At 36.0% G+C, this 144,179-nt stretch overlaps 1 protein-coding gene across 1 annotated transcript; it reads left to right on the top strand.

Annotated features, from left to right (window-relative positions):
- The first annotated feature begins 13,144 nt into the window (after positions 1 to 13,144).
- On the top strand, positions 13,145 to 68,073 carry RFX6 (regulatory factor X6). Its single transcript, XM_003827580.6, has 19 exons — positions 13,145 to 13,401; positions 13,700 to 13,856; positions 16,432 to 16,555; positions 18,254 to 18,315; positions 29,895 to 29,972; positions 31,078 to 31,105; positions 46,833 to 46,940; positions 51,909 to 51,986; positions 52,102 to 52,215; positions 53,935 to 53,984; positions 55,034 to 55,193; positions 56,211 to 56,355; positions 57,939 to 58,048; positions 59,004 to 59,121; positions 60,569 to 60,691; positions 61,352 to 61,558; positions 62,926 to 63,438; positions 64,670 to 64,882; positions 67,247 to 68,073. The coding sequence occupies exons 1-19, from the start codon at positions 13,179 to 13,181 to the stop codon at positions 67,420 to 67,422; spliced, it is 2,787 nt and encodes a 928-aa protein (XP_003827628.3). The 5' UTR covers positions 13,145 to 13,178; the 3' UTR covers positions 67,423 to 68,073.
- Positions 68,074 to 144,179: the final 76,106 nt, after the last annotated feature.

The following is a 144,179-nucleotide window of genomic DNA, read 5'->3' on the forward strand; positions in this document are numbered from 1 at the left end:
GTATCCCTGACAGGGAGAAAGAGCTTTACTTCCTCTGGGGTTTTCTACAAAGCTACCCACCCAGTGAGCATATCATGCCTGGGGCTTACTGAATGAAGCAATGAAGATATCATATCCTTCCATTCCCTGATCGAGGGATCTTGATAAAATATGGGAAGGTCATGAGTTTGAAAAGGGCATTTTACAATCATAACTCTAAAACTCAGAATTTTATTATATATGACATGGATTCATATTTCCACAAGCTTTCATGATCAGTAATTACTCTAGCTTAAACCATTTGGATTCATTCACATCAAGGTGGATAAGGAAATTATTGGAATTCTAACTACTCTTATTGTTGGCAGTACAGACTTACTTTTTATCTTCATAGGCTTGTAATTATCAATACACTGGAACAGGGTCAAAACAGAAATTATCCTTACCATGATCATGACCCTACTAAAATCCTCATTTTTACCTTAATCACTTCCTGCATCAACCATTACAATTTCCTTATTTTGTATGGTTTTCCTGAGTCCTTTTACATCTAGTAGTAAGTGAATGTTGAAGGCAGCTGGCAATCCATAGAGTATTTAATGGAAACTCATCATAGGAGAATTTTCAATTAGTTTAATTTTCCTTATGTGATCAACCAGTAAGTTATATAACCCTGATAATTTACATATTATCTCTAGAGGAACCAATTGACATATATCTCTCTCATGTGTTCCTTCAAAATTAACTCATGGTTATAAACAAATAATCAGCCACATATTTTATGTGATTTAAGTAATAAATCAGTAGTGATAACAGGTAAGCTTCAAGGATGAAGTGTTTCACCTCATAAAATTGAAGCTTAGTTTACATTTACTGCAAGTTTGTGAATAGACTTAATATGTACTTTGGTTTTACATTTGATTTTATGTTTTCCTACTTGTCAGTGATTGAAGTTTCTGGAAATGTGAGTAAATAGAAATTACAAATAGATAAACTCCAAATGTGTAATCAAATGTAATTATTTGCTTCCCATGTTAGTGTAAATGTTATTACAGTTTACTTTTAGCTCTGCGTGCCATTTACTTTTTTTAAAGTTGACGTATGATTTTCAAAGTTACATATTTTCTGATTTATTTTGTAATAATTTGATGCATCCAATTAATACTGAAAGATATATTGCTAAAATTCATCATACTTTGAGTTATATATGGAAACCCACATTTTTAGTTCTTCAGAATTTGGGATAATAATCAAGAAGCCTTTTTATTTGAAATATTAATTACTTGGTGATACGGTTTGGCTGTGTCCTCACCCAAATCTCATGTGGAATTGTTGTTCCCATAATCCCCACATGTCATGGGAGGGACCAGTGGGAGATGATTGAATCATGAGCAGTTACCCCCATGCTGTTCAGGTGACAGTGAATGAGTTCTCATGGGATCTGATGGTTTTATAAGGGGCTTTTCCCCCTTTGCTTGGCACTTCTGCTTCCTGCTGCCACATGAAGAAAGATGTGTTTGTTTCCCCTTCCACCATGACCGTAAGTTTCCTGAGGCTTCTCTAGTTATGCTGAACTGTGAGTCAATTAAACCTCTTTTCTTTATAAATTATCCAGTCTTGGGTATGTCTTTATTAGCAGCGTGAAAACGGACTAATACACTTGGTACTTTTAGCGGTTTTGATTTTGTAAAATTTAGTGTCAAAGCCATCTTTTGACTTCTCTGTTTCTAATTGCCATCATCTTTATTTTATTTTATTTTACCTGGAATGCATGTTTGCTTATTTTTCTTCTTTCTTTCTTTTTCTTTCTTTCTTTCTTTCAACTTCTCTGTTTCTAATTGCCATCATCTTTATTTTATTTTATTTTACCTGGAATGCATGTTTGCTTCTTTCTTTCTTTCTTTCTTTCTTCTTTCTTTCTCTCTCTCTCTTTCTTTCTTTCTCTTTCTCTCTCTTTCTTTCTTTTGAGTCAGAGTCTTGCTCTGTTGCCCAGGCTGGAGTGCAGTGGCATGATTTCAGCTCACAGCTGCAACCTCCGCCTCTGGGGCCCAAGCAATTCTACCTCAGTCTCCGAGCAGCTGGGATTACAGGCGCCCACCACAACACCTGGCTAATTTTTGTATTTTTAGTAGAGATAGGCTTTCACCATGTTGCCAAGGCTGGTCTTGCACTCCTGAGCTCAAGTGATCTGCCTGCCTAGAACTCCCAAAGTGCTGGGATTACAGGTGTGAGCCACCGCGCCCAGCCTGCTTTTTTTTTTTTTAATGTAAACATGATTAGCAAACAATTGTCATCTAAGGATAAATAAAAGTGGAATCTATCTATCACTGTTCTATTTATTTTGCACTTATATTTTTTCTTATTTTATGTGGAGTCATCAAAATTGAAATTTCACTTCACAACATTGTAGATTGTTAACTGAAAAGACAATACAGGTGAATTGCATGTGCTTTCTGATACAGCAATCAAGAAAAAATTCTACATGCAATATCATATTCATTAAATCATGTTCACTAATTGACTGTGGAAATCAAAAAAACCTGTCTCATGTTCTTTAAAAGAAGCTGGAGAATGACTCAGCAACTTCCTGGTACTAGCCCCTCCACTCTACAAAGTAGAGAAAGTAAAACCAATGCCCAGGCAATTCTGAAAGCATTTAGTGATAAACACATTCACAGAGTGATGGATGTTGCCTGGTGAAATTTCCCAACAGGTGTCCCCAAGGGGATGGCGTTGATCCCCTTAGTCTCTTTCTGGCATACAAAGTATCTGGTGTACTTGCTTGTATTTGTGAACACTCATCTGCTTGTCCCAGTGTGCTGGATATAACATTGTCGTTTTCTACATGTTGTGAACTGAAACACCAGGGAAGTACTGATGAGACAACAGAGGAATTGTGATTACTGTCTCCTTCTTCAACCTGCTCCTCCTTACCCAACCCCCCAACTCTCTTCTTTACACTGCCCTTCTGAAGGAACCAATGCTAAATTATAATCTTGCCGAAGGCCAACTTTATTATGTCTCTTAAGATTTTAGACCATGGCTTAGGCTGGGATACATTCTCTTCCCTCACGTATTCTCAAGGACAATTTTCCTTGTACAAATGTGAGAAATTTATAAAATATGATACTCTGTTGCTAATATTCATTTCACACATTTGATGAACTGCTTCTGAGGTGGGAACATGAATATTTCACAATGACTTCAGGTAATTCTGATGCAAATGGCTCAGCTTCAAAAAGCACTGCTCTAATCCTTGGGTTGGATATAGCCAACTGTCTCTTCTCTTGACCTAATGTTTACTTACTTATTGTGCTATTCTATTGTTATTTATCCTCTGCAGGCACCCAAAAGTAATGTTATGGAAAGAACAGCATTTACTCAGTTCTTCCATTTGATAAATAGTTCAGCAAAGATGATATATTGGGCTCAAAAGCTTTCAAACAGAGTGAGGAATGAGAAATAAATGCATTGTACACACAGTCTTGGAACCACAGCCTTGAGTTAATAGACATAGTTATCCATTCCACTCAGTGACACAGTACAAAACTAGTAATCTAAACAAAACTAATTTGTTTAGATTGAGGAAATTACGTGAGTTCTGAAAAGAGTTATTTATTTCAATATTGTATTTTAAAAGCAGTTTATTTCATCAAAATTGCTAATGATTATTAGACATTATTGTGGTATACTAACAAAGTGATTAAAATCAGCATATTCACATGTAATTTTATAACATGCAAAAAAATTGGAAGGCTAAGAAAAAATAAAAGCTACAATCCTAAATATTAATGGAACAGGAATTCTAAGTAAAGGAGCCATTTAGAGTGTATTTCACAACTGAGCAATGACAGAGAAGTACACTGAGAAGAAAAACAGGTTTGGAGTCAGCTATTGATTACAAAAAATTAAGTACAAATTTGTGAAAAATCATGTGTGCTGCCCTAAATTTTAGATGATTTAATTGCTTTTGTGTTGCTCATGACAGTAGATAAAACATGCCTAAAAATTCACACTTATAAGACATTTAATTTTAATTATTTGCCCTGTTATAGGAATATTAGGACTGAAAAGCACTCTGATTTTGCCCATTCATCTCAAATGAGCGCTGATAAGACAATGAGCAGTTAATTTCCTTCATCTTGTAGACTACACATTACGTTTGGAAATTAAATGCTTGATAAGATGGCATATCTTGTTACATAATTTATTTTTTGAAATAATAGATACTTCAGCCCCCAAACTACTAGGAAAATGTGTGGTAAATAGAATATTTTAACTGAAAATTTCAAAAGTAAAGAAGGGTTTGCTTAGCCCTCAAACATGCTTAATTTATTAAAAGGGTTTAGGGTTCACACTTGGAATATCTGACTCTGTTTACACCTGCAGAGTGTGTCTTTTTGTAGACACTTCATTTCAAAGAAGCAGCTGCATAATTCCCTGGATTTGGGGGTAGAAGGAGAGATCTGCTTGCAAAAATTACATTCTACCTATGACCAGAAACTTTAGGAAGCTGTTTTAGAGTATAATATGGCACCCAAGTTATTTCTTCCCAAAATAGAACATGTGTATATGTCTGTATGCGTGCATCCACTTGTGTGAGTTCTGTAAAAAGTAAAATAGAAAATAAAGTACATATAATTTACATATACACAGACTTATAAGGTAACGATTATTTTTCATTTGGTGTATTTGTGTATATTAGTGCATTTTATCTTTATATGATCCCTTTGAAGTAAGTTTTATTATTCAAAATCTCCCTCACCTTTGAGTTCCTCTGTTCCCTTTTAAAAAAATAAAAAGCAAACAAAAATGCCCTCAAAAGCAAAAAATAAAAAATTGCTTCACACTTACTCTTCAAACAGCTTCTCTGCTAGCTGTTACTTCATCATCTCTAAAGTTAAGTCAACTTTTTGTGACATGCAAAGCAAAAGCCAATATGTTACTGTATCAGTTAGTTTTTGCTGTGTAACAAATTGCTTCAAATTTTAGTGGCTTTAAACAAACAATGTTTATTAGGACACAATTCTATGGGTCACCAATTTAAGCCAGGTTTGGCCAAGCTGAGCTTCACCAAGGCTCACTCCTGAGGCTGTAGTCAACTAGCAGGTCAGTTAGAAATTGGTTATTTAAAAATGGCTTTGCTTGCATCACATACATGTCTGGCAGTGGGGTCTTTCTGGCTAGCAGTTTTTAATAGCTAGCCAGACCAACTGGTTATCAGCTGAAATAATGGGCTTAACACGTCTACAACAAGCTAGCCTGGTCTTAGCCTCCTGGTGATGGTCTCAAGGTATCCAGCATGAGCAAGAGGTGAAGCCTCAATGCATGAGTTCTTTCCAAGCCTCTGCTTGTATGGTTGCTAATAGCCAAGTTCAGAGGCAAGATAGGTGGGTATTACCAAAAGCATGGATGGAAGATGCATGAATCATTAGGGACCAATACTATAACAATCTACAGCAATCACCCTGTGTATACCCTCAAAATGTTCTTGAATCACTCCATTCTTTTCTATCTTCACCGTCATAGCCTAATCCAAGTCTTCGTTTTATCACTTGGTCTTTCTAACTTTCCTCCTCCACAATCCACTTACTTTTTATTATATTTTTCTTCCTAGTACCCCTCAGTGATTTGTTATTGTCCGTTGTGATAAAGTTGTACACATTTCTTAGCTTGATCAAGCCCTCTCAAGATCTGACCTTAACTCATGGTCTTTCATGTCTCTTGATGATCCTTTTCTCTAACTGGACCCAAATACCAACTCCTCCAACCAGCTGTACTCTTTATTGCCGCTGTGCCTCTGTACATTCTATTCCCTCTGTGTGGAATGTATTTTCCCCACAATTCCACCTGTGAATGCAAACAAATCCTTCAAGGCTGATTAAATGTTGCATTCTCCGTGAAGCCTTCTGCCTGCCCTTCATGGACCCTTGCTTCTGTATTCCTAGAGCATTTTGTACAGACCACCATGTTGTATTCTAATATATCAGCCTCCTCCATTAGACTGAGTATTGAAAATGAAATAAAATGTCTTATTTATATTTTAATCACCAGGTCATGATAAATTATTTTTGGTTGATGAAAGTAAGGATGAAGGGTGCCACCAATTTCCATTCACTTTTGTAACAAATATTTAATAGGTATCCATTATGTGCCAGCTGCTGTTTAATACATACATTTAATATTAAATTTGAGTTGCAACTTATATTTTTGCCATTTACTATGTGTGCTTATTACAATAGTATGTAAGGAGCAGTTCTTAAATACACATAGAGCAATAAATTATTTACTTTTGTATACTGACTAATATAATCTATTTTCTTTCTTCACTATTGCAAACAAACGAGTAGTCTTACATTAATCTAAAAAAGAGCATTAGACTATCTTTTATTGGAAATGGAAAGAAATGTAAGTTGTTTGTATGTGAAGAACAAAGGTTCTTGAAGATACTGGATGTTAAGGCTTAACAAAATAACTTTCAATAAAAAATAGAGTAATTTACATTAATTTAACTAAAGAAGTGAACATTGAAATATTTTAAATGTATTTTCTCTACATTTTAACAGTAACATTATAATAAACATACATTTCCCAAGCTTTAACATATTTTATGATATTTGCATCCCTAGAATTATATAAATATCTTCTATTTACAAACAACCATAAGTTAACTTTAACTAACAATTAAAAAAAACTCAGCTTCAAAATTTTTATTTTGAAATAACTTTTTTAAAAAGAGAGTAATGTAACCTTCCCCTTCCTGTGTCCAAGTGTTCTCTGTTACCTGCACGTTGTGCACATGTACCCCAGAACTTAAAGTATAATAAAAAATATACATTTATTTAAAAAAAGACAGTAATGTAATAAGCTCATTTACACTCTCTATCCTGACACTTTTACTTTTCAAAATCACATATCAAATAAGAAATGAGCCTATTTGAATCCGTCACTCATTAAGGTTTATTGTATGAAGAGGTACAAGGGAAGAAGAATATCTCATCACAGCCCTAAGGAAAATCGAAGGAAATGTTTACAAACCTAAACGGGTTTCAACAGCACACATTCTCATTAAAGACACTTCTGGTTCAGGGTTAAATTGCCAGCTCTGGGCCCCAATTCAAGCTGAAGTTCCTGTCTTGGGCTTAAAAGACATGTCTATCTTTAGAATGATGGAGATAGAAGACATAGTTGTTCAGGAAATTGTCTGACAATTGTGATTGTCAGTGCTGATAATGAGTTCTGGTATAAAGTCAAAACAACCAACTGAGAAATTAATTACATAGAAAGTACTTTTTATTTTTCTTGATACTTCCTAAAGATTGCAATCTAGGAAATAACTTTTTCTTTCCATGCAAGGCCTCCCCATTTGTCGCCAGGCTATACTGATTCTTCCTTTCAATAACATTAGTACCTGTCACTCTCCCCATTTCCAACCACATACTACCTTTCTGACTCTGATCCCTGACCAACTGGGATTCCTTTCCTGGATTTTCCCCAAATTAATTTGTCTTTTACATTGGTATGCAGTTATGGAAAAAAGAATGGTTCTGCCCACACAGAAACTGGACCCATCAACTTGGTCTCCTAAATCATAACCAACTGAATATATTTTATTTATCTTTCTCTCTTTTTTAATTGACTCCCTCAATCCTCTCAGCCATTTATTGATCCTTCCTTTTCTTCATCTCTCCTCTTCATTTTCCATTTCCCCCGTTACTTCTCTATTATCCTACATGCAGTAAGGAAAAACCTATGGCACAACCAAGATTGAAGGAGGAGGAAATTAGACTTGAAGAAGGAATGCAGACCTAATCTGTTGATGTTTATATGATAACAGGAAAACTGATAGTTCATATTTTATGAACAAGCCTGGGAAATTTGTCGAAATTTTATAAATTTCTTCCACAGCAAAGTTTTGGACTAAGTAGTAATTCTTACCTGGTAAGAATATAGCAGATTCTTAATTTTTAAAAATAATCTGGTTGGGTGCAGTGGCTCACGCCTGTAATCCCAGCACTTTGGGAGGCCGAGTGGGGGTGGATAACTTGAGGTCAGGAGGTCAAGACCAGCCTGGCCAACATGGTGAAACCCCATCTCTACTAAAAATACAAAATTAGCCGGGTGCAGTAGTGTGTGCCTGTAGTCTCAGCTACTAGGGAGGCTGAAGCAGGAGAATTGCTTGAACCCAGGAAGCAGAGGTTGCAGTGAGCCAAGATCTCACCACTGCACTCCAGCTTGGGCAGCAGAGCAAGACTCCATTGCAAAAAAAAGTCTGACTTTTCTTATTTAAAAAAAATTTACTTTATTGAGGCAAAATTCACACAGAAGTCATCATTATAACCGTCTTGAAGTGTACAACTCAGTGGCTTCTAGTATAGTCATAATATTGTACAACCATCATCACTATCCAAAACATTTTTGTCATCCAAAAAAGAAACCCCATACACATTAGGGAGTCACACCTCATTTCCCCTACTTCTAACCCCTGGCAAACCCATTAATCTACTTTCTGTCTCTATGGATGTGCTTATTCTGGACATTACATGTAAATGGATCACACAATATGTAGCCTTTTATATCTGGCTTATTTCACTTGACGTGATGTTTTTAAGGTTCATACATATTGAAGCATGTATCATTGCTTCACTATTTTGTTTCACTTTATTTTTTTGAGACAAAGTCTTGCTCTGTTGCCCAGGCTAGAGTGCAGTGGCTGCAATCTCAGCTCAGCCACCTGAGTAGCTGGGATTACAGGCATGCACCACCATGCCCGGCTAATTTTTGTATGTTTCAGTAGAGATGGGGTTTTGACATGTTGCCCAGGCTGGTCTCAAACTCCTCAGCTCAAGTAATCCGTCAGCCTCAGCTTCATTGTTTTTTAATGACTGCATAATATTCCCTTGTATGGATATACCACATTGTGTTTATGTATAGAACAGCTGATGAACATTTTGGTTGTGTTGACTTTTTAACTTTTATGCATAATGTTGCTATAAACATTTTTACACAAGCTTTGTGTATGAATTTATGTTTCAATTCTCTTGAGTATCTACCTAGAAACAGAATTACTGGATCATATGTTTAACTTTTTGAGGAACTGTGAAACTATTTTCCACAGTGGTGGTATCATTTTACATTCCTACCAGCAGTGTATGAAGGTCCCAATTTCTCCACAACCTCACTATCATTTTTAAAAAATTATAGTGGGTGTGAAGTGATATCTTATTGTGGTTTTGATTTGCGTTTTCCTAACGCAAATGATATTGAGCATTTTATGGCTTATTAGCCATTTATATATCTTATCTGGAGAAATGTCTATTTAAATCTTTTACATGTTTTTAAATTGGGCTATTGTCTTTTGATTGTTGAGTTGTAAGAGTTCTTTATATATTCTGATGGACGATTTTAAAATATTTGTCCATTGTGTGTTGTCTTTTCGTTTTCTTGATAGTGTTTTTTGATGCACACATTTTGGTGGAGTTCAGTTTATCTACCTTTTATCTTTTATTGCTTGTACTTTTTGTACCACATTCAATAAACCTTTGCCTAATCCCAGGTGATAAAGACTTAAGGCAAGGTTTTAGTCCAAGAGTTGTACAGTTTTAGCTCTTATATTTAGATCTTTGAACCATTTTTATTTTTGTATATAGTGTGAAGTAGGGTTCCAAACTCATTCTTTTAGATGTGGTTATATAATTGAAAAGGCTATATATCTTTTTCCACTGAATGGTGTTAGTACCTTTATCAAAAAACGGTATTTATTGCTTCGTGTATTTTGGGGCTCTGTTGTTAGGTTCATAACCTCACTTTACTTTTATTTGAAAGAAAAAAAATGAAATTCATTAACAGAAAGCAAAGTACTTGCTGTATTTATAAAATAATTTTGGTGAACAGAAAAACAAATTAGGAGAGACATGAACTTTCACAGAAGAAAATTTCATAGTATACGATCACTCCAGATAATACTATGCCCAGAAATAATCTAGGCAAGGAGATGTTCCTCAAAATTCTTCTGCAATGAAAGAGAGAAATTTTTTTTCCCTTGCTTATGTGAACTAAAAAAGATCTAAAGTTTCAGAATAAAAAGATTAGATATGTTTTATTGAAGGCTTACTCTGTTTCAGGCACTGGACTAGTTTCTTCTTTATAATGTTTCATCTGATGCTTATATTAACTCTATAATGTGATGTCTTATGTCAGCAGGACTTGAGTCAAGTATTTTTCTACAAAAGCAATTTAAAGAAAGTGTTGCCAGGAGAAACAGGAAAGGGAGTAGGGGTAGCAGGACAGAGGAGGGCAAGAAGCCAACACGGATGGGATTTTAGGAATGGTCTAGTGGGAGATGGTTTCAGTCCGATCCCATAGAGGAGCTCTGGTTGTAAGTTGTACCTCAGATTTATCCAACATGAGATCAAGGTTCTCAACCATCAGTCATTGGCTAAGTGCTACTCAGGGGCACCTAGGCTCTATCTGCCTATGGGCAATGGTGGTCTGGTAGCTAAGGGCAGTTCCTCCAAAGAAAAGTCCCAGGAGCTCTCAGGTGGTGGTCTTGGGGTTGGTATTGGAAACCAAAGGAGGCAAAAACGGGGTGAGGGGTGCTCAGAAAATGTGGAAGAAATCCAAGGGGATCTGAGCAGAACACCCACAAAATCTACTATAGATATGTACTATTTTTTTCCAATTTTGAGAGAAGGAAACAGGCACAGAAAGGTTAAATGCCCAGAAGCACAAAGAGAATGAGTGCAAATGTACCTGACTCCAAATTCCTTTTCCTTTCCCCTTTACTCTTGTGCCTCCAGTCATGAAGACACTGTAATTTGGGAACTTCAAAGAATCTTCTTTCAGACATCATGTGTTTTTTTTTTTTTTCCTTAAAACAGAATAAACTTTTTCAGGTTTTTTTACTTACAGTCTGTTAAACCGTAAGCAGAAATTTTTACATTAGCGTATTCATGGGCATTTTTCTCCCTGGGAGACAGTTGATAGCTTACAAAAATTTCTTAAAGAGTATATAAAAAATAAAAATCTTACAAATCACTATTTTAAAAGATCATTCTCCATTTTTACCTATTTTCCTGCCTAGAGCTGCTTTTCTAAAACACTAGTCTCATGAGCTCAGATTAGTTATAATAATTACAAATAGCAAATTTAGAATATTGACAGCTTTTCCCCTCCTCTGCTTTCACCACATACCATACGTTTGAGAAGAACTGGCATTTATTCTTCTTTAAACGTTTGGTATAAATCACTCATGAAGCTATCTCGTCTTGTGCTTTCTTTATGTTGGAAGTTTTTTTATTACTGATTAAATTTATTTACCTGCTATAGGCCTATTTAGACTTCCTATTTTTGAATAGAAGCACAAATAACTTTCACATTATTTTGTTAGGCAAACAGATTTACTTAAAATTAAGGCAAAAAGTTCACTTAGGGCCTTAACTGATCGTGGTTTTTGTTTCCAATGATCTGTTCAATTGGATAATTGCCAGATTTTCACGTAGTGTCTGTATGACTTACACACACACACACACACACACACAAACACATTATCATATGGTTAGTATTTTAAAAAAGAAATTCCAGTAATTTTCCTGAACATTTTTCTTCTTATCATTTCATATAAGTAGACACAGTTAATCACTGGGACTCCCTTTACAGAATGAATCTGAGGGTATCTCTGTAAAGAGGCAACATTCTAAACTTTAGTACTGTACATACAGCTAAGCCCTCTGGTCTGAGCAGGCTCTGAGGCTTTCGGAGGACTGGGTAGAGAAAACTGGCAAAGTTGTCCTGAGGCAGTGGAGGGGTATACCCACTTTAGGAGTGTGGAGGGGTGGGTAGCCCCATCCTGGATCTAGCTGCTGGAGGTACCAGATAAGGTGAAAACCTTTGACAAAGAGTTGCTGCCTTTCCCAACAAGTGGTACTAAAAATGGGGAGATTCAAATCTACTCATAACTTTAGCTGCTTTTGCTGTATTACTTAGACTGTATCGCTCCTTCCCATAATTCACCCTTCAGCCACCCACCACCTTGGATCCCATTTTGTTTGTTCTATGTTAAATTTCAATGTAATGTAGTTTAATATTGTCAAAGTCGAAGGCTGATTTCTCTCTCTAATGCTGCAAGAGAAGATGACATGCTGTAGGTTGTGATGAGGCAATGTGATCCAAAGCAGAATCCTTGCTTTTGTTGGAGAGCACTGGACATATAAAGACACTGGGCGTATTTGTCAAAAGAACAGAAGGTGGAAGGAAAGGAAGATGATCTGGCAGTCAGGTAACACCAATCCCAAGTCTCCACTGACCGCTCCCATCTAAAGAGAGCACAGATTATAGTTTGCCCCCATGAGATTGCCATTTTGGGTTGGAAGATGGTCGCAATTTCATTTTTCACTTAAGCAAACGTCCGTTGCCGTACTGCTAGGTATGAGATGAGTAATCGTCAGGGACGCGTTTAAATTACAAAATAACGGTAAATGGGAGAGAAAGAATCTTTCCTCGGTGTTGAGGCCAGATCCTCCAGGGCTGGGAGACCCAGGAGTGCGGGCCACTGTGCACCCTCGAGCAAAGCAGTGTGTGACGAGATGGGATCTTCCCTCAAATGCTGAGAAGAGCCCTCGCCAATCCCTCGGAAGGTTCCCAGAATAAAAAGCCCGGTCCCTGCTGTGCAAAGACTGAGCGGTACTCCGGCGTACTTTTTCCCTGTCCCAGGCGTGCAGAGTCCACGCCGCGCGGCCAGGTGCCCCAATAGTGTACCTGAAAGTAGGGATGGGGCCAGTTACAGCTGCACTTTCCCTGCAGAAGACAGTGAGCCTTCCCGGGATCTTTCTGGGAGCTCTGAGTGTGAAAACGGTCCTCCGGCCAGCGCAGGTTGAGAGAACGGGAGGGAGGGGGAAGCTGTGAGCGCCCAGGGCGTGACGGGCGCAGGTGAGAAAGTGAGTTTCGCGGAAGCATCGGCCGGGACCGCAGACAGGTGGAGAAACGGAGTCCCACCGCGGCCCACCGCGGCTCCCGGGCGGCCTGGGTTGTACCTGTGCGCGGCGTCCTTTCTCCGCTGAGCCAGGGCACACCGGAGCCTGCGGCCTCCTTCCCCGCCCCTGCGGCCCCCGGTCCCAGCCCCGCCCCGCCCCGCCCCGGGCTGGGGCTCCGCTGGGGAACCGGCCGAGCGGCGCGCGCGGAGGTGTCCGGCGGCCAGGAGGATGGCCAAGGTCCCGGAGCTGGAAGACACCTTCCTGCAGGCGCAGCCTGCGCCCCAACTGTCCCCGGGGATCCAGGAAGACTGCTGTGTGCAGCTCCTGGGCAAGGGCTTGCTAGTCTATCCGGAAGAAACAGTGTACCTGGCGGCCGAAGGGCAGCCCGGGGGCGAGCAGGGCGGCGGGGAGAAAGGCGAAGACCCGGAGCTGCCGGGGGCAGTGAAATCAGGTGAGTGCTCTGCCGCATCCGGAGCTGGGAAGGGGACGAGGACGTATTCTAAGAAGGGCACCCAATAGTAATAATGCATCCCGAACAAACATAAGGCAGATGTAGAATGTTCTGTCCAAATCTTTGTATTTCCTCAGTAAAATGTCAAGTAGAGACTTGACATTTTGCATAGCCCCCCTTTCCTCCCCTCCGCCCCCCACCCCAGTAGGCTACTACTTTGAAGTTAAGGTACACTTAAAGGCGACTTAGTTGATTTTATATTCTGTTTTTCTTTATCATCCCTTCAACTGGCAATCAGAAATGCACTTAAACAATGGTAACTTTTCCTCTGAAGAAGAGGATGCCGACAACCACGACAGCAAAACCAAAGCAGCGGATCAATACCTGTCTCAGAAGAAAACCATCACGCAGATTGTGAAGGATAAAAAGAAGCAGACACAGCTCACGCTGCAGTGGTGAGACTCGCCCGCAGGGTACACTGAAGCACCTGTTGACGTTTTAACAGCCAGCGTCTTCAGGATCTTTGATTTTCACAATTTACTTCTTCCTCAGACTTTTTGGGAAAGTTTAAAAAACCAATTAGAATTTAACCCAGAATTTTTTTCACTGAATTTTTAGTATAGAGACTTATACAAGTACTGATGAAGGATTTGCAATACAAATGAAAACCACATTACGTTGTTCCTTATTGACTAAAACCATATTTTCTTCAAATGTAAGCATTAATGAACGTTTTTATGACTTACTGGCTTAATATGCAATCAGTTCAGTCCTTACATATTTGTTGTTTGATAGTTTTTGAGATTATAAAATATGATTCTTAAAAACAACTTAAAATGAGGAAGGATCTTAACACTGCCTTTATTCATGAGGGCAAATTAAAAATAGTGTATACTCTATAAGATGAAATGTGTTTGAAGTAGAAGACATAGAAAAAATCGGTTCTCTGTACTAACTTAAATAGAAGTTCAACTATTTTTATAGCATCTATCATATATGATTTATAATAATAAAATATTACAAATTGGATTTTGTGGAAAATCTTTTAAAACCAAGAATTTATCAGTAGGATTTCCACATAGAGTGAACATTTTGTAATATCTATCTAAAAGAAAGACGGCTCTAAAGTAAAAGCATTATATTAAACTTTCCTACATAGTAGGAAGAAATAGGAGCATAAATTTCCTCACAAATTCCAAGTAAAAAACAAACTAATAAAAAGGACTATATATTTACTGATTAGTTACATAACCTAATTTTATGTAAAGTATGATCTAAGGAGCCTTAGAAAAATACAAGATAAAGAACTAGTAAATTTTATTTTTATTATTTATTTAAAGATTAAATTACAATTTACATATAGTAGTTTTTTTGTGATTATATGCTTGAACCTTTTCAAATATTTGAAATATAAGCCAAATATTCATCTAAAGTTGGAGTTTAACTATTGAAGTTGATGTCGTGGTTACTAGTTAAGAATATACTAGAGCAGTTAAGTAATTGAGTTAAATATCTGGGATATTTAGGATACAACTATTTGCAGCAGGATAACTGGGGCAAAAGTGTTTTGATTTCAGATATATTATTGAGCTGTTTCGAATGATTACTGCATTTTTTCCATTTAAATTGAGTGTGTGGAAATATATGTTTCTTTTATGAATAAATGTATACATAAATATATATAAGTTAAGATCAAAGAAAAAAGTTGTACCCCAAATGAACATCATACTTATGTCTAGGATGATTCAATATTTTGAAGACAAAGACAATGCCGACTACAACAGTATCAAAATAGCAAGATGAAATGTGAACATTGTGTACATGTAATTAAAATATAATTTTTAAATAGATAAACTAGAACTGAAAATCAAAGTGAAAAAGCTGGCTGATTAATTCCAGTTTTCACTATCAACTAGTATGTCAGCTGATTTTATGTACATATATTGATTTCATATTTTGAAACACTAGATCTTAGTTTTTGGTCTTTTTTTGTTCTTCATTAAAAAAATGAGTGATATTTTACCTGTTCAGGGAATACTTTCTTTAGCCTTTATCTTGTACACATTAGGATATTTTAAATGAAATCTTTGAAGGGTTTCATCCAATTTTAATCTGCAGACTCTATATTGCATCGTTTCTGTATTATAATAAATATTATCTTACTATACATAAAATTGGTATAAGTAAACTTTAGTCAAAATCACCTACTGAACTGTTAGGAAAACTGGGAATGGAATCTAAAAGTTTAATTTCTACATTGCTGTTTAGAAAGTTGTAACACAAATATGTATTTATTACATTTATATAAGTTATGCTTAGTTACAAATTAAATGGAATTACTCCAAATTTTCAAAGGTTATATAGTTATTTTTATAATATAAAGTTGAAGGTATATATGTTATGTTTGGAGATATCTATAGAGAATTACATTATCTTTTAAGTGTATAGGATGTTTTAGATAATTATAGTACGGATGACAGTAGTAAAAAGTATAGGAATAGAAATATATCAGTGTCATTTCAGACTTAAGTAAAATGAGTTTATCCTCATGTGTTTTGCAAATAAATGCATCATTGTCCTTCCCTAATTATTCAGGGCTGAGAAATAGGTTTTGAATGAAAGTGAGAGAATGTAAGCATTTGCCAACCTGAAGCTTGACAGCCCTTTAGTACTAAGAATGTTTTAAAAAATACCCATCATCTTCAATTTCACCATTCATATTTATATGTCACAGAGCAAATCATGATGAACCATGAGGTTTATATAGAAGACCTAATATTTGTGATGTGGACCAGGCATGGTTTTATGTTAGCCATGATATTTTAACTGTACTAGCAGATTTTTCACTGGGGTTTTGTACTTCTAACATTAATCCTTATAATTTGATTTTTAAAAAATATCCAGAATAAACGAATGTCTACTCATTACCTCATTTATAGAGTCCATATTCAAAATGGGTAATAAGTCAATGAGAAAGTTGAAGGAAAAGGAAATAAAATATTTGACCTAATTTTTGTTCCTTTTTCTTAGGCTTGAAGAGAATTACATTGTATGTGAAGGAGTTTGCTTACCACGGTGCATTCTTTATGCACACTACTTAGATTTCTGTAGGAAAGAGAAATTAGAGCCAGCCTGTGCGGCCACCTTTGGAAAGGTAAATGACACATATTGGCTATAGTGACTTATAACTAAAGTCATGTCAGGTAGATAGCATGAAAACGAATTCATCTGTGCAAGTTCTCTTAGAGAATATTGAGACATTTGTTTTGCAGGCATAAATTGTCTTAAGGACTCTGTTTGGAATTGCTATATGTTTATAACTTGATTTTGAATATTAGAACCCTAACTATTAGAAGATCTAATGTGAATTTAAAGCAAGCTTTGTTTAAGCAGTAGCATTTGCCTTCAAAGAGGGATGCATTAAAGTGTATAGTATGGCCTGTGTTAAGAAGCAAAATTAAGTGGAGGTGACAAGTCTCTTGCTAATGCAATTAGTGGTTAGTGGTTATCCATACTATTTAGCTAGTCCAAATACATGAGTTTTTAATAGGTTTTAAAATGTATTAAAAGTTCTCCTAATTCTCCATTTCACTCTATGTTTACATTCCAAATCCCAAGATTTTATGATGGGATGGGTTAGAATTCTCTCATTTAAAAATATTTCTTTCTACCCAACCTGTGTGGTTAGGATGGGAATCTATATAACTGACATTATTATGCTTATATATAGAGAGAGAGACATCACTTTGAGAATCAATATGAATCTCTTAAGAAAGCCTTGTTCTTTAAGATTCATGTCATGCTGTGTTTGAGAACCTAGGATATCCCAGAAAAACTTTAGGAAGCTTGGGTCTCAAATATTGTATCTTATACAAATTGAAATCCAGATTCTAACCTGTAGAGGGACTCATTGTCCAGAAAATAATGAATACTATAGTCCAGCTTCTCATTTAAAAAATAATGTTATTTATTTCAAAAACCTATCTATTTACAGAGAGAGTGTGATATTATACATTGTAATCAGGTAACCTAGGTTCTAGCCTAGACTGGACTAATTTATTGTGAGACCTTCTGAAAAGCACTTAATCTCTTTAAAAATCTGTTTACTCATTCTATTAAATGAGGAGTTTGGATAAGACAACTTCTAATATCCATATTAACATTACCATTTTGTGAGTCTACCTTATGGGAATAATTCTTAACTGTTTGGCAGTCATGAAGCACCTTGAAAACCTGGTAAAACTATAGAGCCAGCCCCCAAGAAATTAATACATACGTAGTTTGCCATGGAGCTCTTTAAAGTTCATGTATGGATCTTCAAAGATTGAGGTTAAAATTGTTTTATGTAGAAGACTTTAAAAAAATGTTTAATCAGATCCTAATTTTAGCAAATTTAGAGAAAGGAACATACAAAACAAAAAATTTATAACATTATAATGTAGATACAGTAAGGCAGAGAAAGTTTTATATGTCCTTTGGGGTTGGGAATAGATTTTTAATTGTGGGTAAATCTCTGTATGGAATTATATGAAGAGACCCAAATCTTCTCACTCCATACATAAATAAAGTAATAATTGCTTTGGTAGTACCATCAAGCAAAAGCAGATATTGGTATGATCTGCCTTAGAAATCAAGACAAGGTCAGTAGAGCACTTCAATCAAAAAAGTACCTCCCTGCCTCTGCTGATGTATTGCTTATCAATATGTGTAAGTTATTACTTTTTCCAGACTAAGTATTCACTCACAGTTCATTCAGAGTTCAACATTTACTTTCCCCAAGTAATTGGCTATGAGTGGCTTGCATTAGGACCATATACTTTCTAAAGCCTAAAGTAATCATCTTTCTTTTTAGACAATTCGCCAGAAGTTTCCCCTCCTAACAACAAGGCGGCTTGGAACAAGAGGCCATTCAAAGTAAGATACCAGTGAACATATTCAGGTTCTGCTCTTGTGCATGAAGATTGACACAGATGTAAAATAAGTATTGTCTTTGTCAGTACAAAGAGAACCAGGTATTCTCTTGATGAAGCAGACTTTTATCAACTGTGAGAACTGAAAAAAAAAGTAGATTTTAGAATAATGTTTAAAAAGCAAATTTTACATATGAAAATAATAATGTATTATTATTTCTGCTGAAATAATTTAAATGAGTCATTTTCATAATCTTAAAGCTGTTACTGAAGGCACCAGTGTTATGAGGAGGAATGCAACGCTCCCAAAGAGCAAGGCCCAAACCAGGGGGTAAAGAGCTTTGAGTAGGAAGGAAGTGCCTTAGCATGCTTCAGGTTCTTCCTCTAGTTTTCTTTCTGAGACAATAATTTCTTGATATCTCCTTCTTTTCTCTTTAAGACAAATGACATGCACAGATGACCTGTTTGGTCATCTCTTAAGGTAAATATAAACATAAACTAAGCTGTCACACATTCCCCCTCTTTATGTCTTTAAATTTTCCTCTCTGTTGTGGCAGTCTCTGGAGAACTCCCAGGTACAGTTTCTCATTCAACAGCTATTTTCTATGCGTACTGTGTTTTCAGTTTCTCCTTTCCTTCTGCCTATGAGCATGTCCAGATCTCCTTTATGCTGAGAAAGAAAAAAGTTCCAACCTTCATGATTGCTCTAGTATTTCCCCCTTTGAGTTGTTGCTTCCCTTACCACTGATCACATCCCTCTGACCTAGTCCATTTCTCTACCTGGGCAAAAATCCAATGGCTGGTTTTTACTGTTACTCATCTTCCTTGGCTCCTGCTTAGCATTTGAACCAACTGATAATGCCCTCTTAAAATAAATACAGAAAACTACCTCTATAGCTTCTCTGTCACAGTACTATCTAGGCCCTCTTCCCTCTTCTACCACTCCTTTTCTGGCTTGTCCACTGCCTCCTTCTGCCCTGACATCACATCCAGCACTGATCAATGAAAGTATAATGTGGCCACATATTTAATTCAAAAATTTCTGGAAGCCACGTTTAAAAAGTAAAAAGGAACAAGTGAAATTAGTTTTAATGTTTTATGTAATCCAATTTATCCAAAACATTATTATCTCACTATGGAATCAATATAAAAATTATTAATCGGATATTTTACATTCTTCTTTTCATACTACGTTTTTGAAATCTAGTGTGTATTTTACACTTACATCACATCTCAGTTTAGACTAGCCACATTTCCTGTGCTTACCCCCACATATGGCCAGTGGCTTTATTGCTTTATTGGATAGCTCAGCTTTAGACACTTGCAAAAACATAGGTCCTACTTTTTGAATTCTTTTGAATATAACTCTCCTCATTGCTACTTTCATAGCCTGGCCTTGACTCTGTCTTTCTTGTCCATTCATGCAATTTTTCCAAACTGACCTTTTAAAGTTGAGATTCAATCATATCTCTTCCATGTTCAAAACCTCCACTGGCTCATAATTTCTACTATTAACAACAAAATTTCCTCAACTTGACATTCAAGGTCCATCATGATTTAGTCCAAGTTCGTTTTACTATGTCACCTATTTCTTACTTTCTAGCATGTAGTCTATGTGCTCACCAAATAATCATCCCAGTAACCTTTGATTCACTCCAACTGCCAGTCTTCTGTTTAAGTTTATGCTGTCTTCCCCTGGAGAATGCCTTTTCCCATATATGTGTGTTGAAATTTTACCCATTTGAACGAATGTCTCTTGAACTTCTTCCTTTAGATCTTTTTTTAGTCCATTGATTTATTGTAGGCCCGTTCTCTGCACCCTGTGGCAGTTTGCTGGTACCTATCTTAATGTGAAATTAACTTATCTCCTCCTCTAAACAGATAATACATATTTTGAGGACAGAAACTTTGTCTCATTCACTTTTATATTCTTTCTGTTGGTCGATATATAATAGATTATCAATTAATACTTATTTAATTTATTACAATTAATGTTAACATTATTGTGGCCTGGAAAGAATAAATAAAGTGCCAGATTCAAAAAGGCAAAATAGGTCCCTTCCTTCTAACCAAGTCAACTTTATTTCAAAGTTTGATCAGTTTAACTGACTGATTTCTACTGAATTTGATACCTACTGAATTGTGTAGGTTGAGGAAAGATCAGATAGTGTTTAAAGTAAATAGATAGGGGGAAAAGAGGCAGAGCAATGAAGAGAAACCCTCTTGACAGGATCTACAAGAGGGTGGGCTGGCAGGCTGCAGGGAAAGTCAATTAATCTTTGAAGGAGGCTTTAGGATTAGGGATGAATCATTAACCATGTCCATTGTGTCACAGTGGGGCTCTAGTACTTAGGTTGATGTAACAACATGGGGTGACTTCGGGCAATTTATTTGAATCCAAGAGCCATAGATGTGCCCAACAGCAAGGCATTAACAATTTGAATTTTTTTCTGCTGTGCTGATATGCCATTTTATTTTTGTGACATGACTTTTTTGATATGTTTATATCATAGAGAAAAATTAATTTTCCATATTTAAACTACATGTGGTAAAAAATAGCAAAATGTAGTTTGTATATCTTGTAAATAGTAATTTTTTTGACATAATTATTATTAGCTAGGTATGTTTCTGCCTTTATTTCCAAGAAATATCCTTAGCTTTTATCTTGGAAGATAGACTATCAAAAGGCAGTATAGCCTAATGGTTAGGGACATAGGCTTTAAAGTTGGACAACTTTAAACATGAATCTGATGTTTCCATGTATAGCTGTGACACCAGCTTTCCAGCTAGTGATTTATTGTAAGGTTATTCAGCTTTTCACCAGTAAAGTGGGTATACAATATCTTATAGGATTGTTGTGAGAGTTAAATGAGATAAAGTATAGGAATGAATATAGTAGTGAATATGCTTTCAACCCCACTATCCTTAATAATAAAAAATTAATGACTCAATATAAAATATCTGCAATACAATTAAAAGTTATTTACTGAGTATTACACACACACACAGATACATGTACTCATCTCTAATCCTTGCAATAATGATAGAAGATAGGAATTACTGTATTACAAATGAGGAAATTGCATTTCAAAGGTTATTGGCTTGCCCAAGGCCACATAGATAATACATAATAACAATGCTGGCATTTGAATCGAAGTATATCTGACTCTAAAGTTTATGTTTTATCTGCTAGTAAAAGTAGGGAAGCCTACTACTTTTTTTCCAATGTCAATCGTATCAACAAATAATTGTTCAATTGAATGTTTGATTTTTGACATGTAAGTTTTATTAATTTTTTTTTAACAGATCTAACAGTTCTTAAACTTTATTAACATATTAGATTCTTCTTCAGAGAACAAACAACACTTTACCATGCCACAATTGTAAGGCATTTAATTTAGAGGTATTTGTGTTTTATATAACAGCAAATTTGTAGCACAAACACAATTTTATTTTCTGCCTTTTAATTTTGGTCCTAAACATGTCTCTGTTATATATTATCTTTGCAAACATTTCTAATGGCTATTATTTCATAAACTTACATTTTATAAAAATATTTTTATGTTTCTATGGAAATATGAACAACTGAATGAAAGACAGAAATATAAAGTAAGTACACCTTAGAAAATCAGGGAATCATAATTTCTCCCAATTTTACCAGTAATTTTGCAAAACATTTTATTGTTATTGTAGTGTTTAATACAGTACTTTTAGCATAGTATTACTAAATATTTATTGAATTATTTAAAAAATATAAATAAATGTGATATTTATTTTAACTTCCTTGGATTGCATACTAATACATACAAACATTGTGAAACTGTTCTGATGATGATTATTTAAAAAATGAGTTCTCAGTTTGGCCAAATTATTATAGGATAGCTAGAGTATGTCCAGTCATCTCACTGGGGACTATCAGAATTTATTTTAGATTATGATTGACTCAAAAGTTTCTCCTGTACTCTGGGCATGAGATAGCACCCTCTTTTTAAAAATTGTTCTTAGATGTCTTTGAGGTTCATGAAGCAATGTCACTCTCTAAATTTTACTGGTCCCTATATAAAACCCAAAGTTTGGAAAACACTAATCTATGTGACAAAGAGATGATTAGTAGGGCCTAAAAATCATGAATGAATGTGGTGTCTATTTTCAAGTTCTATTTTCCTAAGTTTTGAAATAACTGGCTGTTAATTACAGTAATGTCTTCACAGCTCTCACATTTGTGCATGTGCTACTTCTTTCCCTCACTGAAAAGTGAAAGATGAAAAAGTTTGACTGTATAAAATGAGCCCAAAATTTATTCAATTAAATGGAAGAGATAAAATATTTACAACAGATATATTAAAACAAAAAAAATAGGCTGGATGTGGTGGCTCACACCTGTAATCCCAGCACTTTGGGAGGCTGAGACAGGAGGATCATGAGGTCAAGAGATTGAGACCATCCTGGCCAACATGGTGAAACCCTGTCTTTACTAAAAATACAAAAATTAGCTGGGCGTGGTGGTGTGCACCTGTAGTCCCAGCTACTCAGGAAGCTGAGGCAGGAGAATCACTTGAACCTGAGAGGTGGAGGTTGCAGTGAGCTGAGATCGCACCACTGCACTCCAGCCTGGCGACCGAGCGAGACTCCATCTCAAAACATAACAAAACAAAACAAAAATAAAAAAATAATAAAACAAAAAAATCTAAACAGGATCACTGTGTAGGGCCAGATATCATCCACTGTCAAAATTAGGAACAATTAAAAATGGAGTAATTTGTTTTCAGTGTCAAGTTCAACATTCCACATGAGAGGCCACTGCTGCTGATGGTTATGGAAAAAAAAAATCTCCAAAGATGAACATGAGGGGTCAGGAAGCGTCACTCTAGGGCACCTAACAAGTGTGCTTTGGGGACAAAGCCAGTCAATTTGCAGGTCCATTAGCAGCTCAGCTCTCTATCCAGTTCCTTCACACTTACCATCCCCTGCCAGCCAAGAAAACCAGCAACCCCAGCGGCAGACACTGTACATTCCCAATACCAAGATAAAAATTGACTTTACTTTCATGTTTCTTCTTTTCTTCCCTTTAGTTTTACTACCAATTCCAAAAAGTATACACCTGGTTTTATTATCTGTGATATTTTTTAATTGAGGTTTTGAATAAATAAAAAATGAAACAAAGTTCTATAAGGATAATAATGAAGAATAATTCTTGCATATTTTATGGTTATGAATACATTGAGAATAATCAGTCCATTCCTACTGACATGGATGTACAAAGCGTGATGCTAAAGAGTTTTTGAGATGCAAAGAATTGTAAAACAGGGTACCTGCTGGCAAAGAACTTTCGCTATTCATCTTAATTATTTAATAAGCATTTTACTGAGGGTCCCGTTGCTAACTAGGCCCTCGGGTACAATGATAAGCAAAAACCTTGTATCCTACCCTTGCTCAGAATGGCTTGGCTAAGTAAAGGAGAACATAATTGAGCCCACAAATAGATTTTACACACATGGTAGACTGTTTGATTTTAAGTTACATTTTAATTTTTTGTAGACTTTGATCAGCCAAATCTTGGTTTTCAGACATGATGGACAAAAGCTATTATCTTATTTATTAGTAGTGATTTAGTGGGTTAATAAAACTGATATGGCAGCTGCTCTTATCATAGCAAGTTATTGCAAGTCCCTGAACAGCTTAATCCCATCATTTCCTTATCAGTTATCATTTGTGTAGTGTAAACTAACATCAGGGCTACTAGCTCAGTGGGAACATATGTTTCAGGAATTCTATATAAAGACTGAAATGGAAAAGAAGAAATATAGATGCAAGTACAAATTGCTCAGCAAATGAAGAAAAGTATTAGGCACAAAGTAAATATTTTAGTAGTAAAAAAGAACAGCAATAATTTCATTTGTCATATTAAAAGTCTGTTATATTTTATAACATGTTCACATTAAAATGTGGTTACAAGCATTAATTATTCTCCTTTTTTCATAAATTTTAAATCAGATCTGTCATTTGACATAAGATTGAGGAAAGTTGCTAATAAATGAACACAATTTTCTTAGATAATCATAGAAGCTGCTTTCATGACACATTTTCTTGAAGACATTAGCTAATCATCCCCAGGATTTTTGAGCATTTATCATATATCTTCTTTAATAGAAATGGATAATAATCATATAGGGAGAAGGAACTGTGAAATGTTTGGGTATCTTTATTCAGAGTAACCTACAGGATAAGCATCAGGTAGTGTTATATAAATTTAAACAACTATTTCTTCCACAGTGAGACAAACATCACTTTTTATTTAACATACACCAGCATATATTCTTGTTATATTACAGTATGCATGGTAAATACTCCCTAGCAAGATTTATTTTAGGGTCGTCTATTAACCACAAAATAATGCTATAAAATATTGCAAGTGAGATGAAAAATTTATGTACACTTTGCATGAACTCTCTCTCCCCAGTTTTATGAGGTTTATCTTTAGTGACTAGGAAGACAGAAAGCTGCTCATTTATTATCTCTTCTCTGTTCTCAGAGACACTAAATCACTCAGATGGCAACATGTACCTAGTTAGACTAAAAGGAAGATTAAAGGGGAAAGGTTATTTTGTTGGCTCCAGAAGAAACTGGGTATGAAATGTGCTAAAGCATTACAGTGGTCATTGCAAAATACGGAGGTTTGTATTGCTAGCAACAGTCTTTCCACCAAAGTACACCAATTTCATGCCCTTTATATATATTGTTTACGTATGCAACTTTTGTTCAATCTCAGTGTTTTACTGATGACCTGGAAATGCAGTGTCAGAAGGTGGTTATTGAAAACTATCAGCTTTAAGAAAATTTGTTTTATTGTTTTCTAAATTCCTAGAAGAACACATTGATTTAACCAGTAAATGTATGAGGATTTTTCTTCGTACTAATTTTTAATGAGGAATACAGTGAAGGGAAAGATAAAATTCTCATCCTCGAAATCTTAGGGTTTAGTATGGGAGGTAAGCCATGTATACAAATGCCAATGATACAAGGACAAAGCTGTATAGGGTAAATGACCAAGGGAGGAGTTCAGGGGAGTTCAGGAGTTTTGCCTGAGATATCAGGCAAAGCTTCATGTGTTAAAATATGCCTTAAACTATGATTAAGAAACGAGGACCTGATGGAAGAAGGGTATTCCCAATGGAGAGTTCAAAAAACCAAAGGTACCACCGTGGCTATGGCAAGCTATTTATGAAGAGCAAGTCATCCTGATAGTAATAGTCAAGTTTCTACAGTACCTGTGACAGGGTTAAAGGAGTTAGTAGACTTCCTTACATCATGTTAGATAAGAGATTCTTTAATTTCTATCAAATTTTAAATTGTGGTGATATGTTTAAGTATATGATATTATATGAAATCTCTTATTGGCAAATGTTTTTATGGTTTTGTGACACATTGTTATTTTTAATTTTTCAAGTTATTCATTCATTTATCTAATAAATGTTTATTAATTTCCTGTTACAGGGAGCTTACATTCTGGGAGTTTATATATGAAATGTCAAATATGAAACATCCAGATCAGTGGTGTGGGTCTTAATAATTCATGTTAGTTATCTATGCTTCCATTACTCCTGCCAAACAAGAATAAAGAGTGTGTGTGTGTGAATGCAGACATATTTGAACTGTATTTCACTAGAACTTTCTAATTGTAAATAAAATTGCAACACAAAAGAGAGATATCTTTTGCATCTTGAGTGTGGAGGCAATATGGTTTGTGGAATCATGGGTTTAAATTTTGCCTTCAAACCCATAACATTTTTAAACAAATCACATAATTTTTGAATGTCTGTTTTGGAATGGGGATAATACTCTACTTGCCGGCTGCTGTGAAAATTTGAGATCATGTACACATACAATTCTTTGCATGTAATAGATGCTCAAAAATGGTAATTATTTCTATCATGACTCACTATCACCTGCTTCAATGGTAGCAAATATTAATTTGGTATTACAATTCTCTGTTTGCATTATTTGTTCCCTCACAAGACTGTTAACTCCTCCAGAGACTCTCCTCTACCTCTCTTTCAATCCTCAGCACATGGCACACAGTGAGCACTGAATACATGTAGGAAAAAAAAGAGTGTACTCTTTCACTGGTTCTCTATCTCCTGGCATGTATATAAGATTGTATGATAGAATATGCTCAGCTACATCAACATATCTAAAATCTAAGGCATTGCTAATAAGAAAAGGACATGCCATTTCTCTCTTGTAGAGCTGAGTGTAGCTGACCAAGTCATTTTCTTCAGGTGTCAGTTTGTGTATGGGTTTATAGTGTTATTTACATTTGACTTATACATAAAATACATATATTAATTAAAAAGCATGTTTTTTTGAGTATATATAAAATAGTTACTTTTGGAATGTAAATATTTTGGATGTAGGTAGAGGCATTAAATATTTCTATTTGTAAAGATATTCTGTCCTAATGACTGGGGACGGGAATAAGGGGGCCAAATAATATAATCATTTATAACAATAAGAAACAAATAAATTGCATAATAAAACATTCTATCCTTAAAAGTCGTAAGAAAAAAGTTACACATCTGTATTAGTTAGAATTTATTTAGTCTTAAAATGTAGCAATTTTTAAAAAATGTGAATATCAAATGGTTTTAAAAACTGCAAGTAAAATGTACCTCAGTGCTGGTCAGTGTAGTCACTTTTCCATGACAGCAGGCATCAGAAGGCCATAGACTATGGAGGAATTTGGAAACATGGATATTCCTGATCAGATTTTCAATGTCTGTTTTGTTCATCATTGTACTGACAACTAGCACAGTGGTCAGGGCACAGTATCTGCTCTAATATTTTTTGAACTAATGGTCATCCCTTTGACTTGTCTTGTGATTTTTGTGTACCACCTGTGAAGACAGTGTAGTTTGTTCTCAATCTGCATGGCAAACCATTTTACCACACTGAAAAGAGGATTAGAGTTGAGAAACAAGAAAATTGAAGTTATAGTAAAAGAAGTTTATCAATTTTTAAGCCAACGTTTAACATGTATTTCTTTAGCAAGTGGCTAAAATGTAGTATTTAAACTATAAAGCTTATAGATCAAACAGCAAGCTTTGCAAAAAGAACATGAAATTACAACATCTTTCCATTCTAATGGATCTCTGTTTTCAAACATTATTTGATTTATTTCTTCTAATATGTAAACATTTCTTTTGATATCTTAGTTCTAAAATCTAACACATGAAATATTAGTAATTATTTCAGACTCTGGCTTATTAACTAATTCTACTAATATATGTGACTATCATCTAAATCTGCTAATTTTTTCACAGTTTTAAATATTTCTCTTACCTATATCTATTAATATAGCTCCTTTGGTAAAGTCTTTATGACTTAAGTAAGCTTCTTTCTTTTCGTTTCTAATTAGAGACATACTCAGTTTAGTATTTTGAAGTTTCTATTAAGTTTTCCATTTCCTTCATTTCTCCCTTTGTTCCATTATACCTTAGAGGTTCTTTTTTTAATCTACCATAGGATTTCTTTTTCTGTACTGTAAAAATGAGCAGTTATGATGGTCCTTTTTTCAGGTTAACAGACTATAATTGTACGTTTACCAAAATTGAGGACTTGAAAACATCTTCCCAGTCTTCCAGAATCATAAAATATCTTCATTTACCTTGACCACCATATATTATTATTTCCCAAATATGACAACTCTTTCTGAAAACATTAGTTATAATATTTGTTGCTGCTGTTGTTGTTTTGATGTTTAAAAATCCTTTTTCCTTCATCTCAAATGACCTTGAATCAGTAGAGGCAAGTTTGCTGCCACAGTCCTGCCCTTAGCACCTGAGAAGAGAGAAGCCATTTCTGGGCCTCCCACTTTGGGGGGCTCATTCTGGCTGTCATCCAGCTGCTGTCCTCCCATGAGGCAGGGAGTCCATAGCCTGAGTGAATGTGTCCATCCAAAAACCACATCCCACTTCTGGGTCCCTGGGGCCCTGGGGCCCTGGAATTCCCTGTTCAAACTCCCCCAGGCCCACTTCTTGGGCCTGTATTGGGCATGTCCCAAGTCCATCCTCAGAAGGCCACATTGCTTCACTAGTGTTCATAACCCTAGACTGAGGTGTGGTCAGGGGGTAGCTGTTAGTAGGTGATGCAGATGCAGCTGGATCTTGGATGTGCAGTCCAGTTCCCTCACAGTGAACAAAGGAGCCAGAGCTGAAAAATGGGGTAAAAGTGGGTCTTTCCCCACCACCATGTTCCCATATGGAACTCCAGGAGTCTAAGAATGCTAAATTCATATTTACCTACTAGATCATTATGGAGGTAACTTGTCAATGTAAGAGGACAGGAATATTTTTGTTAGCTGTTCATTAGCTCGATTTATAGTTTTCAAATAGCTATTCATATGGTATGTAGGCTTCCATTTGTACTCCTGTCCTGGATCCTGAAAATGCTTAGGAGTGGAACTTCTTGGCCAAGTAGTTCTTTATTGCTGAGGCCAGAGATAGGGCCCTTGATGGATGAACGGAAGATTCATCCATTCAACCAGATGGATGAACTGAGGATTCAGATGGTGGCTCCTCAGTTTAAAGGATCCACTTTAAACTCAGATGGTGGTGCTCGGAAACAACGTTTTAAAATATAATTAGGCTGATGTCCACTGGAAATCCCCTCATTCTCTTTTTTTCATTTCTTTCCTGATCCTAGATGAATGCAAATTGAAGGAGTTGGTAAACAGTAGGTAGTGGTGCTTCATGGGGGGATGGATGGTGGAGAGTGGAGACTGACCACAGAAAGCAGATGCTAGAGGACTCTGACTATCCTCACTAAATGCCCACTATTCCACTAGCATGTGTATAATATTTGTAGTGTTTGTATATGGGTGTGTAATATGTCAAGAGTTTGTGGCTTAGGAGAATAAGCTATAATTTGAGAATCAGTGAGTTGCTATACTTGTATTGTGTCTCATGATCCACTGGCATATTTAAAACAAATTATCTATGGCACTGTTACTTTCCACATGTCATTTTCATTGATTTGCAACATAGCCTTCTCCCCATTGTTGCATGAAATTTTGAAGTGAAAATAGTAGTGAATTGGACTTTTGATTCCTCATGAGGAAAATAATGTGTAAAGGGTCACATGCTTCATACATATTCCCATGTGTGAGATTGGTCTTCCCTACACATATGGTAAAGAAAACCATAGCATTTTCTTGTTCAATTGACTAAATTCATGTTGAATCACTCAATTTGTAAATACATACAGTACATATACTTAGAGCCAAAGCCTACATTTATACATTCTTGGGATTTGGAACCTAATGTTTTAGGGTATGTAAGAGGATTGTCAGTAGGTAATTCTCCTTTTTCAAGCCTAGAGTCAGAAATAACAACAATAAGTAGGAGTAGTGACTATCAAAGAGGGATATAGCACATTAAGATGCTGCCTACCTGAAAAATGTCAGAAAAGAAAGGTCAGAAGGGTTTGCAGTTCTTATTCATGGTTACGTCAGTTATACCTTAGTCTCTTTTTCCCCTCCAAAAATCTCCTTCATTAACACAGAGCTGGTTCCTGTCTTTGCTCTAGGTATCATTACTATGGGATTGGCATCAAAGAGAGCAGTGCATATTACCACTCCGTTTATTCTGGAAAGGGCTTGACAAGGTAGAGTTACACCATCTTCAAGACAAATTCTCTGTGTTTCTTTAAATATGCATGATACCTATTGAATAAAATGATTTCTTAATTTTGCTTATCAATTTAAGCATCAGACCTTAATGTCCGCTTTGTATGAATGATTATATAATCTAGATTACTGGGAAAATTATATAACTTGTCATAATTGGTGAGAAATTAATTGTGAACTAGTGTTCCAGAGAGATGAAGAGGAGAAATCAAGGAAGCAGAATTGCTTTTAAATTAGTATTTACTAATAAAGCAAAGTCTATTTTCAGGTTGGATTCAATAAAATAAAGGCAGTAAATGTAAATGTAACTTTTTTCTGAGACAACCTGTTTTAAAGATCTATGTGCTTGACTAGTACCTTACCAAGATAGAAAGTTTATTGTAATAATCTCTAATCACATATACTTTGACCATCATCTTACCTTATGAAGGTGAAATTACTGACCTGTTTGGGTTTCTATGAAAGGTAAAACATGAATGAAAATAAACAGCACATTGCTCTAAGCCACTGTTAACTATCATGGGGATATTAGTAAGTGAGGTTACATCTAATGAAACCAGTGATAACACATCATTCATTTTTTAAACTGAAACTCTGAATAATTAGATGTGTATCTGAGATTGCTTTATGGCACGATTTACCAAGAATTGCTCTTAGCTCTTAAAAGAAGAAATTATTTTTAAAAGTAAAGTATCTTGTGGAAAAAAAAAGTTTAGTCACTGAGTCATACTAAGATAAATTTAGATATTACAAGGAACATAAGGCTGCTTACTAGCCACCACCCCACTATAAAATGTAAATATAGGCTGGAACACACACAAATGTTTAATAGTGAGTGTCCTTTACTTGTCTCAAATCTCACCTGACTTTTAAAAATATTATTCATTTACTTTTTTTCTAAAGAACTTATTTTGTTTTAGTAAGTTGAGAAAGATGCTTGATTTCTTTAAAAAAAGCAAATTTCTCCAGCTTATTTCTCTAATCATGGTATGAAATTACTGCTTCTTTAGGTTGTCTACATATCATTGAATGCTATAGCTGTAATTTTGTTTGAACTAATGGAAAATGTACTAATTTTTTAAGGTTTTCTGGAAGCAAGCTAAAGAATGAGGTAAGAATTCTTTTCATCTCTATTTTACATCTGCTATAATATGTCTTACAAGCTGAGCAATACATGTTAATTATTCCCTTTGGCAAATGTAGAAATAAATGTTATTTATTAGGAATTCCTTGACGAAGGACTTCAGATACAGCTCAATTAGATTTGGGACAACAAATGAATCTTTGCATGGATCTACCAAACAACTTTCAGTTAACCTAGGAGAGATACATTTTTAGTTATCTTTACCTAATATCAGATACTTACAAGACTGTAAAAAAAACACTATCATTTATCCAAAAAGTTTTCACTTAAATATAAACAAAAAGCTTAAGCTGAGGATATGGAAAGAATTGGTCTTTGGACTGTACCCATTTAGACAAAACATTTATTAGTTATCAAGGAGCCCAAATGCTATGCTACACTATGGTTTGTTTTACTACTTTGTGTACACACACACACACACACACACACACACACATACACACATGTATACAATCTTTCTCCCTAGGCTTCCTCTCCACCCCCTCCTTCAAGAACAGACTTTATCTAAATGAGTTAGACTACCATTAGGGACTGCATGGCTAATTAGACACATGATAAGGCCTTCATTATTCTCAAGTTAACTAATCATTAAGAAGAGGTGCTGCCAAGCTAAGGGCACATGACAATGTGTTGTGTAGTAAATCTGGACCTGAGGTAAAGTGTAACTCCATTAGTTTGGTGAAATGATGCAAGCATATTTTAAGAAATAATATAAGGCCCCCAACCCACTAAATGGCCAATTTCTTTCCACCAGTGCTTTTAATACAGTTAATGGCTAATTACATAATATAAATCCTCCAGATTGCTCTTTTTATCAATGAAATAATAGCTCTTTATTAGATAAACAATTGTGAAACTGCAAAAATATTGACTTAGAGATACACTTTGGTTGAGTAAAGTTTATGTCAATAGGGAATTTACGTTATTTCTCTCAGGTGTTCTTTCTACTAGTTTGATGAGGCTGGTGGTATTAGCAAGCCCTCTGCCGATAAATGGCAAGCCTTGTTTCATGGAATAAAAGAAAAATATTTCTCAAGTCTACTTTTTCCTCCTTAGAAGAGGACACTACAAATACTGTTGTAGATTTTGTTACTAAAATTAAAATATTCTGATTAAGCTCTATAACCTAACCATTTTCTGTGGATACCTGAAGGCAATAATAGTGTACCATTACTTGGATGATTATAGAAATTAACACAACTAAGAGCTTTCTAAAGGCTCAGAACTACTCTAAATAAGTTTAAAATGATAATAAAATATTTTCATCACACAATTGAAATTTTAAAAAATTATTTTCTTTGGGAGGCTGAAAAATACAAAAAATTATTTGGGCATGGTGATGTATGCCTGTAATCCCAGCTACTCAGGAGGCTGAGGCAGCAGAATCACTTGAGCCCTAGAGGCTCGGAGGTTGCAGTGAGCCATGATTGTGCCACTGTACTCTAGCCTAGGCAACAGTGTGAGACCCTATCTCAAAAAAAAAAATTGTATTTAGGGCGACCAACCATCGTTGGTGTGCTCAGACATGACTTTCAGTGCAAATCTTCATATACGTCAGTTCATTTGAACATTCATAACTGTGAGGTATGGTGTCAGCATATTTACAGCTAAGAACAATGAGGCTGAGAGATGTATTTGCTTTTTTAAGAGGTCAGAGAAAGATTCTATTTTTTTAAAGCCATGGTCAAGATATTAATTAACAGATGTATTACATTACAGGTACTAGGAGACAAAATGGTGAACGAAGAGATTTGGTCCTGCCCTTCCAGAGCTTTACAGTATAGCAGGAAAGCATATCTTGAACAAGTAATTATAAGAAATTCTAGAGGGTGTCATGGGAGTAACTAGGTTTAGGGAGTTAAGGACGTTTTACACAGGAAGTGATATTAAGGAAATAACTGAGAATATAGTGGTAGTTTGGAGGAGGAGTGGAGTAGGGGAAGAGGGAAGAAGAGTGGTTAAGACAGATGGAATAGCATAGGCCAGGGTTTCTCAGCCTCCATACTATGGAAATTGTGGTTCAGATAATAATGTTTATGGAAGATATCAAGTATATTGTAGGATGCTTAGTAGTATCACAGCATCTCTGGCCTCTACCCATTACATTCCAGTAGCAGACCCCCACCCCCTTGTCGTGACAACCAAAAACGTCTCTGACATTGCCAAATGTCAACTACTGGCATATGTGAAGGCAAGCAAGAGGTGTATCATGTTGCAGAAAAAATAAAAAAAATTCTGCTTAGCTATAGTGTAGAATGAGGTAGAGAGTAATATAATAGATAGAGGCTGGATTGTGTGTAGTCTCATTAGGTTAAGAATTCTGTAATGGGAAGCCACTAAAGGGGAATTATGCATCAGACTTGTGTTTTATAAAACTCATTCTGACCATGACATGGAGAATACATTAGAAGAGTGTAAGGCAGGAAGCCAGTAGATCCATTGGAGGCTATCTGGATAGTCTGTGTAAGAGAAGATCTGGACCAGAATAATAGCCCAAGGGATGGAGAGAAGTAACTGATTTTAGTTGGGAAATATTGAAGGAGAAGCAGGAAGAAAGAGTAAAAAGATAAGGGGTTTAATTTGGGACTTGTCATATTTGATGTGTTTGTGAAACATTTAACACAAATTTCAAGTGGGAAGTTGGATATATGTGATTGGAAAGGAGGACTTCAATATTTAGTTTGATGGTGATTGAAGCCATAGTAATGGATAAAAATGCTTAGGGAAAAAATGAATGAGAAGACAAGAGGTTGCCAAAAAAAAGTTGTGAAAAGTGAGAGAGGAAGAGTCGGTGAGATAACAGAGGAGAGTCTAGAGTGGTAGGAAGAGAAGGAGGAGAATACAGTGTCACAGGATTCAGGAGGAAAAAATGCTCCCTACAGAAGGGAATGCTCAGATGGTGCTGAAAAGTCATCAAGATAAGGAGTGGAAAGGATCCATGGAATTAGTTGAGTGGAGATAAGTAATGATTTCAGGGAGAGCCTTTTCAGTGGTGAGCTGGGGTTTGGTTTGTGAAATGAGTGGGAAGTAGCATTGAATGTAGAACATTTAGTCAAGTTCAGGGTGATAATTGGAAAGGATTTGGGATTTGGGATTTTTTGTTTTTGTTTTTGAGACAGGGTCTCACTCTGTCACCCAGGCTGGTGTGCAGTGGCACAATCTTGACTCACTGCAGCCTCAACCTCCTGGGCTCAAGTGATCCTCCCACCTCAGCTTCCCAAGTAGCTGGGACTACAGGCACACACCACCACACCCAGCTAATTTTTTGGAATTTAGTTTTGAAGGATGATTAGACTAATGTCTAATGCTAATAAAACAGAAACAGTAAAGAATGAAGACTGAAAATATTAAAGAAAGGAAAGTTGAGAGCACAAGCTCACTGAGGAGGTCAGTGTAGAGGAATTGGCCCTAGAGAGGAGGAGCAGTTCTTCCACTAAAACTGGAAAGAGAAAGGGTAAGTTCGGATGCAAGCAGATTTGTAGATTTTTGTGGCAGAAAGTTGAGGTAGCTTCTGTTTGGTAGTTTTGCATTTCTCTCAGGAATGGTAGTGTAGGTCATGTGCTGTGGCAAAAATCATGGAAAGAAAGTAGGAGTTTGAGGAACTTAAAAGAAAGTCCTAGCTATTCTCAACCAGGTTTTCTAGAGAGAATATAGCCCTAATGCCCTAAGACACCCACTGAATATAAGGAATAAACTCTGTCGTGCATGAGTGCTTAGAATGGTATTGATTAAGCACCATCCTTGAGAGAATTGAAAAATGGTTGTTCAAATCATTTTCTGTAGGACTTAATTTTCTCACAGATTTATTGAGATGGCAGCAACAGTCTTTGTGGAAGACAAGAAAGTTAGAAGATTGTAAAATTTAAATGGCATGAGCCAGAAGAAATGCAAAATATTCAGGAACAGTTATAATAAGAGAAGCATACTGCCTATTTGGAAAAAAAAAATACAGGCATAAAAGAAAACTACAAGTGAAATGACATACCATGTGCCTGGATAGGAATGCTAGATATTATAAATATTCCAATTCTTCCGAAATTAATTTAGACATTTTATATTATAATGAAAATTTGAGTGGGTAATTAATTTTTGGAGATGAATATGTTACGAGCTTAATCTAGAAGAATATACAGGAAGTAATAGTTAAGAGAAATGTAAACAAGAAGAGTAAAAATGGGACTTGTCTGCCACATATCAAAATATTATGACACGATACTGAGTCAACTGTAGATAGAACAAATCTGCAGCGGAGTTTAGGTACCTGACAAAAGACCCTAGTATTTATAAGGTTTTAGTGTATGACCAAACAGAAATTACAACAAATGAAGGAAGAAAATATTTTTCTGTGTCCTTTTTGGAGAAAGGTGGAGTACTATATAAATAAAATTATTCAGGAGGTGTTAGAAAAATTGACCATTTTGCAAAAAAATTTCTATACCTCACAACTTATGTGAATTTCATATAAACAATTAAATATAAAAATAATACTTAGGAGGAAATATATGTCTACCCCACTTCTGGAAGGAGTTATTCACTTTCTAAGCATAAAAGCAGTTTAAGACATTTCATAGGAAAAAGAAAAACACAGACATTGGAAACTTCTTCATATCAAAAGCATCATATGCAAAATTTGAAGTCAAAGGAAAAACTGGGGGAAATATCTTCAGCAAACATGACAATAAAATTATATCCATAGTACATAAAAAATCCTATAAAAATATGAAGACCACAATAAGTAGTAGAAGATGCGAATAGATGATTCACAGTAGAAAGAAAAAGCTAATACGCGCATGAAGAAAGGAGTACCAAATAAACAAAAATTAAGATAACATTTTACAATATGAAACTATGAAATATTTAAAAATTATTGGGAAGTTGGTGAAGGTAGGATGAGATAAACTCTTTCATATCTTGCTGAAGGCAGAATGAATTTTTGGAAAATGTTTGGAAGATCTGCACCAAGTCTTTAAAGTATTTATATCCTTTCCTGCTAATTCTACTTTTGTATGGATTTTGTATGAATCTTTTCTTTTCTTTTTTTTTGAGATGGAGTCTTGCTCTGTCACCCAGGTCAGAGTGCAGTGGCGTGATATGGCTCATTGCAACCTGCGTCTCCAGTGTTCAAGTGATTCTCCTGCCTCAGCTTCCCGAGTAGCTGGGATTACAGGCGTGCGCCACCACACCTGGCTAATTTTTGTGTTTTTAGTAGAGTCGGGGTTTTGTCATGTTGGCCAGGCTGGTCTTGAACTCCTGACCTCAGGTGATCTGCCTACCTCGGCCTTCCAAAGTGTTGGGATGACAGGCGTGAGCCACCGTGCCCGGCCTTGAATCTATTTTTATTTCATAGTGAAATAAATCTATTTTTATTTAAAAAAAATTTTTATTTCACTATGAAATAAAAATAGAAATAAAAATAAAATAGGTAAATTTCATAGTGAAATAAAATAGAAAATGCAGACAGAAAATTATGCACAAAATTTTTATTGATTACAGTGAGAAACTATATGTAACCTAAATGACTAATATCAAAGAAATGGTTACATAATTTATTGTACTTTTGTGTGGCTGAATATTATTTATTAAAAGGCTCTTTTAATGATATAGAGAAATGTTAATTATGAAAAAAAGGACACAGAAGCAAATATATGTGAAATATGTAAAGCATAACTGGGTATTTATAAATTATATACAGTTGGTCCCTGGCTTAAAATGGTTTGACTTACAATTTTTCGACTTTGTGATGGTGTGAAAGGGATGTGCATTCAGTAGAAACTGTACTTCGAGTACCCATACAACCATTCCACTTCCCACTTTCAATACAGTATTTAATAAATTATGAGTTATTTAACACTTCATTATAAAATAAGCTTTGTGTTAGATGATTTTGCCCTACTGTAACCTAATGTAAATGTTCCAAGCACGTTTAAGGTAGGCTAGGCTAAGTTATAATGTTCAGTAAGTTGGGTATATTAAACGCATTTTTGACTTACAATATTTTCCAATTGTAATGGTTTTATTGGGATGTAACCCCATTGTAAATTGAGAGGCACTGTATGACAGAGAATTAATATCTATTACTATGTTGTAAAATATTGTAGCTGCTAGCCACATGTGACTATTAATTAGGTAAAGTAAAAAATTTAGTTGCTCAGTCACGTTAGCTACATTTCAAGTGCTTACTGTATTGGACAGGAAAGATACAGAACATTTCCATAATAACAGAAAGCTCTATTGGACAGCACTGTTCTAGAATATGTATAGAATTCAAGTCAATAATGAAAGGACAACCCAACAGAATTATAGCAAAGTATATGAAGAGGCAATTAATTCAGGATAAACAAAGAATGACTAACAGTGCTAGTTGGCATTCTGGTTGACCAGTGTCCATAACGTATGTTGAATACCACCCCTTGCCAATAAAAAAGTGCTCAATCTAAATATTAATCAGGGAAATGAAAATTAAAACCCTAATGTGTGATTGTCTCACATATATTACATTAGCAATAACTAAAATGTCTAAAGACACACTGTTGACAGGAATATGGACCAAAGGAACTCTCAAATAGAGTAGAAGGGACAATATCTAGTGAAGTTGAAGATTTACACACTTTATGACTGCATTCCTAAAGAAACCTTCACATTGTGCACAAGGAGGTGTGTATGAGGATGTTCACTGCGACATGGTTTATAACTGCAGAATACTCGAAAATAATCTAAGTGTTCATTATGATATAATGGGAAATAAGTTTTTATACATTTATACAATGGAGTGCTGTACTGCTTTGGGTATGAGCAAATGAATGATAGTTATAATAATCAAATTAGGGTCATCTCAAAAACCTAAAGTTGAGTGAAAAAAGCACATTGAAAATACAAGGATACATAGTGTATGGTACCAGTTTTAAAGAACAGTATAATATTAAGAACATTTACATACTAGGTAAATTTTTTAATGTTTGAGTAGAAATGATCTAAACCAAGCCCAGAACACTATTTCTTGTGGGAGAAGAAGGGAATGAAATTAGGCAAGGCTGCTTTAGTATTGGAAATGTCTCATGTCTTAATCAGGATGGTAAGTGGGTATTTATTATTTTTTCTCTATATCTTTTAAAAAGTTTTAAATAGTTCAAAATATAAAAGCAAACAACAACAACAAAAACAACAAAAACAAAATAAAAAACAGGAAAAAGATGGTAAGAGCGTTACTACTTAGTATTAATAATTGTTACTGTTTTAAAATTTTTATTCATAAATGGAGTGGTTTAAATTTCAGCAATGTCTTAGAGATTGTCTCAGAATCTGTTAATTCACAGGAATAAAACAAATGAACAAAACTTAATTATAATATTTTCTCCCCATCAAAGAAAGCTTTTCTTTTCCTGTGGGTCTTCTAATGTGGGCCAAATTTTTGTTTCAAGCAGCTAGTGAAGTTGACATTATTTCTTAGGGAATGGGTCCATTGATTTCATACATTTCTACCAGGAAGTTTCCTTGATAGCCTGAGTTTTCTTCTCCTTAACATCAACCATTCACAGCCAGTTGAACAACTTTGTACCAAGATAAATATCAAATCCTCCCTCCTTGGTATATGCTTTTCAAATATTTGTAGACTGTTATCATACTCTCCTTTGTCATCACTTAGCCAAGCCGTGCAGCTTAAGTCCTTTAATCTTTCCTCATAAATCAGACCCTCTTGCCTTCTAGTCATATTTGTTTCTTTTCTGTAGGGTCCTTCTTGTTTTCTTTTAGAAATACGATTCTTAATAGTTCACCCAAGAGTACCAAAGTTATCAATTGAGAAAGGAAAAAACAAAACAAACCCAGACCTCTGTAGCTGGCCTATGATCTGGCACCTCTTTTAGTACGATTGTAATAGCAAATATATTAGTGGAATTAGAATGAGCATATTTTACTATTTTAAAGATGATCACTCCTCTCTTTTTGTGTTACACTTACTGAATATTATTCGATTTATGCAATTTATATCATCTTTGTATCCAGTTGTTAACATCCAAAACAAAATTAATTTTAAGGTTTTTTGGGGACCTTTTGCCCCTTCTTGATGTTGCACATATTGCTAGCTTTGATTACACAAAATTATTATTTACCAATATGAGAGTTTTTAAAAGTATTAGAATTAAAGTTACATACTTTATTTCTTAATATGTGTTTCTTTAGCATGCTAACATTTTTTATTGGGAAATGTGTTATTCACAGCACCCACCCAAACACACAAACACATGCATAGAATTTTTAAAATAATCATAATATGAAAACTCAAGCCCTTTCTCATAACTTAAAAGAGAGGAGTCCTCTGTGCACCCACTTCAATCACTTTTTCCTTCCTACTCATCAGAAGTTACCACTCTCCAGAATATGGTGTTACTGTTTGTTTTTCTGTAAAGTTTGCCACTTACAAATAGATCTCTCAACAACATATTGTTTATTATTTGCCCAGTTGTATCCTACATAAAAATAGGCTCCTTGTTTTCCCTGTGACTTTCTGTTTTCATTCAATCCTAGGTTTTGTGATTCTTTAATGCTGATATATGAAGTTCTAATTTATTTGTACTGCTGTATAATATTCCATTGTAGGAAACTATCCCAATGCGTTTATTCATTCCATTGTGGATGGGATTTTTTTTTTTGCCTGAAAAACAATATTGACGCAAACAATTCTCCAGGTAGACATCTATAGGAGTTGAATTCCAGGTCCTAAGATATACTCATCTTTAACTTTACTAGTAAAGGTGAAATTATTTTCCAGAGTGGTTGTATCAACTTCTGTCTCTCCAGCTGTGTGTGATCATTACTTTTGTACCTTATTCTTATGCTTGGTATTAAATGACATTTTAGTTTTTGCCAGTCTTGTGGGTGTAAAATCATGTCTGTGTTTTTTATTTGGAAATTGTTTTTAACAACTGATGAGCTAGAATATATTTTTGGATTTTTATTGGTCAATTCTTTTCTGTGAAATGTTTGTTCAGATCATATCGTTTTTTATTTTGAAATTTTAATCTTAAGAGTTCTTTATATGTTCTGGATACTAATATCCTGTAAGTTATGTGTTGTAAATAACTTCTTCCTGTTAGTGGCATGACTCAATATTCTATTGTATCTTTTGATGAAGATTTTTATTTTATGGTTAGTACTTTTTCTATCTTGTTTTTTAAAAATTTGTGTATATTCCAAGATTATAACAATATTCTCTATAAATTACTTTGAAAGCATAAAGTTGCTCTGAACATTTATTTCATTTGTAATTGGTTTTTGTTCATATTTTTATTGTGGTAAACTACATATAAAATATACTATCTCAGCCATTTTTGAGTGTACAGTTTTGTGGTATTAAGTACATTGGTATCATTGTGTAACCATGACCACCATCCACCCTCAGAACTCTTTCATCTTGCAAGACTGAAACTCTCTACTCATTGAACAATAACTCCCATCTTCCCTCTACCATGTCCCTGGCCACTACCATTCTACTTTCTGTCTCTAAGATTTTTACTACTCTAGAATCCTCTTTAAGTAGAGCCATACAGTATTTGTATTCTGGTGACTGACTTATTTCACTTACCATAATGTCCTCAAGGTTCATCCATGTTGTAGCATATGTCAGAACATCATTCCCTTTTAAGGATGAATGATATTTCATTGTATGTATATACAGTACCACATTTTGCTAATCCATTCATCTGTCGATGGACAAGTGGGTTGCTTCCATGTTTAAGCTATAGTGACTAATGCTGCTATGAATGTGGATGTACAAATATCTCTTTGAGATCCTGCTATAATTGTTTTGGGTATATACCCAGAAGCGGAATTACTGGGTCATATATTTCTATTTTTAATTTTGGGGGGAACTACCAAACTGTTTTACATAGCAGCTGTACTATTTTACATTCTCACCAACAATGCACAAGAATTCCAATTTTTTCACATCCTTGACAACACTTGTTATTTTTGCTGGTGTGTGTTTGTGTGTGTTTTTGTGTTTATAGTAGCCATCCCAGTGGGTGTGATGTGGTATCTCATTTAGGGTTTGATTTGCATTTCCCTAATGATTGTAACATTGAGCATATTTTAATGTATGTACTAGTCATTCATATATCTTCTCTAGAGAAGTGTATATCAAGTCCTTTGCCCATTATGAATCATTTTGTTTACTTTTATGTTGTTAAGTTTTAGGAGTTCTCAATATATTCTGTATATTAATCCCTTATGAAACATGATTTGCAAATATTTTCTCTCATTCCATGCATTGCCTTTCTACTGTGATCATAGTGTCATGTACAGTTATATGCATAACTTTTATGAACAAAAGTGTTTCTTTTTTTTTTTTTGAGATGGAGTCTCACTCTATCACCAGGCTGGAGTGCAGTGGTGCAGTCTCGGCTCACTGCAACCTCTGCCTCCCGTGTTCAAGCATTCTCCTGCCTCAGCCTCCCAAGGAGCTGGGACTGCAGGCGTGTGCCACCATGCCCAGCTAATTTTTGTATTTTTAGTAGAGACAGAGTTTCACCATGTTGGCCAGGATGTTCTCAATCTCTTGACCTCATGATCCACCCACCTCAGCCTCCCAAAGTGCTGGGATTATAAATAGTTCATGAAGAACTATTTTTTTTTATGAAGTACAATTTGTGTAATTTTTGTTGTTACCTGTGTTTTAGTGACCTATATAAAAATTTTTTTCCAAATCACATGTTTCCTTCTAAACATGTTTCCTTCTAAACATGTTTCCTATGTTTCCTTCTAAAATTTTTATAGTTTTAGCTCCTACATTTAGATATTTGATTCATTTTTGGTTAATTTTTGTATATGATGTATGAGGTAAAGGTCTGACTTTATTCCTTTGAATGTGGACATCCAGTTTTCTGAGCACACTTTGTTGATAGAACTGTCCTTTCCCCATAGAATGGTTTTGGCACCCCTATCAAAAATTATTTTACCATATATGTGAGGATTTGTTACTGGCCTCTCTGTTCTATTCCATTGGTTTATGTGTCTGTCTTCATGACAGTACCATATTGTTTTGATTACTGTAACTTTATAGTACATTTGAAATCAGGAAGTCTTCTCTGACTTTGTTCTTCTTTTTCAAGATTTTTGGCTACCCAGTGTCCCTTGAGATTCCATAGATATTTTTAGGATGGATTTTTCTTTTTCTGAAAAAACTGTCACTAGGATTGCATTGAATCATTGAATCTATATCTCACTCTAGGCAGTACTGCTATCTTAAATATTAATTCTTCTAATCCATGAACATAGAATGTCTTTTTATTTATTTATGTCTTCTTTAATTTCTTTCAGCTCTTTTATGTAGTTTGTATTGTACAAGTCTTTCACTTCCTTGGTTAAATTAGTTTTTAAGTATTTTATTCTTTTTGATGCTATTGTAGATGAAATTGTTTTCTTAATTTTCTTTTCAGGCTGTTCATTATTAGTGAATATAAATGCAACTAGTTTTTGCATGCTGACTTTGAATCCTGCTACTTTGTTGAATCCATTTATGAGTTGTGTGTGTGTGTGTGTGTAATTTTTAGGGGTTTCTACATATAAGATTGTATCATCTGTGAACAGAGATTTTCTACTTCTTCCTTTTCAATTTGGATGCCTTGTGGTTTTTTTTTTTGCCTAACTACTCTAGCTAAGACTTCTAGTACCATGTTGAGTAGAAGTGATGAAAGCAGACTTGCTTTGTTCCTGATCTTTGAGGAAAAGCTTTCAGTCTTTCACCATTACATATGATGTTTTCTATAGGTTTTTCATAAACAGCTTTTATTATGTTGAGGTGGTTTTCCTATATGGCTGGTTTGTTGAGTATTGTTATCATGAAAGGATATGGAAATTTTTCAAATACTTTTTCTGTACCTAATGAGATTATCATTTTTTTATTCCATTAATGTGATGTAACACATTTATTGATTTTTATATATTGAACCATCCTTGCATTCCAGAAATAAATCTCACTTATGTATGGTGTGTAATCCTGTTAATATGCTGTGGAATTTGGCTTACTAATATTTTGTGGAGAGTTTTTGCATCAAAGTTCATAAGGGATATTGGTCTGCAGTTTTCTTGCCTTGCAATGTCTTTGTCAGGCTTTGGTATCAGGGCAATATTGGCCTCATAGAATAAGTTACAAAGTACTCCTTCCTCTTCAATTCCTTGGAAAACTTTGAGATGTATTGATATTAGTTCCTCTTTAAATGTTTGGTAGAATTCACTGCTGAAGCCAACTCTGGGGCTTTTCTTTGAGTGTGTTGGTTAACTACTACAAATTTGTAAATTTTCCAGTTTTCTGCTATTATTTATTTCCAAGTTCATCCCATGTTGGTTGAAGAAGGTACATTGTATGACATCTATCTTTTCGAATTCACTGAGACTTAGTTTGTGGCCTAACATATGGTCTATCCTGGAAGATGTCCCATGTGCTCTTGAAAATAATGTGTATTCTGTTGTTGTTGGGTAGACTATTCTGTATATGTTTGTTCAATATAGTTGGTTTATTGTGCTGTCACATCCTCTATACTCTTACTTAACTTCTGTCTGTTTGTTCTGTCCGTTATTGAGAATGAGGTGTTAAAGTCTCCAACAATTATTGTAAAACTGTTCATTTCTCCCTTTAATTTTGTCAATTTTTCTTCATATATTTTGATTATCTGTTATTATCTGTTATCTGTACATACCTGTTATTAGGTACATGTACATAAAGGGTTATGATTATTAGATCTTTTTTGCCTTATCAAAATTTTGTTAATGTATAATATCCCTGTCTGTTACACACCTTTTAAAATTTAGAGTCTATTTTGTCTAACTTCATTCTGCCAATATCTGTCTTCCAATTGGAGAGATTGATTCATTTACATTTAAAGTAATTACCATTAATCAACTCCTCATTATCCTCCATTACCCACTACACTTTCTAGCATCTCGTAACCACTATTCTATTCTCCAAGTTCATGTGATCAAATTTTTTATCTCCCATATACGAGTGAGAACACGTGATATTTGTCTTTCTGTGCCTGGCTTATTTCACTTGCCATAATATTTTCCAGTTTCATCCATGTTGTTGCAATTGACTTTTAAGTTGATCTTGTATTCAGCAACTTTGCTAAAAAAACTTTATTGTTAACCATAATTTTTGTGTAATTTGTTTTAGTTTTTCAATGAAATCAATTACATCAGTAGCAAATAATGCTAATATTGTCTCTTCCTTTTTGGTACTTAATCTGTCATTACTTTTTCAAGTTCATTATTATTCTGGCTACAAACTCTGGTATAGTGTTGAGTAAAAAAGGTGAGAGCAGGCAACTTTACCTTGTTTGTGATTTTCAAGGGTATTTTACCACTAAGTAAGACATTTGCTGTGGGCTTCTGATAGATATTCTTTGTATAATAATTAAGTTTTCCTCTATTTCTAGCATACACACACACACACACACACACACACACACACACAGAAGGATTGAGAGAGAGAGAGAGAGAGGCTAATGAATGGTAGTGGATTTTAAACAAACTTTTTCCTGCATCAGTTGAGATGATTATATAATATACAGCATTCTCCTCTATTTGTTGTTAATATGATGAATTTAAACCTAACTTGAGTATGATTGTACTTATATACTACTGAATTTTGTTTAATATTTTGTTTAATACTGTCTTAAGTATAGTAATAAGTGAGATTGAAATATAATTTTTCTTTTTCTGTTCTTGTCTAGTTTTGACATATACGTTTTCAAGTGAATTGGGAAGTTATCCTTTTTTCTGTTGTCAGAAAAAAATCTACTAAGCTTAAAATTGTCTGTTTCCTGAATGCTTGATAAAAGGTCACCTGTTAAAATCTTTTGAGTCTATTTTTTTCTTTGTAAAAGGATTTTTGATTACTAATTATATTTCTTTAGTGGAAATAAGAGTATTCCTTTATTCCTAACTTCAGTTTAATATCATACTGTGTATTATCATTTTGGGAGTTTATATTTCTCTGTTTCTCTTTTCCTATATCACCAAATCACATATTGAGATGAAAAAACATGACTTTCCACACAAGAGAAAAAATATATGAAAAGTGCAAACCTTTCTAAAATTAAGATTTAGGTAAATTTTTGTTATGCTTATCCAACAAATGTTAGTTTTCTATTTTGTCATATAACTTCCTTCCTTTAAGGATTAAGTTATTTATTTTCTTGTTTCCTATATTATTTTTCCCTATTTATTGACAGTAACATTCCTTGACAGTGCAATGATAATTGGTGCTCATAAATGGAAAATCCAAGCATTGAAAGTCTTCGAAGCATTTCTTAAATTAAGATAGATTAATAAATAGAGTGGATTGGGATTAACTATGCTATTATATCAGTTTATGATAATTATTAAATAATAGTTATTAATTAAAAAATTAAGAATAACTATACTTGAAAAGAGATTAATAAAGTAAAAAACATAATTTTTAAAAATGAATTTCTACTATATTTTAAATATAAAGCTCATTTAAATCTTTTTTTTTTTTTTTTTTTTTTTGAGACGGAGTCTTGCTCTGTCACCCAGGCTGGAGTGCAGTGGCGCGATCTTGGCTCACTGCAAGCTCTGTCTCCAGCTTATTTAAATCTTATATCAAATAAGTCAACAAGAAATCAGGGCTTCTAAAATATCTGGTGTTAAAGGACTCAAAAGTACTCCCAGTTCCTTTGGCTCTACCATTATAAGTTCTAGAAAGAGGATGGGAACCCAACCTGTCTATGACAGTAATTAAGTTTTTGTCTACTAAACGTCTTCAATATGACAGAGATAAACAAAGAAATGCAGTCTAGAAATAAATGTGAGAAAATTATGAGAAAGAACAAAATTTTGTCCTTGCCAGGGACACTTTATGTCCTTTATTATATTCATAATTTCATTATTTCCCCAAACTTTTGATTACAATCTGGTTTGTTAAAATTTTGTTTGGGGAGGAGGAACAATCAGTTATGGCCTGGGAGACTGATTTGCTGAGGCTCCAGTTCTGTCATGAATATGCGTTTGTTCTTCCTGTGTGGGTTTCTTGTAAGTATACCAGCACAGTAGCATTATGTTATTTGTCACTTTTCTAATTTTCTGAAAATAGCTCAAGTATGCTTTCCCCAAGAGATGTGAAAGAACAACACATGCCTGAATTTAGGGTAGAAGAAACTTACTGTGGGAGAGTCCAGTGCACTAGCTTGAGAATCAAAAGTTAGACTCCAATAAAAATTTTGCTAGTAATTACCTCTGAGACTGAATAAATTATTTTACGTTCAATCATCTCATTTACTTAATTTGTAAAAAGGAAGGTTGGATTTGACAATTCCTGATCCTCTTATAGTTAAAATAATTTCAGTAGTTCCAAAGGCAGATCTTCCTAAACTTATGCCATTAGCAAATGTGTACTTAAATTTCTAAAAGTTGTGAAAACTGACAAATATTCAAAACTAAAATTTGAAGTGATAGGAAAAATATTCTAACTATGAAACTATTGAAGGTTTGAAAACCATTTGGCTGACATGTCTCGTTTATTCAGTTACACAATCTAAACAGTCTACTCAAATCTCGTAAGTTCTCATGGTTTGCAGGATGAAGAAGAATGAAATTTTATGGATTTGTATTTTACTAGAATAGTACTTTGGAAGCATATAGTTGATAATGATGTGTTTGTTTTCATTTTTCTAAATTATAGGGTGGCTTCACTCGTAAATATTCGCTTAGCTCAAAAACTGGAACACTTCTTCCAGAATTCCCCAGCGCTCAACACCTTGTATACCAAGGATGCATTTCTAAGGACAAGGTATCAATTACAGATACTTCTCTATTGATTTTCTGATATGTTGGCTCCATATGTCAATTTGCTGGGAACTTCATGGCACTGCAGGAAGCAATCAGAAATCTGCATAATCAAACATAATTGACTGATTTATAGGAGAGGCAAACTTTTGTTAACATTGATTAACACTTCCAATTAATTATTTACCATCTCCATGATAGTGTGTAATCAGAAGGTGGTAAAATAAACCTTAAAAGACTAAACATTATTTTTTATTTAAAGCTCTATTGAAGAAGAAAATACTGGAATGTGTCTGTCACATACACTTTCTTCAGTTAAAAGTTTTATGTTTTCAATTATCTCCATTTTATTTCAGTAAATGGTCATCAAGCATTTCTCTAGGACAGAATCTGTCCCTAGCACTGAGGGACATGCTAGATGAATGCAAGAACTATGCTAGATGAGCATGAACTTTCCTTACTTCTAAAATTCTGTGTTCTCTTATATTTGCATTTTTTAAAGTTAAGAAAGAATCATTTTCATTGGGATTCAGTTTATAAATAATTCTCAATATGACTTTTCAATGTTTATGTAATAGCGTGTAAACTAAATCTTCGATTTCTGTACTTCTAAAGTCATTTGTCGGGGATCTGTTGGCTGTTTAGTAGCAGAGACCATTATTAAATTAGAGCATAATTATTTCTACATTTTTGTTTCAACCAAAGTACATGTTTCATTAGCATTTGAAGAAGACATCTCTTATAGTATATTGAGTTAGTTCGTATTTCTGAGGTACAAAGATAGAGGAATACGATTAATGTCCACATGCTTTACTTTAGTAATGGGCTTTTTGTAGAAATGAGGTAAAGATAGCACATTGATTTAAAACAAATTTATTGGCATATAAGTAGAGATGCATAGTAACTTACAGGGCTCATTTTGATGACAGCCATACTCTGTTAGTTAAGAATAGGCAAAGTATTCTTTAAAAAGAATGAAAACATGTCTTTTGCAGCAACATGGATGCAGCTGGAGGCCGTTAACATAAGCAAATTAATGCAGGAGAAGAAAACTAAATACTACATGTTCTCACTTATAAGTGAGAGCTAAACACTGGGTATTCCTAGCCATAAAATAGCAACAGTAGACACTGGAGACTACTGCTGGGGAAGAGGGAAGAGGGAAATGTGTTGAAAAACTAACTATTGGGTACTATGCTCAGGATCTGGGTAAATGGATCATTCGTATTCCAAACCTCAGCATCTCTTGGTATACTTACGTAACAAACATGCATATGTACCCTCTAAATCTAAAATAAAAGTTGGAAAAAAAAGTAAAATATACCCTTAAAAAAAAGAATAGGCAAATGAAGATAATTCTCAAATGCCAAATCCAAGGGAGTCTCTCAAACTATGTTCACTTCTGACTGTTCTCTCCCATTACATTTCTCAAGGTTATCACATAATTTTTACCTTATAGATGTAATGTGTGATATGATGACTTCATATTTGAGAATCCCCCAGTAAATGTTAACATGTGGCAGTTTGTGAGGATTCCTGTGGAAATCAGGAGGATCTCAGTCTTCTGAGGGAGGGTATTATTGGGTTACTTTTGTGGAGAGGATTGCTTCCATGCAAACTTATCATGAAGATGTTTATGGTGTAAATATACCTGGTGAGAGAGAGAGGGGGACCAAAAAGGCAAGCAACAAAGAAGAAAGGAGAGGTGAGAAACAGGCTCCAATAGTTTACCTCAATAGTTTGCTGGGAATTTCATGTTTCTCTGCTGGCCTCCAAGGAAGTTCATACCTGCCAATTTGAAAGACTGGTCTGTAGATCATTTCTCAGGTATCAAGGTGCTTTTATAACCCTTGGTTTCTAAGTTCATTCCCAGTGGACTCCATCATGAAAGCCAGGGACTGACACTCTTTTTTGAGGACAATTTAGCTCTGTCACCTTCCTTGCCATTAGCCAGGCTCCTCAGGTAAATTATCAGTTCCTAGAAAGTGCGGTGGGGCTAAAATCAAGCACTTAAGTCACCTGCTTCTTTTTCTTTTTTCTTTTTTCTTTTGAGACAGAGTCTCGCTCTGTTGCCCAGGCTGGAGTGCAGTGGCGCCATCTCGGCTCACGGCAACCTTTGCCTCCCGGGTTCAGTGATTCTCCTGCCTCAGCTTCTGTAGCTGGGATTACAAGTGGCTGCCAACATGCCTGGCTAACTTTTGTGTTTTTAGTAGAGACGGGATTTCCCTATGCTGGCCAGGCTCGTCTCGAACTCCTGACGTCAAGTAATCCACCTGCCTCAGCCTCCCAAAGCATTGAGATTACAGGCGTAAGCCACTGCGTCCAGCCAGCACTTGCTTCTTTAAGGCCGAAAGAATGGAAACTGCCCAGTGAAAAGCTGACCCCAGTGAGGGTACTGACTGAAGCTGGGGGCCTGCTACTCATAGTGTCTCTCGAGGCAGTTGTCTCCCCCACCACGTGCTCACTGTCTTTAGTGGAGCTAAGCCTTGCCTCTGCTCCTGCTCACTCTAATACAATGTCTATTCTCAGAAAATTGACTAAGATTATGTTTACAAAGAATGCAAAGTACACTGGAATTAAAATTCATTGCGCTAAGACTATGTAAGTATTAAATAAACAAATTAAGTATTATACTAATTGTAAGTTTTAAAAATTTTGATTTGCATATAAAGCAATAAATTTTGTAACAAATAGAAATACCTGTGAAGATAAAGGCTTACTTGTACTTTAATAGGTTTCAGGGCTCAAAGGATTAATTTTGAAAGAATTTATTGATATGGAATAGATGTACATATTTTGGGGGCACATGTGATAATATGCTCATATAATTTGTACGGATAAATCAGTGTAATTGGGTTACTGATCACCTTAAATATTTATCTTCTCTTTTTGCTAAAGACATTTGAATTGTTCTCTTGTAGCTACTTTGAATATGCAATAGATTATTGTAAGCTATAATCACCCTACAGATCTATCCAACACCAGATCTTAGTTCTTCTATCAAATTGTGTATTTGTACCCATTAATCAACTTCTCATTATTTTCCTCTCCCCCTCCTCTTTCCGACCTCTGGTAACCACCAGTCTGCTCGCTACCTTCATGAGATCCACTTGTTTAGGTCCCACATATGAATGAGATCATGTGATATTTGTCTTTCTCTGCTTGGCTTATTCTACTTAACATAATGCCCTCCAGTTCCATCCATGTTGCTGCATATGACAGGGTTTTATTTTTTATGGATGAATAATATTCCCCTGTGTATATACCACATTTTCTTTATCCATTCATCCATTGATGAGCGCTTAGGTTGATTCCATATGTTGGCTATTGTGAATAGTGCTGCCATAAACATGGGAGAGCAGATATCTCTCTTTCATATATTGATTTCCTTTTTCTGGATATATACAGAAAGGGTTAATTTTTGACAACAGTTATGACTTCCCTTCCATCTTTCGTGTCTTACTCATCCTCATTTTAAACATATGACTTGGAATAATCTGAAAATATAATAGCATTGCCTGAAATATAGAGCAATTCTCATTTGCATTGATGGTAACATATCCTGCTAGAGGTATTCTATAGTTAGCACAGCTCCTTCAGATGGGTCAATAATGTTCATGTCATGGTTCTACAGCTCTAAGCTAAACCACAAAGATATGTGTATTGGGTTGTGGGAATAAAGGGAAATGCAAAGGGTTAGGATAGGACACCTCCATCACCACCACCACTCTAGATGCTATTGGAATCAAAATAGCTGACATCCATCAGTTTCTTAATATGTACTATGGATTATTCCAAACACTTTATATTTGTTAATTCATTTAGTCTTCCTAGCAACCCTATTTTATAGCTACTGTTATTATCATGTCAATTTTAGATATGAGGAAATTAAAGCACATAAATATCAAGTAGTGTGCCTAATGTTACATAACTAGTAATAACTAGTAAGTGGCAAATTAGAGCTGCGATTGAAATCCAGGTAATCTGAAGGCAAAGCTCACACATTCAACCTCTAAACATTGCTTTTTTTCACGTAGAGTACATAACTGGCAACAGGTAGGGAAATTTCTAACATGTAAAATAAAAGTTTTAGTTTGAATGTTATTAAGTGGCCAGAATATTATCTAGTTCTAGCCTATTGCAAATTTTAGAATATATTTAAAACTTTTAAACTATGCTATGCAAATATCCATGGTAACTTGAAAATAGAGACTTTTCATAATAGACATTCAATGTCTGAAACTTTTTTTGGAAAATGCATCATTTGATATTGTTACTAACTCCAGATAATGTTTAGTAAGGTCTTACTGGGTGCCAGGCACTATTCCATATGTATCACATCTTATTTTATTTGATTTTCTTAACACCATGTAAGTAATATGTTATTACTACCTACTTAAAAAGCTTGGGGGCTCAGAGACAAAGCCACTTTTGCAGTCATACCTGGTAAGTAGTGCAGTGAAGGTGGGCACCCAAGTTGAGCTGACTCCAGAGACAAAATTTGAAACCATTATGCCATACTGCTCCAAGCATCCACTTCATAAAACTGTGTGAAGATTTGATGTATTTTACTACTTTATGTTTATTTATCCAAATCTTTGTTACTACTTTTACTACTTTATGTTTATTTACCCAAAAATTAATTTAAAAAAATTTAAATTTAAATTAAAAATTAAAATTTAAAATTTAATATTTTAGTAGGCATAAAACTAGGATGTTACTTTGGTCCATAGTACTCTGAAAAATTACCTTTTTCATATTATACTGTAGTTGTCCATTTGTTTGCTTTTCTCCCTTCACAAGGCAGTAAGATCCTTGAAATAAGAATTTTGCCTTAATTTTTGAGTCCTCAACATTGAGCATACTGCTTGGTACGTAATAGGATCTTTAAAAAAATCTGTGTTGAACAAATTAACAAGAAAAGGCAGTGTTAAAAGGATGCTTTGGTTAAGCTTTTTCTTCCTTGAAATAGGTTGATACGCTCATAATGATGTACAAAACTCACTGCCAGTGTATCCTGGACAATGCAATTAATGGAAACTTTGAAGAGGTAAGAATGGCAAAGAATGCTTTATTTGACCCTATTATATATACTTTCATGTTCTGTTCTTAATGAGTTCATGTTAAAGAAAAAAATCTTAACATACTTTTTACTCTGCAACTAGATCCAGCATTTTTTATTACACTTTTGGCAAGGAATGCCTGACCATCTCCTTCCCCTGCTCGAAAATCCTGTTATCATTGATATTTTCTGTGTTTGTGACTCAATTCTTTATAAGGTGAGCACTTTGGGATGTCTTAAACATGAGCCATTTATTTCTTTACATAGCATTCTATCTAAATTCTTGCAATATATTTTCAGTAAATATGTTATTTATGGCTGGAGATACACTGTCATTTTTTTTTTGATGAGAAAGCAAGCAATTTAATAGTGCATGTTTAATAGTGTATGTGTTTTAATTGAAGTTTACATTAAGTAAAACAAACTCAATTTCTTTTTACAGCTAATAATGAGTCTATATGTGACACACTTATTAATATGTGAAAACTTAGTTAAATTTTATTAACTCTCTAAGGTGTTTTCAGATTAAAATAACACAGTGGATTTTTTTTCACAATGCCAGTGTTTTGGCAGAAAGCAGAATTAGGCACCCTTATGAGACTAATAACTTGAAAATCTCAAAAACCTCTAACTTTAATGCATTAATGTCTAATTCTCTTCTCAAACCAAATCAGAGTTCCTAAGTGTCTGCAGAAGGATCTCGAAGACATCCTAAATAAGGACAAACTGATTGTCCTTCTAGGCAAACATTTAATGGAAGACAGAAAGAGGCTAATTCCTGACAGTCTCTTCCCTGGTAGCTACAAGTTCTAAGCTGATGGATAAAACTATATTGCAATGTGGGTACTTTAAAGTGAGTTTGCCTACATTTGCTTGCTATCTTACCATAAGGAAAAACAAAAGCTTTCCTTTTAAAAAATAATCTGAGTTGGCAAGAAAACCCAAGCTGGACGCTGTTAAACATTTAGGAATTAAAATCCTTCTAAGTTAGTTGCCACTATCAGATTCTCAGCTTTGCAGAAAAGTAAAGCAAAAGCTATTTATAGATAAACTATGTCCAGAAGCCCCTAAGCAGACCAAGAAGTAATGAGACAACTTGAATAAGAGAGCGCATATTTTTATCCTCTGTCCAGTACTTCCTCATCACAGGATAGGAGAAAGGAGGAATAAAGTCCAATATATTTTCTGCCTTTAGTTCAAGTTCAAGTTGAAAAAATTTCAAAGGAGAGTAAGGATTGTCTTGTTTTTTTTTTTTTTCTGGATTGAATATGAATGCCATTATTTAGAGAAAAACAGTTTAATTTGCATTAATTGTTTGTAATGCTTAACACTTGACAAGGCTCCCAAAAGGGGAGGGGAGGCAGCTCCGTGAGTGAGTATAAGAAAAGACCTGGGGCTCATGCACACACATTTCCATCAGAGCAAAGCTTTTTGGACTGTCATTCAGTTTGTCCAAGAAATACTTTTAAAACATACTTCTCCCTTTAAGTGATCTATTTTTTTTAGTCTAGTATAAACATCCTGACTTTAAATATCTTTAAATGAACCCGGTTTCTCCTCCTCATGGTGGACCCAGAGAGGCACAGTGAGCTCTGTAAGTAGAACGGTGTAAGATGAGCTTCTACAAAAATCTTCCTCCCACCTCTAGAAAGTGGTCAGCTTTTCATCATAAAACGGTATATGATTACCATGGACCAATCCATTGGTAATTAACATACTGAGCATGTACATATACAGTGCTATCTCTTGTTTTTATTGTCATACACACACACAACTCATACATACATTCATTTTGGAGATAAAATTATAACTTTGAGAAAGGAGTTAACATGTTATTCTCTAGGAAGCTAGGAATAAAAAGTAGTTGACCAATAATACGTCTTTCTATAGAAATACTAACTAAAGATTTGTATTAACCTCTTTTGCTATGATTAAGGTTCTTACAGATGTACTCATTCCTGCAACAATGCAAGAAATGCCTGAAAGGTATGTTCAGTTAATAAAACATGAGCATTCCTAGTATAGGGTTTAACTTTATACATTATTTTAGAAGAAAACATTAGGTAGTAATTTATTCATTTATCAAGAAGACTATTTTCTACTTTTGTCCCTTTGTATTTGCTGGAAGAGATGTGTCTTATAGCTGGGCCTCAATAAACAAAATGGGTGAAACAATCCTTCAATCCCTTTAATTTGAGAGCGGCTAAAGTGAAAAATAGATTTAAGCACTGTTGACATTTGAGAAATTTTTCAGTGCAAACTAGCTGGAGTATGATAAAAAAGATAATTAATGGAAAATAACCACAAGAATAAAAACTATAGGAGAAATTATTGTATTTTATTATTAACTTTTGTCTTAATTACAAAATCAGAAAGTGGCATGATGAAATTACTGCCTTCTTTTAACAAAGGAATAAAATCTCAAATAGTTTATTGAAACAATACCAGAAGATTTTTCAAAAAAAAAAACCTTTTCAATGTAAGAACAATAGAATTCTGAAAAAAAAAAGCCAACTTTTTCTCTGAAAACAAAATCTAATGAAATGATAAAATTTATTTTAGTACTTTGGGGGTACAAATTCATATAGGACTGGACATAGTTGGTGCTCCAAAAATAGATGTTACTTGGTAAAACAAATTTTACTTTTTATTTACCTTTTCCTCCAGATTATTTCATCTATATGATAGTTGGTATTAGCCTGATCAATAATGTCTTTTAATTATCAATTGCAGTCTTTAAATATCTATTCTGTACTCTGAATTGGGTACTTGAAGTGGAGTTTGAAGAGCTTGAGTGTTCTGACCAAGATGATAACAGAACATCTCATGTACCCCATAAATATATACACCTCCTATGCACCCACAAACATTTTAAAAATATAGCATAAGAAAAGATGATAAATGGCAGATCTAGGCTGTCTGACTTCAAAAGTACTGCTTATGAAATCATAGAATAATAGTATACCTCAATTAAAATATGATTGTTTAATGCATTTTTTAACAATGAAGCATTTAACACATAGCCTTCTTTGTAGCTTATTAGCAGACATAAGAAATTTTGCTAAAAATTGGGAACAGTGGGTTGTTTCATCCTTGGAAAACTTGCCAGAAGCTCTAACTGACAAGAAAATACCTATTGTGCGAAGATTTGTATCTTCTCTGAAACGACAAACATCTTTCTTACATCTTGCCCAGGTATGTTGGTTGCTAAGTCGAGAGCATTTGAGTCACCATATAAAAAATGAATCTTCTCATAAGGACAGATTGAGGAACTTTCATAGATTGAAGGGAGCTAAGTAGACAACAACTAAATGCAACGTGAGACCCAAAAGTGAATGCTATGATAGAAAAAGCACATTAGTGGGAAAGCTGGTGAAATTTGAATTATGTCTGTCTTTAATAGTATTGTACCAATGTTAATTTCATAATTTGGGTAATATACAATAGTTACAGAAGATGATAAGAAGCTGGATGGAGAGTATATGGAAATATTCTGCACTATCTTTGCAACTTCTCTGTGATTGGAAATTTAAAAAACTTGAATGCAATTAAACATTTATTTGCCATGTGAATCTAATCGGTACAAATTAAGGTTGTGAGAAGTAAGCCTATGTGATACTTAATATTGTGAAACCACAAACTCAACACATTTTAAACTGCCGACTAATCATGGCTCTTTTAAATAGAGACAGCAAAAGTAATTCATAAGTTAAGAATGACGCATTTGTATATTGTTAAAATATATTTCTCTTTCCCCAAAATGATTATCTGCTTTATGAAGGTTTCTTGCCTTCTAAATTTTAAAAGACAAGCTTGAGATGATTTCAGATAGGAAATGTAACATTTAAAAATTCTTATTTTGTGATCATGGACAAAGAGAATCCATTTATATTTTCTTTTTTTATTTTTTATTATACTTTAAGTTTTAGGGTACATGTGCACAACGTGCAGGTTTGTTACATATGTATACATGTGCCCTGTTGGTGTGTTGCACCCATTAACTCATCATTTACATTAGGTGTATCTCCTATAATTTTCAGACTTTTAACAGAGATGATCATGAGTGTCAGCTACTGCTTTTGTCTTTAAAATAAGAAAAAAGTTATTTATGATACTTTTATCTCAAGGAACTATTTTTCTGATAGCTAAAAATTTCCTCTAGATACATTAGAAATGATATAGTGTAGTGTCTTCTTTACTTTCTCTATGCAGATTGCCAGACCAGCTCTCTTTGACCAGCATGTCGTTAATTCTATGGTGTCTGATATTGAAAGGGTTGATTTGAACAGCATTGGCTCTCAAGCCCTTCTTACCATTTCAGGCAGCACAGACACTGAATCTGGTATCTACACTGAACGTAAGTCCATTCTCTTTGTTTAGAACAAGGTTTTCCAAGCTCAGAAAATTGACATCTTGAGCTGGGTAACTCTGTTGGAGGAGCCTGTCCAGTGTGTTGTAGGATGTTTAGCAGCATCCTTGACCTTTACCCATTAGATGACAGTAGCAGCCTCCCCCAAGCTGAGACAACCAAAAATGTTTCCCCACATTGTCAAAGGTGTTCTGGGCTGAAAAATCACATCTGATTGAAAAAAAACCTGGTTTATAAAAATATTTTTAATTTAAAAAATTTATCTTCTAATAAAAAATAGTTATAATTACTCACCATGGAAAAGATAGAAAATATTGAGGAAAATAAAAGTCATCTGTAATTTCTTTACCTAGAAATAAATGAAATGGAAATAATCTGAAAATAATCAAAATGGTTTTGAGTTTTGTAAGTTTTCTTTCAGTTTTACATTACATGTATAGAAATTCGCATGTGTTTTATAGTCTTGTCATCCTGTGGTGTGTGATAAATATCAAAATGTATCTCAGCACAATATGCTTTTCAAAGCAGACTCTCTACTCAGGTTTGGACCATCTGACAGAGCTTACCAAGCCAATATGCATGGCTAGACAACTAGGCTTGAATTTCAAGGGATAACAGCCACTATTTTTTCCTCCCTCTGTCTTTGAAAAGACAAAACCTGCAGCCTCCTATACACTGGAGCACAAACTATGGACTGCTCTCTGGGGCCCAATCTCAACTCCACTTTTTATTTCCTAACATAAAATAGGATTACCTTTTGAGATTCAGTAAACCTTAAACCCTTTAATAAAAGGATAGTCTTAAACTGCCCTTTTAAATATTACATGATAAAACGTTATTCAGGTAAATGGCTTAATTCTGCCGAGAAGAAATTAACTTTTACTAAAGATAAAAGATATTTTGGAAAGCAGGAAATCACCAAGCTTAGGTTCATTCATTCACTTTTAACTAATCTGTTCCGTTTAATGAAAACACTAGACTCAAAATGAATATTTAACTACATAAACAACTTAATCTTCCCTAGTATGTGAATATACATATAAGATTTAAACCTATATTTCAATATATACCAAGATATATACACTTATTAAAATTTCGGGCACACTTCAAGAGGCTGAGGTGGGAAGATTGCTTGATCCCAGGAGTTCAAGGCCAGCCTGGGCAACACAGCAAGACCTTGCTCTATAATTTTTTTTTTTTTTAAATTTAGGCAGGCTTGTTGGTGCGTGCCTGGAGTCCCAACTGCTTGGGAGGCTGAGGCAGGAGGGTCACTTGAGCCCAGGAGTTTGAGGCTGCAGTAAGCCATGATCACGTCATTGCACTCCAGCCTGGGCAACAAAGCAAGATCCTGTCTCTCTCTCTCTCACACACACCATTGAAGAGTACAGTACTAAGGATTTTTTTGTTACTGTTTTCAAGATATGATATTAATTCTTTTCACACATTTATCTGTCTTTCCCTTTCATGCTATCAAAGTATTGATGATTCCAAGTTTTAGGTTTTCTCTTGGATTCCAAGTAGAGTACAATATTCTGTTTTCTTTTCTTTCTTTTTTTTTTTTTCCTGGGTAGATGACTCTATCACTGTGTTCCAAGAACTGAAGGATCTCCTTAAGAAGAATGCCACCGTGGAGGCTTTTATTGAATGGTTGGATACTGTGGTAGAACAGAGAGTTATTAAGGTACTTTTTAATGACAGATTCAGAAAATAAGTTCCTTGTAAAGAGTAAATGCTAAACTGGCTATAATTTTTTGTCTGGGGGGAGAGGGGTGGAAGACTGTGTGTGTAAAGGCTTTGAAAAGCGTTTGATGCTCTACGAATAAGGCAGGCCAAATACTGAAATTAGGAATATGTCAAGATTTGAGAGCATTGGGCATGGATTCCATTATATTTCTCCTTTCTTGCCGAAAGACTACAAGATGCTCTGCCTTCCCTATCAGTCAATAACATTACAGCTGAGTAACATCAGTAGAGAAAGATAAACTTAGAAACTGGAATGATCTGGCCCGTTTCTAAAAAGCAAGATTTCATAAATGCTGATGGAAAACATGGTTCTAAGCATTTGCATTTCTGAATTCCAAAAGCTCAATATTTTGTGTTTTCTCTGTGGTTTCTTCACCTTCTTTGGTTAACCTAGTCACCCATTGTGAAATAAGCAATAAGAACAAATATATCCATCACTAGTTGGTGTTGGCCATTCCATATCAAGGAAACTAGTTATAGTTTGGAGACTTTTTTCCTTCTGTAAGGAAAATAGATTATCATTCAGTACCAAAGAAGTCAGAGTTAATCATTCACAAAAATATATAGCCCTTCCTTCACACCTCACCTTCTGTTCTTTTTAAAGCTCTGTCAAAGAAAAATTAAAAGATAAAAATATTTTGAAAATTATTTCATTTTGTTGTCTAATTCTATTAGGAAACAAAGCCATATTGAATAAAGACTTATTACCCTTAAAACATCAGCAAAGACAGGCTAACATTAAATTCCCTGGACAGATAGTTTTATTTGATGAAATAAATGCCATGCCATCTGTCCATTTGTTAGACAGTCTATTTACTTCTTGATCTAACACAGGATGCATGTAGTACTGAGAGGACAGATTTTATAGTTTCATTTTGTTCCTTTATTTTTAGACCAGCAAACAAAATGGAAGGTCATTAAAGAAGAGAGCTCAAGACTTTCTGTTAAAGTGGAGTTTTTTTGGTGCTCGAGTAATGCATAATCTCACCTTGAACAATGCATCCAGTTTTGGTAACATATGTGCATTATAAAACTGTTCTTACATGAATTATATAATTTGTTCCTCAGTCACAGTTCCTGTCAATTTTTAAAATGTTACATCATCACTTCTTAAACTGTATCTGAATATGGAGCTATGAGAAAATGGTATTTATGAGCCTGGGTTTTGGAGTCAGACCATAAGCAGGATTAAATCCTAACAATGATTGTCTCTGGCTATGGGCCAATCTGCTCATTGAAGAAGGGGAAGAATATTCTCTTCGATGGGTTGTATAGGTACTTTGGTGAGATGATGTATATAAAAACAAATTGCCTAGCACTCAGGAAATGCTTAATGCATAGCAGCTATTATCATTACATTCCATCAGTGCTTGGATAAATTTTCTTTGTTAAACAAATGATAATTAAGACATTATTTTCCAAAGTTATTATTCATTGCAATATGGCAAATTTCTGCAGCTTTTCTGAGCACCCATATAGCTGCACTCCAGGAATCAAAAAACAGCTTAGAAGACACGGTCTCATGTTTCTGACCCATCTTTCCTGTTCTATATGACTTGGGAGACAAATAGGGTTACGTTAGCTTTTTATAAAATTGAATGCCTTCTTTTTCCTTAGAATTCCTGAGACTCCTATTTTATAGTTATAATGTTAAACTCATGAGTAGTAACTCTGCATTTGGTAGCTGCATTTCAGGAAATCTTCACATTATGAAAGAGATTACAATTAACTAAATTGTTTTTATTTAATGTTCTATAGAATTAAATAAAATCAGTGAATTTGTATTGAAGAATAAACAAAACACATTGTCTATTATTTGAAATAGACTTCTATATTTAAAGTTTTATAAAATATACAGCATTGAAGCCTGGCCTTACTACGAAAAATACTTTTGTTGGAAAATCTATTGAATAGTTAAAAGAAGTTTTAGTTTTCCAGAACATATTTCACTTGAAAATTACTCTTTTAGTTTTTGCCAAATCTAAGAATATTTTGTTTCAGGCTAGAAAGACATCTCTTTACTTGCCTTTTTTCAGACCATGTTGGCCATTGTCTAATTATTTAGTACAAAGTAAACAGAAATAGAGCAGAGTAGAGCTCATTCTCCCCAAGTTGAAGCTTATCACACACACTCCAATGTGTGCCCTCTTAAAGCATAAAGCATGTCTCACTTTCATCCGTATTTTCCTTTGATGTAATTAGTGGCCAAAGAGCTGGCAGGACAGTACACACAGTGAGCAGGGCAGGCAATACACAGAAAGATTAGAGATCCAAGTTAAGCATGTTGGTCTTAGCAGGTCATTTAAAGTCCAACAAGTATTTGTTTATTTCAGTTGCTCCTTGTAAAGTGTTGCGAGATGGTCACAAAGATAACTGACTTCTCTTTCCCTTTCCTTCTCTTTCTCTCCCCTTTTTACATTTCACACTGTCCTCTCCTCATTCTCCATCCATAAACAAGGTTCTTTTCATTTGATTCGAATGCTTCTTGATGAATACATTCTCCTGGCCATGGAGACCCAGTTTAATAATGACAAAGAGCAGGAGTTACAGAATTTATTGGACAAGTATATGAAGAATTCAGGTAACTTAAAATAACTGTTTTGTTTTGCATATTTCTTTGTTTTAATCTTAAGTTCAAGAATTTATAAGTTCAGATATTAAGTGGGTTTATCATAATCTCAGAGTTTTTCTCCAAACATGTCATTACTAATTCTCACCATACAGTCACACTATTGGAGCACTACTTTTCTTTCACTCATTGCTATGTAGTCAAAAGTACTTTACTGGAAACTCTGAAGTATACAAAATTGGTGATCTTAATTTCTGGGAATTAAGGTGAAGTTGGAGAAATGACTATAATACAAAAAATAACTGTAATTCAAGACACATGTGGTATACTACATATGTAAGTGGTGTAAAAATAAGTTCTATAGGAGTTTAGAGAAGGAAGGAAACACATCTATTCAGGATAGGGCAACTTGCATTTTGAAGACTTCACTCCAAACTGGATTATTTAGTGCTCCTTATCTACATCCACATCCGCAAATATGCAGCTAAAAAAAACCTAGCATCACTGTCAAGAGCAAAGGTCTGCCAACCTCACTTCCCATGGGAAACATTGCTTAGTAGTTTCCAGATTAAATACTCAGCAATGAAACATTTTCATTTTCTTTTACTTGGGTTTATCTACGAGGAATGTGAGAAAAAATCTCAAATTTCCCATTTTAAAAACTCTTTCCAGATGCGAGTAAAGCTGCTTTCACTGCTTCTCCGAGTTCATGCTTTCTGGCCAACCGTAATAAAGGGAGCATGGTTTCCAGCGACGCTGTGAAGAATGAAAGCCATGTGGAGACAACCTATCTCCCTCTGCCATCCAGTCAACCTGGAGGCCTAGGCCCTGCTCTGCACCAGTTCCCTGCTGGGAACACAGACAACATGCCGCTCACAGGTACGCTAAAGAGAACTGCTTAGGCTCCAGCACATCTCAGAGAAGCCTGTTGCTTCATTTTTCTTAAAACTCATAACTTCCAGTCCAGGAATTCCAACAATAAAAAAGGATGACCTTAACTGAGTTTTAATAAAGATTTATAATATTTTTGTGATTTTCAGCAATGGTAATAATACTGTTATTAACACAGGTATCATGTCTTGACACACTCCATAAATTATATTAGAAGTATGAATAATTAGTTAATTTAGTGGAAGAAATAATTAGATGAGGTATACATAAAATTCTTAAGATGCTTTGAAGATCAAAAAAATGGGTTGCGTATTTCTGGATTTTGAGGAGACTTTATTTCTCCTTCCTTAAAAAGTAGTTTCGGGCTGGGTATGGTGGGTCATGCCTGTAATCTCAGCATTTTGGGAGGCCGAGGCGAGCAGATCACCTGAGGTCAGGAGTTTGAGACCAGCCTGCCCAACATGGCAAAACCCCGTCTCTACTAAACATACAAAAAATTAGCCGGGCTTGGTGGCAGGCGCCTGTACTCTCTCTTGAACCCAGGAGGCGGACCTTGCAGTGAGCTGAGATCAGGCCATTGCACTCCAGCTGGGTGATGAGAGTGAAGCTCCATATCAAAAAAGCAAACAAACAAACAAAAAAACTGGATTCGGCCATTTTAGGATAATTGTTACAATAATTCTCCCTTTTGGTCTAAGGTTCTCTTTGTGTCAACATGAATATTTGGTGGCTTGAACTAGCTACTCGGGAATATTTTAAATCTGCTTATTGCCTTGTGTCTTTTTTGAAATCTTTTTATATACATTACTTCATTTGATATACAGAATTTTAAACCTAGAAGAGCCTTATAGTTCAGGGGTCCATTTCTACCAACGGAACATTGGCGGCCCAGAGAGTTGGTGGCATTCATAAATCACATTACTTATAAGAGGTGTTTGCATGACATTTTGAATTGACTGCTTTGAAGCCATGGCCATTTTGACATTAGTGACTTTTTCTTTTTACCCTAAAAATCAAACAGTTTAACAATCAGCTAATTTTTTAATTATGGGGAAATATGAGCAGCAGACACCCATGTCCTCCCCATGCTACCTGTGGAGAAACCATGAAGCCATCGCAGACTTTCCTCTGTAGTCACCAAATCCACGTCTCCACTGTTGTGATATATACATGTGTTGTGATTATATTTTTTAAATTCTGGATTTTTGGTGCTTTTCAGTTTAGTTATTTTTGGAGGGCAGGAATGAAGCAAGCTGGAAAACAATACATTAATAAATCTTTTGAATATTTTTTAAAGATGTGAGCTCATCTACTTTAATATGACACTAAAGGAATGTTCTGGTGATTTTTTCCAGGTCAAATGGAGCTTTCACAGAATGCTGGTCATCTGATGACACCACCCATTTCTCCAGCCATGGCAAGCCGAGGAAGTGTCATTAACCAAGGACCAATGGCAGGGAGGCCCCCAAGTGTGGGCCCAGTACTGTCAGCTCCATCACACTGCTCCACATACCCAGAGCCCATTTATCCCACTCTCCCTCAAGCCAATCATGACTTTTATAGCACCAGCTCTAACTACCAGACTGTGTTTAGGGCACAGCCCCACTCCACATCAGGACTCTATCCTCATCACACCGAGCATGGTCGATGCATGGCTTGGACTGAACAGCAGCTTTCAAGAGACTTCTTCAGTGGCAGCTGTGCGGGGTCTCCATATAACTCCCGGCCACCGTCTAGCTATGGCCCATCCCTGCAAGCCCAGGATTCACACAATATGCAGTTTTTAAATACAGGAAGCTTCAATTTCTTGAGCAACACAGGAGCTGCCAGCTGCCAAGGAGCAACACTGCCTCCTAATTCACCAAATGGTATTGATATTTAAAAGAATTTTTCTTGGTTTTTGAGATGGCAATGAGGCAAAATCAGACATTGCGTTCCACCTCTGCTGACTAGCATGTCCTTTCATTTAAGGCTTCCAAAGATCATGGAATCTTAGACATTTGGAGCTGATTTCTGTCACATACATATATATTTCCTAATTTTTGTGGCTTTCCTAAAGTTGCCCTTCTTCCTTTTTTTTTTTTTTTTTTTTTTTTTTTTGAGACAGGGTCTTATGCTGTAGCCCAGGCTGGAGTGCTTGGCAGGATCATGATTCACTGCAGCCTCAAACCCCTAGCTCAAGCAATCCTCCTATCTCAGCTTCCCAAGTAGCTGGGACTACAGGCATGCATCACCATCCCTGTCTATATTTTAAATTTTTTCTAGAGACAAAGTCTCGCTATGTTTGCCCAGGCTGGTTTCAAACTACCAACTTTAAGCAATCCTCTCTCCTTGGCTTCCCAAAATGCTGAGGTGCCTCCCAAAGGTGTGAGCCACCACCCCCGGCCTACAGCTGTCCTCCTAAATACCGCATATGTTAAAAAAAAAAAAAAAAAGATAGTTAAATCATATGTTTGAGACCTACCTTAATAGCCCCAAAGAAGAATGTTCTGTCTTTTGAAAACATTTTTAGTGGATAATATTTCTTCCTGATAACTAAAAGCAGATTTTAAAGATTGGGACCAAAACAGACCAATAAAAATAGGAAGTTAAGGGAATTAGAGAGACCTGTGACCTTGAGTCACCAAAATAGGCTTTGTGTGTAGGCTTCTTTGGTGTCTTTCTCCTAAGTGTAGGCCAGTCTTTGTCTTCCCTAAACATGCATCTATACATGAAAGTAGTATTTTTGTGACAGGTGATAGTGCTTTTTTTTCTTCAAAGGTAGATCTTGTTAATTTAGATAAGGGAAATCTGACAGAAGTGTAATCTGGTCTTAAAGTTAATACAATTCTTATGTCTTAAATTATGTATTATGCTATAATTATTGTATTAAATTATGTATGATGCTACAATTCTTATGTGTTAAAAAACACAAAAAACAGCACAGTAAACCTTATCCATGTACAAGCACAAATCCAGTTCTGTAGCATGTATAGATACACATGTAATACTTACAGTTTGATATCTTTAGGACGTCACCTCATTACTTTGTCACCTTTTTCCTTCCTGAAAGTTCTTTGTAGTAAGTTAACAGCAAATTCTCAACATTTTCTGTTACAGGATACTATGGAAGCAACATAAACTACCCAGAGTCTCACAGGCTCGGATCAATGGTGAATCAGCACGTTTCTGTCATCAGCAGCATTCGTTCACTGCCCCCCTACAGTGACATCCACGATCCACTTAACATTTTAGATGACAGTGGTAGAAAACAGACCAGCTCGTTTTACACAGACACATCATCTCCAGTTGCATGTCGAACTCCAGTCCTAGGTAAATTATTTTAGTAGTTCTTGAAAACATTTTAAGAAGTTGTTAACCTCAGGTATGCAACATTACTTGAGGGAGATATGCTGAGGTGAACTGAGCAAGCATGTTTCCACGGTTGATTTATTACCTTGGATCTAAAGTTATATTTTTTGTATCTGACTACACAGTTAGTAACAGTTTTTCATTTCTTATTCTGTATATCTCTATTATGCAACCTACTGCTAGATCTGTTACTTTTTACAAAAAAAATAGCTGGTATCTATTAAGTATGCAAAAGATTAATATGACCTGTCAAATGCAGTCTAAAACTGTAAGTTTTAAAAGGGCAGTACTAATATCCTTTTCTCACTCTTGATTAGTGTTGGACCCAGTTGTAGTGCCAAGAGATATCTTTAGGCCTCATGATCTCCATCAGTATCCAAAAATCACTCCAAGATTTAAAAAAACTGGTGTCCTGTGATGGGTGCTACTAGCATTTTCTCATTCTTATGTAAAATGTGATTCAACACCTCTGTAGAAAATGTTGCCATTTTTATTGCTCTCTAACATATCATGTAAGTAAAAATAAGAAAAACGTGTGCTTGCCGTGAAGCCTCCTGGAATCTTCTTCCAACCAGGTTACATTTCTTAATCCTCATCTATGAAGAAATTCTGCAATAATAATTAGTATGTTATTAGTAATAACACAGATTTAGTCACTATAGATTTAGTTTCTAAAAATACTAATAAGATTTCACAGGGCAAGTATATATTCACTAAGTATCAAAGCAGAGTGTTAATATTTATATGAGATGGTTAAAGTCTTCCAATGAGATTGATTTCAGACTAGCATAAGTAGAGGGCATTGACACGCAACCAGAGCATAAGGGAAAATGAAATCAATTTCATCTCTCCTCACTCAGTGTACCTTCCCAATAATTCAATAGGAAGTACTCCTTCTCTTCCTGTCACTGTCACACATGCTCCCTGAGCAGAATCTAGCAGCTCATCTTCTGCTATCTGCAAATGGTCATTGCTTCTAGGTTACTCTAATGAAGCAGAAAATTCCACTTCAGGAAGTTTTCTCACCATGAGACTAAAATGTACTGTGTTGCTACTGTTACTATTAGTTCTGTTTACTTGAAGAGATAGTGGAAGCTTTGACGAAACATAGGTTAAGAGTAGGGTGGAGTCTAAGCTTTAGTTTATCAGAGCTGGCTTACAAGTAGATTACAAAGTGTGCTGCAGGGTAAAATGAGGGGATAGAATAAGTGGATAAGTAGTGCAAGGAGAATTGAGTTCAACTATTTCTTAAGTATAAAGCCTGGTTCTTAGACAGAGAGCATGTCATGTCAGCAATAAGAAGGCAGCAACCATATATGAGGGAAATACAGGGCTAGTGAGCCAGTTAATGAATTTTATTGAGAACCGACTAGGAGCCAGACCCCATTCTAGATGTGAGGATATGGTGGTGATCAGGCCATAGTTCTTGCCTGTAAGAAGTTTACATTCTAGTAGAGGGACAGTAAGGCAATAAATACATGAGCAAATGCATTAAAAAGATAATGTCAAGTACTCTGAACCTGATTAAATAGAGTAAAATGACAGATAGTAAAGGAGGAGCTGCTTTCGGTAGGACAGCTGAGAAAGGAATCCTGAGGCAGAAACATTTGAGTTGAAAGCTGAGTGATGAGAAGGAGGCAAAGATGTGAAGATCTGAGGGAGGAGTTCCAGGCAGAAGAAACAGTGAATGCAGAACCGCTGAAATCAGAATAAGTAAGTTTGAAAAAATCAATGGGCCGAGAGCAGGCCAGTGTGTCTTAAGCATGTTGAATGAAGGAGAGAGTAGAGCAAAATAAATAAAAAATCAGGGGCCCATCTACATAGGGTAAGATGCTTGGTTCATGTTCCAAGGGTATCGGAAGCCACTATGGCATTTGAGACGAGTGAAAGTTTGATCTAGTCTTCAGCAATATCATTCTGGCTGCTCTCGGGAAGGTGAGTGGGTGAGACAAAGGTGGAGATCATGGGACCAGTCAGGAGGCTGCTGTGTTGGTCCAGGAGAGAAAAGACGGTGGTTTGAACTACAACTGTGAAAGTGCAGATGGAAAGAGGAGGTTGATTGGGGGATATATTTTGGTGGTAGCACTTAAGTTGAAATGGAGTTTTCTTTGTGAAATATGTAGAGGAAATAATTTCTGGGAGACTAGAAAAGTGGGAACAAATGGAAGAAAAGATGATTGCTCTGGTAAACCATACAGGCTCAAATTTAGAATAGGTGTGTGTGCTAAGTGCAAAAATAAATACAGGGTATTAAAATGAGAGGCATTTGCAGAGAAAAGAAAATGTCAATCAATTTTCAATTGCTGATTATATTTTCCCTTACAGCTTCCAGTTTGCAAACCCCAATTCCTTCTTCCTCATCCCAATGTATGTATGGAACTTCCAACCAGTATCCAGCTCAAGAAACCCTGGACTCCCATGGAACAAGCAGTAGAGAAATGGTGTCCTCTTTACCACCTATCAACACTGTGTTCATGGGAACAGCAGCTGGAGGCACTTAAACCACCAATGTGGGAGGGGGTGCTAAAACTTTAAAAAAAATCTCTACTGTGCAAATATCATTATTCACTCAGACTTCCATAAGAGTAAAGAAAAATGAATATGCAGTGGCTGACATTGTTTTAAAGTCACTGGTACTATGGACAACTCCATAGTGAATGGAGATACTTGCAGAGTTTGTCATGCACACTAAGAGTTTAAAATGTGAGCCATTATTAATCATAGTTTCAAAATTATCAAATAAAACCAGTGAAGATCTGAAGATGCAAACATTTCAACTATGAAGATTTACATTTCACTTTCTAATTTATTAAACATCTGTGTGCCTTTTTATCTTTGGTTTCTTTTAAAAAGTATATTTAATGCCTTTACAATACCTTTAATTTATTAGGATCTCAGAATCATTGTTTACTATCCCTTATTTGACAAAAAGTCAAATGTGTATGTTCTACCTCCAACGGAAATGTTTACAAGGTCAAGACTTAATTCAATTCCGCCAAGACCAAAGTTGCTTGACTTCAATTCCTGTGCATTAGTGTGATGATTTCTGTCACATAGCAGCATTCCGATTCTGTGTAACTGAATGGAGATAAGTGCTTTCCCCTCTTTATTTAAAAAAGATTAAAAGGAATAAAAGAAATAATGTATGGAAATATTTTTAAAGGCTTGGTGCTCTTGGGGCTGGTACTGTTTCTGAAGAATGCTGGGGATTTACTCTTTAATCTCAGCTCCTTTGGAAATGAGATTAAGGAGTCAAGTAGTTTGGTTAAACACTATAATTTAAAAACATTTGCATATCATATCCATGCCTATACATATAAAGAAATTGTGAATTGTAGACTATTTGAACCTTTTCAGATTTAGAAGCAGTCTTTTACCAAGTACTTTCTTATACATTGAAAGTAAATGAGTGTTCAGGGATTAGCTAGATGCAAAGCCTAATTCAGAAGTGAAGGAATCATTACATATAAATTAATACAATTTGATAACACTATCTATCTTTCTACCTCTGTTTCCTTTTGTTTTCCATATGTCTTCACTGAAAGGTCTGTTGTAAAGTTCCTGGCCTGTGGTAGGAGACTTCCATAAACTTTACAGGCTTCTCCTATAGTCTTATGACAAGCCTCATATTATTTGTATTAAGGATTAGGTTACACTATAAACCCCAGGTACATCATAAAAGGATCTATAAGCCCCAGATACTCATTATACATCATGATGGAATTTGGTAAAACAAACTGTGGAATTTTTTTCAGCAAGCAATAAACAATTATCTGTGGACCTGTCAGAGTATTGCTACCATTTGCTTAGTTGTATGTTCAACAGTATGCAGTTTATAATTTAATTAATTGAACAGAAAAAGATTATAGCAGTAACAAATCACGAAGCATAGCAAATGTTCTATTCTTTGATCTAGAAATATTGTAGAAATACAGAGGAGAAAATTAATAAAGACTTGGAATTAAGTAGTAAACAAAACAGCTTTAAAAAGCGTTTGGCCATAAGTCTGGAAAGTTAACCAAAATTTTAATGTATACTAATTAAATACATGTTCAGCCTCTATGTGTCAGACACTTCATTATATAACAACATGGAAGATACAAAGATGGGAAAGACACTGTCATACCTTATACAATTTTGTGTAACAATGAAGGGGTAATGTGATAGAAAATAGAAGCTCCTAGAGGATTTTTGAGTAGAAAAGCAACGTGGGGAAAGTGATGATGTTTAGGGAATATCTAACACTAGTTGGAGAGAGGGGCTGAATTGGATAGCGGAGAAATTAGTCTGAAAAGGGGGCTATTTGGAGGTTGTTTCTCTCATCTAGATGTCCAGTGGATAAACACAGAGAATACTTGGAAGCAGAGGGAATGAGATCAGGGAGAGAGAAAGAAGCATCATTTCAAAAGAATGTATTTAAGGATTTTCTCTAACCCTGTTTGCAAAGGATTTCCCTACCCTATTTGTAAAGCATTGCAGTGTAAATAATTTGCCATATATTGATGCCCTTTTTGTAAATGAGAGAAAATGACCCAGAGCAGGGAGAAGCTTACAAGACATGTGAACAGCATCTCTGGGTCTCATTTGCACCTGGCTGATAACAAGGTGCTCAATCTTGACGTCAAGAGACAGATGACTAACTTGCTCTTTTTGCCAGGCAGTGGGACTTGAGTTTATCTCTGTTAAATGCATAACAGTGTTTCTCCATGCAGGCACTATTGGCTTTCAGGCAGGTCAGTTCTTTTATCTCACTGTTCTGCATATTGCACAAGATTTATATCCCTGGCTCTCAAACACTAAATCTCAATAGAACTCCCTTTCCCAGTCACTGTGACAACCAAAAACACCTCACATTTTTTCAAATGCCTCTGGAGAGGCAGTGCTAGTTCTCCATGAATTAAAGGTGACAACATCTTTAATTTTACCTAGAAGGAGCATGAGACAATATAATACCTCTCTGCCTTTCAGTTACACTCATCATTTAAAAATGGTTTCCTTCATGGATCTAAGCCTGGGTGCTCAAGGCATTTTCTGATATTCTTGTTAATTTTAATAGGTTAAAGGATCTTGCCTAGCATTTTAGTGTTTCTGTTTCCAAAAGCAAGTATATTATCCCTCAAGTAGTTTTTAGAAGTTGTGAAGTATCAATTATAAAGTGGCCTGTTTCAGCTAATGCTTATGTGAAATGCAAAATTAAGGTTAGAAATCAGAATTCAAAAAATGCTTGCTTTACAATTCAATTATTTTATTTTCTTTTTCAATTTTTTAACTTTTTGTAGAGATGGGGGTCTCTCTATGTTACCCAGATGGGTCCTGAACTTCTGGGCTCAAGTGATCCTCCTGCCTCACAAAGTGCTGGGATTACAGGCCTAACCCACCGTACCAGACCTACAACTCAGTCCTCGAGTAGTATTTTTCAAATGTTATGTTACGGTGTGGTGGCTGCTATAGATAAAAGACCTATTGACAAATGAATGCTCCAATTAACTCAGTAGATTTTTTTTTTTTTAGATGGGGTCTCACTGTCTCCCAGCTCGAGTGCAGTGGGTGATCACAGCTCACTGCAACCTAGGCTTTCGAGGCTCAAGTGATCCTCCCAAAACTCCTGAGTTCAAGTGACCCCCTGCCTCAGCCTCCTGAAGTTCTGGGATTACAGGAATGAGCCACTTCAATCCTGGCTTCAGTAAATTCTTAATAGAATTTAGAGACCAAGAACCTGTTTTACAACAACTTAAAACCCAGCTATGTCATTAACATAGAATCACATATTACAATGGACCTGGTTTATTTTCCTCTCTGCAGGTAGTGTTGCACTAAGAAAAATTAGAACTCTCATCAGTTATATGTTCCCAAGCATGCTTTCAGGTCAGAATATTTTAACAAAAATTTAAGCTAAATTCCCATTATAGTTGTGATGTAAAAGCCTTTCTCTTTGTTCCCCTTTCAAAGAAGAATCCAGGAGACCCTCGAGGTCTAACATGCCCAGAGCCTATTTTGGAAATGGAGGGGGGATGATTATCACAACGCCGAAACAGGGAAGGCACACTGGCATTTAGTGCCAGGACCGTGCATGTGAATGTCCTGCAATGTGTGGGTCAGATTTGCACAATGAGGAATTGTCTTACTTCAAAAGCCAATAATGCTTCTATAAGGAAATGAAGGCAGACCAGTAGGCTATGAGGTGGTTGCCACAAAACTTTGCCCAATCATGACGCTTCATATTATCTAACATCTAACTAATCCAATCAGATAATCTCAGATGCTGGTGAGGTTGCAGAGAAATAGCAACACTTTTATATTGTTGGGAAATTAGTTCGACCATTGTGGAAGACAGTGTGGCAATTCCTCAGAGACTTAGAACCAGAAATACCATTTGAGCCAGCAATCCTATTACTGGGTATATACCCAAAGGAATATAAATCATTCTATTATAAAGATACATGCATATGTTCATTGCAACACTATTCACAATAGCAAAGACATGGAATCAACCCAAATGCCCATAAATGAAAGATTGGATAAAGAAAATGTGGTACATATACACCATGGAATACTGTGCAGCCATAAAAAGGAATGAGATCATGTCCTTTGCAGGGACATGGATGAAGCTGGAAGCCATTATACTTAGCAAACTAATGCAGGAAGAGAAAACCAAACACTGCATGTTATCATGTATAAGTGGGAGCTGAACAATGAGAACACATGGACACAGGGAAGGGAACAACACTTTCTGGGGTCTGTTGGGGAAGGGCAAGGAGGGGAGAGCATTAGGGAAAAGAGCTAATGCATGCTGGGCTTAATACCTAGGTGATGGGTTGATAAGTGCAGCAAACCATCATGGCACACGTTTACCTATGTAACAAAACTGCACGTCCTGCAAATGTACCCTAGAACTTAAAAAAAAAAATTATAAAAAAAAATCCTCAGGAACTGTGACTGCAAAACTCACACATAGCCTAGAGAAAAAAACAGGCAGAAGAGTAAGGCTGGGAGAGGGAGACAGAGAAAAGCAGAGGTAGAGAGAAGCTGAGTTGTGAGTAGGGCCCTGGGCAGCAATGGTTGGCCCCCTTTGGTTGGCCTCCTCTAATGGGACACTGAAATGACAGCTTCCCAGACCTGCAGGAGAAACCAGAGCTGCAGCTCTGCCATCTTGGCCAATGATAAACAATGCCCAGTTCTCTTCTGCCCACTTACTTGAGTTTGCCCTTGGAAACTTAAATGGACGTGGTCTTTGTATAGTCACTCAAAGTACAGCTGCTTTAACTATACTACCAGGTATACTACAGTATGTTTCCTCTTCTGTAGAAAATTTTGATAAATAATACATTAGTGGTTCACTGATTTTATTTTTCAACAAATAAATCTCTTCTCATACAAATGCAGTCCATTAAAATAGGACAAAAAATACTGTCAATTCTTGAAAGTCAGCCTAGGTAATGCATTTTCCTTCCTTACCCCTCCAAAAAGGAGACAAGAGAAGAGAGAGAGAGAAGAGGCAAGAGAAGGAGGGGAGGGGAATGAAAAGGAGGGGAGTGGAGGGGAGGGGGTAGGGGAGGAAAACCTTTGAGATACATCTTGTGAAACCCAAACCCGAAGTTCTAACTTTTTTAAAAAGCAGGACGCAAATGAGTGATATGTCTGAACGCCCTGGAAAGGGATATTACAGGGACTTCGGTTTCTTTATAACAGGGAGTGAAATTAATTGCCATACAAATGTTACAATAGCAGCTATGAGCTCTTGTAAGGCCTGGAGTAGTAAACTGTTCACGCTGTATTTTGAGGATGGATTTACAATCCAGGGTGAGATATAGAAATTTATACAAAAACCTTCCAGAAAAGTAAACAGTAGTGATTATGGCATACAGGACATTTTGTTCTTTGGGAAAGATAAGAAATGATGAATTTATATAAAAGGTTATTATACCATCTCATTCAATTATTGAATTTTAAATTAAATCCTTGAGTTGAGTTTGTAAATGGCAGAGAACACAACCTGTCCGTTTCAAAAGCACACTGATTAAATGAAAAGAAAATAAATTGTAGTTATTCCTTGATTATAGGCATTAGCAATGACTGGAAAAGATTGGTAGTTGTAAGCAGACTCTGAGGAATGATCTATTCACTAATTTTGAGACATTTAACCATAAAATAAGGTCTCTGTGTTCTTACCGATAAAAGGCTTTAATTAGTTCTCTAATATCAAAACCTTATAAATACAGTTTGCTTTTCACTGATCTTGGCTATATAATACCATCATAGAAATGTTTTCTATTATAAAAACAATTTATTTTCCACAACAAGCAACATCACTTTTTACTTAGTTTTTTAAAGAATCTAATCCAGCTGGAGAGGTCTCTGATTTTTCCCAAATCTCTCTTTAAAAATCTATATTTTCAAATATATTCATGCGAAGTTTATGAGGATAAAATTGACCCCTTGTTAGTTTGACCCTTTTACTTGTCATATGATGAGGTTGTAGTAGAAGACTCTGTCCATCCAATGGCATGGGAAGCTTTGGACATATAAATGTAAAATAACTCTAGATTCTTGTTCCTATTAAAAACATTATCTCACTATTTACAAATATTTCATTTGATATCAATGTTTAAAATCTATCAGTTGCTTGGTATCATTTTCTTTCTTTCTTTCTTTCTTTTTTTTTTTTTGAGATAGAGTCTCACTCTGTCGCCCAGGCTGGAGTGCAGTGGTGCGATCTCGGCTCACTGCAAGCTCCGCGCCTCCCGGGTTCACGCCATTCTCCTGCCTCAGCCTTTCGAGAGCTGGGACTACAGGTGCCCACCACCACGCCTGGCTAATTTTTTTGTATTTTTGGTAGAGACGACGGGGTTTCATCGTGTTAGCCAGGATGGTCTCGATCTCCTGACCTCGTGATCCACCCGCCTCGGCCTCCCAAAGTGCTGGGATTACAGGCGTGAGCCACCGCGCCCAGCCTATTTTCTTTCTTTTTAAAAAACGGAATTAGGCTGGACACAGTGGCTCATGCCTGTAATCCTATCATATTGTGAGGCTGAGACAGGAGGATTGCTTGAGGCCAGGAGTTTGAGACCAGCCTGGGCAACATAGTGAGACCTTGTCTCTACAAAAAATAAAAAAAGTCAGCCACATGCATACCTGTAGTTGAGCTACTTAGGAGGATGAAGCAGGATGATCACTTGAGCCCAGGAGGTCAAGGCTGCAGTGAGCCAACATTATGCCACTGCATTCCAGCCTGGGTGACAGAGCAAGACCCCCTCTCAAAACTAGACAAATAGCCGGGTGTGGTGGTTCACACCTGTAATCCCAGCACTTTGGAAGGCTGAAGCAGGCGAATGAATCACTTGAGGTTAGGGGTTCAAGACCAGCCTGGCAAACATGGTGAAACATGGTCCCTACTAAAAATACAAAAATTAGCCGGCCCTGGTGGCGCCTGCAATCCCAGCTACTTGGGAGATTGAGGTGGGAGGATCGCTTCAGCCCAGGAGGCAGAGTGCAGTGAGTCGGAATTGCACTACTTCACTCCAGCCTCGGCTTCAGAGTGAGACTGCCTCAAAAAATAATAAATAAATAACAGAATTAGAAAAGCCAATGCATGAATATTGTAATGAGATAACGTTGTAGTGATCTCAGGTTGGTTAAGTTTTAAGAAACGAATGTGTTGAAAGTTCCAAGAAATAGTCCCTTTTATCCCACATTTTAATGAATATGTCTGCTCACACTGGTGATAACAAGAACAGACAAGATTTCTTCCCTCATGAAGCTAATAGTTATGAGGGAGGGCAGACAGTAAGCTAAACATTTACACAATTAATTACAATTAAGAAATAATTAATTACAATTAAGAAATAATTAATTGAAAATGTGAAAAGTGAAGGCTGCTGAGAGAAATGATAACAAGAGTTAGGCTCATGCAGGTGTGTGCAGGACAAGGTATAGGGTGGGGATAGCTGGCCAGGGAAGCTTCTTGGAAGAAGCAACGTCTAATCTGAGACCTGAAGCATGAGTAGGAAGTGGGTGGTGATGGGGAGAAACTTTCTGGTGGAGAGAGAGTGGTGGCGAGCAGCAGAACCGCTTGTTCAGGACAAGAATCCAACATGTGAGGAACTAAAGACTGGTCATCAAAGTTGAAAAGATGTGGCAGATCACAGAGAGCTAGGGAGAGCAGCCAGAACGAGTTGGGAGAGCGACTACTAAGGCTTTCAAACTGTAATGGTGATCTTAGCGATTTATTGTTAAATGTGAGAAACTTGTGTGATTGTGAAGATCTATAAAGAATTAGAAGAGGCTGGTAAGAATGCCTAACTGAGATTTTTATAAACTGAAATGCTGAAACATTTTCATGATGAGAACAGCCTTGCTCTCCTAGATTTCACAGTTAAAAATTATTTAATAGGCTGTAAGTCCCTTTTATGTGTCCAAAGACAACACTTAATCAAGAAAATTAATCTCATGAGTTTTTTTGTGGAAGTTTCAAATTGGATCTCTTTTAAAAATGATTTCAGCCAATATAAACAAGTTTAGTAGAATTTTCTATTCTTTTCCTCTACAAACTTAATCCCAGACATCCTTTCTTGAAAAACACACTTAGATAACAAGAAAAGGAAAAAGTATGTGAATTCTTTTAAATGGTGTTTTCCTTTATTTCTGGCATGATTGATTTTAACCCTAAAATTGAAGAGAACTAAAGGTGAAGAGGTCAAAACCAAGATTTTCAGTGTGATGTAGTGACTTGACCTCCTTTCTCAAAATAGATGTAGAGCCTCCAAGTAAGATTCGGGTGAGAAACACACTTACAAAAGTGAAAAATTAACTACCCAATATGATACCTGCTCTAAAGTAAAGAGAAACCATTGTTTTTATTAGTTAAAAACAAGGGTGGAGTTCTTACCAATCAATAGTCAGAATAAGGGTCAGAGATTTACAGCCTTCAAGCATCTTTAAACACACCGAGGCAAATATGAGCTTTGTGGGCAGTTTGTTAATCAAGCTTTGTCATTTGGCTTTGTGTACTTTAGCTTATTAATGCTTTACACATGACCTCTATGAAAAAATAAAACTTTTCATGTTTTTTCATATAATATTTTTATACTAAAAATGGCAACATTTCTTGCCTGTGAATTTCAGGGGTAATATATTTGTACTATCTGCTACCCCTCCCTGCCACACACATGCTGTTTTCCACGCGTTTCTTATTGTCTGGACCCCTGTACAATGTATTGTGCCCATTTTGACTTTCTACTCCCCAAAGGAAGATTCACCTAGAAGATGTGCCTGAAGGTGACACCTGATGTCAGCATTTTTACAGGAAGCGGGATATTCAGTTGTCTGGGGAATTTGAGACACTTGGACATCAAGCCAGCAGAACAAAGTCTTCCGGGGGAACATTGAACCTTGGATGAAAGATAACCCCTTAGCATATCAGTGGTTCTCTTACATACTGATGTTCCCCAGGGAGTATATGGGAACAGTGGCCAAGAACTAACTAATTAATCCTAGAAACCAGAAAGAATTGCTTGTCTTTGGTCCATGCTTCAGTGCTAGATGGCTTGACCTAGTGAAAGTCCAGTATAGCTTTTCTTGGGCTCCTTGGTTTGAGAGTCAGATGGGGGTGCAGCAGGCACTAAGATGTGTCAGGATGATGCAGGCAAGTCTCAAGCTTTCCCAGGAAAGACATCTCTTCAAGATTCCCGTACTCATCTCTGTGTCATAGCATTGAAGTGGGTATTCAAGTTTCTATTAAAATATAATATTAAAATATAAAGACAGAATTAGCTAAAATATGAGTTTAAGGTAGAGACCAAATATGTATAATTTTAAAACTCTTACCACAGAGTCAGATGGATCTGTTTTTAACCACATTATTTGTGTGATGATTTAGATAACTTCTCAGAGAACCATTTTTCTCATCTGTAAAATGGGTTTAATAATAGTATTTATCAAAGAAGGTTTTTGTGAGAATTAATTAAGCCATATAGCATGATGGTTCTTGACACGTTGTACAGGCTCAATAAATAGCAATGGTTGCTAATTATCATTATTATTCTTCAAATCCCATGAAATCAGTAGCAGTAGTAAAAGCAATGCAGACTGCTCTTTTATGTCTTTATGTGTAACATGAACTGCTCTATTGCTAGAGTTGTCTAGTAAGATAACGTAGGCCAGTGCCAATTAAATAAGAGTTTATTATGTAAAAGTAAAGGGAAAAAAGCAAAATGTAGTAAATCATTAACTACTCCAATGTGGTTTCATAGAGGTGATACTCATGGGGTAACAATATGGTCTGAATTGTTAGATATGAAAATAAGATTACAAGCAATATTTTAAAACAATTTGTTTTTATACATATATTACTGGTTTCATACAATCATACAAATTCTTTCTCTATTAATCAGTAATTCTAGCAGGAGAATTGTCAATGTTTATTTCAGTCTAATTGTATTTGTTTTCACAGACCTGCAATAAAGTCATAAAAACATGAAATTTGTCTGTGAAAATTTCTATTATAAAAAAGTATTTTTCATGGATTAATTTTTCTTCCTTAAAAGTCATTTAAATTAATAGTTCTACAAGCACATGTGATTAAATTTATAACAAAAAATTATTAATGAATTGGACATTTCTAATGTCTTCATAACTGCTTAGGGACAAGGTGCTTTCTGATCTCTTCCTTATTATTATAAGGAAGACCTTCACGCTAGTCAAAAGGCCAGTCTCCCAGGCCACTAAGCTGTACATCCAACTGTCAATTGAAAATCTCCCCAAAAATGTCCCCCAGGCCCGTGAAGTTCGGTGTGTACAGAGTTGGAGCCATTTGCTTCATTCTTGTTGTATTCTGACCATGTATTTCTCTCCTTGTTATAGTGCCACAAAAGCCAGAAACCTGGGAATTATCCTAAATGCTCCCTCATTGCCCCCTCTTCTGGTCAGTCTTTTCCTTCTAATTATCTTGAGCCCTCTCATTCTCTTTATCTTCGTGTACAACCCAGTGCAAACTCTTCTTGTCAGGACTGTGATATTAGCCCAATTCAATCAGTTTCTCCATCGTATCTGGAGAGATCTTTCTTAAATACAAACTACACCTCTGCTCAAGATTCCTCACCTGCTCCTCTTTGACCTCGGAACGAGGCCCACTCTCGTCTGTGTGAGTCTAAGGTTTTTTCACTTTTCCTCCCTGGAGCTAGTATTGATCATTATAATGTATACGCTTTTGAGGACTTCATCTGCAATTGGAAGGCTTATAGAATTTTTAGATGGCCAAAATAATCACTGTAGGTACTGGGATTTCCTTTGTGTTTTGTTGTCAGAGTAGAAAGTGTAGGAATATAATGATAAAGGATCAATAGAGATGAAATTGCTTATAAAAATCAATAGCTTTAATGGCTTTAAATATTTCAGGACATTAGCATTTGACACAAACAACGTTGAAAGAAACCTTATTTAATGGACGTTTCTGGCTCAATTCTCAGTCTCTTTAATGTGTGACAAAGTGATATTGAAAAGCTGAGGAAATACCTTGATAGACCCCCATGACATAAAGGCATATCGAGACCTAATTGAGGCAAAGGCTGAGATAAGAAAATTAATACACAGGAATTTAATAAACTCTCTCTTCTGCCCCTCTTGTGCTTGGCTGATTTTTTAATCTTCCGGTATAGGTGTCTTGTTCCCAAAGAAGTCTCTCCTGAAACTCTAAACTCCAGGTTAGTGTTCCTCCCATAAGCTCCCATTAGGTCCTTCCCCAACATGGCACTTATGCTATGTTATTTTTCTGTATCCTGAACTAGACTATATACTTTGGGATGGCTGAGGCAATTTTCAGGTTTATTGATATAATCCTGCAATAAATACATGATTAATTAAAATTGCAAGTAAACACCTTAAACTCAGAATAAGAGTAGTCACCTTTGGGTTCATCACTCAAGATGCTGTGCACCAAATAACATCTTGAGGCCAGAGACAGTCTGGACAACAATCATTGTCATCTAATGGGACTAGAATTGCACAAAGTATAGAAACTTAACGGAGGCTGGACTTGCCATGGCATAATTACCAATCTAAAACTTTCCTTGGGGAAGAAAGTTGTGTTATATATGCACATAAATTTTGTCTACTTACTTTTTGTCTTTAGATTTGATTTTATTTTGAATCAACGGCAGGGTTGAAACACAAGGGGGTTCTAAGAACTAATGTCTAGTTATTTATTTTCATAGACTAGGCTCTCAGCAAATATTGATTAATGCACTAATTGATTGATTGATTGATTGATTGGGGAGAACTGGAAATGCCTTTGTAAGTCACAAAACCCAAGTGTACATCCTAAATAAATGATTGTACTTTTGCTCAAGGAGACAGATGATAGGATGTTCACTGTAGCATTATTTCTCAAAGCAAAAAATTAGAACATCTTAAATGACCATCAACGGATGGATTTTCAAAATGAGTAAGTGTTCATCCAATGGAATACTATACTTGAGGCAAAATTAATGAGATCTCTACATATTAGGAATAAATTTTGAAAAGATCATGTTGAGTGGAAGTCAAGTTCAAAAGATTAAAGTCCAGTATTTATATAAATTTAAAAATAAAACCATAAAATAAAACTATTGTTTATAAACATACATATGTGATGAAAATATAAATATGTGATTGGGAGGTATGTATAGTTATATGTATTATTTTCAGTACATGATTACCTTTGGGAAAGGAGGCAGGGGGATGAGATTGGATGAGGGTCCATTTGTATGTGAAAGACTTGGTTTCATTTTTAAAAAGATGCAAAGCAAATATAACAAAACGTTACATACTTGTTCAAGTACAATGATGGATACATTGATATCTATTATATTTTTCTGTGTACTTTTGGTAACTTAAAATATTTCATAATGATTTATTAAGGTAAAATAAAAATAAGCCATAAGAAAAGAGATCCTATTCAGTTTCAAAAATTCAAACATAATTTACCCATTGATATTAGTTGAACAGTACAGCAGTAAGTGGAGTAAAATATATGCTATTGAAGTTAAGGGGTTATTTAAGTCTCATTAGCAAACGTTTATATCTCCAGGGAGGCTAATTAGGCAGTAATAAATGTTTTGTTAGAGAAGATGGAGAAGACTGTTTTTCCTTTGACAAATATTTTTTCTAACTATAATACAAAAGCAAAAGATGCTCAGAAATGCATAAACTGACCTCTCATAAGTAAAAACTATAAAACATAATTTTACACACATACACATATAAGCCTATGTGCACATATGATTTAACAACATGATTCTATGCATATTGGTTTACACTTATGTATTATATGTGAACCTTTTTTTCTATATTAACTAGCTTCCTTCGACAGAAAATTTTGGTAGCTGTGTAGAGTTTCTAAATATGGATATTTATAACTTACTTAACCAATTCCCTACTGCTGGATATTTAAGTGGTTTCTAGACTTAAAAATATATAAATGTAGTGATTTCCTGGTTCATTGGAAATACTATGGTTTAGAAGATCCTTCAATCCCCATATTTTATTTATTGAGCCCCAACATATAAATACACAGAGTTGATTTTTTTTTAACATAAGGAGTCATCCAGGTAATGAGCTAAATTTTTTATGTATTTTCAGCATGTCTTATGTCCAGGAGACAAAACCACTATAACACCCTGGCCACCTATTAGCATGTCTGGAAGTTGGCATCCCTAGGGTAGGACTACATCCCCACAGTGATTTTTATCTGCCTACTTTGGAGATAGGGAAAAGGGTTGCCACACTAAAACTGTTCAAAGTAAAATTCTTAGGGGATAATTAAATTGTTTAAATATTCTTAAATGGGAATTCTTTCCAAAATATTAATAATATTGATCAATGGATGTATTCCTCTAGTCCTCACAACAACTCTATTAATATATTTCTATTCATGATGAATGTCAGGAGAACCTGCTTTTTGATAGTTTTAGGGTAGACATAGCAAAATAACCTTGTTGGCCTAAATTCGCCACCCCCCTCCCAAAAAAAAGACCTTTTGAAAGATGAACATCCATTTGCACTCAAATTAACTATGGGCATATCTTTGGAGAGAGGTAGATATGTGAGAATATGGCAACAGTCTAGGTAAGAGATGATGAACACAATGCACAATGGAGAACAAGAGAAAGTAAAATTTAAGTGAGGGGAAATAGCATTAAGCAACCATGCTTAGTGAAATTCAGGCACTATGGAGGTCGTGATTTGATCCACTATCAAGGGCAATGTCACAATTCATTATTTCAAGTTCAGTTAATATTGATGAGGTATAAACACATGGCTTCCTCCCTTGAAATTATTTCTCCATGTAAACACACCTCTCAATAGCCTAGCAACTTGTCGGCCTTCTGCTTTCAAAGCTTGATTTATCATGCATTCCCTTAGATAAAAGGAATGGTTCAGACACATCTTCAACATCCCTTCCCAAGGTATAAAATCCAAATTTCTGCTCACGGTCAATGCAAATAACCTCCAACAAGCAAATACTTTTCTAAGTTATATTAAGGAGAAAACCTACAGAAAAACCAACTTGAACTGGTTTTTCTGAGGCAGGTCTTGTGTTTGTGTTTGTTGGTGAAGTACAAATAACTCATGGGAGGAAACCCTATGTGACACATAAAATCTGTATGTATTGCCTGGAATCCCTTAGGCTATTATAATTTTTATAATAGGTGAAGATGATACTGCAATACTGCAGGTAAAAGATGGTTAAGGCTTCAACTCTTGTGATGAATTTGATAGGTTTAAAATACTTAATAATTGAATGCTGGGGAGGGAAATGGTAGTAAGAGAGACAGGAGAGAAAAGAGCTGATCTGAAGACTAGGTATGTGGTGAGGCCGATAACTGAGTAAGAACTATAGGAAGTGTAGTCCTTCTGTCGGAGACATTCTGGTGAAGAGCGACGAGAGACATGATGATTTCACACAGTTTTGTGGTTTCTTTGAGGTCATGCCTGGACTGGCTTATTTCCAGTCTGGAACTCAGGGGAACTGTAAAGGTTGAAAGTATGCACTTGATGGTCATTAAGATAAGGTGTTAGTTAAAACTGTAAGTAGTAAAGTCCTTTGCCTAGGGAGAGTACATAGACTGGCCAGAGTGGTGAACCAAAAGAAGATCCCTGAGAAACTTTTCTCTTTAAAGAGGAGACACAGAGAAGGCATCCTTATAGAGACTGAGGGCCAGAACTGGGAGAAGAAAAAGAGGACAGTTGTAACTTGAAGTCAAGGATGTGGAGAGTTTCAAAAATATGTGCTTGTCAATAGCGGTAAACAAAATATAGATGCTCCATAAAAGGTTTGAAAAATATCTATTAGGCTTGGCAATATAAAGATTGATGGGCTTTGCTAGGGCAGTTTGAGCAAAAGCCAGTTTGTATGAGTTTAGATTACTCAATCCAAATGTATGCAAATTTAAATGTAAATAGGAAGTGAGAAAAGGTAGACAAATGAATATAGAACACTCGTTAAGAACTTTTTCTGAACTTCTTGCACTTGAGAATATGGGCTACAGGGTTAAGAGAGGGATGTTTCATTTTGTTTTTTGACTGGAAGAAATTTAAGCATGCTTATGAACTACAGAGAAACAACTGGCAGAGGAAGGCATTGAAGGTATAAGAGAGACAGAGGTAGTGGATGGAGTGACAGACAGGAAGCAGTATCCTTGGTTGCATCAGTAGGAATTGCTAATATTTTTCTTCTAACTGCCTTCCCATGGCACTCTCTATTCACATGCTATTCACCATCTATTCCATCGGATTCCTTGGTAGCATCTGCAACATTACTTATCCATTTATGAGCATTATTCTTCCAAGCCCTCCCTCAAAATCCTTGAAGAAGAAAAATGGGATAGCCTTGGTGATTGGTGAGTGAAAGCAGAATCTACCCCAGAAGTATTTCTCTATTTGGTTGTGTGCTTTTTAATTGCTCAGCAATCAAGTGTCCTAATCAGTTGTGTATCCCCCCTAATGATTTGGTATTCCTTGTCCAAAAGCAAGCCCTGTTATTAAAGTGAAACAGCCACAAAAATCTTCATAAGGTGGAGATTTCTATAAAATTCAAGTTATGCACACATCTCATAAAACTTTCTGACTGCCTGCATTGAATTAGGGTAGGTTTAAGGCCACTGTACTATACACATGTATACAGAGAACACACAAAGATATATTACTTTTCTGGTGAAGCAGGAAGTTCTGATACAGCAATAAGGCACAGACACATTTAGGCTAGTCTAAAGGTAGATCTTACATTTTTGGCTTTTTAATTACCTAGTGAAATGCACAGTAGATACGCTTCCTCCATTGCTAACCCCCAGCCCACTTCTCAGATTCACTCATATACCCCCAGGAGTAACCTGGAGGACTGAGTGAGGTTTAGAAATGCATGAAGGTGTCCAGCTATTACATGATCATTTTTATAAGCTGAAAGTTTAGTGCTTTGTCATTTTAATTTCATTAATGTATGTGAAATTTAAAATGGTCACAATGTGAAAATTGCATGAAAGCAGCCTTGTCAGAAGGACACGTGACTTCCTTAGATTACTCAGTTCTAGCTTTTCCTCATTCTTCAAATAATCATACTTTCTATCAATGACCATCTCCTTTTTTTTCTTTTCCCATCTTTGCCTCTTGAAGTTTATGGCTGATACGACAATCCTTTATCCTCTGCCCCTACTCCTCCATGGCCAACTATCACTACCTTTCAGCAGTCATTCTAGAAGCCTTTTCTGAAATGATCCATCAAAATACCAACCAACAGGTATTGCTAAGCACTAGGGACTATTATTCTGAAGGGTGGGAACATAGTTTATAGAGCCAACAGTCACTAGCAGCTTTGCTTCATTTTATTTTCTGGCACTTTTCTGTACAGAGAATGTTACTAACATTTAAAATCTGAGTTCTGAGCCTCAGAAACAGTGCAAAGAATGAGACATGGGCAAGAAAGGTGCTTGTAGCATCAAAATGACCTGGAAGTTCATTGTTGTTTATAGTTTTTCACATCAGAAACTTGGATCTGATGTATTAACATCATTTGAATGACTTCTATTTGAAAAATAGGATTCGTAGAGACTCTAAGACACTATAAAAATTTTCTTCAAGTGCAGAAAGAAGCATATTAGCAGAGCAAACACCTATGGAAACCTGAAATGAATTTCCTCTCTTGTCATTTTTCTTCACAAATGAAGAACCTTTGTCCTGGAAACGATGATTAGCATATATCTACTGCAAAGTATATATGCATGTTTTGGAGTTTCTTGCCATAAAATTGAGATTTGTGTCCTCTCTTAAAATTTAAAGAAGAAAAAGGAGAAATAAAATGACAAAAATAATGTAGTAGGACAAGAAAATAAAAAATAAAATAAGCAAACAAACAGCAAAAAGACAAGCTATGGCTCTTTAGATGAAAAGAAATCAGCTAAGCACACATTTCCATTCACAGAATGGCAGTTCCTACACATGCATATTCAAAGCAACTTTAAATGTTCAGTTCCTATTGTAGCTACTCCCTTTATTTCTGTAGATTTTTTTTTTCTTGATGGTGGCACAGATGGACTCACAATTGGAGAGAATGTAAAAAGATTCTATTTAGCAGGTGAACTAGGAAAGCTGACCTACCTTCCTCTGGCTTGGTTGATCATTACCTTTGATCAAATAAAAGACCACATGTTCCAGCTGCCCTTATGCCCTGCTTACTGCAGTGAGAGAAAGAAGGGAGAGAAAGACAGAAAAATAGAAAGAAGACTTAGACAAGATAGATATTATGTAAATTTGCATATCATCTGAAGGCAAGCATGTTTCATGTGTCCACATTCTTCATTAAAAAAACAATTAGATGAGTTGAAAACAGCTCACAATACATTTGTTTACTCTTACTGTAGAGTAAATGATAATCTCTTGTAACAAATTCAAACTTCTAAAATTAAAAATGTCATGCAATATGTTCATAGAAAAAAAAATCTGGATGCTAAGATAGGCATAAGGAAGAAAAGAGTGAGGGGTGAAAAGAATGGATGTAGAAAGAGAGCCAGAGAACAATTATTCTTCATGACTTCATATTGAAACCTTGAGGATTCAGATATGCAGAGATCCATACAACCACCTCTGCCATCTGGCCATGTGTAGTAATGATAGAATTCGTGGATTTCTTGATGTACTTTGTGACTCTGGAAAATGCTATGCTTTAAGGAGCATTAGATACTCAACAATATCTTCTTGTTTTCCATTTGAGCTTACTACAATTGGTAGATATTTGGATTTAGACAAGATATTACTAAAAGGGAACATTCAAAAAATGAGTTTTTTGTTTTCCCAAAATGAATTTTAGAACTTAGTTCTCTTCTGAAACACACAGAAAGATACCTAAATGTGATAGAATATGAGGAGACAGATAACAAATTAGAATACATATCACATTTTTCTTAAAAATACTGTATGTAGTTTTTTTTCTTGTTATAAGTATAAATAAGAATATGTTGAGAGGGGTAATTTGGTATCAAATTGTTCTAATGATTTTCCAGGGTGGGAAAATTACAGGGAACTTTCTGTGTAATGATTTCCTGTAATCATTAAATTTTGTTGACTACTATTTTTAATTAGAAAAAAATCTAAAACATTTTGTCTTATAAGTTGTATTAGGAGTTGGTAATTAAAGTATAATTACAGTGGCTATCCTAGTCAATGCTGGATAATTTGCTAGTGACTAGGGGCTAATCTGCATTTTCTGGAGAATTCTGCTACTGAATAGGCCCTCTGAACTTGATGGCCTGTTTGAACTTGATGAATCACATTTGAGAACAGATCTAACCAAATACTTGCCTTGTTTTTAAGGAACTTCTTTGAATTATCCCATTTTATTGGTTTTACATCAAGCAGGAAATGATAGGCATATATTGAATGGTGACAGATATGTACTCAGTAAATTTAAGAGTTATTGTTGTAATTGGCCAAAGCAAAATGAAAGTCAAAATATAGTAGACTATTCGTACTTTTCCAAACCAGAATTAAAACCATAGCTGTTTAATTTGAACAAGAAAAGGGTTTTGGAGACTGTATCTAATGAAGGTAAATAAATAAACTTGGAATGTGGGAAGCTCTCAAGTCTGAATGACAAAAGGAGTGTTTGGAATGATGAAAGGTCAGGAGAAGCCTGAAGACAGCCCTAGAATGATGTCACTCTGAGTATGAGATTGTCTGGTTCTCAAAGATAAGTATATCTTCTTTCAGTTTTTAAAGGAAAGTAAAGCTAACTAAGAGATTTCATTTTATTCATTAACTTTAAGAGACAAAGACTAAGATTTTCAAGTCGAAGCCTGAAAAAATGTGACTGGACAGAGATGTCATTTTATTTGATGTTTCCAGGGCTGCTGAGACAGAGAGACTTGACCAGTGTGCAGTGTCCCGATAGAAACATGAGGATAAAACTCAAAGTGTATTCTTCTGACATCAACAAAGTCATTTGCTGAATTCTGATAGTATAATTTCAAATTGTAAAGAGAACAACTTTGTACCTCATGGTAACCTGAAACCATATGTATCTAGTAGTAAAGATTACTTTAAGCTAAATTTGTTAAAATGGAATTTAATGGCCATAGGTATTCACAAAAGTGAAATCAGAATCTCTTCCTAAGTCACAGGGATAACAAGATCAAAATGTGTTTTTAAGATTTGTATCGCATCCTTGAAAGTTAACAGTGTGATTATATTATTGCTGCTCACTTTCAAAAGCTGAAAGTGTTCTGGGGGAAAGTGGAGAATATTTGGCTGCTGCAATGCATCATTAGTCTCTCCTGCTACACCTAAAAAAATGAATCAATAAGACTTTCACATCATATACAATTGTTACTTAGCTGTTGCTGATAAATTTCATCTTTCTCAGGAAGATTTTGTAACTTGGATAAATAGATGCCTTTCATTCATTCCACAGTTGCCTCATTTCTGTGACTTCTTGAAAGAAGCATATCCCATGTATACACTGAGATAACTTTCAGTGTATACATGGCTAGATGATAGCATTTCTTTAGCATGGTATTGTCTGTAATCTGCTGTCTCCATGAAGAGCATCTGCAACTGGCTTTGTCAAACAGTCAGACTGACATCAAAGCTGGGGCCTTTGTGAGCCAGCAGACTGGCAAGATGAGCACAGCCAGAGGAGAACAATCGGTGGCTGAGGCACAGATGATGGGTTCCCGTGCTTTCTCTCACATCTGATTTACTTCATCTTATCAATGCTGATAAGAGCAAGAAAACTATCTGAACTGGACAAAGGCAAATAATAGAATATTATTAATGCATTCACATAAACATCTAAAAGAATACTTAGAACTTTGTGAGCAATATCAGGTTGATCTTTTAACTATGAATTGTGTTGGCCACAGTTTTTCCTCTTGAGGGATTTTAAGACTTTTCCACCTCCCATGTCACTGATTATGGAATGTGAAGCAGGATTTTTAAAATTATTGTTTTAGTAGAGTCGGGGTCTTACTATGTTACTCAAGCTGGTCTTGAACTCCTGGACTCAAGCAACCTTCTTGACTTAGCCTTCCCAGTAGCTAGGATTACAGGCATGAGCCACAGCACCCAGCAGAATTCTTTATTTTATAGAATGCGTAGGCAGTGAATAGGAATACCTACATTGCCAAAATAATTTTCATTTCTTTGGAATTCTTTTTCTCATGTTAGCTTTAGTTCCTTTTCAAACCTACATATTTTACATTTTTCATGATTTTCTATAAATTTTCTACCAATTAGGATAGTTATATATCCTAATTTGCCCCTAATTTGTGAGTTTATATGATGCTTTTTATACAGAATTTTTATAAACACTTATAAATGCATTGTATTAAAAATAAAATTATATATGTATATAGTTTTCTTAAACATAAATAGGACAAAATTTTATGAAGTTTTTGTTTGTCTTTTCATATCAATTTAATAAGAACCACTGCATATATATTCTGTCACATCCATGGTTTCAGGATAACATACATCACTGATGCAACTCAACTGCATGCATACATTTTTAGTAATTTGTATGTGCCCAGCAGTGTGCTTTTAAAGGTAAATTACTCCTCATCTTCCATCACAGGATAAAAGTGATTGTTTACCTATTGGTTTCCTGGCATAAACATGGTTTTAATAATAGTTTCTATTAATATGGTCATAGTAACTCCATAAAAAAAATAAAAAACCCTTGAGTTTGTCAGAGGATCAGTAAGCTCACAGGAGACACTGGATGCTTTTAACTACTTTTTTTTTGAGACGGAGTCTCCCTCTGTCACCTGGGCTGGAGTGCTGTGGTGGGATTTTGGCTCACTGCAACCTCCGCCTCCCAGGTTCAAGTGATTCTCCAGCCTCAGTTTCCCCAGTAGCTGGGACTACAAGCACGTGCCACCATGCCTGGCTAATTTTTGTATTTTTAGTAGAGAGTAATTTTTGTAATTTTAGTAGTACAAAAAAACTTTGTATTTTTCACCATGTCAGTCAGGCTGGTCTCGAACTCCTGATCTCAGGTGATCTGCCTACCTTGGCCTCCCAAAGTGCTGGGATTACAGGCCTGAGCCACCATGCCTGGCCCCTTTTAACTATTTCTGTACCTTCATAACATCAATTAGCAACTCTCCTCTCTTGAATATACAATAAGCAGTCATCACATATTATAGCACTCTTTTAATAAATAATATATCTACATGTGTCTGCTATGTGCCAGGCACTGTGCTAAGTGTGTTATACACATGACTTGAGTAAACCTTCCCATCAGCCTTATGAGGTAAGTGCTATTGCTATCTCCATTTTACAGATGACAAAACTGTGTACGGAAGACAGGCAGGTTTCCCCAGACTCTATAGCTAGTAGGTAGTGGAAGCTAGAAGTTAAAGCTAGGCACCTTGAATAAAGGTTTCATTCTGAGCTATGACAATTCTGCCTTAGATGGACACTGTGGTCTCTCTACTCCTCACTCCCATCACATCCCTATCCAAGATTTATGGTCAGTTATTATTGGCTTGGCACGAGCTATTTCAGAGGAATCTCTCAATTTCACCTTTTGCTCAAAGTCTTCAAATTATTTTTAAAAAGGGAAGGAAGGAAGAAGGAAAACACAGAAAGAAAGAAAGAGAAAGGAAGAAAGGAAAAGTCTTAACTAATAATGAATTCTGTGATAGTTGGCAATTATTTCCCAGTTTTTTTTCCTCTCCCTGAATAGACATAATATGACAGATGTCAGCCAAAGAGAATGAGGACGTTGATTTAAGTCCACTATTAAACCACATATTCACTTATTTTTTATTGAGGAACTACATTGGATTTAAAGGTAAAATGCCTCAAGAATTTGTTTCAGATAGAGCAACTGATTGTAATAGAAGTAAAAATTTTATTATACTTCTTAACTGTACCAGGTACTTTAATACATTATCTCATAAAGACCACACAGCAACCCTGTTATGGAAGTAATTTTATTTTCACTACCTTATAGATGACGGGACCTCAGCTTATGAAGATTAAGTGACTCCCCCAAGTCCATGAACTAAAAAGTGGCAGGGCCATGACTTGGGCCCTGGTATGACTCCAAAGTTTATATTATCAAACTCTTTTTGCTGCATCTCCCAAATGGCAAAAGGTGCAATTTATGGTAGTTCAGACATTCTCAGGTCCACAGTGTGGGGATGGGTGATGGGACTGATTCTATGCCCTTTAAGAAGGTTTAACAGGTGCAAATTTGGCAACTCTTCTGCCTCTTCTTTCTGGGAATGAAAGCCAGGGCCTACAGTTTTTACATTAATGCAAGTCAATATATTTCATAAGCCACTTATTTTAAAAATATTTTACCTTTCCCCGAATATTCTACTTGTGCTCTGTGAGCCCTCTCTATGATACCCACTATAGTACTCTTAGATTCCTGACAATATCATGACAAGTTAGCAAGAAAAGTTTCCAATACTATGTGTCATATTAAAACTTGTCTTTTTAAAAAATAAATTCTAAAAATTGTGGGTACATACTAGGTGTATGTATTTATGGAGAACATGAGATATTTTGATATAGGCATGCAATGCATAGTAATCACATTATGGAAATGGAGTATCCACCCCCTCAAGCATTTATCCTCCATGTTATAAACCATCCAATTATACTCTTTATTTTTAAATGTACAATTAAACTATCTTGACTATAGTCTCTCTGTTGTGCTATCAAATACTGGGTCGTATTAATTCTTTCAAACTATTTTTTTGTACCCATTAACCATCTCCACCTCCCCTTCACCACTCCCCACTACCCTTCCCAGCCTCTGGTAACCCTCCTTCTACTCTCTATCTCCATGAGTTCAGTTGTATAATAAAAACCCGTCTTTACCCAGTGCTGACTAAAGAGACCTCTGCTAGGCAGTGTCTGGGAAATAATGTTCTTTTTAAAAAAAGATGGGTGAAGAGAGGACCTATCCTTCCCTTCCTTCCTTCTTGGTATGTTTGATGTCAGGACACACCACATGGGACTGCTGCAGCTATTTTGGGACCATGAAGAAGAGGCCAAGAGAACTCTAGAAAAGGCAACCCAGTTATCTAGCTGCATTGAACTTCTGAACCAGCCTGGGGATGCACATTTCCAACCTTCCTGTTATGTAAGCAGTAAAATATCCGTTTTGACCAAAACACACACACAAAAACCAAAACTTGCCTTTAACATCACATTCATTCTCTAATCCATTAATAATAACTCTCCATGTACGAGAGGAAACAAAACACTTTTGAAAAACAGCAGCAGGTAAGAAGATACTTTCACCTCCATTTATTTTGAATTCTATGACAGTCTTTCTTTTCCATCTCTCAGAGATAAATTTTTTCCTTTTTTTTTTAACTGATATGTTAAGCAAATCAATGCCCTAAAATCAGAACTCTGACGTTTAAGAAAAAAAAAAAGCCCTGTAGTTTTTTTTTTTCTGTACTTTGAGGGGAAAAATAGTTTACCTTCTCACTACAACAGATGGTTTTAAATGCAGTGATTACAAAATTCTGAAGGTAAAATGGTTTAATTACAAAGTCAATACTGCCTCTAACCTGGGCTGAGTCTTTAGCGTAAAAACAACAGACGGAGCAGTGCAAACGCTGGGACAATGTTTAACCAGAACTTTGCATAGCTACTGCAGTAGGGCTTTCCATGGGGCTTTAGTAAACCACAGAGCTCACGATTCTGGGTTTCTATTCATTGAATTACCTCAAGGTGAAGAATCATAAATGTGTGTATATATTTCACTATGCAATATACGCATGCACACACGCAAGTCTGATGGGGTCTACTCCTAGAATCTGAACCCCAATAGTATGAGATAGGGTTCAATTTCAGCAAAAATGAGTGATAAGAAAAAATTAAGGATACACAGAAAAAGGAGTTTGTCACAGGGATAAATTTTCGGTTCATTTAAAAAGGACATTATTCTGAAATTATATGTTAGTAAACCTGATTTCTAAACATTAAATTGTCAGTTTTTGCTTAAAATCCAAAGGAAAATTAATGACATAGTAGAAAATGATTCAATTGCTTGATGTTTGTAAAGATGTTTTAAAAACACACAAGAAAGCTAAGTTTGCTTTTTAAATAAAAATTATCATCTTTTTCCAAATAGAAAGATGGGTGGATACAAAAATTATTCATGGATTAAACCCTAATTCTTATTAAACTTGTAATACTGAAAAATCACTTTGAGTGCCTCTTGAAAACTTCCCTACATGCTGAATTACAATATACTTTTATATCAAATGACTCGGTTAGTGATTTCTTTTTTCATTTTATCCATTAATTAGAATGAGAACCATTCATGAAAACTGATGTAAAAGAAAAGTGCACGCGTTCTCCCTAAGGTGGCATATTCTTGCCTCACATCCACTAAGCATTTAATACAGGCCATTACAAGATAGTTTGGGTCATTGGACTAAGCAGATGTGGGAGGTACTAAATAGTTAAGTAAAATAAACATTTCGGATGGTCTTATCTCGGAGTCTTCTGATCTTAATAAATGTCACCAGAATAATCTAAAACAACTCTTTAGCAACTCTGCAGGGAATTAAAATCAGAAACATTTTGCGATTTCTAATCTGTTTAGGTTGCTCTGAAAGGAAAAATGCCTCATTCCAGCAGGCAGTGTATGGAATTATATTCAACAAAACTTGGAAAGGTTGGTGTTGAGGTTAAAATGTGAAGAAAAGTAAAAAGAAATAAATAGTACATTCTAAAAATAAAATAAAAATGCCTTAAAAAGTGCAATTTTTAAAACATTACATTAAGGCAAAGTAAGTCAACTGAATCATAATGACCACACCTTAATATGTCTTTTGGAGAAGTGTTAAAATTTAATCGCCCAAATTCTTAGTTATAGGACATAGCTAACTGCTTGAATAATTTCATTCTCTGCTACATGTTTTCTAAAAAGTCCTGAAGCAAAGGATGAACTATCTTAGCTTTTAAAACTCACTTAGAATTAAGGAATTCTTTGGTATTTCTCAGTGAGAAATTCTTGAAAACCATTCATTTGAAATTCATTTAATTACTCTTTCATTTCCCACTCTCACGCCCCACTTAATAGGCAACCATTCTAATGTATTTAATGTACAGCTTTTTACATTTTGCACTGAATTAGAAATAGAGACAATTCTAGGTATACACATAGAATTGAGTGCATAGAATTCACTGAGTGTATACCTAGGATAAGTAGGTATTCGTGAAACTTCACAGAGTGTATACCTAGGATAAGTAGGTATACTGTGCAACTAGTCCCAAGATCAAGAGGCAGACATTGCCAACACCCCACAAATTTTTTGTGTGTCCCTTTCAAGTCACTATCAGCTCAGAGAAACCACTATCCTGACTTTTGGCAGAGGTGATTGACTTTACTTATTTAGTACATTATATCAACGGGACCATACCATTTGCACTCTTATATGTCTGGCTTCCTTAGCTCAACATTGTGTTTTTAAGATACATCCATGTTTTTGTGTTCAGCTGGAGATTGTTCTTTCATACTGCTGTATAATAGCTCATTTTGTGAATATACCACTATTTATTGCCCTTAATTTTTGATAAACACATGACCATATTTCTGTCAGGCATATGCCTGGGAATGGCGAAGTTAAGTTATAATGTGTACAATATGTTCACCCTTAGTTAATATGGCCAAAGCTGGATGACAAACTGAATGTTTGTGCTGAGCCCTTTGTTTCTATGTTCTTATACAAGATGAATTCTCATTTGGTATACACACAACTTTACATATATTAATGGTTTTATGTTATTCATCTTGTTCTGCTTTCCATGTTGTTTTCATTCAGGATTATAGATTTAAGATCCATGCACGTGGCTATGTGAACATCAAGTCTGTGACTTCTAATTGCACATCATTATAGAATGAATAGTGACATTTTTGAAATAATGTTTTGAAATAATGTAATGTTTAACGACAGAGGAATGGTTTCATTCAACAACAAATTACTATAGGCCCATTTAAAACAAGTTTTTAAAGACTTTATGAAAATAATATTTTGGAAAAAGAAGGACGTAAAACTGTTTACAAAGTATAATCTAAGTTTTATTTTTAAATGTATAATCTGCAAGGGAACATACCAAATATAAGTAATATGTACTGTAGTATAAGATTTGTGGTGCTTTTTTCTTCTTTATGTTTTTGATATTTTCCAAGGATATTATGATCAAGAAAAGCTAAACAACAAAAAGGTAACCTATGAACTACAAAACAGAGTACTGTCTTTACATGAGCTAATATGTGTTATAAAACATTCTTTTAAATATTTTTATCATGTGTTTTCCCACTGTTTCACATCACTTTTTTCATAGTCATTATTTGCACTTTGTGTTAAGTCATTAGTTTCGTCTCTCAAATACAACCTTGTTTTAATGTCTTCACCTTTCTTCTACTTTAGTCTCTTCAATTTTGCCTCATTATTCATTATAGAGGCCTGCTAGAAGTCAGCACGTCCCTCTCTTCTCAATGGAGCAGCTCTCCCTCCCCTCAAAACTAACAGTTGATATTTTTCATATTGTTGAGTGTTATGGAAAACCCACATCCTGTAATTGTGTGTTAAGATGACTTTCCTCTTCTCAAGTTCATTTCTTAATTACCTGAATTATTATATCTAACCCACATTGATTATACTGTAAGTGGTAATTGTTAACATTACTAAGTAGAAATAGGATCTCAAATTAAATAGAGCTTTTCTGTGATTTTAATCTTTGTTAGGGCAAAAACGTTTGTTCCTCAATTTTGCTTCTCCTTTAACCTGTTCTTTGTCCTTGACTACAAACAGAAATGGAAGTGGGCATTCCCTCAAGCAAGACCCAAACCCAACCCTTCGAATGAGAGCACATTTTTTTACAGTTTAGGAAGGAAAATAGAAAGGAGAGATCATCTCATTCTAATGACGAAGTCTGAGTGACCTTTCCAACCTTTCATAACTGGATAAAGCCTCATCAGAAATAACTGGAGGTAGTATCTCGACTTCTTTTCCAATGCTTTTCAACCACCATATACTCTTCCATCTCAATGTAACCTTAGAGATGAAACTATTCCTTCTCTGGTTGTTGTTGACATCTAACTTAAAGTGTGTTATTATAGGAGATCCACATGCTATTCTTATGTTTATTTCTCAACTAACCAAATTATAATATGTAACCTACAATCAGAATACCTTCAATCATAGAACAGATTAAGATTTGTCAAATGGGAATGCATAAGCAGGGCTGCATCATGACTTTCACTGGCCCCAGGCACTTTTCTCTGTATGGGTTCCTTCCACCATATAAAAATATTAAAAATTTGTAAAGTCTTACAATTTAGTAGGATGGAGAAAAGCAATAAAGAAAATGAAATGGGGAGGGTGATGAGAACTATGACAACAACTATCTGGCCACGTAGCTGGCTGGGTAGGAGGCTCCGCTCCTGGCTGGTCCACATTTATTCACTACCTCCCTTGTTTCATCCCCTTGGAGTTGCTCTAGGGAGCCCGTAGAAGACCACTACCACCACGCTCCCAAACTATCCTGCCTGCTTACCTTTCTCTCTCACAGAACATTTTCTGTCATGCAGCTTGTCCTCTCAGTCCCCTATTCTCTGTTATGTAGCAACCCAGAGGGTGGATCATCATATAAATAAATGTCCCAATGTGTTCACTGGAGAACGTGCTGCTCCAAGTGGGAGTTACCTCTTCATTCTTTTTCCCATTATAGTGAAAAACATGCCCTGATGTTTACTGGTGGCCTGATGTTTACAAGGTCGTCATCTGACTTGATGAACTGACTTGCAGAATTAGAAACTCTGGACAGAAAGCATGGTCTCTTACTGGCAGGCCAGCACCCTTTTCACAGCCAGCCTCCTCTGCATCCAAGCCTAAAACATCACTGCATAGCATCTCTGTATTCCTGTTCTATGGAAAAATAATTTCAAAGCAGTATGCAATCCAAGGGTAAATAAAGCAGAAAATCCATACATTTTTAAGCCTTTTCTTGGTTAACGACTTTTACTAATGATGGCAACAAAATTATTGAAGCCTGCAATAAGCCATCCAGTGGTCAAATAGGTCACCTTATGACTAGTATTAAGATTTAAATATCCTTTAAAATTAAACAGTTTGGGGTTATTAATGTTTCCTTTCCTCTCAAAATTTTTGTGTTGAGAGGAGGTATGGGAGGAAATGTATTAGCAACAGTAGGATGTGAAGAATAACTCTAAGTACATTAAACATCTGTTGATGGAGCCATTAGCACAGGTTGTAGATACCGCCACCTGGCCCTTATTCCATTTTGCTCGAACTTTAGTACCTGAAAATATACTGTAGTAATTTTGTTCCACTTCTTTTAAATCTTTTACTACTGCATTAAGTGGAACATAAGCACTAATTAGTTCTCACTGAGACAAAAAGACCTGCTTACAGTAAAAATAAAAAGCCAATAAGAAAGTGGCAAGGGTTAAAGCATCACTTAGCATCTCGAGCTGGTGGTGTTACTGCCTGTATGAGAGGAAGTCCTTAAAACAGCAAATGGAGGTGAAGGCAGCTGTAGTTTATATAATCATGTTATTCAGTGAGAGAATTTCAGCTCCTTTATCATTTCTATAGGTTATTTTTAAGTGTAAGATTAGATTTTTCATGGTCAAGGCACTAAATAAAATAGGATCTTCAAAAAATAAGTCTCCATATTCCCCAAATGCTAAGCCTAAACTGCTTTTTTTTTTTTTTTTTTTTTTTTTTTAGGAAAGTCATGTGAACAAGTGCTTGTTCTGAATTTTCATCAGATTTACAAAGCTCAATTAAAGGCATTAAGCCTTCTCCTGAAAGGACGATTGACTTTCTTGATTTATAGCCCATTCATTCAGTCTTCTATAAAACATGGTCCCCAAGCTACAGAAGCACTGTGTCTGACTCAATCACAAAATCAGGCTCCCCTGTGTGCTGGCACATGGGCTCCTTCTATATTAACGTTTTCTTCACATACAAAGAAACCCTACTAAAGAGATTCATCAAGTTTTGCCGAGATGCTCTAAGAGAACTAAGCAATCAGAGTTTCATTTTTCAACTCCTCTATGAAGTGTCCCCATTTCCAGCTTGGCCATTTGAGATTTGAGGCTTCAATCTATTAATGTCATGAATGGATGAGTTCCATAGTTCCACACACCATAGATCTGCAGTGTTCCTTGAAATTGTTCTTAGCTCTAAATAATGTTATCTCTCTGTTCTTTATGTAGATACACTACATTATCCATTAGATGCTGTGGAACTCTGTGGCTGGACATCAGTCCCAATATCATGGCTAAAAAGATGTATCTTGGACCTAGGTTTGATGTAGTTGCCCTGGGTTACCAATTATAATTATATCAAAGGCATCTGCTTTCCATTCTTAACTGCAAATTGATGGAATGAGTTGTGATAACATTTAAGTTTCACGTATTCTTTGACAATTCAATCTAGTTACTGTATTCACTTTCATACAATTTGTATTGAATAACTTGTATTGAACAACTTGTGCTTTAGTTTCCTTCTCTTCAAAATGATGAAAATGATTCCTGGGCTATATATTTAATGGATTACAGGTATAAAATGAAAACACACATGTATCTTGAAGCATGGATGTAAAGAATAGCTATTGATAGCATAACATTGTTTCTGACCTTTTCTTCTCCTTCCCATCCCCAGTGTCACTCTTCTAGTTTAGAAACTTTGTATGCCTTACCTATTACTTCAGTGTAGTCATTCTGGAAAAAAAACAACTTTCCTTCTTCTGGCTGAAATACTACTGATTCCTGAAGACTCAACTGACCTACTATTTTCTCCCTAGAGACTTCCCAGTTCTTTCAGGCCTTTTCTCACAGAATTAATTGCTTACTTACCATGTCTTATGTAGCATTGTTGGTTTTGTTTTTTTGTTTGTTTGCTTGTTTTTTGAGACAGGGTCCCCTCTGTCACCCAGGCTGGAATGTGCAGTGGAAATCATAGCTCACTGAAGCCTTGAACTCCTGGGCTCACACAAACCTCCCACCTCAGCCTCCCAAGTAGCTGGGACTGCAGATTCACCACCACACCTGGGTAATGATTTTTTAAGAATAATATTTGGTGGAGATGGAGTATCACTGTGTTGCCCAGGCTGGTCTTGAATTTTTAGCCTCAAGCAATCTTCCTACCTTGGCCTCCCAAATTGCTGGGATACAGGTGTGAGCCACCACATATGACCCATTGTTGGCTTTTGGTCAGTCTATTTCTTCAATTAAGTTGTAAGTTCTTTGAGGGAAGAAATCCTGGTTTGGTCACATTTTCATCCCCTAAAGTACCCAGCACAGTGTCTTAAGTCTTCTTGAATTGAACAGAATTGAATTGAATAAGGCTAATGAAGAAACCTGGCAATGAACTTTCTATTAATACCAAAGTAAAATTATTGATCTATTGCCAAATTCAGTGGCCAGTTCTTTTTATCTTCATATTTAGGACGTCTTGCAGCATTTGACACAGCAGATAACTCTCCTTCTTGAAGCACTTTTCCTGTAGGTTTTTGAGACATGACACTCTCCTTTTTTTCCTCCCATTTTACTGACTACTCCTTAGTCTTATATTCTGACTCCGCTTCCTCTGCTTACCTGCAAATGCTAAAATATCCCAGGCCTCTGTCTTCAACCCCCAACCCATTGATATAGTTTGGAGGTTTGTCCCCTCCAAATCTGATGTTACAATGTAATCCAACATTTCAATATCAATGTTGAAGGTGGGGCCCGGTGGGGAGGTGATTGGGTCATGGGGGCAGATCCCTCGTAAGTGGCTTGGTACCCTTCCCTTTGTGATGAGTGGGTTCTTGCTTGGTTAGTTCATAGGAGCACTGGTTGTTTAGAAGAAGCCAGCATGTCTCTTGCTCCCTCTCTCACCATGTGACACCCTGCTCCCCCTTCACCATTTTCCATGAATAAAAGCTTCCTGAGGCCTCACAAGAAGCCAAGCAGATGTTGGTGCCGTGCCTGTACAGCCTGCAGAAACATAAGCCAAATAAACCTCTCTTCTTAATAAATTCCCCAGCCTCAAGTATTCCTTTGTAGTAAGACAAAATAAACTAACACACCCAAAAACTAACTCTTCCTACATAATATCATCTTGTCTGCTGGCATTAAATACCACTGATATGCCACCAATCCCATGTTTGTATCTCCAGCTCAAAGTGCTCCCCTGAATTCTGGGCTCATATATCCATTTGCCTTTAGATTTCCACCCATATATCCATTTACCTTTCAGGATGACCAATTTTCAACTTGAATTTAACATGTCTAATGTAAAATTCTAGATTTCCTTCTATTCCTTCCCAAATCTGGATACTCTCCCAATTTTCTCAGCAAATTGATAAAGTCAAATATCTAGAAGTCATTTTCCATTTCTCCCAATCCCTTGTATTCTGAACTCTGCCTGAAAAATGTATCTCACATCTGACCTCTTCTCTCCATCTCCACTACTACAATGCTAGTCAAAGCTGCCATCGCTTCTGGCCTAGACCGAGTTGTCTTCGAGATTCCAGCCTTTCTCCCACAGCCTTTTCTCCACACTGCTATCAAATGAAACTATTGAAGAGCATAAGTCCAATCATGTCAGTTAAACTCTTCCAAAGCCTTCCCATTGGATTAGAATATAATCTAAAATTTCTTCCCATATCGTGCAAGGCTCTGGGTTCTGCCTGAGTCTCCCAGTTTGTCTCCTGCACATTCTTTCTCATACATTCCACCCCTGCAGGGCACTCTCAAGGGCTTCTCCCTTTGCTGCCTAAACACTCTTCCCTCCTCATCCTTTAGATCTCAGCTCAATATCCCTCTTCAAGAGAGCCTTCCCTTACTGCTCCAGCTAAGGTAGTCTTGCCTCTTACCCTATGACCCTCTGTTCCATTATTTTATTTTATTATTTGAAATTATAGCTGTCAGAAAGCATTCATTTATTTTTACATTTAGTGTCTGCCTCCTCCAACCCCTCTTTGAATCAGATACTTTTCGTATTCATTGTATGTGACTATCATTTAGGACAATCCCTGGCCAATAGTAGGCACTCAACAAATATCTGTTGCATGAATTGATTTTCTACTTTATTCATTTAACAATCACTGAGAATGATTTACGTATAGGCTATGTATACGTGCTTATTATATAACCTGATAAAATATGGTTTCTATTTTCAGGGCATTCACAATGTAGCAGAGGAGACAGCAAAATAAACAGAAGTAGAGCACAGTGGGCTGTCCTTGTTGAGGAGCATGCAGGAGCTATGGGCAGCATGTAGCTGGGACATGAAACATAGACCTGGGTTGGATATAGAAAGTTTGGGAAAAGGCTTTCTGAAAGGGGGTGTCTATTAATGCCAAAACAAATTACTACAAATTAAGCACCTTAAAACAACATCCATTTATTATCTCATAGCTCTGCTGGTCAGAACTCCCTCCGGGCTCAGCTGATTCTCAGCTTAGAGTCTCATGGGTCAAAATCAAGATATCAGCAACACAGTGTTCCTTTCTGGGCTCTGGGTTTAAATTGCATTTAAGCTCATTCAGAGTGTTGGCAGAGTTCAGTTTCTTGCCATTGTAGGACTGAGGTTCTCATTCCTTGCAGGCTGTCATCCAGAGGCTGATCTTTATTGCTAGAGACTACTCATATTTTTTTTGTCCCACTTTCCATGTAGCTTTCCAGGAATGGGGGATAAATTGTCTCCCGTGCTTCAAGTTTCTGCAACTTCCCCTTCTGCCTCATCTCTCTTCTGCCTCTGGTCAGAGAAACTTCTCTGCTTTTAAGAGTCCATGTAGTTTACATTGGGCCCACCTGGAAAATCTGGGATAATTTTCCCATTGTATGGTCTATGATGTAAATTGTATCTGTAAAGTCCCTTTTATCAAGTAACATAAGATATTCACAGGTTCCAGGGATTAGAACATGGACATCTTGAGAGAATGTTATTCTACCTACCATAGAAAAGATACCTCACCTAGGTCTTTCAGATTAATTAGGAGTTAACTAGGCAAGAAATGTGAAAAAGAATATTCCAGGAAATAGGAAAAAACAGAGAATCATAAAATCCTTGCCAGTCTTTCCACATGGATGTCTGTGTATGTGGAAAGGGTGTGGGGCCAGGTCTAAGGGTTGTAAGATGAACAGAAGCCAGATGTTGAAGGACCTTGTGCACCACAGGCAGGAGTTTGGAATTCATTGTGAAGTCAACTGAGAGTCATCCCATAGGCTGGGAGCTCATGATAGGATTGTGGAGAATAGCAACCCAGGTAGGGCAGGGTTTGCTGCTAGAGCAGAGGAACTTGTACCTAGGACTGTCTGAATACTTCTGTGATCCAACAAGTGAAAAACTCGAAGCAGCAGATTGTGCAAAAACCTGTGTAAGATGCTCCAGATAGGCTGGGAAGACTCAGGTGCCATGATTTCCTACTTCCTACCAGGACCACGAAAGGATCCCCAACCCCAAATTATCTTACTTGTTGATGTCTGAAGATCTTAATTTAGTTTTAATATTCAAAATTCTCCCAGATAGAGATCAGTGTTCACTAAATACATCCTTCTTTTCTAAAAAATATGCTTTCCCTCCCATCATGGTTCAGCTTATTAAATTGGTAATTCATTCAACAAAAAATACATTGAAGGACTAGTTTAAGTAGTGTGGAGCAGCCATTCACACATATGAATTAGTATTACCACATTTATATCTTCATGGTCTTCATTTTTCTACCCTCTCTAAGGACAAATAAAGCTTTGTCAGTTTTGATCTTGCTCTTAAGACTGGCTTTTATGAATCACCCACTGGCTAATATCTTTCAGTGTTTTATATTGCTGCTTTTTTCAAACTTGTAATTTCAGTCATGGTTTCAAGTTTCAGCAAGTTTTTTATTACATATATATGTATATATAAATACATTTGTACATAAAATATTTACATATGCAGATACATAAAATATATTATACATATATGTAAGCATACATATACATATGTACTATAATGACATATATTTTTTATAAATATCTTTGCAAGATAATAGAAAATTATTCTAAAACCTGTCCACTTCCTAGTCAAGACTGTCTGATTCAATTTTCTTTTCTTTTTTATTTTGAGACGGAGTCTCGCTCTGTCTCCCAGGCTGGAGTGCAGTGGCGCGATGTCGGCTCACTGCAAGCTCCGCCTCCCGGGTTCACGCCATTCTCCTGCCTCAGCCTCCCGAGTAGCTGGGACTACAGGCGCCTGCCACCATGCCCGGCTAATTTTTTGTATTTTTAGTACAGACGGGGTTTCACCGTGTTAGCCAGGATGGTCTTGATCTCCTGACCTCGTGATCCGCCCACCTCGGCCTCCCAAAGTGCTGGGATTACAGGCGTGAGCCACCACGCCCGGCCGTCTGATTCAATTTTCTTAAATGTTGATTACATTCGGTGTGAGGACACGCCCCGCTCAAGAACCCACACCCCAACAGTCACCATCACTGCATGTTTCTAATAGACACTTGGTTTTAGCAAAACAAAACCATCTGTCAGACGTTAAATTAAATGTTAATATGAATGGGTTGGTTTTTTAGTTTGGTTTATACAAAAATTGAAATTTCATTTTGTTTAATAAGGTTTGTATCTAGTTTTGTGGCCCTATGTATATAAGTAACATTATTTTAAGATCAAGTTCATACTGGGGGGAGTTCTTGACAATATTTTTTATTCCTAATTTAAGTTTCAGAAACGCATCTCTATTGTTTTAATTATTTGCTTGCTACCCTTCACAAGACAGGTGGTTATATTCCAGTGATATAATTGAGGGGAAGGCAGGGGAAAAGTGGGGTTACTTAGAGAACTATAGTATCAAAACATCTCTGAATTTGAAGGAAAGAGAGATTATGTAGTTTCACAGGGTCTCTATTCTGAAAATTTCTATACTACAAGCATGCATATTTCTCTTTATTGCATTATACATTAATTGAATTCTATATAGAAATTAAGACGCATTATAATAATTTTTCTTTACAATGAAAAATCAATGCCTGATTTTCTGTTGAAGTTCTTGTGTAAAGTAGAACTTTAAGAATAAAAAAAAACCTGTTAAATCCAACTCCATCCCACATACATCTATATTAACAGATTTAAAACGACAACAACAAAGCCTGGAGAACTTGAATGGCTTATCATACAACTTGTTGGTAGCTTAATCAGAACCTACCTTTTCTATATCTTAGACCCAGACTGAGACAGGCCTGCTTATGACCTGTGCCTAGGGCACTTTACACTTCTCCTTCATCAACTCAGAGTCACTAAAATGACCAGTATTTGCCTTCCCCCACTGGACTCGGAGCTCTGTCAAGACAGGAACCTCTTATGCCGGATTCCTGATGTAGCCCAGTGTTGAGCACATGTTTGGTGAGTAAGAGAGTGGGTACAGGGAAGGGCAAAGAAATGAAATGAATACAAGGAAGGAAGGAAGGAGGGAAGGAAGGAAGGGAGGGAAGGAAGGAAGGGAGGGAGGGAGGGAAGAAACAAGGGAGAGATAGGTCAGGTCTCTAAACCTCGAATCTACTCTTTCTACTATAGCATGCTCCATGCAAAACCTTAAATCTACTGCGTTTTTTGGGATTTTCACTTGAGATTATAATGCTGTCATACCAAAAGGGCCATAAGAATTGAAGCTAGTTTAACATGATACCATAACTGAAGAAAACTTTATGAAGGTAAGACTATGCATATTTCACTAAAACTATATATCTAAGCCAAGCACAATGCCTAGCATGTAGCATGTGCTGAAAACATATTTATTGGATAAGTGTATACAGGCATTTTGAGAAGACGAGGGAAAAGTGTCACAGCCCACTCATACAAATCTGTGACGTCTTCAGCCAAGCAATTCATTTGTTTAGAAAATGAATCACAAGAAAATCAAACACATCCTCAGCAAATGGATTACAGGAAAACTATCTTTAATCCAATATTGCAAGATTAAAATTTACATTTATAAAGGATAATACAAACAGAGGGAAATAGAACGTGAATAAAATGAAATTAAATGCCTTAGTAAAACACTACAGAAAGAAACCTGTTTCCTCTAAAATAAAGATTGGACAGTTGGTAAACTCAAAAGGTACAATGATCTCTCCCAACTGAACCAAGTACAGAGAAACTGCCCTAAGAATGAATGACCACTCTTAACCACTTGTATTGCAGAAGATCATATGCAGATGTTGCAAACTAAGCAAGAGCAATGAAAAAAAAATCAGTGGGAAGAGCAAACAATGGGTGAGTCTGGGGAAGCAGTCAGGGAATGTTGTGGTGGGTTAGTGGTAGGATGAAAGATCTCAGTTATGGTAGCATGGAGTGGCAAAGAGAGAGTCCAGGCTTTGCAGCTGAATAGATTTGGATGGAACATTTCCCAGCTATGTGATTTTGGATAAATTATCTTCTTTGAGCTTTAGTTTTTTAATGCATAAATTAAGGACTATGATAATTGCATTAGAGTTATTTATATAAATAGTTGCTATTTACATAGTCATATGTATTGCATATGACTAATGCAATAAGCACTCATCAACGGTATTTTATTATTATCATTATTATTTTACTATTACTATTTTTCTATTATTTTTATTATTATTTTACTATTATGATTGCCTCAGCATCAGGGATCTTTGAACATAAAGGGGAAAAATGGTAGCACTATTTCACTTTGATATTTCTAGCAAGCTCCTAGGTGATGCTGATGGGGCTAATCCATGGACCACACTTTGAAAAGCCAGGTTGAGCCCTTTTGGAATCTCTGGCCGTCCTCCATAACCACAGTTCAACAAGATCTCCAAGCGAGTCCTATGTAAACCAAAGTGTAAGAAGCACTAATGTAGGGTACAGATCTTCTGATGCAAGAATTCTTTCTACAAGAGAGACTGTGAGGACAAGTTTACTTTGTGCTAAACAATAACAATTATGTTAATGGAGGTACATCGTTTTGAGTTTTCTTCTCCTTGTGTCCTGCAGGAAGAAGGATCAGTTGAGGAGGCAGCTGATGCTACAGAAGAGCTGACCCTCACTCACTCTCACTGAGGCAGCTAAGCTTGACTCCCTTGCTTTTTATAGAACGAGGATTTGAAAACAGCTGGGCTGCTGTGTTCTTAGAGTGTTACTAGCTAGGCCAAAGTGGATCAGCTGTTACTAGGGTCCCTTTAAGCCTTTCTTGTTGTGGCTTGGTTCATTTTCAAAGGCAGCAAGTAGGAAAGGTGCCTAGTGCTTCTCCCTGTCCAATGCAGCTAATTGCCCCTCAGTTCTGAGCAAAAGGCATCCCTTGTGCTTTGATGCCTGAATGTATGGGGAGGTGCAACTGGTTTACTTGTCTGGGGCCTCTCTGGGAGAAATTTGTAGTCCCAAATTTATCATGGGGGTATGTAAAGGGACATGGGTTGGAAACAGCAGAGACTATTTTCCCGTCTGAATCTCTGTCCTTAATCGAAAGTAGAATGGCTTCTACCTCACTATTGGTCAGGCTTTGAGGGAACAGAAATGGAGAAGTGGGAAAAGCTATGGGAGAATTAAATAAAGGGAGAAAATTCAAAGGAATTTTCTAGCTCTGAAGAGAAATTTAGACCACAAAAAGGAGAATCTTGGATTCATGCCCCCTGGCTGCATATTATCAGAATAATCTTTGTATTACAGTGGGGTAAGAACGAAACAGGTCTGCTATAGATACTCACTCATCAATCAGGAGCCAGAGTCTATAAAATAGAGGTGAAGTAAGAAACAGATTAATAAGAGAGCAGTATATCTACAATCTGTCTGGTTCAAACAGCCTCATCCTCTTTTGAGAAGCCAAATCTACGCTCACTACTCCCCCTGCTGGATCTCCAAGAGTAGATTCCCAGATTCATAAACTCCAAATCATTTAACCTGCTCTCTATGAATTAAGCACTTGCACTGAAGTACGCAATGCCATTTTGATGGAATGGGGAGAACAAGGCCAACTCTTATATTTCTGACTGTTTATATTGCTAGATAAAAAAGAAAATCCAGCATAACTTATTTTCCATAGGAAAGAAAAATAAAAGCAAAAGGCCCCAGATGTAGACACCTTGATAGCATTGATATGTAAGTATTCCTAGAAATAATGAATAAGTATTCTCCATGTACTACAACAGCAAGACTTGCACAACTTCTCCTTCCCTTTCTCTTTCTGTAAATCTCACAGCAAGGACAGTGAGTGCTTCCTTCTTTCTCATTGCAAATGGAAATGCTCTCGGCATGCTGGCTTCAATGGCAAGTATTGCATTATTTTAAAAACTTTCAGAGAAAAACAGTAAGAATGATTGAACAGCTCACCACGGGCAAGTAAAATCTATTAAAAGCATTTTTATTCTTTATTTCTAAAATAGTTTGTCATAAACATCCCTCCTTAATTCCTCTTTCCATCTTAATCAGGAAGCTTTTATCATGGGATCATTTTAAAAATTTTATTGTGGATAATTTCAAACCTATACAAAAGTGAAAAAGATAGTACCACCCTCCACACACTCATCCACCCAGCTTCAACAGTTATTGACACAGGTCCAATCCTCAGTGTCTAACTTTCTCCTGTAGCATTATTTTCAAGTATATATCACACATATTATTTCATTAATAAATGTTCTAGCATGTATTCTAAAACATATTAGAATATTATTCATTATATACAGATTAATATATATTTATATATTATATATTAATATATATTTTATATTATATATTAATATATTTTATATTATATATTAATATAATATATATTTTATATTAATATATTATAATATTAATTAATATAATATATATTTTATATTAATATATTATAATATTAATTAATATAATATATATTTTATATTAATATATTATAATATTAATTAATATAATATATTTTATATTAATATATTATAATATTAATTAATATAATATATTTTATATTAATATATTATAATATTAATTAATATATAATATCTATTATATATAGTTCACTATATAGAATGAACATAAGTATAATATTATTACTATACTTAAAATTAACTTTTCTTAATATAGAATATCCAGTAAGTGTTCAAATTCTAATGCCCTATGAATCATTGATTTTTCATAATTTGTTTGAATTAATTTCAAAGTAAGGTTCACAAATTGTGCCTCATTGATATGTATTTTAAGACATTTTAATCTACACATTTCTTCTCCAACTCTCTTTTCTTTGCAATTATTTTTGAGGAAGCCAGATTGTTTGTCCCATAGAATTTCCTCCTTCTGGATTTTACTGATTGCACCTCTGTATATTTTAATAAGTTTTTTTTTGTCCTCTGTATATTGGTATTTGAGCCTAGAGGCTTGCCAAATAGGTTGAATTTTTTAAGCAAGATTACTTTATAGGTAGTGGTGTGTTCATCTATCAAGAGGTATCAAGAGTCGATTACTCCTCTGTCCTGTTAGCAGCTGTTTATGCTCAATGCCTAAACAATTAATTCATTCATTGTGGGTTGGAAGATAATGATAGTAATGATATGCTAATTCAATAATTTCTTATGTACTTAATAACTGGACTATTCTATAGAAAAATACTTATGTTTGGTTACCCAGTGATATAGTTTGTGTAGGAAAGACAAGTTACTAATTTTTACCTTTTATTTACTAGTTATCAAAATAATGAGGTGGTTCCCTAAAACCCTCCAAAAGTGACTAATTAATTTTGTTTCTAATCACGTGTCTTTAAATGACCTTTAAGGTCAGTCTTGGAATAGTTGGGTTTTGACACAATTCACAGGTTTCTACCAATTAATTATAAATTTGCTTTTCCCTTATTCTTATTCCATTTTTTTCCCTTTTTTACAGTGATATGTACTTTCAACCTTTCATTTGGATAGGTCTCTTTTTTCCTTCAGTGGGAAGTTACCTGTTCCTTCTCCCAAAGCCTTAAATATTTATTTCTATTTTTTCTCTCTCTCACCCAGTCTCAAACATAAACCTACTCATTCATGCATTCATTCATTTATTTGTTCATCCATTAAACAATGCCTGTGAGTGCTAACTATGTGCCAGGCATTGTCCTGAAACAGACAAAAATTCCTTTATTATTAAAATTATATTGCAATGGGGAGGACAGGAAACATACACAAGATAAAAAAGACCTCCCACTCCTGTTTTTAATGCCATCCTCCCATTTTTGTTCCCCTTTCTTCCCAACAGCATTGTCATCAGTTTTAAAGCCTTCTGAATTATAATAATGAATGAAGCTATTTTTTTTTGTTTGGAAGTTGGCAAGAAGTTGAGATGCAGGGGAATTGGAAGGAAAAGTTTTTTGTTTTTTTTTCTACAGTTGTGAATGTATAATACTGTGTTTCTTTATGTCGGTATGTTTATACCTAGTTGTGCCTATGTAATAACTTGGCCAATGGCTAATCAGGGAGTTTGGGGGGTCAGAAGCCAGGTCCCTGAAAATGGTATTGCAGAACAGAAAGAGACCGGTGATCACTGGTGTGCTAAATACTCTGGGGACTGGGATACAATTTTTTTGGTATTGTTAATACTTTGTTTCTCTGCCTAAACTAGCATTTCTTAAAATGATGCATATTTGAATTTCCAGGAAATCATAAGAACTACTAATGCCCAGGACATAGATGAATACATCAGAGTTTCTGGGGGATGGGAATGGAGACTGTTCTAAAAGGTCCCCAGGTGATTCTAATGTGTAACCAGAAATGAAAATGTGAGGCTAAACTTTCTGTTAAGTAATGACCAAATAAAGCAAGTTCTTCAATACTGTCATTAGAGGGCAGCACTGCCCCAAAAATTCAAAAATCTGACCTGGCATACATGTCTCATTGCACTAGTTTGATAGACTTTTTTTTGCATTTTAAATTAAATATTCTACTTTTATAAAACTGTGCTTGGGTTCCAGAATTATCTAAGCTTTAATTGTATTTTATAATTCTATAAATTTTAAAGTAATAAAAATTTAAACTTTTAAAGTAGTTCTGATTATAACAGCAATTTCAACAAATTCAGGTCATTTCAAACTATATTAAAATTTATTTCAGTATTTATTTATTTTAACTGATACATATCATTGCACATATTTATGGAGTACAGTATGATGTTTTGATACATGTATATATTGTGTAATGGTCAAATCAGGGTTTTCAGCATACTCATATATTTATCGTTTTTGTGTGGTTAGAATATTTGAATTCATCTCTTATAGCTATTTTGAAATACAAAATATTTAACTACATTATTTTAAGCCAACATTATTTGAAACTACAGACGAACAACTCAAAAAACATTACCATAATAAATAACATTTCATTTTTGATGAAAATTGGGAGAAATATTTCAAGATTTGGCAAATAGTATTAATTTTTTTTTTTTTTTTTTTTTTTTTTTTTTTTTTTTTGAGACGGAGTCTCGCTCTGTCGCCCAGGCTGGAGTGCAGTGGCGCGATCTCGGCTCACTGCAAGCTCCGCCTCCTGGGTTCACGCCATTCTCCTGCCTTAGCCTCCCGAGTAGCTGGGACTACAGGCGCCCGCTACCACGCCCGGCTAATTTTTTGTATTTTTAGTAGAGACGGGGTTTCACCGTGTTAGCCAGGATGGTCTCGATCTCCTGACCTCGTGATCCGCCTGCCTCGGCCTCCCAAAGTGCTGGGATTACAGGCGTGAGCCACCGCGCCCGGCCAGTATTAATTTTTTAAAAAATAACATGAGTTGTCAGCATGATTGATTTCCAATCCTAGAGGCTCAAAGTGTACAAAGTTGGACAAGATCAGGAAATAATAGAAAGGAATGTATTTCATAAACCTGTGTCAGTGTCTGAGAATAATTTGAAGATGTTTGCTGTACTGATTAGATTCGGCAGATGGGAGAATTCTTGAGTCAATAACCCAGCCTGATTTTATACAAAGATTCTCACTTCCTGAAAACTTATGAAAGGACATTATATATTTTTAAAGGCTTTACCTCCAGTCTGCATTATATATGAGTGGGGTTCCTATCATAAGATGGCAGAGAATGTAGTTGATCTAATAAAGATTAGGTTGAAAAAGTGATTATTCCCTAAATCTTTTCAGGGTGGAGAGAGTATGGGTGTCAACTTGGTGGAGTGCTGTTTGAGAAGTAGCATTAGGTTTACTTAAACATGGATTTTATGGCACCATATGGATCAGATCTTTCTTCCCTCTACTTTCACTTGTTGTCAATACATACGTTTAAAAAGTAAGAACTCTTCTAAGAACTGAAAAGTCCCACAACAGAAGTCTATTTATCAAGGGCCTCATTTTACAATGAAACTTATCTGTCTCATTGTTCTGAGTACTGTATAAATCTAGTTATTTAAAGAATCAATGCAGCAAACCCAGAAGTAGTAACATTTTTTTATATTCATATATGTATAGTCATTTGGATATAGAAACCAACTTTATACACACACGTAAACATACACACATACCCTCACCAATGGACTTTGGGCTTTAATAACATGATGTTTCTATTAAAATTTAAGTTCCATCCACACACTATGCCAAAAAGTCTCATTAATGTAAAAATGATTATTCAACAACATAGCCTCAAAATTCACAAACATTGCAGCTTTTTACTCCAGAGGTCCTTATATACATGGGCAAGACTTCTCTTCACTGCAGATATTCCACTGCATCCTTGTAAGACTTGAACTAGACATATATAAGATTATAAACTAGTTATACCCACATTTATGTAGTAGAAATTTGTTTAAAGCACAGTGAGAAAGGCAGCAAAGACCAAAGACACCTACCCTCTTATAAATAATATTTCTCTTCTTAGGTAAAATAGATTTGTACCTGATCTTTCTAGCGAAAATACTTTTCATCTCTAAAGATGCCAAACTGCCTGTGTTGTGCTCATTCTTCAGCGTGCATGAATGAAAACATGATAAAACATGGTGTTAACAGACAGCAGAAGAGGCTTGCTCGTAATGGTGCAAGGACAATGAGCATTCCTAATCCCATGCTTGGAACACTCTGCTGCCCCCACATCTGCTGGTCTCCTTTCCTATAGTCACGGGAGCTATTTGGCCATTTTGCTTAAGCGCACACAAGTCAACTGATTCCCCAGTCCCTTTGCCACAGGCCTGCAAGCGTAGGATGGAAAACAATTTCAACATTCGCTGCTTGGACTGCCGCCCTTAGAAGCACATTTGTTGTTCATACATGGTCTTTTGGCTGCCTTCTTTCCCAGCCATCTGTTAAAGGAGACATTGTGCCTGCTCTGATGGGATGGTGCCACTATTTCTAAGAGACTCACAGAGTGTATGTGTCTTAACTACCTGGGCTTTACAAATTTCAAAGCACATTTACTGATTGGTATTGAATTTTAAAAGCAATGCATAATATTTGTTGGTTTGAAAAAATCATTATTAAAGACTATTTCTTAAAGCAGTTTTAGGTTAGCAGTAAATTGTGAGGAAGGTTCCCAGATATGCCAAATATCCCTTCCCCTACACATACATTTTAAAACTCTGTAGAGCTGAGAAATAAGTAAGGGCTACATTCTGTGTCCAGATAACTTGTGAAATTCCCAAAAGAACCATCCAGATCTCCTTTTAGTGGGGGCAGACAATGATATTGAATGCTGCTTTTTCCATGATTGAATGCAGGATATAAATACAGCTGTATGCATCACTGCTTTCTCCTTTCATGTGACCAGCTCTGAGAAAACAGTGACTATACACCTGTTATCCTCTTATCCTCAGGGCTACACATGTCTCATCAATTCACAGAGATCGTTTATACACTCGGAATAGTTGATTTGTGTATAATTGATTATGCTTCAGTCCATGAGAGCCAAATTTTCATTGGCAAGCCATATTAGCACTGAGAGTTCATGTATGTGGTAATAGATTTGCTCTATGACATTCCCAAGGACTGGGATTGCCTTTCCAAAGACGGTTGGGTTGAGCTTTTTGTAGCTTTCAGCTTGTACATTTTTGAAGTTTGCCATTTCCCTTTTCAAGTTTCCGATGTGCTTTTCCCCAGATTCCTAAGCATTCCCGGGCAGAGTCTGAGCCTGTCCCCAGGTCTCTGTCAGGTTTCATCTTTCCACTGGATAGGTCATCATGTTTTGCAGCCAGCTTGTGTATCCTTCTGCACTTGGCTGATGACCATTTCACATATTGACATCTGGATCGGAAAGCAAAGCTAATTTGGGAAGCAAGACTAACAAAGCCAGCCAAATACCACCTGAATGAACTCTAGCACTGACTCAAACAATAAAAATTGTTATTGTGTGTGATTACCACCAAATTTTCTCATTTCTAAGTCTTGTTCCTCCAAAATTCCAGTTAAAGTAATAATTTCTTAACTGAGACTAACACATTAAAAGAATAATCTAAAACCATGTATTTTTTTGGTAAAGGATTACCAAATTTATAGTATTGTGTTCATGCTCAGGACTAGATGATTATTATTTATCTTATATAGAAAGTAGAATCTATCATCTTTTTAACAAACAGATGCGGTAAGTGATGAAGATACATTATCTCACTTCATCCAGGGGGATTTTGTTCAGGTGATGGGTAGCTGTAAGTGAAATGGTTGCATATTGTGTGAAGAGCAGTCCTCATGCAGAGTGCCAGGCTAGGCAGGGAAGATCTAGAAGAGGAGTAACTGGGTGGAAAGGGCAAACAGCAGAGGGAAGTTCTCATGAGCTGAACAGTGGTAATGGGATAGCAAGCAGTGAAATGAGCTCACTGACCAGTTCAGGAGAGTGTAATAGGCGCCTTGTAACTGAGGATGAGCAATCTGATCTCAGAGCCCCATGCAACAGGAAGCTATGACTGGTTCTGTGTACTGGGCTAGGGTGTGGTAATCCAGACTAGTTATGATCTGTTTGTGTTCCCCCCAAACTAATATGTTAAAGCCCAATCCCCAGTGTAATGGTATTAAGAAGTGGGGCCTAATCAGGTAATTAGGTCACAAAGAGAGAGCCCTCATGAATGAAATTAATTCCCTTGTAAAAGAGCCCCCAGAGAGGTCACTGTAGCTTTTTACCGTAACTTCACATGTCCCTTCTGCCATGTGAAGTTACAGTGAAAAGACTGCCATTTATGAATCAGGAAATGGGTCCTCACCAGACACCAAGTCTGCCAGTGCCTTTATCTTGGACTTACCAGTATCCAGAACTGTGAGGAGTGTTTGTTGTTTCTAATCCACCCAGTTTACGGCATTTTGTTATAGCAGTTTGAATGGATTAAGACATGAATTAAGGCTTAGGCTGAATGTAGCCTAAAAAATTACATCACAGTGGGACAGAGCCTAGGAAGGCTTACGGCTGATTGCAAACCTGAGGTGTTCTAGCCCACAAACGGGTAGTTAACTGCCTCTGACAGTGAGCTCTGAGAGAGAAGCACCATGTGTATCTTTCTTGTACATCATTACATTTCCAGGGTTGAACACAGAACCTAGCACAGTCATATCCTCCATAGTGATGTTTTGGTGAACTATGGACCACATAAACAAAGGACTATGGACCACATAACATTATACAAAAGCTGAAAAATTGCTATCGCTTAGTGATGTTGTAGCCATTGTAATATCATAGTACAATGCATCACTCACACGTTTATGGTGATGCTGGTGTAAATAAACTTCCTGTGCTGACTTTTTAATAGTTATTTTACAGTGTACCCCTATTTATTAAAAAAAAAGTTAACTGTAAAACAGCCTCAGGCAGGTCCTTCAGGAGATATTCCAGAAGGCATAATTGTCTTAGGAGATGACAGCTCTAGGCATGTTTTTGTCCTTGAAGATCTTCCAGAGGGACAGGATGTGGAGGTGGAAGACAATAATATTGATTATCCTGACCCTGTGTAGGCCTAGGCTAATGTATGTGTGTGTGCCTTAGTTTTAACAAAAAAAGTTTAGAAAGTTAAAAAAAATTAATAAAAAACTTATAAAGTTATAAAGAAAGGAAATGTGTGTTTTAAGCTAAATGTTATTACAAAAAAGTCAAAAAGGTAAATTGAAAAGTTTATAAAGTAAAAGTCACAGTAAGCTAAGGCATATTTATTATTATTTTTTAAATCTAGTGTAGCCTAAGCATACAATGTTTATAAAGTCTACAATGATGTACAATAATGTCTTTCACATTCACTCACCTCTCACTCACTGACTCACTCAAAGCAACTTCCAGTCCTGCAAGCTTCATTCATGGAAAGTGGCCTATACAGGTGTTCCTTTTTCATCTTTTAAGGTAAGATAAATTTTACCGTACCTTTTCTATGTTTAGTTATGTTTAGGTACACAAATACTTCCCATTGTGTTACAATTGTCTACAGTATTCAGTACAGTAACATGCTGTACAGATTTGTAGCCTAGGAGCAACATGCTATGTAGCCTCAGTGTGTAGTAGGCTATAGTATCCAGGTTTGCATTAGTGCATTCTATGATGTTTGCAAAATGATGAAATTGCCTAATGATGCATTTCTTCTGAGAAATGCATATCCCCATTGCTAATCAGCTCATGACTGTATATAGTAGGTGCTCCATCAATATGGTTGAACAAGTGAGGGAGTAAGAGAAAAGAGTTTTGTGTGATGGTTTGAAGAAAAGAACACTAAGAATTGCAATGGAATGGCTTTTTTGTGTGAATGGCAGTTATTATTCCAAAATTCCTTGGGTTAGGACCAGAGGTAAATTTGCCACAGCTTCAAAAACTTAAACTTCAGGGACCCTTGCTTGCACAGTCACTCGTTAGGATTGTGGTAGTGACTTACTAATGAGCACATGTGTCTTCTGTTCTTGTAAAATTAATAGAAAAGAAAGACATTTTAACAACAATCGATAAGACTACTGTCTTTTTCTACTCTTAATTTGTCTGGCTCATGCTTACCTTCAAGTCGTAGTATTGAAGTAGCTGGGATCCTTTTTTGAATCTGGCTACAAGGAAGTTACATTGAGGCTATATTTAGTTTTGGTTTAGCGATTTTCAGTAATTTTTTAAGTGTAGTTAAGTTACAGGGATACTCATGCCCACAGTTACAATTCACCTAGTGTTGTGACAGAAAAGGCCAGGAGCAGAGGAACTCTCAGACAAAACCACCTACTTCCAGAGACAATGTTAAGTGTCTTACTGTGCTAGTACCCAAAGAATGTGTGGCAGAGGTGAAACAAGTTTTGAATTGTTTAGAGCTAAAATCTAGTTCCGTGAAATTGTTTTTCTCTTATATCATGTGTAGATTTAGAAGCCAGGTTTACAGTTCTCACTAACACCTAATCAAAGTGAATTTATTCCCCTTGAGAATGTACTCAGTAATGCAGTATAGAACATTGCAAATTCCAATTCACTACATGGCTTTTTTTTTTTTCTTTAAGAGACAAGAACTGGGCACAGTGGCTCATGTCTTAATCCCAGCACTTTGGGAGGCTAAGGCAGCAAGATTGCTTGAGGCCAGGGGTTCGAGACCACCCTAGGTAACATAGGGAGACCGTGTCTCAAAACAAGGAGAGAGACAGGGTCTTGCCTTGTTGCCCAGGCTGGAGTGTAGTAGCGTAATCATGGCTCACTGCATCCTCAGCCTCCAAAATGACGCAATTCTCCTCGCTCAGTCTCCTGAGTAGCTGAGACTACAGTGAGTGCCACCATGCCCAAAGAATTTTTTTAAATTTTTGTAGAGACCAGCAGTTTGAGACTAGCCTATGCTGCCTAGGCTGGTCTCGAACTCCTGGCCTTAAGCAATCCTCCTACCTCACCCTTCCAAAGTGCCGGGATTACAGGCATGAGCCACCACACCCAACCCATATTTTTTTCCTTTTTGACAAAAGTTTTATAAAATATAATTTATCAGGAGTTTTATATCACTAGGTCATAACCTTTTGCCAAGTTACAAATAGGAATATGACTATGCATTAAGTCACATATTTTATGCATCCCAATTATTGACATTAAAAAACAAATTTATATAATTCATGGTAGAAGAGAGAATTACCTTTCTATTCTGTCTATAAAATATTTTTAGAATTACTGTAATATAATTAGGTGATAAAAATATGCAGACAAAAATGTAGGAAAGAAGGTATATTAAGTTATATTAGGCAACATACTAAAAATTGTATGTTGTTTTTCTTGGCTTTTATAGTATTTGTGATATGTGTCAGCTTTTAGAACTTATAATGGTTAGAATTTCTTTTTTCATGTTGCATATTTGTTTAATTTTATATTAATAATTTTCTATTCTTTCTCTCTTAAGAGCCCCTCTCCCTAAATTATATAAACTTCGGGATCCACAAAATCTAATTAAAACAGAGGTGGTGAAACTGACATGGAGAGTTTCAAAGAAAGATAAAGAGAAATGTTTCCATGTATGAGAATAGAAATAATCAGTTCAAGATACTGGATGAGCATATTTAGGAGTAGAATGTAGCAGAGAGATTGAGGACAGACCGTGTAAAATTGTGTCTCATTTGCATGCAGGGGAGCCATGACATTGAGGGATTTAAAAAATTAAATTGAATAGATTATAGTGACATTAGTAGAAAGAAATACTGGTAGATACAGACACAAGTCCGAACCTGAAAGACTTCTATTTCCAGTGGACATTAGCAAGATGTAATCCTAAAGGTGAGATTATCAAGGTAGAATGCAAAAGTAAATTCCTGGAAGCTGGGATAGGAAAAAATAATACTGAAAAGAGCTACAGAATATATAAATGAGTTATATATACATTATCTGCTGATAAGGCACTTTAAAGTGAAAGTAATTTTTTTCTTTAACATTTGTTAATAACAGTACTACTAACCTCCATAATATAATAATAATAATAATAATATCTATTCAGAGGATTTTTTAGGACTCAGATATACATTGAAAGTGCTTAGCATAGTGTCTGGCCTAGAATAAATGCAAAAATTATACATTTCAACTATGTATTATTAAAGTAAAAATGAAACCAGTTGAAGTCTGCAAGACATAAAGAAAAAAACTTCATGATAGAGCAGGCTTAGTGGATGTTTACAACCTCATTGGTTATAAATCACCATGCAAGGTAAATATGTGAACATGTATTTAATATTTTATCACTATGAAAAGGTTCATCCTCAAGGAAAGTTTTAAGAGACTGGAAGGAATACAAATTTAATAAAAGAATTGGCTTAACTGTATTACCTGTTTGAAACAGCAAAGCTTTATATCCACTAATAAGATACCACTTAGTGGCATATGATAAAGCTCAAGGAAATTTCACAAAGCCTAGACTGATCTTCCTGATCTTTTTCACTCCTAGACAGTATCTTAAATATATCAAGGACAAACCGTGATACACAGACTATAGAATGACCATAGAAAACCTCATACACACAGACAACTTACAAAAGCTTCCCAACATGTCTTTTCAATATGCTAAAGTTATAGTTAACAGAGTCTGCAAAGAGGTAGTTTCCAGTTTTTCTTCATCCTGGTTTTTCATATCAGAAAATCTGAAATATAAGAGAGCTCTAAGACAATCTCTAATACCTTAAGAACTAGATAACCAGGCAGCATTACCAAGTTTTTATGGCTTAATTATAACTGTTTCTCATAAACTTTATTTCCAGCCCCTAATTCAACTGAAGGAATCTCCATATTTATCTTTTATCATGTGGCTTTAAATTTCCTGCTGAAATAATATTTTATTTAGAGTTGCAATACATCAAGAGACACCTACAGATTTGAAGAAAATGCAAATTGAAATGACAGTGAGATGCCCTGCACACCTATTAAAATGGCTAATACTAAAAAGAATGACCTAGGAATTATTGGAGAGAATGTGAAACAATTGGAAACCTCATACATTGCTGGTGGGAATACAAAATGATATAATCAGTTTGGAAAAGATTCTCAATTTTTAAAAAAGTTGAACAATCACCTACTATATGCCCCAGCCTATCCACTTCTAAATATTCATCCAAGAGAAATGAAAACGTATGACCATATGAAGGCTTGTATGACACAAATATCTATAGCAGTTTTATTTGTTAAAAATTGCTAATTTATTTGCCAAAAATTAAAAACTACCCAAATGTTTTTGTATTTTTAGTAGAGACAGGGTTTCACCGTGTTAGCCAAGCTGGTCTCGAACTCCTGGCCTCGTGATCCGCCTGTGTGTGGTGGCATGCGCCTGTAGTCCCAGCTACTCAGGAGGCTGAGGCAGGAGAATCACTTGAACCTGGGAGGCGGAGGTTGCAGTGAACCAAGATCTTGCCACTGCACTCCAGTCTGGGCGACAAGGTGAGACTCCATCTCAAAAACAAAAAACAAAAAACAAAACAAAACAAAACAAAAAACTACCCAAATGTCCATCAACAGGTGAATGGATACTTCTCCACACAAAAAAAGCGAACTCTTCATACACACAATATGAATAAATCTTGAAATAATTATACTGAGTGAAAGAAGTCATAAAGAATACTTATCATAATTATTTTATTTATATAAAATTCTTAAAAATATGGACTAATCTACTGTAATAAAAACCAAATCAATTGTTGCACAGGGATGAGGGGATAGGGAGGAGCAGGAGAAAGAAATTACAAAGGTGTGAAGAACATGTTGGGGATAATAGACATGTTCATTATCTTGATTTTGATGGTAGCTTCGTGAATATATGCATATATCAAAGCCTATCAAATTGTATACTTTAAATATATGCAACTTATTGAGGGTCAATTATAACTCACCAAAGCTGTTAAAAATAATTAAATAAAATTAAATATTCATTATTAAATATCAATCAGAAATGGATGAGACTTTCTATTTAAAATCACTCCAGAAAATTACCGGCTGAAAGGGACATTCCTAAATAACATTTCTAAATTATAAAGTAGAGCTTAAAAGCCTTATTAAAACATTTTTTGTTTTAAACAGTAACTGAAAATCATGAGACGAGCAATGTTAAACAACAAAATTACAACATAGCCTTTGAAAACAGAAATAATAGAAAGAAAAACAATGTAACAATGTGTCATGTTTTTGAGTATAGAAATTAAAATGTTTTGGGCTTTCAAAGAAAGAAAGGACAGATTTTTCAAACTTGTGTAAAATTAACTTGATAATGATAATGTGATAGCAAAGCATTTTATGAGAATCAAAGGGAGTAAAATATAATTTTCTTAGGGCTTCATTTGCTCGTCTTTGCCTTGTTTCTTAAGATAAAAGCTGAGGTCATTTATGTAAGACCTTTCCTTTTTACTAATACAGGTTTTTAGTACTTTATAATTTCTTCTAAATACTATCTTAAATGTATCCCACAAATTTTGATGTGCTGTGTTTTTATTTTCATTAAATTCAAAATACTTTTTAATTTCTCTCTTTTTTTTTTTGAAAAACATCTGGGTTGTCTAGAAGCATGTTATTTAGTCTCTAAGTATTTGAAGATTTTTCCAGATATAATTCTATTGTTGATTTTTAAAATTTATTTTCACTGTAATTAGGAAACATACTTTGTGTGACTTGACTCCTTTTAAATTTATTGAGACTGGTTTTATGGCCCAATAAAATATGATCTCTCCTGATAAATTTCATGTAAACATTTTTAAAAGCTTTGTGCCCTGCTATTTTTGTGTGGATTGTTCTATAAATGTTCATTAGGTCAAGTAGATTGAAAGTGTTGTTCAGGTTTTATATTCTTTATAGTGATATCAATTATGTTAATTATTGAGAGATAATTGCTTAAATCTTCAACAATTGTGGGTTTATCTGTCTCTCCTTGCAGTTATGTCAGTATTTGCTTTATGTGTTTTAAATCTCTGTTCAAAAGTAGATCAGCAATTAGATTTGTTATGTTCTTTTATTGAATCTTTATGAAATGACTTCCTTTATCTCTGATAACAATCTTTTGCTCAGAAATCTACTTCATCTCATATTAATGGGGCCATTCCAGCTCTTTTTTTTTAGAATAGTATATCTTCTTCCATCCTTTTACTTTAACATATTTGTCTCTTAATTTTTAAATTATATTTCTTATAAATATGTATAGTTGAACTTGCTTTTTTATCTAATATTTACAAAAGCCAAGCATGGAATCAATGTAAGTGCCCATCAGTGGTAGGCTGGATAAAGAGAATGTGGTACATATACATGATGGAATACTATTCAGCCATAAAAAGAATGTTATCATATTCTTTGCAGCAACAAAGATGGAACTGGAGGCCATTATCCTAAGCTAACTAACACAGGGGCAGAAAACCAAATCTGCATGTTCTCACTATAAGTGAGAGCTTAACATTGTACACATGGACACAAAGAAGAGAACCACAGATACTAGGGTCTATTTGAGGGTGGAGAATGGGAGAAGGGGCAAGATCAAAAAACTACCTTTCAGATACTATGCCCGTTACCTGTACACCAAAACTCACAACACACGTTACCTATGCAACAAACCTTGCACATGTACCCCTGACACTAAAAGTTATAAAAAATACATGTCAATCACATCTAAAAAATGAAAAATAAATAAATAAAATTGCCAGCACATAAAAAAATCTTTGCCATTTAACTGGAGTGTTTGGATCATTTACATTTAATGCGATTATTGTTATAGTAGGGTTTAACTCTACAATCTTGCTAGCTGTTTTCTGTTTATATCATTTTTGTTTTTCCTTCCTTTTATGCCTCTTTTGTATAAATTCATTATTTTTGTGATTCCATTTTATCTCCCCTTTTTAGATTATTAGTTATGAGTCTTTGTCATGCTATTTTAGTAGCAATTTTGGGGGTGTATAGTATACATATTTAACTTATCACAGTCTTTCTTCAATATTATACCTGTTCGTATATGGCATAAGAACCTTACAACAGTGTACTGTTGTTTCTTTCCACTCAACCTTTGTGGTACTTTTGTCATACATTTTATTTCTTTGTATATACTAAACTCCATATATATTGTTATTTATTTTTTATTGTAAACATTCATCACCTTTTAGAGAAAATTAAGAAAAAAGTCTCTCTTTTTACCCACGTAGTTACCTTTTTCTCGTGCTCTTCATTCATTTACATAGATGTAAGAGTCCCTTTATTATGAATTTTCTTCTTCTTAAAATATTTTAATATTTTTTGTAATGCATATCTGCTGATGATTTCTCTCTCAGCTTTTGTAGGTTGATATGGTTTGGCTATTTCCCCACCCAAATTTCATCTTGAATTCCCACATGTTGTGGGAGGGACCAACCACATGGGATTTAATTGAATCATGGGGTCAGGTCTTTCCCAAGCTGTTCTGGTGATAGTGAATAAGTCTCATAAAATCTGATGGTTTTGTAAAGGGGATTTCCCTGCATAAACTCTCTTCTCTTGTGTACCACCATGTGAGGCATGTCTTTCACCTTCTGCCGTGATCATGAGGCCTCCCAAGCCATGTGAAACTGTGAATCCATTAAACCTCTTTCTTTTGTAAATTTCCCAGTCTTGAGTATGTCTTTATCAGCAGCATGAAAACAGACTAATACATAAGTCATATAGTCTTATTTTACCTTCAATTCTGAAAAATATTTTCACTGGGTAGGGAATTCTAGGCTGACAATTTTTTTTGTTTGTTTCAATTCTGTAGAAAACTGCTCCAGAAGAGTACTTCTAGAATGAGATAGTAAAGACCCCTGAAACCCACTCTTTCATAAAATCAATGATATCACTAGCATAAGAAATATAAGAATAAAAATTTCAGAACACTGAAAATTAACCAAAAACTTGCATTAATCTGAGGAGTGCTTATTCAAGGAATAAGACTGAATATCTGGGAAAACTGCAAGCTTTGTGGTAATTTAATTTGCCACATCCTCATCCTCCTCTAATAAGTTCTTTGGAAGCCTTGAAAATCACCAGCAATGTAATCATGGTAACCATGAAAACCAGCAATTTATTAGCCACTGTAGGGGATGGAATGAATTTGGAGTTCTAAAAAGCTGCCCTATTGCCACAGGATTGTCATTATCTGATAGTTCCCTGAATACTTCCACTCACAGAACATGTTTTTATTTTATCTGACTTTAAGATCCTTCAGTGTGAACATATTTTTCCATGGGCTATTTGTCAGAAGCAACTAGCAACAACTGTTGAATATTGTAGCTATCTCAAGTGGTGATAATAGTTAGGGCAAACAATTTAGCCAAAGAGCTGTAGCGGCTATACTAATACCAGACAAAACAGACTTTAGGAATTGTTACTAAAGAAAAAGAAAGACATTTTGTAATGATAAAAGGGTCAATCCATCAAGGAAGCATAACAGTTATTAACAAATATGCACCTAACACTAGGGCTTGGAAAAGGAAGCAAAAAAGCAGACAGAATTGAAAAGAGAAACAATTCAATGACAATTGTTAGGTACTTCATTACTCTAGTTTCAATAATCAATAGCACAACTAGACAGAAGATCAACAAAGAATTAAAAGATTTGATTACAACTATAAACCAACTAGACCTACATACATCTATATAACATACATCTATATAACACTTCACCCAACAATAGTAGAATATTTATGCTTCTCAAGTGTACATGCAATGTTCTCTAAAATAGAACATATGTTAGGCCATAAAACAGCCTCAGTAAATTTAAAAGGACTGAAATAATTCAAAGTATGTTCTATGACCACAATTAAATGAAATTAGAAATCTTACTTTAAAACTGGGTCAGACTTAAATGTAATAACTAAAGCTGTACAAGTCTTAGATGAAAACATAGTTGTAAATGACCGTTATCATGTATACGGCAATGTTTTCTTAGAAATGACCAAAAGCCGAAGGGAGGAGCCAAGATGGCCGAATAGGAAGAGCTCCGGTCTACAGCTCCCAGCGTGAGCGACGCAGAAGACGGGTGATTTCTGCATTTCCATCTGAGGTACCGGGTTCATCTCACTAGGGAGTGCCAGACAGTGGGTGCAGGCCAGTGGGTGCGCGCACCGTGCGCGAGCCGAAGCAGGGCGAGGCATTGCCTCACCTGGGAAGCGCAAGGGGTCAGGGAGTTCCCTTTCCGAGTCAAAGAAAGGGGTGACGGACGCACCTGGAAAACTCGGGTCACTCCCACCCGAATATTGCGCGTTTCAGACCGGCTTAAAAAACGGCGCACCACGAGACTATATCCCACACCTGGCTCGGAGGGTCCTACGCCCTCGGAATCTCGCTGATTGCTAGCACAGCAGTCTGAGATCAAACTGCAAGGCGGCAGCGAGGCTGGGGGAGGGGCGCCCGCCATTGCCCAGGCTTGCTTAGGTAAACAAAGCAGCCAGGAAGCTCGAACTGGGTGGAGCCCACCACAGCACAAGGAGGCCTGCCTGCCTCTGTAGGCTCCACCTCTGGGGGCAGGGCACAGACAAACAAAAAGACAGCAGTAACCTCTGCAGACTTAAATGTCCCTGTCTGACAGCTTTGAACAGAGCAGTGGTTCTCCCAGCACGCAGCTGGAGATCTGAGAACGGGCAGACTGCCTCCTCAAGTGGGTCCCTAACCCCTGACCCCCGAGCAGCCTAACTGGGAGGCACCCCCCAGCAGGGGCACACTGACACCTCACACGGCAGGGTATTCCAACAGACCTGCAGCTGAGGGTCCTGTCTGTTAGAAGGAAAACTAACAAACAGAAAGGACATCCACACAGAAAACCCATCTGTACATCACCATCATCAAAGACCAAAAGTAGATAAAACCACAAAGATGGGGAGAAAACAGAACAGAAAAACAGGAAACTCTAAAATGCAGAGCGCCTCTCCTCCTCCAAAGGAACGCAGTTCCTCACCAGCAACGGAACAAAGCTGGATGGAGAATGATTTTGACGAGCTGAGAGAAGAAGGCTTCAGACGATCAAATTACTCTGAGCTACGGGAGGACATTCAAACCAAAGGCAAAGAAGTTGAAAACTTTGAAAAAAATTTAGAAGAATGTATAACTAGAATAACCAATACAGAGAACTGCTTAAAGGAGCTGATGGAGCTGAAAACCAAGGCTCGAGAACTACGTGAAGAATGCAGAAGCCTCAGGAGCCAATGCGATCAACTGGAAGAAAGGGTATCAGCAATGGAAGATGAAATGAATGAAACGAAGCGAGAAGGGAAGTCTAGAGAAAAAAGAATAAAAAGAAATGAGCAAAGCCTCCAAGAAATATGGGACTATGTGAAAAGACCAAATCTACGTCTGATTGGTGTACCTGAAAGTGATGCGGAGAATGAAACCAAGTTGGAAAACACTCTGCAGGATATTATCCAGGAGAACTTCCCCAATCTAGCAAGGCAGGCCAACGTTCAGATTCAGGAAATACAGAGAACGCCACAAAGATACTCCTCGAGAAGAGCAACTCCAAGACACATAATTGTCAGATTCACCAAAGTTGAAATGAAGGAAAAAATGTTAAGGGCAGCCAGACAGAAAGGTCGGGTTACCCTCAAAGGGAAGCCCATCAGATTAACAGCGGATCTCTCGGCAGAAACCCTACAAGCCAGAAGAGAGTGGGGGCCAATATTCAACATTCTTAAAGAAAAGAATTTTCAACCCAGAATTTCATATCCAGCCAAACTAAGCTTCATAAGTGAAGGAGAAATAAAATACTTTACAGACAAGCAAATGCTGACCGATTTTGTCACCACCAGGCCTGCCCTAAAAGAGCTCCTGAAGGAAGCGCTAAATATGGAAAGGAACAACCGGTACCAGCCACTGCAAAATCATGCCAAAATGTAAAGACCATCAAGACTAGGAAGAAACTGCATCAACTAATGAGCAAAATCACCAGCTAACATCATAATGACAGGATCAAATTCACACATAACAATATTAACTTTAAATGTAAATGGACTAAATTCTCCAATTAAAAGACACAGACTGGCAAGTTGGATAAAGAGTCAAGACCCATCAGTGTGCTGTATTCAGGAAACCCATCTCACGTGCAGAGACACACATAGGCTCAAAATAAAAGGATGGAGGAAGATCTACCAAGCAAATGGAAAACAAAAAAAGGCAGGGGTTGCAATCCTAGTCTCTGATAAAACAGATTTTAAACCAACAAAGATCAAAAGAGACAAAGAAGGCCATTACATAATGGTAAAGGGATCAATTCAACAAGAGGAGCTAACTATCCTAAATATTTATGCACCCAATACAGGAGCACCCAGGTTCATAAAGCAAGTCCTGAGTGACCTACAAAGAGACTTAGACTCCCACACATTAATAATGGGAGACTTTAACACCCCACTGTCAACATTAGACAGATCAACGAGACAGAAAGTCAACAAGGATACCCAGGAATTGAACTCAGCTCTGCACCAAGCGGACCTAATAGACATCTACAGAACTCTCCACCCCAAATCAACAGAATATACATTTTTTTCAGCACCACACCACACCTATTCCAAAATTGACCACATACTTGGAAGTAAAGCTCTCCTCAGCAAATGTAAAAGAACAGAAATTATAACAAACTATCTCTCAGACCACAGTGCAATCAAACTAGAACTCAGGATTAAGAATCTCACTCAAAGCCACTCAACTACATGGAAACTGAACAACCTGCTCCTGAATGACTGCTGGGTACATAACGAAATGAAGGCAGAAATAAAGATGTTCTTTGAAACCAACGAGAACAAAGACACAACATACCAGAATCTCTGGGACGCATTCAAAGCAGTGTGCAGAGGGAAATTTATAGCACTAAATGCCCACAAGAGAAAGCAGGAAAGATCCAAAATTGACACCCTAACATCACAATTAAAAGAACTAGAAAAGCAAGAGCAAACACATTCAAAAGCTAGCAGAAGGCAAGAAATAACTAAAATCAGAGCAGAACTGAAGGAAATAGAGACACAAAAAACCCTTCAAAAAATTAATGAATCCAGGAGCTGGTTTTTTGAAAGGATCAACAAAATTGATAGACCGCTAGCAAGACTAATAAAGAAAAAAAGAGAGGAGAATCAAATAGACGCAATAAAAAATGATAAAGGGGATATCACCACCGATCCCACAGAAATACAAACTACCATCAGAGAATACTACAAACACCTCTACACAAATAAACTAGAAAATCTAGAAGAAATGGATACATTCCTCGACACATACACTCTCCCAAGACTAAACCAGGAAGAAGTTGAATCTCTGAATAGACCAATAACAGGAGCTGAAATTGTGGCAATAATCAATAGTTTACCAACCAAAAAGAGTCCAGGACCAGATGGATTCACAGCCGAATTCTACCAGAGGTACAAGGAGGAACTGGTACCATTCCTTCTGAAACTATTCCAATCAATAGAAAAAGAGGGAATCCTCCCTAACTCATTTTATGAGGCCAGCATCATTCTGATACCAAAGCCTGGCAGAGACACAACCAAAAAAGAGAATTTTAGACCAATATCCTTGATGAACATTGATGCAAAAATCCTCAATAAAATACTGGCAAACCGAATCCAGCAGCACATCAAAAAGCTTATCCACCATGATCAAGTGGGCTTCATCCCTGGGATGCAAGGCTGGTTCAACATACGCAAATCAATAAATGTAATCCAGCATATAAACAGAGCCAAAGACAAAAACCACATGATTATCTCAATAGATGCAGAAAAAGCCTTTGACAAAATTCAACAACCCTTCATGCTAAAAACTCTCAATAAATTAGGTATTGATGGGACATATTTCAAAATAATAAGAGCTATCTATGACAAACCCACAGCCAATATCATACTGAATGGGCAAAAACTGGAAGCATTCCCTTTGAAAACTGGCACAAGACAGGGATGCCCTCTCTCACCGCTCCTATTCAACATAGTGTTGGAAGTTCTGGCCAGGGCAATCAGGCAGGAGAAGGAAATAAAGGGTATTCAATTAGGAAAAGAGGAAGTCAAATTGTCCCTGTTTGCAGACGACATGATTGTTTATCTAGAAAACCCCATTGTCTCAGCCCAAAATCTCCTTAAGCTCATAAGCAACTTCAGCAAAGTCTCAGGATACAAAATCAATGTACAAAAATCACAAGCATTCTTATACACCAACAACAGACAAACAGAGAGCCAAATCATGAGTGAACTCCCATTCACAATTGCTTCAAAGAGAATAAAATACCTAGGAATCCAACTTACAAGGGATGTGAAGCACCTCTTCAAGGAGAACTATAAACCACTGCTCAAGGAAATAAAAGAGGATACAAACAAATGGAAGAACATTCCTTGCTCATGGGTAGGAAGAATCAATATCGTGAAAATGGCCATACTGCCCAAGGTAATTTACAGATTCAATGCCATCCCCATCAAGCTACCAATGACTTTCTTCACAGAATTGGAAAAAACTACTTTAAAGTTCATATGGAACCAAAAGAGAGCCCGCATCGCCAAGTCAATCCTGAGCCAAAAGAACAAAGCTGGAGGCATCACACTACCTGACTTCAAACTATACTACAAGGCTACAGTAACCAAAACAGCATGGTACTGGTACCAAAACAGAAATATAGATCAATGGAACAGAACAGAGCCCTCAGAAATAACGCCGCTTACCTACAACTATCTGATCTTTGACAAACCTGAGAAAAACAAGCAATGGGGAAAGGATTCCCTATTTAATAAATGGTGCTGGGAAAACTGGCTAGCCATATGTAGAAAGCTGAAACTGGATCCCTTCCTTACACCTTATACAAAAATCAATTCAAGATGGATTAAAGATTTAAACGTTAGACCTAAAACCATAAAAACCCTAGAAGAAAACCTAGGCATTACCATTCAGGACATAGGCGTGGGCAAGGACTTCATGTCCAAAACACCAAAAGCAATGGCAACAAAAGCCAAAATTGACAAATGGGATCTAATTAAACTAAAGAGCTTCTGCACAGCAAAAGAAACTACCATCAGAGTGAACAGGCAACCTACAACATGGGAGAAAATTTTCACAACCTACTCATCTGACAAAGGGCTAATATCTAGAATCTACAGTGAACTCAAACAAATTTACAAGAAAAAAACAAACAACCCCATCAAAAAGTGGGCGAAGGACATGAACAGGCACTTCTCAAAAGAAGACATTTATGCAGCCAAAAAACACATGAAAAAATGCTCATCATCACTGGCCATCAAAGAAATGCAAATCAAAACCACTATGAGATATCATCTCACACCAGTTAGAATGGCAATCATTCAAAAGTCAGGAAACAACAGGTGCTGGAGAGGATGTGGAGAAATAGGAACACTTTTACACTGTTGGTGGGACTGTAAACTAGTTCAACCATTGTGGAAGTCAGTGTGGCGATTCCTCAGGGATCTAGAACTAGAAATACCATTTGACCCAGCCATCCCATTACTGGGTATATACCCAAATGACTATAAATCATGCTGCTATAAAGACACATGCACACGTATGTTTATTGCGGCATTATTCACAATAGCAAAGACTTGGAACCAACCCAAATGTCCAACAATGATAGACTGGATTAAGAAAATGTGGCACATATACACCATGGAATACTATGCAGCCATAAAAAATGATGAGTTCATATCCTTTGTAGGGACATGGATGAAATTGGAAACCATCATTCTCAGTAAACTATCGCAAGAACAAAAAACCAAACACCGCATATTCTCACTCATAGGTGGGAATTGAACAATGAGATCACATGGACACAGGAAGGGGAATATCATACTCTGGGGACTGTGGTGGGGAGGGGGGAGGGGGGAGGGATAGCATTGGGAGATATACCCAATGCTAGATGACGAGTTAGTGGGTGCAGCGCACCAGCATGGCACATGTATACATATGTAACTAACCTGCACAATGTGCACATGTACCCTAAAACTTAAAGTATAATTAAAAAAAAAAAAAAAAGTTAAAAAAAAAAAAAAGATAGTATAAAAGGAGCCATAGTACATCTTTTTTTCCAATTTCTTGTTGCATTTGAAAATATATCAAAACTCATTTTGATAAATAGTTAACAATTTTATTCAATTATATCAGATGTGATGAGCAGTATTTTAGAAGGAAAATAGGTGAAAATGTACTATATACATTCAGCCAAATACAAAGAGACAAAATGTAGTTATTATTTAATTCTGAATCCTAATAATATGAAAAATCCACCTATTTAGAAATATTTGTATCATTATATAATGTAAAGACTTCACAAATAAAAATGGTTCAGCCTAAAAAAAAAAAAAAAAAAAAAAAAAAAAGAAATGACCAAAAGCCATGAGTGACAAAGGAAAAAATACATACATTAAACTTAAAATATATCAAGTTTAAATTAATTTAAAAACTTTGGTGCTCCAAAAGATAATATGAAAGTCCATACACAAACTATAAAATGGGAGAAAATGTTTGCAAATAATATATCTGAGAAAGAACTTGTATCCAGAATATACACAGAACTTTCAAAACTCAACAACAATCCAATGTTAAAATGTGCAAAGTATTTGAATAGACATGTCTCCAAAGAAGATATTCAAGAGGTCAATATACACAGGAAAAAATTATCAAAATCATCTGTCATTAGGGAAATGCAACTCAAAACCACAACAAAGTATTGTTTTATATACATTAGGAGGGCTATAATCAGTAAGATGAACAATAACAAATGTTGATGAGGATGTGGAGAAATTGGAACCTTCATATATTGCTGGTGGGAATGCAAAATTATGTAGCTTCTGTGAGAAACAGTTTGGAAATTTCTCAAAAGTTTAAACAGAGTTACTATTATGGCCAAGAAATTATACTCTTAGTTCTTTACCCAAGAGAAATTAAAATATATACTACACCACACAAAAAGTTGTGCACAGATATAATTATTCATAATAGCCAAAAAGTGGAAACAAGTCAAATATCTGTCAACTGATGAATGAATAAACAAAATGTAGTATATCAATATAATGAAATATTTAGCCATAAGAAGGAATAAAGTACTAATACAGGCTATAAAATACATGAACCATGGAAACATTATGGCGAGTGAAAGAAGCCAGACATAAAAGATAACATATTGCATGATTTCATTCATATGACATTTTAAAAATAGGCAAATCCATAGAGACAGGAAGATTAGTAGTTGCCAGGGCCAGGGTTGGGAAATGGGGACTGACTGCTAATAGGACCAGGGCTTCTTTTGGGGATAAAGTGTTCTGGAATTAAATAGTGGTTATAGTTGCACAGATTGTGAATATACTAAAAATTATTGAACTGTAAAATTTTAAAAGGTGAATTTTATGGTATATGAATTATAACACGATTTTTCAAAAGGTTCTATAAAAAAGGTTGCTACACTGTTTTCTAGTTTGCATTATTTCTGACCAGAAGTCTGCTGTCGTCTTACTTTGGTTCTTCCAAGTACAATGTGTCTTTGTGTTCCTCTGGCTGATTTTAAGATTGCCTTCTTTTCACTGGTGTTATGCAAGTTCATTGTTATGTACTTTGGTCTAACTCTTTCAGGTTTCTTGTGCTTACACTTTATTGAGATTCTTGAATCTGTGAGTTTATTGCTTTTATTGTGAACTCTGGAAACTTTTATGTACTATTTGTTCAAAACTTTTTTTTTCTGTGCCTCTCCCTAACATTTTGGGCATGTTGATTACATATGTGTATGAGGCTGTTGGAAGTTTCCCCAAAGCTCACTGAAGCTGTAGGGAATTTTCCCCCCCTTTTATTCATTCTTTTTTCTGTTTTTAAATTTATTAATCTTCTGCTGTGTCTAATCTGCTATTCATTTAATCCAGTGTATTTTTCATTTCAGCTACTGTAGTTTCCATTTTAGAAGTTCAAATTTGTCTTTAAAAAAAAAACCTTTCATGCTCTCCTTAACATGCTCATGCTTTCCTCTTCCTTCTTGAATATCTGAACTATGTTAATGCTAACCATTCTAGTGTCCTTATTTACTAATTCTACCATGTGTGACCTTTCTGGATTTATTTATTGATTGGCTTTTCTTAATTTATGGGTCTTATTTCCTATTTCTTTGCATGCCGGTATTTTATATTGGATACTAGGTGTGAATTTCATCTTGTTAAATGTTGGATATTTTTATATTTTGTATTCCTTTAAATATATTTCATTCCAATTCTGATATGCAGTTAGGTGACCTGGAAACCATTTGTCCTTTTTAAGCTTTGCTTTTAAGCCTTGTTAAACAGAATTAGAGCAGCCTGTAGACTCAAGCTAATTTTTCTATATTACTGAGACAATGCCCTTCAGAGTACTCTACTCAATATTACATACATTACATGGTTTCTGCTCTCTGTCTATTGTAGCATATGCTATTCCCAGTGAGAGCTCTTAGGGTTGTTCCACCTGCTCCTTTGGGGTTGTTTTCCCCCAAGCTTCAGGTAATTTCCTTTCAAGCATGTGCTAATCAGTACCCAGGCATCCGTAGTGTGGAGGGAAGACGTTCTACTCATCTCCTGGGGTCCCTCTCTGGGCAGCTGTCTCCTCTCCAGTATTTTGTCCTGCAAACTCTAACTACCTTGGTATCCTTGAGCTCCCAGCTGTATCTGTTTGACTCTGGAAAACTACCAGAACTTGCCTGGGTTCCTCCACAAGGTGGCCTGAAAACTCTCCAGGCATTAAGTTGGATTATTGTAGGATATCTAGTTTGTTTCTCATCTCTCAAGAATTGCTGCCCTCTACTTCCTGCTGTCCAGTGTCTGAAAACAATTGTTTTCTATATTTTATCTGCTTTCTAGTGGCTTAAGGTAGGAAGTTAAGTCCAGTCCCTGCTACTCTATCTTGGCCCAGAGTGGAGATCAGGTTATGTATTTTTTATATTCCCAAATTTATTTCACTCTGAGTATAGGAAGTTATAACATTAAATTGTCTCCCAACTATTCCTGGGAGTTTCTCAGTTGATTCCTCTCCTATGCTTCAGAACACATTTCTCAGGTTATTCATTCATTTATTTATTCATATAATAGGTATTTGTCGAGTGCTTATGATATCCAGGCACTGTTATAGGTGCTTGGGATACAATGAAAGACAAGAAAGACAAGCTTTCTGCTTCTGACAGTTTACATTTTGTTGGGGACAGCCAAACTGAACAAGCAAATATCAGAAAGCAGCAAATGCCACATACAAAACAAGTCAGATGCTGTAATAGAGAGTGAATAGAGGGAAGGATGGTAATTAACCTTAGGAGTTACCGAGAAGGTGACACTTGATCTGAGACCTGAATGATAAGAAAGTATCACCAATAAAAAATTGGGGAAAGAGAATTCCAAGAAGAGGAACTAGCAAACACAAAAGTCTTAAAATGAAAATGAGGCATAGAAAGAACAGCGTGGTCCAAATTTAGAGAATGATGATGAAAGTAGGAGGAGATAGGAGAGAAAGGCATGGACTTGTATTCTCAGTGCAAAGACAACGTGAGTGAGACATGCACCAGCTACTGCTTATTCCTACCAATACTGGTCTCTGTTCTCCCTTGTAGGCCTAGCCAATTCTGTTCTGCATTTATTCCTACCCCTGAACAAATGCTAATTACTCTAAACCAATCATGGTAATCCTATGTATCTGGCTAGTGACTGGTTTTGAAAAAGGTGAGTGACAGAGACCTGGAAACTGAGACCTGAGAGGCAGTTTTTTAAGGAAAGATTCCCTTATTTATGAAAAGAGACCCACAGAAGGAGGTGGCCTCTGCTCTTTCATTAGACCAATCATTATCAATTGGGGACAAATTTGTACCCCAGGAGATATTTGGCAGTATTTGGAGATGTGTTTGTTTGTCACATCTGGGAGTATGTTACTGGTATCTACTAAGTATAGGCTAGGGATACTGCTAACCATTTTACAATGCATAGGACAGCCCACATAGCAAGGCAAGGAGTTATCCAGCCCCAAATATCAATATTTCTAAGGTTAAGAAAGCCTACACTAGACACTCTTGGGTCTAAATGTGATTGCTACAACTGTTGTGGCCATCTTGCAACCAGGAATATTAGCTAATATGCTAAAGATGAAAAAGTGAAAAATAGAAAGACCCTAGGGATGTGATGTCTTTCAGCTGCTAAATAAACCAACTTATAACCATATCAGAACTTCTTGTTGTATGAACTATTACCTATGCTTATAGTTTGGACTATTTTGAGTTAAGCAGTTCCATATGGGAATCTAGAGTCCACAGGAGAGATGACATATTATTTGGGAGTCACCAACAAATAAATGAAACTTGAAGCCTTGGGACTGGAAGAGGGCATGGGTAGAGAACCAACATCAGGTAATGCCAACATTTATAGACTGGGTTGAGTCAGCACAGAAGACTAGGAGTCAGGAACAGCTAATAATAATATCTAATGCTTTTTATAGTGATTACTCCATGCCAAGCATTTTTCTAAATTCTTTGTAAATATTAACTCATTTAATCCTTATAAAAACTTTATGAGGTAGGGTTACTATTATCATCCCATTTTACATACAAGGAAAGTGAGTCATAGATCAATTAAAGCCAATTTTTCCAAGGTTACAAAATTAGTAAATGTATAAGTTGGGATTCAAATCCAGGCAGTCTGGCACTATTGCTTCAATGTGTCCCCTCCTAAATTCAGATGTTGCCAATGAGATAGCATTAGGAGGTAGGGACTTTAAGTGGCGATTAGACTATGAGTGCTCCTCCCTGGTGTACAGGATTAGGTACCCTTATAAAAGGACTTGATGGAGGGCTTTTGTCCCTTCTTGCCCTTTTGCCTTCTGCCATAGGAGGATATAGTGTTCTTCCCCTCCAGAGGACTCTGCATTCAGGGAACCACCTTGGAAGCAGAGGGAAGGATGCCAATTCAGGTTAGGAGTCACTGAGGAGGTGACACTTGATCTGAGGCCTGAATGACAAGGAAGTACGACCAATAAAAATGGAGGAAAGAGAATTCAAAGAAGAGGAATTAGCAAACACAAAAGTCTTAAAATGGAAATGGAAAATGTGTATTTGAAGGACAGAAAGAACAGTGTAGCCAGAATATAGAGAATAATGATGAAACTAGGAAGAGATAGAAAGTGGTAGGAGGTGAGGGAACCTCACTTAAGGGAACCCTCACTCGATAATGAACCTGCCAGTCTTAATTTAAAACTTCTCAGCCTCCAGAACTATGAAAATTAAATTTTTGGTTTTTTAAAATAAACTAAACAGTCTCAAATATTTTCTTACAGCAGCACACATAGACTATGAAAGGCACCAAAGTCTAAACTATCTTGTTATACAACATTTCTAGCATCAGAAATGTGGTTTCATAGATGGTAAGAAAGGTAAGTGCTTAAGAAAAGAGGAAATAGTCAGCTGTGTTGAATGCTATTAATAAATCAACTAACAGGGCAGAAAGGTGTCAGTTGGATTTGGCAACATGAAGAACATTGATGACCTTGACATGAGCAGTTTTCAGTTCCTTAGATAAAAAATAAGCTTATACATGTGGATTCAGAAGTGAATAGGGGATGAGAATTCTAGATTTAAAGTTTAGAATTTTATTTGATTGTTATCTGTTTAATTGTTGTGTGAAAATATAGGAATGAAATAATATTGTAGACTTTCAGTAACTAAGACCTAAAATACATAATATAGACAAGACAATTACGGTCAAATTAGCCAGATATGAATTAGAATACTTCACTTGTAACTTGAAATAATTATAAAATAGGTATGTGATTGATTTTGCCACCTGCCAAACATTATCAATGAATTTTTCATTTCATTTCTTCTCTAAATATTCTTTTCTCTTATTTTTACCCTCTCATTTTGCATGCTTTGAAGTAGAGACCTGTGCCTCCAGAAGGAACACAATCATGTCTATCAAATTATGGCCTTGACTATCACTGAGGCATTGAATTCCACAAGTACGTGCCTCTTAACCTCTAATGAGCAGCAGGTTACTGTAATTCTGTGTGTGAATTTCTGGGACAGACATTACAGGCGTTTCTCTCATTGTGATAAATATCTAGGGAATCTCGCTGCAATGTTGGCATAGTAAATCTTAAATTTGAGTATATCCTAGCGTCAAATTATGGTGTACTACACAGGTGATAAAAACAAACTAGATAAACATTTTTGTTTGCATCTACTGGCTTTAAGAGGCTATCTTATGGTACCAATGTGTTCTTTAGAGAATTGGCTGGTCATGTAATATTCTTCTATATCTCTATAATTAAAGTGGTTTGTAGCTCAAACTCTTAAGCTGGATTTTAAGTAAAATGGCCATGAAATGCCACTCTTAGTAATAACAAAATGATTTTTAGGGATTAAAAAGAATGATCCAAATTGGGATACATAAATAAAGTATATTGTCTTGATTATTATTTAATCCGAATATTTTCTCTATGGATACAGTCATGGCCATAATTCCACAGAAGTAGCATTGTGATATGGTGTCAACTGTGTATTAAAACCTGTGTTCACAGAGGTGAAATTATTATATTTCTATATTTTAAAAAGTCATTATCAAACATCAAGCTGTTGACTTTTCCTTTGCTAGGTTTCATTTTAATAATCACAGAGAAAGAAAACACTAGGTTGCTAATATAGAGCCCAGAAGAAATGTTTGCAACTAACTAGTGGCACAATTTTAGCTAGTTATTTAACCCATATGAGTCTCGATTTTCTTATGTGTAAACTGGGAACAACAGTGTCTATCTGGCATGTAATAAGTTATCAGTAAATGTTATCTAATTCCAACTCTAGTGGGCTGGTAGCATCATATTTATGTACAAAAGTCAGGACATGATCAATGCGATGATTCCCATGATTCAAATGGAATATGACAATCAGGGTAATTGTGGCCTAGGAAACCATTAAACATACAGAAGATACTCATTTATTCAGATGTCAATGCAAATCTAGCCCTAAATTAAAGAGGCCGTATTAGATAACTTATCAGAGACATTCATCCTCCAAACTGAAACAAAAAGATAAACATCTATGTTTTGCCTAAACAAATAGAAAGAATCTAACTGTGATGCAAATTGGGATAAAACTGTAGAACTTGCCTGATCATTTTAGTTCTGGAGTGTCCCTCACATCAGTCAACATGGCATGACTCCTTGGCTTTGATTTTTGGCACTAATTGTGATCTTTAAAAAAAAACTCATAAATTCATTTGATTGAGTATCTGTGGCACAGATCAAGTTTGTACTGGTAGAGCCAAGTCATGAACTTTCCCTCTGCTTTTCCTTGGCTCACTCTCCAAAGTTCTTGCTGCTCTTCCTGCAAAGGACAGTGACTTGCTTGGCTGCCAGCTGCCATGGAGCAAGAGTCTGGACTCAGATTTTTGTCTCTAACAAAACCAATGAAAGTCTGCATTCATGTTTTGTCTGTAACAAAACCAATGTTTGGAAATGAAGACACTCAGTTTATCAGTCTCTTAGGTGACAGAAAACAACTGGTTTGACTAATGTTTTCATTTCATTAGCAGGTGATTAATGCCCTGAACGTAATACATATTGAGGTTTAATAGAAAGAATACAGGCTTAGGGATCAGAAAGACTGGGCCTAAAGTCAAGACTTTAAAGCACCTCTTTGATTTTTAGGTTCTTTATGTATAGAATGGTTGTAATCAAGCCTGTGCCATAACATTTTGGTGAGGAATAAATGAGGTAGCATAGTGTACACTGCTTGGGTTTAAGGAAAGGTAACTAAAAGTGGTATTAAAGAGGAGAAGAGAACGGGAAAGGAGGCCCAGTTAGGTGATAATAGTAATATATAGGTAAGAAATGATAAGCATGTAACAATAGTAGTGGTGAGAGATTAAACACACACACACAAACACACAATGCTTCTGGGATCTATTTTAGATGAAGGAGTACATGTAGCTGGAGGGTAACAGAGATATAAAATATAAGACTGTGGGAGAATCAGACCTTCAAGGAACCAAGATGGCTCTAGTTTTGCACATGTCAAGTTTAAGATGCCCACTGGACATCCAAGCAGAGTTCAGGGAAGGGGTGCAGGCTGAAAATGCAAACACAAGAATCACCAACATATGGATGATATTTAAAGCCATGAGGCCAAATGAGATCACCAAAGAAACACACGCAGAAAGAAAAGAGCAGAAGATCAAGGGTTGAGCATTGAATGGAGCCTTGAGAACAACAATGTCCAGAGGTGAGACTGATGATGTGCCAGAAGAGGAGATCAACTAAGATGATCTTCCTTTCTGAATTCATTTACATTTTCAATATGTTTGAACACCTTTGTGATTTTCCATAGTAAATAGGAATTTTCTTAACATTCTTCCAGAAAAATCTAGAAAAGGAATAGTTGTTATAAATTATAGTGTTATAAATCCAAGGTGTAAAGAATACATGTGTAATAAAGCTGCACGTTCTGCACATGTATCTTGTTTTTTTACAAGAAATAAAAATAAAAGAAATTCATTAATTTTAGACTTTTAAATATGTATGCAATTTCTATAAACATAAAGGGAATATTAAAAAAATACATGTGTACATGTGATTTCATAGTATTCCAATTTGTTTCCGTTTGTGTAAAAGGTTTAATTTATACTGTAGTTCAAAGGTACAAAGAATAAATCCTCAACATGTGTTTTCATTTCATATCTCAGTTTCTGTACCCTTTTATTTACAGCAAAAGATAAATGAAGGCAAAAAGTTCACCTCAGAATTTGTCCTCCATGGTAGCTTAAAAACACAAAGGTTCGAACTAGTGTTTTGAAAGACAGGTTCTGTTTCAACAATTTCCATTTTTCTAAGAATGATCATTCAAAAAATCATATGGTGTACAAGGAAGACTTTATGTAAGATGTTATTCTGTAGCAGGGTTTTGGCTTTCTCCTTTTTGATTCCCTTATTGTCAACTATTCATAACACAAATGCTTTTGTCCTTTTCTCCCTCTCCCTGCCACAATAGACCAAGTAATTAACCAAGTGAAGAGGCTGTCAATTAAACACTGATACTAATCTAGGCATAAAAGGTTCTTTAGGGAACATTGGTTTTGAACATATTTTCAGCATTATCAGCATTGATTTTATTCAATGCAATTCTCATACAATCGAGTGCTCCAAATATTTACATGCCATCCAGGCAACACTTGCAACATGGATGACCCACAATGTAGAAACAGCGTTCACAAAGAATGTACGGAGAATAAGCTCTCTATTGTGCCTCCAAGGCCTGTTTTCCCGGGAATAGGTGTTCCATCATTAATTAATGTCCCACATCTTTAATGATAAGATTGTCAAGGACAATTAGGGAAATGATTACAAGTGTCCTTGGCAACTGGAATGCCCCGCAGATTTTAGCTTACTTTCCCTAAGTGTTGCTGAAACGTCATTTCTTTGAAGTGTGAAGACTTAACCATGCCTTGCATTGGTGGCATTGTGTTCAAATGTTATACAAAAAGAAGACATGTTTTTAACCTGATTTCTTTGGCACAAATAAGATATTTAAAAATAATTATACTGTTGTGTCATTGCTTTAGCAATTAACTCTCTGGTAGTAAATTCACTATCTAATAGTAAATTTTCTTGGGAATTAGTAGGGTTTATTATTACCTGTCTTGCTAATCTATTTGATAAATTTATATAAACATGCTATTCCTTAAAATAAATCCATTTTTAGCTATCACTAGCTATCAATGATTTTTCTCCTATCTCTTACTTTCACTTCGGTCTGTTGATACATTTATCCAAAGATACAGCTTTGTCTAAGCAGTCCCTGTAAGACATTTGGGCTTCAAGAATAGCCTCCTTCTCCAAACTATTGTCAAAAACTGTGGAAAGTCTGCACTGTTACTCTATATTCAGGCTAATGAGTTGGCCTGCCACAGCCTCATCGATGCTGGCAGAAGACATGAGCCCTGGGGCAGTACTCAGAACTTTATTCCTCAAGGCACTGCAAACAGCAGGAGTATCACGTTCGTCGCCATTCTTCTTGCCTCTCAAGTCCCACAGGGGTAACAAAACAGGCCCAAGTGGATGCTGCACATACAGAGAATCACAGCTGAAGAAGCTTAAGTTTAGAGAACTCTGATCTTTTATAATAGGCAGTAAGCAAACCTGTGTGACCTTTGCTCCAGAGAAGGAAATTATCTTTAACGTGCTGGACAGGAAGCAAACCGGCTTGCTGCTTCAGTGGAAGACACTCTATTGTCTAAGGCTGTCTGCTATACGAACATCCTTGTGAAGATAAAGGTAAGGAGAGTCTCGTTTGGAGGACATGCAGAAACATGAGAGACCCATGGAGAGTTGTCTCCCAAATCCTTTTTCTAGAAGTAAGACATTAATCATGAAAGAATGTTGAGATGTTTCAACTATAATTACCTTTGGAAGGAGGAGTTCAAACTACGCATGTCCCATCCCCCTAACATTTTAATAACCCATTTTAATAACCTTTCCCAACCCACTCCTAGCCCTTTCCCCAAGCATATTATTTCCTTCCTGATAGGAAAATACCTGTGACACTTTCAATGTTTTTTCTTTTGTACTAGCCACAGACATATGAGTCAAGTCTAATGCTCAATCCCATAAAATTATGGCAATGCATATCAATAGTTTATTTACATCTTCCTTTTTTCTTAGCCCCGATTTTTAATTTACTTTTTATAATATATTGCACATGTTCTGTATTATAAACTGCTTTAAATTATTTTGGGAAAGAAGCTGCTACATATATTTTAAATAAATGCCAAATAATGAAAAGATTGGATAGGCCAAAATAGTTGACTACATAAAAAAGTTTCAAAAACAGATAAATCACAAATAATCTCTCTAGAGGCAGTACAAAGCATTTTTTCATATTTATTCATTACATAGTTATTTGCCACACTTCTTTAAAATATTGGAAAGGTAAGAATAGACAACATCATAACAATGCATATAATTTAAAATTTCATATTATTTACTGGTAATAATAGCAATGTGTTTATTATATTTAAAAATATGAGAAATTTAAAGAAGAAAAATTAAATTATCCACAGCACCCCACCAGCCAGATATAAAACAAGGCTAACTTTTAAATGTAGTTCCATGCAATTTTTATATATAAATATATACATTACATAATCAAAATTGTGTATGTACAGATTACTTACTGTTTTTTGTTTTATGAGGGTATTCAAACTATGCTGATGTTATTTAAAAATGTAAGTTTTGAAATGGCCTCATATTTTTTTCATCATATGGCCAAACTATAATTTACTAAACATTTTCCTATGGTTTACTATTTGTTTATAATTTTCCCAGTAAAAATTCTGTAGCATATTACCTTATACACAAATAGTTGTCCATATTTGTGATTATGTTCTTGGGACAGAGTGATGGTTAATTTTAGGTGTCAACTTGACTGAATTAAGGGATACCCAGAGAGTTGGTAAAGTAGCACTAATTGTCAATTCTTGCATTAAGTATCCTCAATGCTTCAGTAGGCACTGAGCCCATCCCCCTCTGCTGAAAGGGGAAACCAGGTGGTTTGGCATTTGATTAGAACATTAAGGCTGTGGCAGGTGTGTCTCTGAAGGCATTTCTGGAGGAGATTTCTGGAGGAGATTGGTATGTGAGTCAGTGGACTGAGCTGGGGAAGATTTGCCCACAGCGTGGGTGGGCACCATCCAGTCAGCTGGGGTCCTGGATGGAACAAAAAGGTGGAGGAAGGGAGAATTCTCGCTCTCTAGAGTCGGGACACTCTTCTTCTCCTGTCTTTTGATATCAGAACTCCAGGTTCTTCTTTGGGTTTTACACTCTGGGACTCACATTAGTGGCCCCCAGGGGCTCTCAGACCTTGGGCCTCAGACTGACAGTTATACCAATGGCTTCCCTGGTTCTGAGGCCTTTGGACTTGGAGTAAGCCATGCACTGGCTTCCCTGGTTCTCCAGCTTGCAGACAGCTTATCACGGGACTTCTCAGGCTCCATAATCAAATGAGCCAATTTCCCTAATAAATAGTTTCTCCTCTCTCTCTCTCTGTCTCTCTCTGTCTCTGTCTCTCTGTCTCTCTGTCTCTCTCTCTCTCTCTCTCGTGAAAGGAAAATAAAATCTAGGGACCCCGATTCACTATGCTAAAAGAAAAAAAATTAAGCCGAAAGCTGAGTCATGCAAGAAACTGCTAATCGGGAATTCTCTTGTTCCTAAGCTACAGATAAAAGCTGCAGATAAAAGGCCAGATACCTCCACAGGTACTATTCTATCTTCACCTTATCTTATGTGAAGTGCTGGTTTACTGACCACGAGATGAATACATAATTGACTCTTTCCGTACTTGCTCCTTTTCTCTTGTAACATGTGGATTCAGTAATATGACCATCACCTACTTCTCTCTTTCCCCTCCAGCCTTCTTTTCTCCTTTTAAATAATGAAGCCCTCAAAATTATCACTGGAGAAAGGCAAACACCACAGATTGTTTCTGTGATTTCTGTGTTCCTTTATCCAGGCATGTCCTTAAACTTTGGCAAAATGAACTTCTAAATTGATTGAGACCTGTCTCAGACACTTTTTGTTTTATACTACATTTATCTATCTATCTGTCTATCTATCTATCTATCTCTCTATCTTATTGGTTGTGTCTCTGGAGAACCCTGACTAAAACAGACTCCTAGAAATGCAATAACTAGGTCAAATAACTAGGTTTAGACCTTTGAGGCACATTGGCAAGCTACTTTCTAGAAAAGTTGAATCAATTTACAATTCTGCCAACCACAAATAAGAGTGCCTGTTTTACCACAACCTGACCAGCATTGAAAATTATTTTTTATCTTGGATTAATAAATTAAAAATAAAATGTCAATGTTTTAATCATGTTTCTTTGTTATGAATGGGATTATTTTCAAATGCATTTTTTGGTCCTCTGTGGTGAACCATTTCATTGTCGATTTAGCCCCTTTGTTTTCCTATAAAGAATCATGGTTTTCTTATTGATTATATGAGATTATTATTCTTAAGCACATTTTGACTGTTACAGTTATGATTAACACTTCTTTTTAAAACAAAGTTTTCATTTTCTTTTGAAGTTTAATTTTTATGCTCAGAAATATGAGATGTATGCTGTCAAATGTCTTACTACTTGTTGCATCGCTTTTATGATTTTAAATTTCTTGTCAATTCTGAAATCCCTTAAGTATTTTCCAGTATACTCTTCTAGTTTTGTGGGAGTTTTATAGTTAAATCTTTAATGCATCCTAGGGCTAGACTCCAAAATGTTAAAACAGCAATGAATTATTTAACCAAACTCCCGAAACAGTACAGTAGAACCCAGCACTAGGAGGGCTGCAAAAAGCTAATTGGGAATTCAAGTTCCTTTTTGCCCAGCACTGACTCCCACAGATATGAGCTTGACTTCTCCAGCTAGACCCTCATCTGTCTCTGATGTTTAAGAATTATATCATCTAGAGTTTAAAAACTGCATTTGGTGGTAGGGCAGCACATGCGAATTGTGGTTTGGCCAAACATTCTCCAGTTATGTATCTAAATTTTGTCTTCTAACCATGTTTTCAGCCCCACTCCCAGTCTTCAACTTATGCATAGCTAGAGGGACTGTCCCCTTACCCTCTCTTAGAGACAGCTCCTCCCCACCATGTTCTTTACTGAGGAATCTGCATCATGAGTAGTAGACTTCTCTACTAAATTTCTTATAGGTAGGTTGTGAGGACACTGCATTAGCACGCCTACTGTTGACTCCAGAGCCAAACTGGCTGGGCTTGAATTACATTTCCCTAATGCTGGAACTGTGTAAACTTGGGCAAGTACATTGATCTTTCATCTGATTATTGAGAGTTCTTCTGCAATGGGAATTCCACAAGGGAGACAAATATCACATGTCCTAGATCCATCCAAAGAGGTTCATCCATGAAACTTCTCACTAGACAGCCTTGTCACCAATCTGCAGATCCTGCTGTTGCCATAAATCTTCCTTATAATGCATCTAAATCATTAGCTATTGCTCATTAATTTGTACAGATTTGTACTTTAGTCCAATTTTCCTTCCAGAAAAGTGAATACCCAGATATACAGTCATCTTCCAAAGTACCTAGGCTTGTGTGTGTTGGGGTGGGGGGAGGTTATTTATTTATTTATTTTTAGAAAGAGTCCCACTCTGACTCCCAGGCTGGAGGGCAGTGGCATGATCAGAGCTCATTGCAGCCTCAAACTCCTTGGCTCAAGCCATTCTCCTGCTGCAGCCTTAACAAGTAGCTGGGACAACAGACATGTGCCACCATGACTGGCTAAGTTTTAATTTTGTCTTTTTTTGTAGAGACAGGGTTTCACTATGTTGCCCAGGCTAGTCTCAAACTCCCAGCCTCAAAGTGTTGGGATTACAGGCATGAGCCACCGTGCCCGACGTAGGGTTGTGTTTCCAAAACTTTGATGTGCATACAGATCAGTTGAGATCTTGCTAAAATTAAGACTGATTCAGTAGCCGTTGGGATTCTACAATCCCACATTTCTTAAACATTTCCAGGTGATGCTGCTGTTGTTGCTGCTGGTCTAAGGCCGGTATTTTGAGCAGAAAGGGTCAAAGTTGCCCTTTCTTGTTCATCAGGTTCTTTCACCATGATGTCTTCTGGGATGGCTGGATTATCAAAGTCCCTCAGTCTTAACTAATAGAGCCAGAGAACTGACATAGCCCTGAAGCAATATGATGAAAGTATAAGGATATCCCTGCCTAAAAGTTAAATGAGTTAAAATTCATAGTATTATTTTGGGATTATAATTAGAATTATTTTAGGCTTATTGGTATGGGAAAGATACAGTCACCATATTAATAGCTATTTATCATGTACTGGAGTCTTCAATGCAACAGCAGCTACAACTGAATTCACAGCCTGATTAAACATGTGATAACACAGCTCTTCTCTAAGTTCCACCAAATATTTGACAAGGTACTGTCACCTGATGTCCTCAAGATTAAGTATTGCTTTTGGTTTGCTATTTTGTTAACTAATGGGAACCTAAGGGACTTCTACTTCATACTTTCTCTCATGTACTGACATGCTAATCCATATGTCAGAGAAATAGACAGGAATTTTATCAGATGTTGAAAAAAGTATATTTTATACATAAAGGAACAGATAAAACAAAAATAGAATAGCTTCATGGACTCACTTACTATAAGATAAACTTGGGCCAAAACTTCACTTACTGTCTGAATTCCATAAGCCTCCACTGTGAAGGGTATATTACAAGCAGCATTTTGAACTCACAGCAAATAGCTCCAAACCAGTGTTCCATAATCCTCCAAAAATATATATCCTTAACTAATCCTAACCCTAACCCTCTGTATATTCTGATCCTGGAAGCAGTTGCAGATCCCTTTATGGATGACTAGGTGGAAGATTTACTGAAGTCTCTGAGTCTGTCAATTGACACAGGTCTGAAGCCATAATTCAAGTCATAATAACTCAAGTCTGGCTTTTATGCATCAGCCCTAGATTTCTTTTGGTTACACAGACTAAGACCTCGGAAGGCTATCCATCTATTTCAGTTCTAATAATCAGTCAGCCACCACAAGAGGCCTGCTGTGTATTACAGTAACCACATCTACCTGATGCTTGAGGTTAAGGATCAATATCATTGATCTCATCATTCCCACCGAAAATAGGGACCATATTTCAATGACAGCATCTCCTTTCATTCTAGCCTCAGAGAGCAGCACTACAGCACTTTTCTAGGCAACTGGCATTCCCCTTATCTAATGTACCTGTCCATGTCTTGATGAAGAGTGTGTCTCCTGAGCCCTACTGGGGGACAGGATTGGAGGAGGACATAGTTGTACATGATAAATCTACCCCCTCTTCCTTGTCCTTAAAACACCTAAACATTTGTAGTTGTTATTTACATTCAGGCGAATAATGTCTGGTATCTCATGTTGATTCAGCTT

This window comes from Pan paniscus, chromosome 5 (genome assembly GCF_029289425.2).
Source record: "Pan paniscus chromosome 5, NHGRI_mPanPan1-v2.0_pri, whole genome shotgun sequence".
Taxonomy (NCBI): domain Eukaryota; kingdom Metazoa; phylum Chordata; class Mammalia; order Primates; family Hominidae; genus Pan; species Pan paniscus.

What these genes read in the sequence shown, in the direction of transcription:
- RFX6 (XM_003827580.6), top strand. Translation starts at nt 13,179, where the DNA reads ATGGCCAAGGTCCCGGAGCTGGAAGACACCTTCCTGCAGGCGCAGCCT. An exon ending in GTGCGGCCACCTTTGGAAAG is followed by an intron (nt 16,556 to 18,253) that starts GTAAATGACACA and finishes CTTTCTTTTTAG; the next exon opens with ACAATTCGCCAGAAGTTTCC. An exon ending in ATGTCGAACTCCAGTCCTAG is followed by an intron (nt 64,883 to 67,246) that starts GTAAATTATTTT and finishes TTTCCCTTACAG; the next exon opens with CTTCCAGTTTGCAAACCCCA.